This window comes from Astatotilapia calliptera, chromosome 5 (genome assembly GCF_900246225.1).
Source record: "Astatotilapia calliptera chromosome 5, fAstCal1.2, whole genome shotgun sequence".
Classification (NCBI taxonomy): domain Eukaryota; kingdom Metazoa; phylum Chordata; class Actinopteri; order Cichliformes; family Cichlidae; genus Astatotilapia; species Astatotilapia calliptera.
The window spans coordinates 19,542,337-19,667,224 of record NC_039306.1 but is presented as its reverse complement, the minus strand read 5'-3'; the positions used below and the strand labels follow the sequence as shown (position 1 = coordinate 19,667,224).

Genomic DNA, 124,888 nt, shown 5'->3' with positions numbered 1-124,888 from the left:
TTTGACTCTGTGTTTGCATGTAGAAATATTTCTGATTTTAATGTGTTTTTATCCAAACTGCGAAGCTCTTTCTTTGCGTTTTAAATAATTATGCATGAGGTGCATGAGAATATTTATATGCTGGCTTTAAAGTGGTACTAAGCTCTCAATAAGAAGGTATATTACCTGGAACAACTGTGGTAGTTTGGTTGTAATAAGCAGGAATCAGAGCAGCACAATGAAAGATTACATACTCTGCTATATTTGAAATTAACATTTCCTACAACGTGAGTCAGTAAATGTAAATGTCAGGTCGTTCCTCTGTTTCTGTGGAATCTGTATTACTTTTTGTCATATATTACCTGATGTATGCTTGACATTAGGTAATATATGAGTGTCTTTAACAGTTCAACCTTGGTTGGATCTAACCAGCTGTACTGTAGCCAAATGTGCCCTGCAAGAAAACTGTAGCAGCTGTGCAACCAGCTACAGTACATTATTCTTCCTGTATTTTTTCACCATCATATTCTTTAAAATGGTCTTGTGAGGTTATCAAAAAACTGCAGCTGGTTGGTGAGGTGGGGTGTAGTTGTATGTTGCATGTTGACTATTTTTACAAGCCTCTGGACCACACAGCACGTAAAAAAGACTAACTGCTAAAGTTATTAAAGATAAGAGTCAAAGAGCAACATATACACAGGCTGATATATTGTAGTTTTATAGGGGCACAGCCATACACTGCACAAGTATCATCAACAACAATACAATAAATGTATAATGTACAAGGTGTAATGTAGCCTCCTGTAGCCAAGTGTGCCCTGCAAACAAACTGCAGCAGCTGCGAAGTACAAGTAGTAACAGCTACATTATATTTTCTCTGTATCTTTTAATTATGATGTCCTCTAGCCCAAAACGGTCTTCTGTGGTTAGTCATAAAAAGTGTAGTTGGTGAGCCCTATTTTTTTATTGTCACAGCACGTAACAAAAGACTAACAACTAAATTAAAGATAAGAGTCACAGAGCAACATATACACAGGCTTACAAATTGTATATACAGTGGCTTGCAAAATTATTCGGTCCCCTTGAACTTTTCCACATTTTGTCACATTACAGCCACAAACATGAATCAATTTCATTGCAATTCCACGTGAAAGACCAATACAAAGTGGTGTACACGTGAGAAGTGGAACGAAAATCATACATGATTCCAAACATTTTTTACAAATAAATAACTGCAAAGTGGGGTGTGCGTAATTATTCAGCCCCCTTTGGTCTGAGTGCAGTCAGTTGCCTAAACAGAGTGCGCCTGTGTGTAATCTAATGTCAGTACAAATACAGCTGCTCTGTGACGGCCTCAGAGGTTGTCTAAGAGAATATTGAGAGCAACGACACCATGAAGTCCAAAGAACACACCAGACAGGTCAGGGATAAAGTTATTGAGAAACTTAAAGCAGGCTTAGGCTACAAAAAGATTTCCCAAGCCTTGAACATCCCACGGAGCACTGTTCAAGCGATCATTCAGAAATGGAAGGAGTATGGCACAACTGTAAACCTACCAAGACAAGGCCGTCCACCGAAACTCACAGGCCGAACAAGGAGAGCGCTGATCAGAAATGCAGCCAAGAGGCCCATGGTGACTCTGGACGAGCTGCAGAGATCTACAGCTCAGGTGGGGGAATCTGTCCATAGGACAACTATTAGTCGTGCACTGCACAAAGTTGGCCTTTATGGAAGAGTGGCAAGAAGAAAGCCATTGTTAAAAGAGAACCATAAGAAGTCCTGTTTGCAGTTTGCCACAAGCCATGTGGGGGGCGCAGCAAACATGTGGAAGAAGGTGCTCTGGTCAGATGAGACCAAAATGGAACTTTTTGGCCACAATGCAAAACGCTATGTGTGGAAAACTAACACTGCACATCACTCTGAACACACCATCCTCACTGTCAAATATGGTGGTGGCAGCATCAGGCTCTGGGGGTGCTTCTCTTCAGCAGGGACAGGGAAGCTGGTCAGAGTTGATGGATGGAGCCAAATACAGGGCAATCTTGGAAGAAAACCTCTTGGAGTCTGCAAAAGACTTGAGACTGGGGCGGAGGTTCACCTTCCAGCAGGACGACGACCCTAAACATAAAGCCAGGGCAACAATGCAATGGTTCAAAATAAAACATATCCATGTGTTAGACTGGCCCAGTCAAAGTCCAGATCTAAATCCAATCGAGATTCTGTGGCAAGATCTGAAAACTGCTGTTCACAAACGCTGTCCATCCAATCTGACTGAGCTGGAGCTGTTTTGCAGAGAAGAATGGGCAAGAAGTTCAGTCTCTAGATGTGCAAAGCTGGTAGAGACACACCCTAAAAGACTGGCAGCTGTAACTGCAGCAAAAGGTGGTTCTACAAAGTATTGACTCAAGGGTCTGAATACATGTTTGGAATCATGTATGATTTTTGTTCCACTTCTCACGTGTACACCACTTTGTGTTGGTCTTTCATATGGAATTCCAATAAAATTGATTCATGTTTGTGGCTGTAATGTGACAAAATGTGGAAAAGTTCAAGGGGGACAAATACTTTTGCAAGCCACTGTATTCTTATATACTGTAGTTGTATAGGGGCACAATCTATGGTGAAAGTCTCTCTGGCTGTGACAGATGTTTTAAAAGAGGAATTTCAGGCTGCTCATGTAAACATGAAAAGTGATGTGGATTACCTGATTGTCTGGGAAGATTTGTTGTATGTATAATCTCCATCAATAATACAGTAGCAAGTGTTTGTGATACATGTTTAAATATGTAATGAACACAGTATCCATGTGCAGAAAGTTAAAAAATTAAGAAACAACAGGTACTTACTGAGTACAGTTAGTAGGTTTATTTATGTTTTTAAAAAAAATAAATTATATAAACAAAATAAATATTTTTGTTTCACTGAATATGGTTTTCCATTCCAAAGTGTGACATGGCAATAGTACAGGGTTTAAATGGAAGATACATTTTTGGACATTCAAATCCACAATTTCTGAGACCTGCGATTGAAGTCAAGATTGGCTTTTTTAATATTTAGGCAAAATCCTTTACTTCAAAATGTGTCAATATAACTTTAAAAAAACAAAACGGGATTATTTTTTTCATTACCAAGAGAAAACTGAAAAGGACATGCAGTTAAATCATTTGACCTTTTCCAGGCAGGTTTTGGAAGAACATTTTGTGTTGTCAGTTGACAGTTTGTAGATACACGTATAATATGTTGTTTTCCCCTTTAGTTTGTATTAACACAAAACAAATACACTCCACCTTAAAAAACAGTTGAATAACACAATTTGAAATGCAAATGACACCATTAAAATAAATACACATTGTCTATTAGCTAATTTTTAAAAGCAGCAATTGTTTAAAAGGTGGACAATTTGGAAAGAAGCATATCTTATTATATGGCAACAGTATCCACAGTTCTAAGTTTGGAAATGACTCAGATGTTACGACTATCATCTTCCAAATTACAGTTACTTAAAACAAAATAATGAAGATCTAAAAGCATTTATTAAAAATGCAAAAGCTGAAAACTGCATGATCATGCCAATTATCCTTAGAAAAAAATAATCTACAACAAAACTATTTGCAAAAAATATCTACTACCTGTAAAACGTTTCTGACTTTTACATGAATTAAAACCCTTTAAATACACTTTACTGACAAAATCACCAAAATGTTTCAGTGTGCATCAGCATGCTCTAAATCGTATCCTGTGAATCTGGTGCATCTGTTTCCTCAGAGATGGTGGCGTACACATGGTAAATGTCAGACTAGAAGATAAAGACAGTAATGTAAGAGTCCTTTAAGTCTGTGGCGATGATTAAGCCAAACAGAAAACATATTTAGTACCAGCTCTCACTTACATTTTCATTTTTCATCTGTTGCACGTTTAGGTTCTCCTCAACTGCAGGTAAGAAAATAACATTCAACAATTATTGCTTTCATTCAGCATTAAACACAAACACACACACACACACACACACACACACACACACACACACACACACACACACACACACACACACACACACACACACACACACACACACACACACACACATTGCTCTTGTAAGTCCGTGTAGGCCAACTGACTGTCAGGTTTTTCTCTGAATTATTCTCTGAGGTGACTTGTTGTGATTTGATATGATGTAAAGAAAATTGAATTGAACTGAATCTTTAAGAATCCAGGGTCTGTCTAGGGTGCTGTTACTCTAGATCTAGATAATACATAGATGCAATTTTGCTACAGAGACATGACATATTCCACATTGGTCATACTCAGAGATAATACAAGAAATTATGTTTAACAAGTTTTGATGATGACACTGGTAGTGGGTGTAAAACCGAGTTGTTTTTTATTTTAATTTTGATGATTCTGAAGCAATCTAATGATATATTTGTTTATTTATTGACATTGCTTGATACGCTGAAGGCAAAATAAAATGGAAAATGCTATAATCGTGCTTCAATATGTGTCACCTGAACACTGAAAAATTGTTTTTCTAAGCACATGAAGTAAGTATTTCTCACCAGTTCTTTTGAGTATAAGAAGCCCCAGTACCAGTAGGATCATGCCCATAATTATTCCATTTCTTGTCACAGCTGCTGCCAAATTCCATAATGACTCTGTTTTGAAAGCCACAAACAAATTTCACTTGTAACTCAAACACAAGATACTTTGCTATCTGACAAAGTTGCAGCAGTAACCATGGACTGAGTGAAAGTATAAGTAATATTATGGAAGTCTACGCAGTGTCTCTTACCTTCGACTTTCCCTGTAGTATCATTCTTGTTTGAATCTGTTTGGAAAAGAAAATTGATTTGGGCCTGTTAGCTTTGTATGTAGAGGTGTATATTTGTGTTCAGTCACTTAAAGCTGCAACAGCATGGTTTCAATTCTTCAGGTTCTGTGCTTCTGCACATTCAGTTTGAAATAATATACAGTGGGTAAAATAACTATTGAACACCAATATTTGAAGGTCTTGAGAGAGCTCGCTGGTTTTACCCACCATGAGATGCTTCTTGTGTGACACCTTACTAAACAAGACACTTTTTCTTTACACACCATCTCTGTTTGGTTTTCTAATTACTGATTAATTTCAGGCATCATGAATTTCCATGCCTTTTTACACCTCCCGTTTTTACCGCGTTCAGTACTTTTTCCCTGTGTCACTTCTCATAATTTAATTGAACTTAATTTATGGAATCTTTGGTTTGATGTTTTCCACGCGGGGCTTTAATGGGTCGTTATTGATGTCTGGCGAGAATTTCATTTTAGTAGCACCATTACAAATATATTTACTTAGAAAATTGGTGACATGTCTGACACTTATTTTACCCACTGTATATTTTCCATGTCTTAGATAATTTGAGTGGTTTTGCATCTTTTTTGGTATTTGCACAATCACTACAACATATAATTCTAAAACTAAAAACTGTGTTTTCTGTTTAGCAATGCAATCAACACTTCTGTCCTAATGTTGTCATCAGCTGGTCAGTTGACATTACACTGTTGTATTAGTTTTTATTTGGTATGCAATGGTAAACTAGTACTTATTAGGGAATGGAAACAATTATAATAATGAATATTAAACACACAAAAATATCTACAGATAAAATGTATCTGGTCATTTGCATCAATCAGGTTTATAATGAAGTGCCTGCAAAGTTAGTAACTTCCTTTCAACACCAGCTATAGCCCTGCTTACAAAGTACTGTTTTATTTAAGCTATTTAAGATGCTGAACATGGTGAATATTTACTGTTCCTACCAAACATCAGAATTTTAGAGTTAGAACTCAGATCATATTATTATGCTGAGAGTTTAATCAGACTCATTGTCTGCATGGTCAATAGGTCATTGTCGAATGTACTGTAATAAAACAGGGGCATTTCAAACTTTCATGACAATTTATTTTCCCATTATTTATGCACTCAATGACGTCTCACCTGTGGTGCTGTCTCCTGATGTTATATACTGAGTTGTTTTGACAGGAGTGTTCACACCAGTTGTAGGGTTTAGATTAACAGTAGCTAATCCTTTAAGACAGAAAAACATCAAATAAATATTATGTCACTACGACATTTTGCTGCTTTCTTTTCTGTATTAAAATTGAATTGAAGTTATGACATGCCAAAAGAAAAAAAATCACAAAAATATTTCCTGGTGTATTTCTGACATTGTTTTACTCTTTAGTCTTCAGAACATTCAGTTTGAAAAAGAAAAAAACTACATTTAAATTGAACGTCTTATTTTTTACAGTTCTTCCTTAAGTGTTATTGATGCACTCAATGACGTCTCACCTGTGGTGCTATCTCCTGATGTTTTATACTGAGTTGTTTTGACAGGATTGTTCACACCATTTGTAGGGCTTTGATTAAGAGCAGCTATTCCTTTAAGATAGAAAAATATCAAATAAATATTATAATGCCACGTATTTTCTGTATTGACATTCTTGATTATTTATTTCCTTGCATTATTGAAAACAAGTATTTGGCATGAAGTGCTAAAAGAAAAGAAGAGTTTCTTGGTGTATGTCTGCCAACTTTTCTATAATTTAAAGGAGAAGTATGTTAAACATAGTATTGTAACAGCATTTGAACTGTTAGACATCGTTTCACTCTCCAGTCTTCAGAATATTTAGTTTGAAAAATAACATATAACACAAAAATTAAACGTCTCATCTTTCATTTGAGCAGATTTACTTTAATACAGAAAAAATATTTTCTAATTTTACCACGTGAGTAATTTATTTACCTGATAGTGAGTTCACTGAAGTGGTAGAAGTTAAAGTACTGGGTTTGTTGAGACTTGATTCTGTTCCATAAATGTTCAATAAAATGTTAAAGACATTTAAAAGAAGTGATGTGTGATGATGCTCTGGGTTGTTTGTTAAGTGTGTCCTACCTGTGGTCATGATAGATGACGGTTTGTTGATCTTTGGTGATTCACTTTCCAGAATAGCTACAGTAAAAGGAAATTAATTTGAGTATAAATAAAGGTTTTGTTAATACTGCAATCAATTCAAAAGTGATTTAAATTTTTGAAAACACATTTACTATTTTATTAAATGTTAAATCTGTCCCAAAGGGAGTGTCAGACGAGGGACTATTTTTTACCTATACTGAAATATTTGGTAGTGTCTAGGCCTGGGTATCATCACTGATTTCTACAAGTGATCCGATTCTGATTAAACAAGGTCCCGATTCGATTTGATCCCCGATTCCAGTCGATTCGATTCAATTCAATTTTGAATCTGACAGTGAAAAATATTATAATTCTGATCATTTATCAGCAAATATTCATATTTTTATATCTATGTATTAAAACAAAATATTTTGTGTCAGGAAGGGTATCCAGTGTAAAAACCTTTACCCATTTCTACTGTAAGCATGTTATTATGCTGACAATATCATCAAAGCTCAAAGAGACTGCAAGTCTGGACGTACTCTTTTTCACATCAAAGCTCAGTTCTATTTATTTGCACTGAGGGTCCAAATAAACAAAGTGAAACGAAATGAAAACTTTGCGAGTAACAAACGCAGAACATTTTTAGAGAAAAATACTTTGAATGCTTTTATTTTAGTCATTTTCATCATTTTAATGTATTAAAGTAGCATCTGTGCTATAAAGTCTGTTTATCTTTGACTTACCTGTTAAGTTGTATCGATCACTGCGAGGAGACAAAGACCTGGGTTTCCTTTTCAAAGTGTAATCACAGCTGGCATCTTTTTGTTGAACAAAATGTAGATGTCTCAAAAAATCATCAATTGAGACATAAAACTGGCAGAACCGCTGTTTGTTTTTTGTCTTGCTATTATTCCCGACAGCTACTGTGAGGACTAAACGACTTGCTTCTCCAAAGTACAGATTACATCTTGTATCATCTTTCACAGATCCAGGCAGAGAGCAAACAAACCGAACATGTTCCCCATTAAAATGCTGCACACTCATCTGTGGTGTTTGACCTACATGAAGATTAATCAAGTCCCATTAATATACAAGAATATTGTATGTTTTACCAGCACAACAATAACAATACTGGTGTTCATAAAAGCTGAACGGCAACACATTTTGTAATTAACTGTAACTGGTCATGTTTAGATTCCTGCGTGCTGTCTTTGGTGGTGTAAGAAAATATGTAAGAACAACACTCCTAAAAAAGTTTTGTGAAAGAAAACATGAAGCTTTATAAAGATAATAATGTCTAACACACTGTATGATAACTTATCCAGTCACAGGAAGAGCAGTCTCTCACTTTGTATGGTGATGGAGGATGGTTCACTGTCAGCAGATGTTGAATTAAGGTCTCCAGTGTAAAAACATCTCACTTTAACTTCAGCAGGTGAACTGTGATGTGACATTAACAGCAGTTCTGTTGCAGTGAAATTCTGCAGGCATGAGAAGGCTTTGGAAGTATTTTTGCTCACCGTGTAGAAAAAACACTGATGAACTGAAACAGATGTTGGTGCCTGACAGTGTAACGTGACCGAGTCCGTCTCTGAGATCACCTCTGTGTTCACTGTCAGCGTTGGTGGAAGAAGAGCTGAAAAATCAGAGGTAAAGAAATTTTTGATCTAATAGGTAATTTTTGGTTTAAGTAAAGAACAAATATGCAGTCACAGAAAAATCTGAACACTGGAACATCAGGAACTCACCTTGTGCTTGAATCTCATGAACAAAAGCTGTTGGAAAGAAAATTTGTTAACAACATACTAAATGCACGTATTAATAACCATTATTATAATTATGTATTAATGGCTCATTAATACAAACACACTGTCTTTTCAAGATCACAGGAATTTGTCCTGCTGAGAAAGTTTTAGTTTGGGACTCCTCACGTGAGTTTATTGATTAAAAATAAAAAAAATAGAAGCACCACAAAGTTACAAAAGTTGCTGTAAGAACACAACGTAAAATCCACAACCATGAAAAATGTAAAACCTACAGATTTAGCATCTTCAATCGAAAAGCTACAAGAGGTTTAACTTACACATGAGGATGACTGACAGAAGGTGTCCAGCCATGATGAAGAGGATTACTGTGACTGTGCAGAACACATGTGAAAGTCTGACTTTGTAAAGGCTGATGTTCCAGTTTAAGGAACGTCACAGGAAAACCACAGGAACCACTTTAACACAAGCAGAGCAAAAAGCCATGAACGACCCTCTGATACTACTTATACTGCAGTGGAACCAGGACTTCAACTTCCTGTTCTGTGGCAAAGTCACATTTTACCTGCTCTCAGCAGATTTGACTGGTGATTCTACATTTTCCATTTCTATGATGTGATGATCCCTGAAAATAAATATGCGACCAACCATTAACATGGGTCACAAGATGGCTGGTGAAAAGGGAAACTTGCTTCTTTGTGTTTAAATAACAAGTTAGCTTAGAATTTGTGTGTATGTGTGTGTGTGTGTGTGTGTGTGTGTTATATAATAAAATACACTAACAATAAATATACTCATTAAAAATAGTCCCCAACAAACAGTACCAATATTTATATATTATAAAACAAATATCTATTTCCATTATTGTTTCAGCAAAAGAAACAACCTTCATTTGTCACATACACAATCATACAGAGGACAACATGTAGTGAAATGCTTGTGTACGAGCTGCGGACATAGTTGTGCCATTCCAGGGCTTGGTTTTAGCATGGGGGGTCTAGCCAGGACCCTTACTGGATACCAGGTGGGAATAAAGCTTGAGCCTCCTGCTCCAAGAGTGTGTAGTCTTACTACTATACTATCCAGCTGCATGCTTCTGTTCCTATTGTTTCTGTTGTAACAATATGAAAATAAAAATATGAAAATAATGACAATTCTTAGATAAAGGTAAAGATAAAGATAAAATAGAGATTGAAACTTTACTGGTAATTCTTGTACCTAAATAAAGTAAAATAAAATAGAAAACTACAGAGTCGTTGCATCAAGGTACCAAACTGTCTCAGAGACAACGTCACCCAAGACAAACGGAACACCTCATCACTCCTCCTTGGAGTGAATTTCCAGCCCTCAAAAGAGATTTTAATAATTGTAACAAGGAAAAACAAGACCTTGAAAACAGGATCACAAAAATGCAGGAGGAGAAAAGTCAACTGGAAGAGAAGAACAGTGAAATGCATTGCAAGCTCCAAGATATGGAGGAAAATAATGAAGGCTTGCGAGTAATGTTTGATGAAGCACTTGAAAGAAATACACAACTGGAGAAAGAGTTTAAAAAATGGAAAATCAAACATAGAGAAATGTTTTACGAGGTCTATGACACAGAAGAAAAATACATAGAGATGTAGTGCAAGCTCCAAGACAGAGAAGAAAAATGAAAGCCTCCAAGTGACGTCTGATGAAGCATTGAGAAGAAACACACGAATGCTTAAAGACAAGGAAGAACAGGAGGCAGGTCACCAACAGATGCAGTGCAAACTTGAAGACAGAGGAAAAAATGGAAGCATTACAAGTAATGATTGATAAAGCGCACAAAGAAAATTCAGACCTGCTAAAAGAGAAGGAACAACTGGAAGAAACCCAAAGAGAGACGCAGCACATTCTCCAAGAGTTTGAAACACAAAATACAGAATTACAAGTATTTTACAATGAAGTGAAGGAAATAAAATTGAACTTGAGAAAATATGCAGAGATATAGAGTGACGAATCCACGAAGTGGTGACCAAAAACAGCCATTTACAAGCACTCTATAACAAAGTCCAGTAAGCCAACACCAAAAAGCAGAAGCAGAAGCAACGGCAGGAGAAAAGTCATAAAGACATACAGTCTTCATTTCAATTACTACAGAAGAGACATGAAGAGTAACAAGCCACCCATCATAAAGAACAACAAAGAAACACATGCATGAGGCAAACAAAGAACTGGAAGAAAAACGTGAAGAAAAGCAGGAAACACTAAAAGAACGAGAGAAAAGGTTCAAGAAACTTGATGTGCAGCATGAAGCACTTTTCAGAGAGATGACAGAGTTCAGAACAAAAATCTACAGGAAATGAGAAAAGTCTGAGAAAGAAGAGAAAGCGGTTCGGGTTATTCTGGAAGAACGACTGTAATAATAATAATAATAATAATGGATTGCATTTATATAGTGCTTTTCGGGACCCCTCAAAGCGCTTTACAATACCACTATTCATTCACTCTCACATTCATACACTGGTGAAGGCAAGCTACAGTTGTAGCCACAGCTGCCCTGGGGCAGACTGACAGAAGCGAGGCTGCCATATCGCGCCATCGGCCCCTCTGGCCAACACCAGTGTGCTGCTTCTTCAGTTGAGCCTTGACAAGAATAGCCTCATCTTCCTCCGACAGGGGCAAATTATATAATAAAATATGTAAATAAATTCAGTGTGATTCAGAGCATTATTTAATTTGAATGTTGTTAAGATGTAAATCACCATTCAGCTTAAGAAAAGCTTCTTTACTTAAGAAAAGCTGGATAACTTAAACTGAGCTTTGTTTAACATGACTCCCTGTATTTAGATGAGGCAACAGGTTTGAGTTAGATAACAGAGTTCAAGAATAGTTCACCATAACTGAAACATAAAACTTAAGCAAAGTCTCACTTTCAAGATTCAAGAGAATCGTGCATTAGCGTTGACTGATCCTTTTAGGGGTGTGACAAATGGAAAAAGTCTGAAAACTGGAAATGGATCAGTTAGAGCTACACATGTGTGAGGGGGCCTACATTTATGTTTAACTGCTAAGTCATTCAAATATCTAATCAGCCAATCGTATAACAGTTACAGTGGGGCAAAAAAGTATTTAGTCAGCCACCGATTGTGCAAGTTCCCCCACCTAAAATGATGACAGAGGTCAGTAATTTGCACCAGAGGTACACGTCAACTGTGAGAGACAGAATGTGAAAAAAAAAATCCATGAATCCACATGGTAGGATTTGTAAAGAATTTATTCGTAAATCAGGGTGGAAAATAAGTATTTGGTCAATAACAAAAATACAACTCAATACTTTGTAACATAACCTTTGTTGGCAATAACAGAGGTCAAACGTTTACTATAGGTCTTTACCAGGTTTGCACACACAGTAGCTGGTATTTTGGCCCATTCCTCCATGCAGATCTTCTCGAGAGCAGTGATGTTTTGGGGCTGTCGCCGAGCAACACGGACTTTCAACTCCCGCCACATATTTTCTATGGGGTTGAGGTCTGGAGACTGGCTAGGCCACTCCAGGACTTTCAAATGCTTCCTACGGAGCCACTCCTTTGTTGCCCGGGCGGTGTGTTTTGGATCATTGTCATGTTGGAAGACCCAGCCTCGTTTCATCTTCAAAGTTCTCACTGATGGAAGGAGGTTTTGGCTCAAAATCTCACGATACATGGCCCCATTCATTCTGTCCTTAACACGGATCAGTCGTCCTGTCCCCTTGGCAGAAAAACAGCCCCATAGCATGATGTTTCCACCCCCATGCTTCACAGTAGGTATGGTGTTCTTGGGATGCAACTCGGTATTCTTCGTCCTCCAAACACGACGAGTTGAGTTTATACCAAAAAGTTCTACTTTGGTTTCATCTGACCACATGACATTCTCCCAATCCTCTGCTGTATCATCCATGTGCTCTCTGGCAAACTTCAGACGGGCCTGGACATGCACTGGCTTCAGCAGCGGAACACGTCTGGCACTGTGGGATTTGATTCCCTGCCGTTGTAGTGTGTTACTGATGGTGACCTTTGTTACTTTGGTCCCAGCTCTCTGCGGGTCATTCACCAGGTCCCCCCGTGTGGTTCTGGGATCTTTGCTCACCGTTCTCATGATCATTTTGACCCCACGGGATGAGATCTTGCGTGGAGCCCCAGATCGTGGGAGATTATCAGTGGTCTTGTATGTCTTCCATTTTCTGATGATTGCTCCCACAGTTGATTTTTTCACACCAAGCTGCTTGCCTATTGTAGATTCACTCTTCCCAGTCTGGTGCAGGTCTACAATACTTTTCCTGGTGTCCTTCGAAAGCTCTTTGGTCTTGGCCATGGCGGCGTTTGGAGTCTGACTGTTTGAGGCTGTGGACAGGTGTCTTTTATACAGATGATGAGTTCAAACAGGTGCCATTCATACAGGTAACGAGTGGGGGACAGAAAAGCTTCTTACAGAAGACGTTACAGGTCTGTGAGAGCCAGAGATTTTCCATGTTTGAGGTGACCAAATACTTATTTGCCACCCTGATTTACAGTTAAATTCCTTACAAATCCTACCATGTGAATTCATGGATTTTTTTTTTCACATTCTGTCTCTCACAGTTGAAGTGTACCTCTGGTGCAAATTACTGACCTCTGTCATCATTTTAGGTGGGGGAACTTGCACAATCGGTGGCTGACTAAATACTTTTTTGCCCCACTGTATTCCAGGCATTTAGACATGTGTACATCATCTACACGATGAAACCGAGCATCAGAATCGGTCAGACAGGCTGAGGAAGTAGACTGGTACTTGCATCGTCATTCATTTCTGACCACGTCCATCTCTTTATCACCACAGTGTAGTGGTCTTCAGATGGCTGCTTCAATCAGGATAATGTGCCGTGACACGAAGCGTAAACCATCTCCAACTGATATCCAACTTCTGTGTCTTCATGTCAATATGGACCAGAATCTCTAAGAAATGTTTCCAGCACCTTGTTGAATTTGCGCCACGAGGATCTAAGCTAGGGTAAAGAAGCACAGGATTTGGAAACACACACACACACACACACACACACACACACACACACACACACACACACACACAGAAAACTCTCACTTGTTAGTGTTTGTCAGTTTACACTTATACTTCTAATATTGTTCGTTAATACAAAGGAAAAATAATAATAATAAAAGCACTTGTTGGAATTCAGATAATTCCTAGCAAACGTTTGAGGAGGGATGAGGGACAACGTTTAAAAAACAAGATTTTTTATTATATAACTTTAAACCAGTTTATTATAAAACCATCAATAAAAGCACAATTATTATTTTTTAAAAACACAGGCAAATAAAAGCTAATGAAACATCTTTTTAAAAAAAGGTAGAAACAACATAACATTTTTCCAAAATATTCCTTGGTCATGATGTTTGTAAAGGAAGGTCCAACTTCACTCCATGATGGTGACCTTTGGTGCCTTTACAAGTCATCAACACACGGGAGCCAAAAAGTCTGTTGAGAAAATAATTTTTAAAAAGTCAAAATGAGAACAATAAGCAGTTTTTCCAGCAGGAGATCAATGACACACTGGTAAGATAGGCTTGCTCTCACCGTGTTAGAGCAGGCACTAACAAACGTCATGAATCTGGGGTTGAACTGGAGCGCACTGATGGGTCCTGGATGCTTCCCATCCAGCACGGCCACTTTCATTCCACTCTCTGTGCTCCAAACGTGAACTCTCCCGTCTTCTGAGCCTGGAAAAACCAGAGTGTTAACAGGAAGCTTAAAGGAAAAGGCTCAAATCTAAAGTTTGAGGGTTTTTTTTTAGCTTACCAATCATGACAAACTGCGAGTCAGGTGTGAAGCAGGCCTCCAGTGAGATGCCTTTACTGTTGTTGTAGCCCTTAAAATGAGGAAAGACAGGGATGGCTTCAGCATGTAATCTGAAAATAATTATATTAACATAAAAACAGATGCAATTCCGTATTTTTGTTCCAATATGTCTCTTACGGAAAAAGTGTGCAGAACAGATCCATTGAAAGCATTCAAGACTCCAATAATCCCTTTATTTGTAGATATGAGGATCTGCTTCCCATCACTACTGAATTTGAGTCCAGTCCAGTCACAAACGCGATTAAACCTCGTTTCAAAACAGGCAAACGGGCCCTTCAACGGGAAGATTTTCAGATAATTAAGAATTTCATTTAAGGCTTTTGGAAAGAATGCATGTGAACACAAACAGAAAACCCTTAATGGACTCAGCTGTACCTTGTCAAAAGCACGAAAGTCATAGAGTTTAACTGTCTTTGAATCCACTCCTGCAGCAAATATCAGCCCATCGGGGTCAAACGAACACAGAGGTGTCCCCAGTGGATTTATCAAACCCTGAAAATCAGAGAGATTGTGCAACATAAACTGGTAACTTTCAAGAAATATGCAAAAGAATCCTCAATAATGACCACTTTCTGCATCACATGTTTTCATATTTATGTGTTTATTTCCATTTGGTGTTTATTTACTCCTTATATTTTTGCAAGGTTATGTTTCTGGTATTACCCATAGATTTATTATGTCTGAGCAGATCCAAGAGAGATTTGGAGACCTCTGGTGGTCAAGACTACTCAGGGACTACTAATCAACAGCACTTTAATAGGCAGTATTTTGTGTCACAATATAAAGCACACTATTCTATTACTGTAGCTGTTATTACACATTTGTAAATGTGTACAAATGGCAGAAGAAATGGAACTTTTCAATCAAGTGACAAACTACTTACTTGAGAGTTTTGACAGTGGAGGTCCCAGATCCGGATAGTCTTGTCCAGTGACCCAGAGATAAATGTGTTTTCCACCGGAGACATGGAAAGAGCAGTAACCCTGAAACCCAAACAAACTGGTTTTAACTGATCAGGATTGAGCTAATGTTTTATTGAATGTAAAATTACTTTAAGGAAAGACAGACAGGAACAAGCTTTTCAGGAATGCACACTATATGCACATCCACAATGAGAATCTGAATTCCTCTGCAATCCAAAAGTGCTCTGTTGGACTGAAATCTGTGACTCTGGAGGCCATTTGAGTGCAACGCTTTGTTTCATCCAAATTTTGATCCTAACATCTCAAACTTACAGGAGAAACTGAGAATCATTCAATCAGGCAACGTTTTTCTTCTGTTGTCTAATTGTAGCGATATAAACCGTAACTACTGTTTATTGTTCTTAGCAGACAGGAGTGGCACCCAGTGTGATCTTGTGCTGCTTTAGCACATCTGCTACAGAAATGTCTGGAGAGCATTCAGAGATGCTCTATTGCATAACTTGGTTATAACGAGTGGTTATTTGAGTTACTATTTCTCTCCTTTCAGATCAAAGCAGTCTGACTATTCTCCTCTGTCACCAACGAGGAATTTTCACCCAGAGAAATGCTGCTTACTGGAATTTTTTGCTTTTTCAGATCATTTTCTGTAAATCTTGGAGTTGGTTGTGTGGGAACATCCCAGCAGATCAGCAGTATCAGAAGTACTCAGACCAGCCCGTTTGGCACCAGCAACCACGCCACATTAAAGTCACTGAAATGACCTTTGTTCCCCATCCTGATGCTGAGTTTGAAATTCAGCACATCACCTTCACCATGCCTAAATGTATTGAGTTGCTGCCATGACACTGGCTGATTAGATATTTCCACTAAAATCCAGTTCAACAGGTTTAGCTAATAAAGTCACCATTGAGTGTATATTTCTGTATTTTTATGAGCACACTGGAGAAAGCTCCAGAAAGGTAGAAAATGAGAATTCCACTCAACTACATTTTATTCTATTTAGTCTGGTTACAGTAAATAAAAGCATGTCCATTTACTTAGTAGGCATATAGGGTGCATACTATATAACTGTCTGCTTTCACTGAATACCAGTCTACATGTTTACAGTTGTGGTTGATTAAGGTTGTGTGTTTGCTTTACGCACCTCTTAGTGTGACCTGGGAAATATCGGATGTACTTGTTGTCAGTGAGCGAAAGGTATCTGATGGTATCTGAAAAATATCCCAAAATATATTTCATTTTCCAAAATGGACCACTAACTGTATTCGCATTGCTGTGCATGGCGTCAAGTGTTTACCATCCAGTTTGTTGGAGCTGTAGATCACTGTATTTGTGTCTCCATGCGTGTAGCGGATGAGGTCTACTCCATACTTTTTGCTGAAGAGGTTGCTTTTGCACCTGAGAAAAGCACAAGGACACCATAAGAACACAATGCAGTCACATTAAGGATCTTATTTATCATATACAGTATACTGTCTACAGTGGCTGCCACTTACTTTCCATCTCGCATGTCATACAGCAGTATGCGGTCATCGTCGCTGCTTGTTATCACATTTTCACCATTTGGGCTGTAGTCCACGCAGTTGACCTTCTCTTCGTTTTTCCGATGAGTCCTGGCCACTCTGAAACATCGTAATACACCGTCTGTGATCTTCATAGCTGCAGGCTTTTACCAAGAAAGCATACGTTAGGAGAAAAAACACTCCATCAGCTTCCTGTCTGAGATTTAATGAAGCCTGGTAATTATTTCGGTTTGGTTGAGCTATGCGCATCTGCTGTCCATTAGATCACTAAGGTGCTTGTATTTGCATTATGGCAACAAAAATCCACAGCAGACAACATGCAACTTTGTAACAACCGGAAATTATGATCGACTTAGTTTTATTCATCTACCAGGCGGGCGGTGCTTGCCAGAAGCTATAATATTTTGCAGTTGTGACCTGGCGGGCCGTGTAAGCGTAGTTAACAAATACACCCGTTGAGAGAAAGGCGGAAATTACCGGAATGCTTTTTTACATTTACGCAGTGTGTATTTGTTATGTTTAGGAGCATTTAAACGGATAGTTATATCGTTTGTCGTTTGGTTTTATCTATATAGTGTCTAATATGTCGGAATTATTTTAATTTGAATGAATGGATGAAATTATGCTTTTATTCTGAAAGGCTTGGCCCGGAACTTCTTTAATAACTTCAGAGTTCATGCTTGTGTTTTGAAGCTCGTGTGCGCCGTCTGGTCTGTGAGGTTCACTCAGTGCCGTGATGAACAGCTGTGGGAGACTAGCGCGTGTGTTTGACCGGAGCTCCGGCCTGGATGTGCTCTTCTGTCTGGCCAAACCCCGGACAACCTGCCGCCAGTGTCCGCAGACAACACCGCCCCTCGCCCGGGGTCAGAGCACCGCTGCCAACCACACTCCAGGCTCCGACGCAGATGACAAACCCCGTGTTAGAGCCGTTGACCTGGCCCGTAAGATCCGAGGAGAGAAGTCGAAGACCCGAGAGACAGCGCCTCCCATGTCTGCCCAGCAGAGGAGGGTGATGGAGCTGAAACGGTTCAGTGTACAGTTACAAAATGTGCACCCCAACGTGCTCGCCAAACACCTCCACAGAAGCGTGCTGTACCAGGACAAGGATGTAGTGATCGTCAACAAACCCTACGGCATCCCTGTGGCAGGTAAACCAACACTGGGCTGTCTTCTTTAATCTGATTACACTGACAAGAAGTTTGAAAAAGTTTTTATTTTCAGTTTGAAATAAAAATAAAAATCAACTCATTGTAATGTTAAGAAAAAAAAAACAATATGAGATCTTTGTAACATGGTGTTTTACAATGGACATGGTCAGCAGCAATATTCAGGTAGACTGTGGTGTTTAAACGATGGTACTAAAGGGCACAGAGTGTGCCAAGAAAACATCGTCTGACATCATCCATTTGTACTGTTCTGTGTGAACCCGAAAGATGATTGGGAAACTTTATAAAATACTCAAACCTGCCTGTCTGACACCAAGAGCCATGCCACATTTAGTCTTTTAAATCACCTTTCTTTCCCATTCTGATCATGGCTCTGAACTATTGACCATTATTGATGCCTGCATGCTAAATTAATGTGATTATCTAATTAGATATTTGTATTAATGAACAGTTAAACATGTGTATGAAAAATTATGTGGTGAGACTATATTTTATTGTTGTACATATTAAGGTGTTCTTAAACAGGCTCAGTATTGTTGTTATTATTATTATTATTGTTGTTGTTATTGTTAGGAGACATGCAGTATCATTACTGAGAACAGCTGGAATGACCATAAAAATGTCAGCTATCACACTGAAGCTGGGATGTCTAACTGGCACCACAAATGTAATGTTGCTGCTGTCTCCCAGATGACTCCGACGTCACATCCATCACCTCTGTGCTTCCTGTTCTCTCAAAAATGATGGATGGGATGAAGATCAAGTCTGATTCTCAGCTCATTCCCTGTCTGGGTCTAGAAAAGGACTCAACGGGAACTCTCCTGCTGGCCAGGAGGGATGAAGTGGTGGAGCACGTACTCGCTCTGAATAGAAATAACAAAGTGGAGAGGAAGTACTGGTGAGTAGGGGAAACTGATAAGGATTAATTAAATAATGTACATGCTAATACTCCCACTGCATGTTAGTTATGTTGTTCCTTTTCAGGGTTATCACGGTTGGTGTTCCTGTGCCATCTGAAGGTCTGATTGATATTCCCATCATAGAGAGAGAGGTCACAGGTCCTCAGCCACACTACAAGGTGCCTCTTATTCTGTATGATCATTGCTTTAAACATCCTTGTATGTACGGCTTTTAGCTTAGTAGTTAGTATGTTTATTACACATTAAATTAGTTTGGGTTTGTTGTCCAGAGCATTTGAGTAAATTACTAGTTATTGTTTAAATAATGGTGTGCATTTTCCAGTCTCATAACAACTTCTTTGATTTCAGATGGCTCTGAGTCCTCTTTACAGACTGAACGATGAAGGTGATGGTGTAACCAAAGTCCGAAGTCATCGCCAAGCTCATCCAGCATTGACCAAGTACAGAGTCCTGGACAGCAGCAGTGGTTGCAGCCTTGTGGAACTCCAGCCTTTTACAGGTAACAGTGCACATGTGAACAAAAGGAAATCATCCCAAAAACCTGCCTGGGCACATGTTCGGTATTTTTCTGCTTCATTGTGTTCACAGGAGTGAAGCACCAGATGAGGGTTCATATGGCCTTTGCTCTCGGGTGTCCCATTCTTGGTGACCACAAATATTCCCACTGGAGCAAACTGGCACCACAGGTAAGATGTTTACAGTCTCTTTTTTAACATGTATAAGAGTTTGATTTCTATTTTGTCACAAATGATGACTAAATAATACATTTCCTTCCACAGAAATTACCAGAACGTGTGTTGGGAAAACTTGGGATTGAACAGAGCAAGGTTCGGCACCTCCCCCTTCATTTACATGCACGACAGCTGACGCTGCCAGGAAGCAGCCAAGCTGACGTCAACGTGTCCTGCCCGCTACCGAAATACTTCACCCAAACACTGGGCCGACTGCATATAACTCTCCCAGATGAAAAACAAACGTGATCATCTCCTTGCTTTGTTCAGCGTTTAACAGTCCAACCCTGTTAAATGTAATTTAAATGTGGAATAGAACATCAGGATGTGTAACTACAGCGCCGATACGTGTGATAGTGGACAGATGTGGAACAGAATGTGTTAATTATTAAAAACTGATGCTATGGAACTGAATAAGAACCATTCAAATGCGTCATTATTAAAAAGACCCACAGCTCACTTTTTCTTTTTAGAAGACAGTAATCATTATGTTTCAGCTTGACATGACTTACTACAAAGATTCCATCTGCATATATTGTTTAATAACCTACTATACACACATACATGAAGGAATACGTTGGCAAAAATCCTTGATGGGTGTTTCAGATGTTAGTTTTATCCTGAGAAAAATCTGAATGACTACAATATACAGATATAGGTGACAAATTAAAGGGAAAAAAAATCCAACAGTATATGGTGTCTCAGTTATGCTGAGGGAGTACGTCTCAGCTCACATTAATCCTATGTTAAAATGCTTCAGTTTTGACACGAGTGGCATCTCCCAGGATGCAGGAAGGGGTTGAAATACTTGAGCTATGAAATTATGAATCAGGCTATGACCTCTGGAGTCACTGGATCTTAAACAAAAAGTGCCCTGCGGGGGAGTTTGGGCCAACATGGCCACTACCATGGTTAAAATACCCATTTAGAGGATATCTTCTAGATAAAGAAAAATTGTGTCCTTCACTACAGCTGAGTTAAAGAGGCAGCACAGGCAACCAAGTTACTGAAACACACTGGTTTTGCCTTCAATTTGTCACCGATCTGTAGCACTTAACCATGTGAATGATTGAGTTTTAACTTATTCCACAAGCAATATCATGTAATTATGTTTTGGAAAAAACAGGCACAAGTATTTCAGATTCAAACTTATCATACATGGTCCAAAATGTATTTTTAAAAAAAAAGTTGTGAGCACTGGTCCCTGTAACTGTCTTAAGATTATTACTAGTGGTACTAGAGAATTAAGACGTGAACAGCCTGTGAGGTTAAGAAAGAAAAGATTACAGTTGTTTAATCATTTATAAGATTGACTTTGTACACGAACGTGTATCATCTCTGCCCAGCTGAGAAGAGACTAAAGTCTTGCTCACTTGCCGGTTCAAAAGTTACAGAGGTGATATCTTACAAAGGCAGCCAAGAGAACGAGAAATCCAACCCACCGGTCAAAAACAGAGATAATAAGAAGAGAAGAATTTATGGATCTGATGAGCATAATCATGATACTCTCCTCAGAAGTTGTTCCACTTTATTTTAATGGCCATCGATGATAATAGTCAGGATGGATACTGCATAGTCAACAATCTGGAGAACAAGTTCCTGTGAGCCAAGTCCTCAATCTAGCTCACATTTTCTGGAACAACACAGATGATCTCCTGGATCTCTCTGACCACGATGATGCGAGACAGCATTTGTTCCACCTGCTGAATTGTGAGGGGCTGAGAGGAGTACCACATCGGGCTGTTTGGTGCAACGACAGGCTCTGGAGTCATGTAGTACGCATCGTTACGTCCTTTAACGCTCTGTGGGCTGGAAAAGTTAGTTAAGCATGTGTCTGGGGGTGTAAACTGAAGAGTAATCATCACATAAATCCTACTAAGCTGAAGTGCTGCTCACCATTTGAAGAGGTAAAAGTCATAAAGTTTGATGGGACAACGAAGAGGATTCGCAGGATCCTCGATCTGCTCTTCATACATGTCATCGGTTCCTAAATGATGCAGTACACAGCAACAGGTCAACAACGGGCATTTCTGCTATCCAACACTGAGCTAATCACGACCTGAGCAAGAGAGTACCTTTTTGTCCAGCACTGTGTAGGCCTTGCCCTTTGAGAAGGCGAATACTGGTTGCTTTGTCCTTGGCGTTAGTTGGGTTCTTCCTTGAGTGTCTTAAGACTTTAGAGAAAGCTACTTTCATGTGCTGTTCAGGTGTTATCAAGTGGAAATACCTGCAACAAATACGACATTGTACCATATTCGGTATTTGACTCTGAGCGATTAGAGAGAGGATAAAAGACTAAGGGCCATTCAATGGTTACTCACTTAGTGTTGAAATACATTAGAGTTGTGAGCAATGTGGAAGGTGAATGTGCGCCAAGCTGTTTACACTCCCACAGCATCTCCTCTGTCACGTGACTTGGGATGATATAACCTAAGAGGAAAACATACCATGAGTACGGCAGGATTCACATGCATGTGTTTAAGGCTTCAGCGCATCTCCGTCATGTTGAACAGGATGATGTGATCCCGAACTAAATCGTCGATCTGCTGCTTAGCTCGTCCTTGCCAAAAAAAATGCTGTTAACTGCATAAGGTTAGTAAAGTGCAGCTAGCATGGCTAATGCAAACAGGCAACAGAAGCTCTTTTAATCTTGTGAATGACTGATGGTTGTTGCTATGACAATCATGCCAGAAAAGATCCCAAATGTCAAAGATGTATGTAAACACTCGACAATGGACATGTAAATGCTGCCTGAATATCGAAAACAATTACAAAATTGTGGATTTTGCCTTACCTAAAGGATGCACAGTGGGTTTCCAGTCGTGCAGGATTTTGTGTAAACTTTCGCAAAATCGAGTGTAATATGGATCATTGAAAATATCATCCACACGTCCATTTTCAGAAAGATACTATAAAAAAGAAAAAAAAAACCAACAACACAGAAAAGCAATTTCAGCCTTAGTTTTATTCTTCCTGCCTTTTTGTGGTTGAGTATGGAGATACTAACCTTCTGTATACACAAGAAAACATAATACAGGACATCGGGAGCAAACTGTTCGTCCTCGGATCCTCGTGCCTCCTGAGTCATCAGGGAAAGACCCAAGTTTAACTCCGCCACTGCACTGGATACCAGATCTTCCTGAAAACGCAGGGGCTGACGACCTGAACGCAGAAATACCAGAAAACACTACGTTTGGAGAAGCAGTGTAAAACTGACTTTACTTCTAGGTGACTAAGAATAACAGTACGTACTACAGAGTGCCAACAGCAAAATGTTGTGACTTCCTCTGGTTTCAGCAAGAGCTCACTGTTACTGAGACAACTGTAACAGGCCTACTTACGTCCTATGGGCGCAAGCTTTGTTGTTTCCCGTTTGCTTAGTTCAGCATTTTTTCTCTTCACCCAAAGGCGCCAAACCTCCAGCCCTTCCTCTGGCTTTAGACACACAGGAACCAGAATCTCTGTGGGTGCTTCGCCCTGAGCTTCAGTGGCTACTTGACCCTGCAGTAGAAGAGCAAAGGGGAAAAAAAAAAAAAAAAAAAAAAAGGTTTTTGAGAAAGATGGCAGCAGAGTTAAACACATCTTATTAATTACATGATGGTAATTCATAGTATGATAATACTGTTATGTTGTAACATGGTATTGTTATGATTAGTAGTATTAACTAGTCCTAGTTAAACTAGTTCACATTCTTAATTCAGAAAGGAAAAAAAGGCTAAAAATAAACATGAACTTTTGAAAACACCATCATGATTATGACCAAAGCAACAATTATCAGTTATGTTCTGTTACATTTGCACAGGGCAAATTTAGTTCCAGCCATAATCATCGAGGACCAGAGTACAACTGTAAGACGGAGTCTTTTCTAACCTGCAGATGGAGCTGCTGGTCTTGTCCATCTTCCCCTTGACTCTGCTGTTGATTTGGGTCCCATATTTGCACTGACTGTGTAGTGTTGTATGTCCCTCCTACGGTCTGCACTGCCACGGGGATATGAATGTTGCCGTTCATGAACTGTGCTGGGAAGAGGGTCTGCACGATCTCTTCCTGCGTTGCAGTGGTGGCTGAATGCACGTCGGCAGACCTCGATGTGGAATTTGGGGACATTTTGTCCTTGCCGTTGGCGGTAGTTACTTGCACTGTGCTATACGTCTCCTGTGGTATAGCAATGTGAGTTACACCCTGCTGCTGTGGAGTGGAGTACACAGGGATGGTCCAGGTCTCACCTTGGGGACCTGTGATTGTTCCTGTAGTGCTGTACAGCTGAGCACTGTCAACTGTGAGCAAATCCGGTCGTAGGGACACATAACTTTGCTGCTGGCCTTGAGGGATGGCTAAAACTGTAGCCACCTGCTGCCCCTGTGGAACAGCATACGAAACAGCTAGGGGGACATCCATCTTACGCTTCTTGGCTGGTTGGAGAACAGTGGGGATAGTGCTGGGCCTCCGCTCTGCCTCCCTGGTAGAGTCCTGTTGCTGAGCAGGAGTCATGGTCTCAATGGTCTGGATCTGGATTTGTTGCCCACCCTGTAACTGAATCTGCTGGCCGGCCTGAAGTTGAATTTGCTGTCCCCCAGGCAACTGAATATGCTGCATTCCCTGCAACTGGATTTGTTGGCCACTTGACAGTTGGATTTGTTGTCCTCCAGCTACGGCGGCAACCAACTGAGCCTGAATCTGTGAAACACAGTAAACATGTTTTTTTTGTTTGTTTGTTTAAATGGGGAAACATGGAAAAACCTGATAGACGTAACTGAAGTTAATCCTCTACCTGCTGTTGCTGCTCCTCTGTGAGCTCTCCTGCCTGCACAAGCTGGGCTGTTGAGATTCCCTGTATGTCCTGCTGAGAGGGGTGGGCCACCTGAAGAACCTGACCAACTGTTTGGCCCTGCTGTTCTTGGATCTGAACCTGGCACAGAGGGAGAGTAAGAAAAACAAACAGACTTGTAAGCAACCTTATGAATCATAAACACACTGAAATACTTTTCTTTGACATTTCTGCTATGAACAACACAACAGTCATCAAAGTCATAAGGCGTCTCAAGTTTATACATTTGAAGTCTCAGTAAGATACACCCATGTCTGAGGTGACCGATCCTGTTTTAATTACATTAATGTGAATTGAACAAGCATGAAACAGCAACCATAATCCTGAGAGAAAGTTGATCTTTTTTTTGGCTTGTGATACTTCATAGAACTAACTTCTGCTACTAATCAAACAGATATTTCATTGATTGTGCTACAAGGTCTTTAATTATCTGCACAACAGGCAAACAAAAAGCAAACACCCTCTTTCCAATTACATTAAAAACATTTACATTGCTTTAATTTTTATTGCACAGAAGGACTACAATGTGATGGTACAAATCAGTATAACCAGTCAGAAATGTATCCTCCATTTCCACCTGCACCTTTTCCTACTGAAGAATCATTGTGACCACAACATTTTTCTGTAAAGTGCTCCTTTGCGTGGTTTTCACATTTCCTGTTGGCTCTGTATGCATACTTAAATACTAAGTGAAAGATCTTCTGTTTGTATTCAGTAGGAAAGGGATTCCTCCCAGTGAGCCTGACTGTAGCCTCTCAGAAGGCACTGCTTTGATATTTGGATTGGATATCAGTCCAATACTCGATCCAACTTTTTGGGTCAGTATGGGATCCATTCCTTTGAGTTCTACAATGTTTTCTGTTTACCAGATAACAGCAGCAGTTAGCGCCACAGCTAACACAGCATGGAGGGAGGTTTGGGGTCATTTCATGCTGCTACACCAACAACTTCTATCTATACATCTGCAGAAGCATTTATTTAACTGGAAACTTTCCTCCTGTTTACTTTCACTCTCATTATGCTCTGTCCAGTCATGCAAGATGGAAAGTTTTGTGTAACACTTTTTAGGAGTGTTTACTAAACTTATGATATAATTATAATTTAAAATGTGATCAAGTCAGTTAAAGTTAATTTCACTCCAGCTGTCTCATTCTTGATGAAGAAAGTACAACGCCTGTAAATGACACCAGTTTGCAGCCTAATGACTCCAGTCCAGTGCAAATAGATTAAATGAACAAGAATATATTTCTATATCCTCCCTTTTTCAATAATAAATACCATAAATTCTGTAAATTTATAGCCTGTTTTTAACCCTAACCCTTTTCAAAACTTGTGAAAACTTAAGTGGAGTATGACCTCATTTCATACAAATGATTCACATCTATAGCTGATAAAGACAACACCAGTACACATTTTATGTGCTATAAGAGTGTCATATTTTGATGGTTTGGCTACAGCAATGTCTCACATTTACATTTTCAAATGTAGGACTAGGAGAAAAACCCAGGCATGTCTGAGAGGAACAGCAACATGTCAGCCTCTGATAGATTTAGTAAAAAGGGAGCTACCTTTCAAATATTCCAGAAAACCACTCCTGCAAAAGGTGGAGAAACTTTGAGGAGAGCCTCGCAGCTCCTGACATGTAACCCAAAAGTAAACAAATGCCTCAAACTAAGCATTACTACGACAGGAAGAGCCAATGGTGGGTAGAAATTACCAAATCAATCACCTGCAGGTGTTTAAACAGCTCAACCCAAGAAAAAAAACAAAAAAAAACAACATAAAACATCCCGGGTAAAAAAAAAACAAAAAAAAACGTTTTCAGGTTAATTATATGACAATACTGCGCAGGTGTTTGAGGTTAAGCTACTTTAGTTATTGATAAACTCAAAAGTTAAGCAGTTATTTTATATGTTTATACAGACTTACATGGAAACACTACCTCGGCTACTTTTGTGATTACATTTGACGTATGCTGTGTCACTGTATGTAATGCTGTTGCCATCTTGTTTTGACAGATTCACATTTCAAATTTCATTTCAGTAAGAGAGTGCACTTCATGTACTTACACTTACAAAAAAAGCTGCTATCTGCAAGTGTTTAAAATTTTTGTATTTTTTTTTCTATATCACCAAAATTAGCACAAATTTTCTGATGAAATATCATGATATAAATTTTGAATCTATAATTACCCACCCTTATTTCAATCTCTTCCTCACAGTGAGAAATACAGCTTTCTAATCCAACACTGAGATCAAATCAGTACATCAGCAGAGACTCACAGTCAAAGCAGTGGTGTCAGATCAGAAAGGGAAAAAGCTGGACTGGTACATCCTTAGTACCCTAAGGTTTTTAATGTCAACATAGATGCATTCTCATATGTGTGACAGTGTATCAGGCTATGCTATGGAGTAATGCAAAAATAACGCACTGCTTTTTAAAACAGTAACTAATAATTTGTAACATATTCTGGTCTCTATGTAATGACACAAACACTAGTGAGTAATTGTGGTGTGCTGAGACTGAGAGGACAATCGGCTATATAAAATTTAAACACACTATGTTTTTGTATGAGGTTAGGCAGGAAGAGTCTCTGTGGACTACGTTTGCAAATGACATCATGTTCGATTAGTTTAAATTTCTAGGATCAACCATGCAAAGCAACAAACAGTGCACAACAGAGGTGAAGAAGAGAGTGCAGGCAGGGTTGAGTGGATGGAGACAAGTGGCAGGGTGATTTGTGACAGAAGGATAGCAACAAGAATTTAAAAGACGGTAGTGAGACCTGCTCTGATCTACGGTTTGGAGACAGTGGCACTGACAGTAAGACAAGGCGGGACTGCAGGTCACAGAGCTGAAGTTGCTCAGATTTGTTTTTGGAGTGACCAGGATGGATATGATTAGAAATGAATACATCATTGGGCCAGGTCAGGTTGAGCAGTGTGGATGCAAACTTTGAGAGTTTGTGTGAAAGAGGAGGATAGGGTGAGATAGGGTGAGATGGAGGCAGATGATCCGACCAATAACAAGAGCAGCTGAAACAAGAAGAAACTAACCTGCACTTGAAGCTGCTGTTCAGATCCTTGATGCAGCTGGGGTGACATGTCTGTTGAGGTCACCTGTACCTGTTATAAAACATTTACATGTAATTGCAAACCACCAAACAACATAATTCAACACCCAATATAAAGTGTCTTACTGGACAGGCCAGCTCCAGGAGAGATCCTGCCACCTCTGTGCTGTCTGTGTAAACACAGTTGGCACCCTGCTGATGGTACACCATGGCTGTACTGGTGGCTGCCCCTTCCTGCTGGCTGAACTCCTGCAGCACCTCTGGGCCCTTGGCAAGAGACTCCAGGAACTCCTTCATCCTGTGCTGAGGCACAGTGCGGGCCTTTTGCCGCACATATTCGTCAAAGGAGACCACCCCACTCTCCTGCTCGTTCATCGTCACTGGACCTGGAAAGGAGATTTTTCTTTTACACTTCTAAGAGCACAGTTACATCCATTACATCCTAAACAAGCTGCATTTGCAATGTTCACGTAAAATGATGAGAGACAGCTTTTCTCTCTTACATACAACTACAATGATGCAGTTTAAATGTTTGTCAGTAAGGTTGGGAACGTTAGGGTTGCTATGTTAAATGCATTTGGCTTGGAGCTAATACAATGACTGTGCTTTGCTTAAATCAACTTTTCCTACAATTAAGAAACACTGCAATCACAGATTAGCTGAAAGGTAAACCTAAATGTTTACTATGAGCGATTAACTGGGTTTAATAGCAATGAAGTAATGAAGCAACGCACCAACAATGGTGCCTGGTTTCATTATATTGACAGTTTATGTGACAGCTAGTTGTTAGCATGCTAGCTTAACAATGTTAGCTAGGCGCTGTTTTGCCACAACCCATATGGATAGTTCACTGAGTAGCAACCGCCGACTGCATTCTACACTGTTGAATACCAATATAATTTATGCCGTAACTTATACAACACGGCTATAGTTTTACTCATAATAGAGGCTATCGAACTGTATTTAACACAGCAACACCTCGCTGGCTAACCACTGTGCTAACGTTAGCTAGCGAGCTAGCTCGGCTGCTCTGGATCCTGTCATGCTACCTTAAATAAAATGAAATCCTCTTGTTTCCGCCAAGGCACGGTGTTTAAAACCAAAAAGCCGATAAACGTCTAACAGCTACCACCAGCATACCATTTACTTGGCTACATAGCACATTTTAGCAGCTGTGCAATACCGCAAAACAATGCCGTGATTACACGGAGATAAAATTTAACCACTGGCCGATTCTCTGACGTCTGCTTATTTCACGCTGAGCTCCGGGTTGTGTTAAAAGTTTACCACTTCCAGCAAAGCGCAGGTTTAGTTATGCGGCGAAATCCCACGTCGTATGTCCAAAAAAACACCACTCAGCGACACACGCACAAAACCCCACACGCTGTTTACCAAGTGAGACATAAAATGACGGAAGTATAGGCCCCGAAAACAACGCGGCTGCTCTCCACACTGCTCTGCCAACCAACGGGCTGATAACTGCAGCTCCCATCCCGGTAGCAAGAGCAGCACTGTTATGAAAACTTACATGACATTTGGACGAGAAGTGCAACCACATTTGTGTAGTTAAAGGTAGGGCATGTCTCATCTGTAACGGTGGGTCAACCGTAATCTGGCAGTGCAAGATAATCACAGTCTCTCAGATTAAAACAGGGTCATTTGCATTGAAATGATAGAACCTATATACACAGATACCCAGTTTGAATGATCGCAATAAATAGACAGCCTTTTACAATACCACTCCTTTCATTGAGGATTAATTTAAAAATCAGACAAAATAATGACTGATCATTGTCATACTATTAGATATCTGTTCTAATATTACAGAAAAGTAGGATCTGTATAGCTTTAAATTAGATAGATATTGGCCACATTATGTGGTTAATTGGCCTTGGTTATTTATTTTATTTTAAAATATTTTAGTAGGGATTCCTTACTTAAATTATTATTTTCGGTCAAACTGTTTTTATGTTACGATGTCTCTGTTTTTGATTATTAATCATTTTATTTTATTATTAACTGTTTAATTTATTTCCTCTGACTCTGGAAATCAAGATACGTGACTTTAAATGAACACAAACATTTTCTTCCAGGATGGTTCTCCTGAAGCTTGGTAAACATGAATGCATGTGCCTTTAACTTGTTCTAACTTCCCCAGTCTGCCTTAAAGAGCCAGGCATGTGCTACTGAGGGCCTCCCCCTGTTCCCTCCACAACAAACTGCCTCTTGCCCTTCTTAAGGTGGACCTAGACAGATGCGCTGTGTGCATAGGCTGTGTCCTCTACACACTGGATTGGAAAGAGTTAATTCCCACACTCGCTGCAGACTATCTCTGACTCTACAAGGGCTCTCTTATGGCAGCGTTTATGTAGTATGTGTACATTTTTCTTTAACTGCTTAACATCTTCCAGGGTGTTGGCAACACATCTAGGGTTAAGGATAGGTTCTTGTTAAATGTCCACCCCTGTTTATAGACTTTAAAACACCCAAATTCTGAGTCTATTATAATTAACCCCTTGAGGTCTCTCATCACAAGCAATGATCCTAGAAGATGTAATTTAAAAAGAAAATGTCCAAATTCTTTGCAGTAAGGGGACAAAATTATTTTAACATATGCAACAGAACTATTTTTTCCAGTATAATATATACTGGCTTTTCTCCAAAATACAGGGTTACGTTTATGGTTTGAGGCTAAATTGGGGCTGTCAGCAAAGATGACTTGGAACTAAGAGGGTTCATGGAAAAAACGAAAGTCATAATGCGGTGAATCTTCATTTGAAATGTAACATCTTCTAGTTTCTGAAAATCTGCCTGTTTAGCAAAATCTAGCCCGAACACTATCACCATGGTGGACGTTAAGAGGAAAGAAAGCTGATCCATTATTGATAGAGAAAAGACCACAGGATTCATCTGAGTGGTGACTAACACTCTCCTAATTTGATCATAAAGCGTAAGTCTTTCACATGCACACTCTGGAAAAATAATAAGCTAGTAAGTTGGCATGAAACAGCTTACTTGGCTCGTGACTTACTGGCTTATCACTGCAGGTGACTTTATGCCACTGTAAGAATCTTAATGTAATCCTTTTGAGAAGGATTTACCTTTAAACAGCTGCCATTAAAACAAAACAGAAGGCTTGTAGGTTGTTATTAACAGTCGGTCATTTACAACTTTGATTTTCATTTTAAAATCCTTCATTTATGAACACTGCAAACAATAAACAGGAATTATTTATTCAACTTTTTTTCTCCAGAAATGGGCCATGGTAATCAGGTCTTTGTTTTACTAGCGACATAGTGATGGAAAGTTGCCAAGTAACCAGCAGGTGCAATAAGCCGTTAGTTAGTTGTGAGCGCGCCAGTCAGTATGTTCAAGGCTCACTGTGATGCACCTTGTGTATCACCTCAGAAATCAGGCTTTACACATACTTTTACCAGAGATGCAGCACAACCCGTGATGCACTAAAAAGAAAGCAGAAAATAAGACTTGATCGCAGGTAAGTCAATGAGTTAGACTGATTTGACAGCTGAATGATGTGTTGTCATGTGTGTTTTATACTTGTGTTTGCCTGAATCATAAATGAACTATGAAGGGGTAAAATATTTCAGTTTTTCAGAGTTTTTCTGGATTCACAGCATTTTCTAGTCTTTCTAATTGCATTTAGATACCTATTGTTTACACTGCCTGATTTATTACTGAAATGGCTACTTTATATTTTTGGTCCGACTGACTCATATTGTGAACAGTTTTTCCAAAGTTGTGTTGTAATTTTGCTGATTCAAATGTGCATTTATTGTAGAGGGTGCACATCCTCCAGATTACACGTAGAAAATATTGTCATTTAGAACTGAAACATAAAAGTTCGTCTGTGTGAATCTAAATATATTTAATAATCATTTACCTCCCCATTATGGCTGTGAAGAAAGTGTTTCAGTGTTTATTTCAAGGTAAAATCAAGTTTTAGCCATCTTGACATCAATAAATATTTTTAGTACATATGTTTGTGTTTACCAAAGCAGTTTTTGATTATTTAGTTGCTGTGAAAGTGTGGCAACAAAAGAGGAACTTTTTATTAAAAGAGGCTTTTTATTATCTTGGTTGGCTGAAGTTTTGCGTTAGCTTCAGAAAAACTGTAAAGCATATTTTTAGACTGTTAATTTTAGTGCTAGGGACATTAGGAACCTGAATGCATGGAAACGTGTTTCAGTGCTTTCGCTCTGTCTTCTCTACAGATCTTGGCTGTCAAAAATGGGGCGTCTGCTCTTTGTGACACTAACCGTGTCCCTCTCTTCACTTGGAAGCCTTATTCAGTCTTCGCATTCACCATCCAACTCTGGCTCAGTCCAAACAACTCAAAGTGGAGCCAGAAACAACAGCAGCCTGGACAGCTTGGCCAGGGAAGTAATCTTTCAATCAGAAAGCCCTGTAGAAGGCAGCCGGTATAGTGTTGGCAGCATGGAGTTGCAGCAACTCATCAATCAGGCTGTCACTCCATTGAGCAAAGAAACCCACTCTGGGTCTGGAATCATAGTGGGGACAGAACCCAGCCTGCACCACTCAGGGCCTCTGGACCAAAGAGCTGACAAAGCTAATACTTCAATTACAGGAAACACTCACCCCAGTGCACCCGTAATCTCAGAGGGAGCTCTGCTGGAAGGCGGCCACATAACAGCAGAGCGCTTACAAGAGAGTCATACCTCTGCTGTGAAACACAACTTCCCAACTCGTAAGTAAAGCTGTGATATGGAAGTGAAGTAGCGCACATAGTGCATTACTTGACGTTTTTCTTTAACTGCATCAAATTGTCAGGTGGTCACAGTGAGATCTAGTATAAAATTATATCCTTCTTTTCACATTTTTGTATGAAAAATCAAATTTAAATCTATTTAAAAAGCAAATAAAGTAAAAGTGATTGATATTGGATCTTTTGGTTCGATGTAGCTGTCTGTGACACTGCATGCTGTGCAACTATGCTGGTAATCGGGCTAACAGTACAGTATGTAAAAATTCACCATGAAATTATTTTTAATTAAAAATATAAAATCTTCTCTTTCTTTCAGGTGGAGACCGCCCTAAACTTCCTTTCCATACCAGTGCGTTTACTTCCATGATAAATTATAAACCTTCAGAACCTGGAGGCCCCTGCGTGCTGGGTGTTGGGCCGTGTATTGTTCTTAAAAACTTTAATGGCACCAGTCTGCTCTGGGACGACATGAGGCGCACACTGGCGTTTGCCTGGGAATTGCACGTCTTTGGGTCTGCCAGCCTTTTCTTGCTGATGGCTTGCCTGGCAGTTGTGGGGACGGCTGGAGCATGTACGCTTCCTCGGCCCCTCTGTTACACCCTGATCCTGGCAAATAGCTTCCTAATCATGGGTGGTTCTTTGCGTACCATCCTCCTCATACTTGACCCCTATGGTACCCGTCAGATTCTGTCTCATGCCACTCTGGCAGCGCTACATAATGTTCCTCTGCAGCTTCTTCTGTGGGTGCAGCTTGCTCTCGCTCTGGTTACACTGAAAGGGTTAAATTTATTACTTTTCCCACTAAAGCTGCAGCACCCATGGGTGGTTGGAGGGTTTGGTATATTTCATTGCTCTGCATTATTTGTAGCCGATCTATACTCTTTAACTTTAACCCCTGCTGTCCCTCTTTTGCTACAGACCCTTTCCCTCTGCTGGGGCCTCCCATTTTGCTTGGGGATCCTCACAAAGGCCCTTTCCAATCTGCAACCCTTTCTCAGGTCCTCTTTACCACAGTGGGCTCCTTCACAGAGGCCCGAGAGGCGCGGAAAGCGAGTCATAGCAGGGTGCGCTTTCCTTGGGGTGCTATGCTGCAGCCTTCAGATGTATAGTCTCTTCTGGCTTTATGGGCTACTGGGAAACTGGAGGCGCTTTGGCTGGGGCTGGTGGCTGAGTCAGTTCTGGGCGAGACTCCTTGAGTTAGCCTGGGGATTCTCTTTGCTTGTCCTGGGATCTTGGATCTTCTGGACTCCATCTAAGGGTCACACAAGGGGTGATCATGTGCAGAGCAGAGTGGAGGCATTCAAAAGAATGGAGGATAAAAGCTTTTGGGATAGGGTGTTAGCCACTGTGTGGAAAGTCCCACTAAAAAAATCAGATAAAAGCTGGGAAGACCTGATGCCAAATAACTGGTCCAAATATAACCTGTCAAAAGCAGGTATCAGCAACAACATAATGTCCCCATATGATGATCGAACATCCACCCAAATATCAGAGCACAAGTCTGATCCTGGTAGTAGCAGCTCGGACTCTCAGGCAGCATTGCTGTGGCAAAAAGTTGGTGAACGTGAGTGTATTCTTTCACTTATAGAGTTTGACATGCGGCCCCCATCTCCTATTAACCTCAGGCGCAGCATTGACAATGCTTTTCACCACGGACAGCTTGTAGCAGGGAGTCTGTTCACACCTCCGCCTCCCTCATGGACAATGGGCACCAATGATGAAGACGGTGGTCTAAAACCCTTCCCTCCAGCTTTTATCAGCTACGGCTGGATGGACACAGAGTCCATTTCGGCATCTCTAGACCATTTCCAGGCCAAAGAACCAGTACAGTCACCCAGTGCTGCATCTGAAAATAATGGCAGCAGTGAGTCTAAAGCTGCTGCATACATGAGAGAGGAATTCTCTGCAGTGATGCATCAGCATTACTGGTCAGATGACGATGTCACAGACCTCTAAGGACATAAACTTCTTTTACATAAACTATCATATTTCTTTTAGTAAAAACTGTTTACTATGGGTGGGTTTGATAATGCAAAAATACAGTCAGTATGACCTGAAATTTGTCACTTTTTATGTGATCTTTATGTTTTTGAGAAGATGATGGTACTTTCACTTAAATAAATCTGTTGAGTCAGATTTTTTTCTCCTAGTGAATAATATGAGTATTTAATAATAATAAAGGTCTAATATGTTTTGTTCTGTCAGTGTTATTTGTGTATGTAGGACAGATGACCTTTAATTCAGCAGGTTACCATCTCTTATCTGTTGACATCTGATTAGTGTACCAACAGCGACTGGATGTTTTTACTGTCTTGTTTGTAAATCAATTTGAATTTATATGAATAATATGATCAACAATAAATTTAGAAATTGAAAGAATAAATTTTGTGCTAACCATGTTTTACATCATACCAAATTTACTTTTATTGATTTTGCCTCAAATATGTGTGTGTGTGTGTGTGTGTGTGTGTGTGTGTGTGTGTGTTTGTGTTCAAATCATAATAATGGCAGTCAGCATGGAGGTGTAAGGATGTAATCTTTTAGTAGATGTTTAGATCACTGAAAACTGGTTTACGTAAAGCTGAAAAACCGAGAAACAGAAGATTTTGAGAAGAGGTGAAAAAAAGAATAGAATTTAAACATTCGATTTTAGACATGGGTGTGGGTAATTATCCCGAACAAAAGGGAATTAATTAAACTTAGTAGCATTTAGTTGTGTTATTATTCAGCTTGAATTGTTTGATATAACTACCAGTGTTAGAAAAAAAGAATCTATTGGGAAGAACTCAAAATTTTCAAAAAGTCATAAATTGACAAGAAAAAAAATTGTACAGAGACAAAGTGGTAAATTCAGGATTAAATAAAGGCACATTTACAAGAAAAAACCTCAGAAACATTTGAAATTTTCTGAGTTTTCTTTTTCCTGCTGAATTTGGAACTTTTTTAAACCTACATTTTGTTTTTTTTAATCGCAAACTCGATGGTTATTTTTCCCATAAATATTTTAATCTTCTTATTTCTACTTTCAGTAGCCCCAATGCATATGTCGTAATGTCGTATTTCTCAGTGGTGCGCAAACACAAAAAACAGGATAACAGAGCTGATTAGTCCAGTACATGCTTATCATACACAACAAAGACTTCTCCCGCTACAGGTTGACATGGCAATGAATGATTGGTCAACAGTTTGAAAAGGGGGTGGTTCTGGAGATTACCTTTGAAATCATTTTACAAAAGCACCGTTATATAATAATTAAAGGTGTGATGCCTTGCCTCCATTTGCTGTATGTTGCAGTGACAGTTTCTCAATCGTTTTTCAAACTTTGTGATGATTTGTGATGATGATGCAGTGGGTGCTGTGCAAACACCTGCAGCAGTGTGATTGATGTTTAGCCTAAAACTTTGCTGACATTCAAATGTGACCATCAGAGTGACTTAAATTGGTAAGTTTCAATAGCCTAAATACCATCTCACATCTGTCTTATTAAAGGTGGTGTGTCCGGCGACTCACTGTTTACTTTTAAACAAAAGATTTGTTAATGATTAATTTTAAAATGTAAATTATTCATTTGGAATAGATCATAAAAACCCAGCAGACCACATCAATCAAATCAAAAAGTCTGAATATATTTAATATTCTAATTATTCTAAATCAAACACTTTTCATTTAGTGTATGAATATTGAATATGCATTGATAATATTGAATTTAGATTCACTAGATTAAAAAAAAAGATTAATGGTTAATAATCAGATATTAAAACTACTGGAGTGTTTACACGTGTAGCATCTGTGGATCTACTGTTAAACAGTTTTCTGAACAGTTGACATTTACTGCACCTTCTAATTGATGCATGTGCTCACAGATCAAGGTGTGATGGGCCCTCTTGTGGTCAAACATTGTAAACAAACATTTACTCAGTTTATTTCCTTGCAGGATAAAGAATATTCACTCCTTCCTTTATGAGCGGATGGTGAGTTTTTGGTTACTTGCCTTTTGCTATCCAACATTAACCCTACTACAACACCAATCGCACCTCCTGGTGAAAGTGGTCAGGTCCTGCGGCAGACTCAGTACCCTCAGTTCCCAGTGTTTCCACAATACGTAGTTCCCACACTTATCACACATGTTTATGGTATTCCCTACTACATCCGTAGCTTCCCTCAGGTACCGTTGCAAGCTTTGTAAACTAAGAAGTGCCTGCACTTCCCTACCCTGAATTCTCATTTAGGCCTCATGTCTTGTTTCCCAGACGTGAACTGCCTCTCCATAGTATCCACAATATCCATTTCCTCTGTTCTCACAATTCCCTGTGAGACCTGGAATTTTCCATCCCACAACCCCATCTCACCCTCTTGCCCCTCCTCCATGACTGTGGTTTTTGTAACCATACCTGTGGCCACAAATGATCACAAGTCCAATAAGTTCCCCACTTGCCTGTTTCTAGTATTTTCTCAATATACTTTTCTGCCATTCCCTAACAAACTGCTCGTATCTCCAAAGGATCAAACTCGAACTGCCGAGCATCTTAAACCTGTAAATCCAGAAGCCCACACCACAATACCCGAACACTCAGACTAACCAGATGCCTGTGGTGTGTCCATCAACATACTGCTGTTACTATGTCAACAACAGTGTTGCCACCGCTCAGAAGCCTTTGACTCAAACATTTTATCATCCACACCCTTACAAGTAATGACATTATGTTCCTCGTGAGGCTGCCATGCCAGTATTTCCTGATCCTTCAGCCACACCTCTTACCAGCACAGCTCCATCAGCTCAGAGAATTTCAGCCTGTCTGCCGTGTTTCCTCTTTGCCCTTTCCTTTATCATCGGAGGCCAAAACTGGATACACAATCATTGACTGAATTTGTTTAAAACACTCATACTCAACTGTTTTGTCGTGTTTTTCAGTCAGTCCATCACCTATCCTTTGGCATTCCTTAATGTGTACATTTATGCAGGATTGCTTTCTTTCATCTGTACGCTGTGAACAGGTTGCTGTACATTTTACATTAACTCACTGGCAACTGGATGACAGTAAATTATTTTCAGTAACTATGTTGCTGTAGTTTAAGTTGCAGTAAAATTACTGTAAATACTTTTTACATTAACTTAATAGCATACAGCTGCCAATCTGCCAGTAACTTATTTTATTTTATTATTCAGTCTGTAAGAAAATTATTGTATTTGTTGTTTTTATTTATTTTTTAATTATAGCAACAGAAGTGTCACAAAAGTCACTCTAGTTGAGCACTGCAAACCACATCTAACTTTCCATAAAATAAAATATAAAATCACAATTAGTCACGAAGACCTGTCACTACAAGATGCTTTTTAATTGTTAAACGTACAATTAAAACAAATTACAACAAATAACAATTATACTCATATATGGCGTCTTTTCGCTTGGTCTTAATATTAATAACTAATAAACACGCCTGGCTGTCCTAATATCTGCGACAGTAACACAGTGCTCTTATCATATCAAATCAAACATTCACCTGATGATGGTATGAGATGCAGAAACAGAGATTCACTAAAGTTATTAGTATTAGCTATTAGTTTAGCAGCATCACTAAAATTAGAAACATGTTAAAAAGTTAGGCTTGACTATTGAAACCCTTTATTTCAGGCTGTTCTACAAGCTACCTGAAAAACCTTCAGTTAATCCAAAATAATGCAGAGAAAGTACTAACAAGGGATAGAAAGAGACACATATTGACCCAATATTGGCTTCTCTTCACTGACTCCTGTTAAATCCAGAGCTGAATTTAAAATCTTTACCCTCACATTCAGGGTACATTCATAGAAACATAATCCCAACAGAAACTGCTCTCAGGCTGCAGGCCTGTTTTTAAAAGTAGAATTCAACGCAAAGCCTTCAGCTATCAGGCCCGTCTCCCTTCTAACCAGCTCTTAGTTTGAATTTGAAACACAGACACAACCTTTACTTTTAAGATTAGGTTTAAACGTTTCTTTTCGATAAACCATTTAGGATCAGATGACCCTGAACAATTGCTACAATAGGTTTAGGCTGCTGTGAGACCTCTTATGACACTCTGAACACTTCTTCTCCACTCCACTCTCACCTCTCTACACCAGCCTGTGTTTATACACCACTACTGCGTGACATTAAACTGTATTTCTTTTGTCTCCTGTAGTATGTTTTGGCCCTTGTCTCACTTTGTTCTCCTTTATTCTTTTCTCTTTCCCCTCACTCCCCAACTGGCTGCCGCTCCCCTGCCAGAGGTTATGTCTTGGTAAAAGAACGTTTTTCCTTCCCACTCTTGCAAAGAGGTAGCTCTTAGAGATCGTCTGATTCTTGGGGTTTTCTCCGAACAATAGAATCTGTACCTTACAATATAAAGCACCTTCAGACAGCTGTTGCTGTGAATTAGTGATTTATAAATAAAACTTAATTACCTCAGAGCCTGTCAGGGGGACAGCAACCTTAGCAGAGATACCCAGACCTCTCTCTCCCTAGCCACGTCCTCTAGCTCTTCTAGTGGGACCCCATAATATTCTCAAGCCACCTGAGTGACTTAATCCCTCCACCGTTTCTTGGATCTGCCTCTAGGTGCCCTCACAGTAGGATATACACAAGACGCCTTAATTAGGAGGTACCTGAGTGTTTTAACCACCTCATCTGTCTCCTTTGATGTGGAGATATTCCTGTAAACTTAACTTGCATGGTTTCTTTCTCAAGATGAATGTTGTTTGATAACAGAATAATCTTAAATTTATCTTCTAGTTCAACTGATTGATAAACCCAAAACTGAAATTCTGCATCTATGTTGTCATTAACCAGTCACATTTACATATATTTAGCACAAAAGTAAGGAAATATGTGTTTGGTCTTTCTTTGAGAAGAATGCTTCTTGGCAATAAAACTTATGCCACTGGAAAACCTGTTTATTTTACCTGACATGGTGACACATCTGTAAGGAAAATGCATTTGTGAGTTGTGCAGCAGACTTGAGGATGTTGGTTGCATCCATGAAAAACTGGCCGAAAACGTCTGTGCCAGAATCAAACAGCTTAATGTTTTGAGCTTCTGGTCTTTATCAGGACTGGTTGTTGGCAACATGTGCGCTGTACCTGAACATGTGGGTGAACATTATGTTCAGCGTTGAGCCCAGAGTCGGCCTAGCAATTAGATCGTAGGGTCAAAGTATGGAGAAGATGCAGAGAGAGAGGTAATTGATCTGCGATCAGTGGCAATCACACATTTCCAAGCTGTTTGGCACTGGGAGAGACGTTTTGACAAACTTTTCATGCAACCCACAGACTCAACTCTGCTGCTCTAACCACAAATGTATTTGCCTTACAAATTTGGCTCCATTTAAAGGGATATAAACAGTTTTTTTTTCAATGATGTAAGATTTATTCCCCCCCAAAAAAGAAGCATTGTTAGAACAGATACATAATCGACCAGGTTTCTATACTGTTTTGTGTTAAGTTTATATTCAGGGTACCAATACAGACCCTAACATTCCCAAACAAAATACTGAGTTAAATTTAAGAGAAAATATCTGCAGCCACGCCTGAAAACATTTACTTGAACAGTGCAAGGTCAGGGACGTGTGACCCAGCAGTCAACCTGCTCACCTGCGTGGATCACACGCGCGAAGGATGGGCGAGAGCTCGGCACTGCTCTGACGTCGAGCACGCTATTTGACGTCACCGTGGGAGTGTCCACCATCGGGAGAAATGAACGGTCATCAACACAATCCTCTGAGCGCTCATGTAAGTTGATACCCGCAAAACACACATTTTTTTTTAAATGTGAGAAGCCTCGTATGAATGAAACGTGTTTCCTCGTGCTGTCGCCCGCCGTGCAGGCACTCCAGGGCCGGTGGGTTAATTATCCGGTTGCCGCTGCCGCCTGGCGATGAGCCTGTTTGCTGCCTGTAGCTAACCATGGCTGAAGCGATGTTGGTTAGCTTTGAGAGCCTAGCCAGCCTGCTGCTAACTGACAGCTGCGAGTGGTCAGGCGGCGAATAAGCGCCTGATTTACCAGCCAGGGTGTTCAGGGTGGGCGATGTGGAGTGTATTTACATGTGTGTGCTCACGAAAAGCGAACTGATTGCTCATGTTGTAACTCGTCAGGGTTCAACTTTGGGGACAACACCCAGCTGGATTCAGTGACGATATATGTATATGTTTTTTTAACAGTCGGGATATTCGAGGAATATAACATTTAGCTAAAACTAAAGGATTTTGTCCATCAAGCCCTGGTACAAAGAGTATTAGCTAACGCAAAGCTGCTCTGCGAGGACTAAATACGCCACCATGAAATACAAGAAGGTGTGATTAAGAAAGCCTGGTGGGAGTAGGTGACAGATGGCCACCCAATACCTCCAATGTAAACGTGTTCGAGATTTTCACACCTGTCGGGACCGTCCCCGCCTCCCCCTCTCCGGTGCTGATGCTGTCAGTTTATTTCTGCTATTATGGATTTTGATGGTTACATTTCATATGGCAGGAGAGTTTCCAGTGTTCATGACTCAGTATCTTGGTAGCCTATTTGTTGTTTGGGTATGACTGCATAAGGTTTCATTGTCATTATGCAAGCATAGTGAAATTATAGCTATACATGGTGCATGCAAGGAGTAGAGATAGTGAAGGTGTTAATGTAAATACCTGAGGTCATCCATCCAAAGCACCTGAAAGTGCACAAGACAGATAAAGAAGACGTGTGCAGGCAGGGTGGAGATGAACGTCACGGGTGATCTGAGACAGAAGGATAGCAGCAAGTGAAAGGGAAAGTTTACAAGATATAGATATGCATAAGTTAGTGACAGAGTTCAGCAGTGCTACAGCTTCTGGGAAGAAGTTGTGTTTCAGTTTGTGTTTGTGGGTGTAAGTGTATGACGAGGCTCTTCTAGAATAACCTGTAATAATGACATTAATAGCCATGTAGTGTAATAAACAGCTACTAAATGTGTATTAACGCTTTGTTTTGTTGAAAACGGGGAACTCCTGCAGAACTGCTGCTATCACTGGAGAGCCTGTCATAAACACCTGTCACCTTACACAGCGGTCATCTTCTGGTTTATACATTCAAATCAGGGATGTTGGGTGAACTTTAATATGAAGCCACATTACAAGGCGTGGCAGCAATGAGAGGTGATGCTAGCCTACACTCTGTTCTTTGCAGGATACACACACTGTTAAATCAATCAGGTCTCCTGACAACACAAAAACAACACAAACTGGCTTTAAAGAGTTTCGGCTTCTGTATGTAGGTTGTAAAACATTGACTGCATTTTAAAGAGCTTCACGTGAGCTCCGGTGTGATGTGGGCAGGGGTTTGACACTGCGATATGTGCTGTTATCATGAATTTTAAGCATGACCTCGCTCCGCTTAACACCAACACCGGTGTGCACCGTGGAGTGAAATAAACGCCCTCCGGCTCCTTTACGTTAGCTTGCCCGGTTAGCCACCAGTGGAGAAGCCAAGCCTTCAATTCGGGGAAAGCGATGTTTTCTGACTTTAGCTGGCACAAGGGTTTGTACCACTCTGAAGTAAAGCCGTAGATTTCACGATTGTTTTGTGAAAATGTCCAACAGTAGTTTTTTTAAAGCCCGGACCCACGAATATAAGCTAGCGAGCTGCTAATTCCATCCTCTTCTTATCTCTGGCTAATGTTAAACCGCTGGGCTCGGACTATTTGCAGTAACTCAATAACGGCACTCATACAGACAAGTATGTACATACATAATTTAGTTTATCACAGCATCTCCTTTTCAATTTTTAAGTACAGGCGTTACTACAGTTACGTCACATGTAATGACACCGAATGCACCTGTAACCCCTCGAGTAATGTAATTACCTAGCCGGGGCTGTGTGGTGATGGGTAAACGACGGGCGGCTTACGTGGTTTTGTCAGGGTGTTTTCTTTTCCTACCGTCCTTTATTTCACAAAGAATGAGTGCAGAGAGGAGTTGTTCAGGTGATATGAATCAATCACGAACACGAACAAAAACAACAGAAACATGCCGGGACCATCATTAATTCATGGTAGAGCTTAAACGTACTCAACCACCTCTCTGGTTGAGAAAATGAAAAAAACATTAGCACAGTACAGTTTGATTTAACTCTCTTAACTTCATTGAAGCGAACTGAAGTAAGTGTCAGTGCTATAAATACATTTAGCTGAGCCTTTTTGTCTTGACAGGATCATTTTGGTGCTGTAGTATATTTAAAGGAGACTTTTTTTTATTAGTAGGCACAGATCCTTTTCACTCCTTGTGCTTTGATTGTGGCAGATTATTCTTACAGACAGCGATGTTTACATCTGTGTCAGTGTCGCATTATTTTATTGTAGATTTGCCTCCGTAAACCTGTCCAGCACATAATCCCTCTGGGCTATGCAGCACTATTAATTAACATTACACAGTTAATTAAGCTAAAAGTCCTCAGGGGGGCGGGGGCCCTGCGCTCTACAAAATTAAACTACATGTTTTCATTCCGCCATCCAACGAGTTGTATGAGCTTCCTGACATAGGGGGGATGGCTGTAACCATTTGTTGTGGATTGAATATCGGATATTAAATGGCCTTGGTTTGTTGTGTGTGCTGTTAGGGGCAATCCTTGTGGTTTTTAATTTAAATCCTCATACATCAATTTCAGCAGCACTGCAAGAACACCCTATTACAGCTTTGCTTTATAAGATTGTTAGAATTAATTATTGGTGCCAAATATTGACTCTACTTTTAGTGCAGGAGGATGGCTGCTTGTGGTCTTAATAATACAGATTATGTAACTGCTTGATTATTACCGCACATTAGTACACACTTTTGCATCTCTTTTTAATGCTTGTTTTTCTTGTTCTTCTTTTTCTTTGCAGCATGTGATCTTTCTAAATGTCCACGGAAACAGTTGACTGAAGTTTGACAGCTCTTCTGCCAGTTTTAATTTGGAAAAACGTACCCAGAGGAAGCAGTGCTGGATACTTGCCTGGATTACTGAGTCTTTTTCTGTGGCAATAGAATAGATCTATTGCACATGACCACATTTGAAGGTATGTCTTATCACCAAGTACACTCCTGCTGCAATGAATGCCCTTTTTGTCAGGATTGACATTGTTGGATCTTTTCACTTATCTATCTCTATCCCCAGTTAAATTAAGGAATAAACTAATGCATTCAACCTAGTTTATGGTAATGAGTGTGAATAAGAGTATTCAAGAGTATTTCTGAGGCCTCAAAACAGCTGATCATGCTGGAACTCACAGTGCCCTGGGAAGAGTGGATTGAGGAGGCCAATGAAAGGAAACGACGACTTGGAAGACTTTCTATGAGCCCATAGAAGTGGGTTGTAGGGGTTTGCCAGACGATCACTCTGCAAAGTCCTAGGCCGGCTGGGCGTGGCTGGGGCAGCCAAGAAGAGGGCCATCCAGGCTGTGAGTGAAGCGGCAGAGAAAGCCACAAGGTAGCTGTGGATCAAGAGGGCTGATCCGTGGGTAGCTACGTACCGCAAGTCGGGGCCTGATCACCCCCGGCTGGGTATGATGTTGTGAGACCCGAAACACCTGATGACCCCAGGATACATCACTGAAGATGCGTACCAGTGCATCCAGGAGATGTGTCTTTTATACTAGTAAGACACAGCTCCAAAAGGACTTGCTGACATGCTCCAAACAGGAACGCTGCTTGCATATTTCTGGTGTAGGAACTTGTGGGTCGTTTCAGGGCACCTTGAAACAACAACTGGTTGAAACAACAACAGCTGGTTTCAGTGGTTAAAAAATGAATCATAGCAGCATTGGTTTAAACTCTCTAAAGTCAATTAACCACCTTTTCTTTCCTGAAAAACGCTAATTTAGGAGAAGTGGAACGATGTTCCCTCTGTTGTGGTTTCATTCATCCTCGAGCTGCCTCGTGCCTGCCGCTTGTTCCTGCAGTGAAAACGTACCTCATGTAGATGATGTGCCCATGCAGCACTGTATGTACACAGAGTGATGGGCGAATGTTGGCTGACCCACTTCAAAGAGAACACTTTGCCCTCAGCCTGGAGGACTCAGATGCCTTTGTACTTTTATTGTAGATGTAGGACGTTGTCACATATCTGTGTCGAATATTTGTCTTCACACGAGTCTTGTAAGCGATTCAGAGTAATAATGTGTGGTCAAAGAGCTTCTGTTTCTCATATCAGATGAAATTTATGCTTTAATCTGTTGGATATGTTGTTATTTAGATAAATATAGTATTCAATACCTCTATGAGCAGGTAGCTCCTCTGAACTGAAGCAGCAGATACGAAAACCAAGAGCAACAACAGGAGTGAACCAAGATACTGGTTTAAAACTAAATAGCAGCGTTTTAATGTGTTGTTTCTGCAAGAAGCGGTTAAGGAGCTTCCTTTCGTTACTGAACTGTTCACCACCACCTACTCTTGAACAATGAGCTTTCTTCTCAGATGCTGCAGGTCTAAAAGCTGGACTAGCATGCAGTGAGTCACAGTGTCACTAATGGAGCATTTCAAAGGGTTTTCTGGGCCGGTTTGCTCTGCTGACTTGTTAAATGATACATACATAGCTGTGCTGACTCAAAGGATCATTTTTCTGTTTGTCTGCAAAGTAGCTCGTCCTCAATCACTTTAAGCCTTGGATGTTTTCTTTATGGCTCGATGAAACAGACGGTACATTGTGTCTCGCAAAACAGACTGTCTGACGGCTCATCATAAAGTTCCTGCTGCAAAATAAACCGCATCACAGCCTTAGTGACATGCAGCGTCGACTGTAATGTTCCCTTGGTTATCATGCTTTGAAAGATGTATTAAAGGCGTAACGTAACAAGTGAATATTTGATTTAGAAAACATCAAACCCTCTAATTGGTAATCCTCTGCTGTCCATAAGCACTCTGATTAGGGACAGGCGCGATCTCACATACTTGAAGCATGCAGAAGCACGGCTTGAGACCAGTTAAATTGCCTGTTAGTGATATAAGAAATCAGCATGCTTGAAAATTGTACTTAAAAATAATTGAGTTTAATTATTGTCAAAACATGCCCATGAATTCAAACAAAGAAGACTGTGTAGCGCTAACTCTGCTGTTTGGTTTGGAGCTTGTAGGACAAATGATTTGAAAAGTGTTTAAGTAGGAATCTCTCAGGCTTACATCCTCCCGTCTCGTATGTGTTGCAGATGAGCTGTGCAGTGACAGCTCCTTGGAGCAGTTCTAAGCTGCGTTCATGTTTTCATATTCATGAGCTGTTGTCTTGTCTTGCTGTTGTAGTGTATATCTAGTAGTTGTTATTCAACAGTAACAATGCGTATTAAACATAAACTTAGTGTCAGGGACTAAAGGTTTTAACCAAAGGTCCACTAGGCTGTTGACGCTTTCCGGTGGGCAACATGTTGGATGCTGATAAGTTGTTTATTGCAGTGCTGGTTTACATATCCATCATTCCACTCATTAGTGATTGAGTGGCTTTTGTTCAGCTCTGTTTTTCTCTTTTTCCTGTTATTTGAATATTGTAATTTATGTTTTTTATTTTGTCTGCGCTTCTGCTTCGTTTAGCCAGTCCTGATTCGTGAGTCAGAAGAGGAGAGGCTGGGCTGATGGTAAGCTCTCTTACAAACTATCTAACCTTCTCTATTGCTCTCATCCTCACTCTGTCGTTTCATGTTGATAAACCCAAAGAGCTGTGTTCAGCACAAACTGACATTTAAAAGCCGAGCACTTGGAGTGGCCCTCTATATTACAGGATGTAGCCTTCTCATGAAATGAGAAGCAAAGTGGGGAGGCCGCTGTGGATCGTGGAGCACCTTACTCAGTTGAGAAATAGATTGTAGTCACTCTCCATTTAGATCTTCATTTATGTTTATTTTACGTTTAGTTTGTTGTGGTCTCTTTGTTAGCATCTGAACATTCTCAGTTACGTTGATTATTTAGTTCTGTAAGGAACACTTTCTGAAATGTAATAATTCAATGATTTTATACATAAGGGCAAAAATAAAGAATGGACATTATCTGCACATGTGCAGTATATCAGATATGAGCATTTCAGAAACTGTACTTGTTTATTTCGTAGATTTTATGTTTTTGCTTTTCTGGGTTGACACAGTCATGACACGAAACACGCAGTATAGCTTTCTGGTGATGATTCTGGTGTTTTTTTTCCCTTACATATCATGTGAGTAATCTACTTTTAGGATCTCTTTGCAAAAATAAAATACTTAAACAAAGTTGATCCTTAACAGGGTGCTGATTGTGCTTTTAGGTTACATATAATGTCCCTTTGTGTTGCATTAATGTTTCCATGGAAGTGTAGTTATGTGCAGCTTTGCCACAGCCTCCATTCAAACTTACTCTTCCAAGTTTTGTGGCACATGCTCTGCTGTCATCAGGAAAAGCCCTCGAATAACAAGTTTGCTTTGCCTTACTGAACACAGAGGAGCTGCATGAGCACAAATTCCAGCAAACTTGTCAATTTTATTTTTAAAACACCAAATATCCAAATAGAACATTCACAGTCTCTCTTGGTCACAAGTTACTTTGATGCGTCTCCAGTTTAGTATTTTCTCGTCCTCTGACCAGTGGCAGATTGCCCTTGCAGCTATCACACACTGTTATTCTACCTGGTTAGCTGTAATTACATTCCATTCAGCTGTTAATGTGAGAAATAGTAAATGATTCACAGATTAGTTGCAGATTATTAATCACAATGTAGTGGTTTACACATTCACATTCACAAAAGGTCACCTGTTCAATTCCAGCTGGAGACACAAATTCCTTTTTTGGTTGAGTCAGGAAGGGCAAACGGTGTAAAGCTGTGCCAAATTAAACATGCGGCGCTGCCTGCTGTGACGAACCCTTTTGACAAGGAAGCAGGGAAACGTCGCTTTAGTTGTAGGTTAATAATATTTGCCTTATATGGCTTTTTACATCAAATCTTAATTGAATAATCATAGCATCCAGGATGTGTTAACCAATCTAGATGACACTACCTAGTGCACCAGCATCTAAATGTAAATAGCATTTGGGAATTAGTTTTATAACACAAATTCTTGCAAATTATATATATGAAGTTTAGTTGCAGATCTCAAAATGATGAACAAATACAAGAACAATAAATATAAGTTTTAATTATTCAGTTGTTCGGTGTTTTGAGCCATTTGCTGTATTTGCCATCTCACCAAATAAGAATAACACGATAGATTAACACGCATGTCTGTGTTTTTGGACAACGAGAACAAGTGCCTCATTGATAATAACTGTGAGGAGGAAGGCTGCTCAGTCACCACAGGTCCCGTCTGAATATTATAACACATTTAAACCCCTTGATGAGCCACAGTGGGTGCTTTGTCTTTTTACTGAAACAGTGGCATTTAAAAAAATTAATATCACGCTAAAAATTACGACTGGTATACCAGCACGTCCAGTACATCTGCCCAGCACGAACCGAAATGGGTACCTATGTCTTTATCCAGATTGTGAACAAAAGTTAACTAAGAATCATGTTGACTGCAAAAAAAAAAGGTCATGTCTGTGCCAACCCAGGTTTTTGTTGCTTAGTATTGTTTCCTATTCTTCTGCTGCTTATTATGTTCCTCACTCACTGCTGCATGTCATAATACATTTTATTTTCCTTTTGTGGTAGACAAGCATGACATTGAGCCAAGCCACAGATGCATGCCCACTCAAAAGGCCCAACTGAGCGCCATCCCCTCTGCTTCCCTGCTTTCAACCTGCCTCTCAGAGGGCGGGGTGTCGACGGGGCGTAGCTAGTCTCCTTCACACCCCGAGCAGGACCCTCACTGTGAAACTGGAGGTCTCAGATGGATCAGGGTAGTAGTGAGCAGAGTCCAGAGGAGCCGGACGCAGGAGGGCGAGCGGAGCCAGAGCTCGGCAGGAGGGCGTCGGAGTCAGAGCACGGCTTGTCCAAAATCACCCATAATGCCCTGGAGAACATGGGAGCGTTGGGCCATGGCCTGAAGCAATTCTTCCAGCCACAGCGCCGACGCTCCTCCGTTTCCCCGCATGACTCCGCCTCGTCCTGCGCAAGCGCCCCTCCCTCCGAACCCGCTGACGTAGGGTCAGAAGTAGGGGACACCCCCGCCTCCTCGGCCCTCCCTTTGGATTCTGACACCCCTGCCACTTCCGCCCCTCCTGCAGCTCTGAGCCGTGTCCTGCAGCAGATCCGAGGTCCACCAATGATAAAGCGAGGCACCAGCCTGCAGAGCCGCCGCAGCAAGGCGGGCGGCACTGGGGACCCTCCCCAGAAAGGTAGCCCACAGATCCACCGGCGCAGCACCCATGAAGCCCTGTTGCAGGCTGGACGCCCACGCTCCTCTTCGACCACAGACACACCCAGCAGCCCAGCCTTGGCTGACATGCTGCTGACCTCTGGTTACCACTCCACTGAAGAGCCCGACAAGGTGAGAGTCTTAGTTTTGATTCTTGTTGTAAAATCTGGCGTGTTTGCCCTAAAAAGTCTGAACTGAAACTTGCCAGTAAATAAAAGTGTTTAATGTCAGTAATAGTGTGTTATAGCTGGTTCAGGATCTGCCTCCAGTTAATGTAGTATTACTTGTCAAAATGCTTGTTTTACAAACTGTAATGTCGAAAGACAAAAATAGAACCAGAGTCTTTACTTATACTTAGTTTCTAATTTGAAAATGAGACATTTCCTGATTCACGGATGGAAACTGTAGTTCCAGAAGTCAGAATGACACTCACCTCTAACCACATACAAATATGTGCAGTGTACTGTGAAAGCACAGGATGTGAAGTACAACTCTCACTGCAAATCCTGACATCATTATACTGTATATAGAGATGAGGTCTAAACCTTCAGAATCAAGGTGCAATACTAAGGCTTTGCACTCAGGATTAATTTGTTTGGCTTATTTAAAAATAAACAGTTACATTTTAAAAATAAACACAAACTGACTCGCGCACTAATTTGTGTGCAGGAATGTCAAAACTAAATGAGTTGGACAAACTTGTTAAGAGGCCATTAATGCTTTAGATGCGCAGGGATGAGCTGCTGAATGGGGAGATGAGCTGTCAGCGGTGGAAGGTCAGAGATTGCCTTTGAGTGTTTGGTCACTATGTGCTTTAAGCCTTTCTAAATTTAGCTTTTGCTGTCCGAGTGTACTTCAGGTCAGAGCGGGCTTGCAGGGCTAAACAAACTCAAAACTTGTTTGTTTGACATTTAAGTACAGTTATGAAAGACTGCATGACCTCACAATGGCGGGAAACTCTCTTAAATTGATTATTCGGCAAAACCCCCCAAAACAACCTTTGGACCGGTAACTTGTAATCAGCAGCTCTCAGCTAAAGTCCGCTTATGGCTGACAGTAAAAAAAAGTCTCTCAATCTCTTTGTTGTTTACTTTTAGAAGAAGTAGACACTAAAAATTAATGGATGAGTTTTCAGTTTGAGATGCACAAGTTTATATAAACAAATTGTAAATTTAAAGCTAGTTTTTGCATGTGGTCAAACATCACATCCATCAGCCTTGCAGTCCTTTACCTTTATAGTCGGCAGGTGTGTTGAATGTGTTTGTTTAGACGGATACAAACCGACACCAGTCAGGATCACTGATTCAGAAATCATGTAGGAGGAAAATTTCATGATTTCTGAATATAAAAACTTTATTTATGCTGTTACAGAAGATTATTGTGATTATAGGAATAGGGTCACAATCACACATAAAACACGAGCTTTGTAGAAGATGTTACATTATTATGTAGCTGCTCTACGACTCACCCTTGTCGTTTCAAGTATATTCAACCCTGCAGTTGGAATTTGAAGTAGTCTTCCTGTTTTGCAGGTTATTAGATAGCATAACCTTGCATCACCTTTTTGGGTTTACGTCATTTAGTTGGCTGCAGTCGTGTTTTCAGTCATGGGTGTTGGCTCTCGTGTTTGTTGATTTTCTGTTTCAGATTTAATGTTTCTCTCTCCCGTGGCCTCAGGGTGAGGGTGTTCGTTTGTGGAGTCGGGTTACTTGTCCTGGACTTTGTAACTAAAGCACGTCACAGGGGGAACATTTAAATTGCCTTCATAGCAGCACCACAAAAATTAGTTGACTTGCTGCCTTTTGAATGATTTTTCTTTCCTTCTGTTTACCTATTTTATTGTACTTGTACCTTCTGGATTTGGAGCTGGGCAGTGACAGTTAAGGTGGAATTTTGTTGACAGGTGCCCTCTGCTGTTGTGAATATGTAGTTACAGATCACTCTGAAGGGTGCAAACGTGTGTGCATGAGTAGGTGAAAATAGTCATTTGTATACCTTCAGTTAGTGCTGATTAGTGTTGCCAGTTTTTGGCCTAAAAAAATCTTTGCAAATTAAACCTTAAGTTTAAAAGGAGCGATTCACAGGTTACTCAGCGTTTATAGGATGATTAAAACTACAAAATTGGCCCAGCAGGAGCAGTTTGTCATTTTGAATTGGACACAAATGGTGTGATCCAGAGACATTAGAGAAATGTATCAAAAACGATGTTGCCATTTATACAAATTGTGCAGTAGTTGATACTTTTACACTTTCAGTGCAGGACTTACTAAACTGATAAAACACATCCGTTTAGCACACTATATGAAACGAGGAGGTTAGTTTTAACTATGGCACAGTGATTTAAATGTTTTGATTATGTTTTAAGTGGTTAAATACTTTCCTCTTTCCACTTTTCTTGAACAGCTTGATCGTTACGATGCATCGGGCCCTGCTATATCACCCAATGCCCTCCCATACGGCGCAGATGGATATGACGTGGTTGACAGTACCCCAGACCCCCAGCGTACCAAGCAGGCCATTGCCCAACTGCAGCAGAAGATCCTCAAGCTCACAGAACAAATCAAGATAGAACAAACTGCACGTGACGACAATGTGGCCGAATACCTGAAACTCGCCAATAATGCTGACAAACAGCAGAGTGCACGCATCAAACAGGTGTTCGAGAAGAAGAACCAAAAGTCGGCTCAGACTATCCAGCAGCTGCAGAGGAAGCTTGAGCACTACCACCGGAAGCTTCGAGAGGTGGAGCACAACGGCATCCCTCGCCAGCCCAAAGACGTTTTCCGAGACATGCATCAGGGCCTGAAGGACGTCGGAGCCAAGGTCTGTGTTTTTTTTTTTGTTTTTTTGTTTTTTAAGCGTCATTTAAATTTTTAGGTAATTTTTTTTCATAGCTCTCCAAAGCTTTGAAATCATCCTGTCCAAGTCGTTCTCCTGTAGTGCACTCATGCCTTAAAAAAGTGCCCTGACAACAGAACACTAAAATTCATATTATCTCAACCAAATAAGACAAACCTCTGCATTCTGCTCTCTTGCAAGGTGCTGTGGCATTTACCTGAAATACATCATTGCATGTAAATACTGCATACTTACTGCACATACTGCCAGTCGTTGTTCTCACTGTTGACTTTCTTGAAAAGCAGAACTCTGTTGAATAACTGATAAAATATGTGACTCGATATAGAGGAGTACAGTGGTAGTGGTTACCATTTACCTTCCATACTAATTATTTATGTTAAACCTTTGTGAATTTTCTCAGAGCAGCTCCCAGGTCACATGGAGGACAATGCTCAATGTTAAGACTGAAATGCATAAACATGAATAACAGACTAGTTATTTTTCTGGTGGAATCAATCCTCAAGTTCTCCATCTGATAGTGTTGCAGTAACATATTTGTGGCCTTTTTCCTTCAGTTTACTTGATAACAAACATCATACAATCTTAATCTGTGGCTTCACCGACCATTTGCTGAGTATCTGCTGCAGCACTTCACCTGGTTTAGCCATTTTTGATGATGCCATTGGAAGTGTCAGTGCAGTTGTACAAATCAGCCACGTAGATTAGAGGTGCAGAAGTAAAAAAATAGACTAGTCTTCCGTTTTTTAACTTTTTTTTTTTTTTTTTTTTTTTTATTAAATTGTTGTGCGGAGTCTGCATTCTCCCTGTGGTCGTGTGAGGTTCCTTGGTTACAGCCAATTAATGGGTTAATGGATAATTCAAAATACATCCACAGATTTATCTGTGATTATCTGGACTGCTGAACTGTTCAGGTGTACTCTTATCTTCTAACCAGTGTCAGTTAGGATAGGGTTTATCACCTCTCACCTCAACTTGAAAACATACCAGTAAAAGTTCAAAATGTTGTTTAATTTGTGATTGACCCAGTCATGCACAGATCTGCAGATGTGCCAATTAAAAGTGTGTGCGCTCTGCAAACTGTCTCGATACACTTGGTGTTTAATGTAGCCAGAGCTTTTTTACAGTATATCACAAAAGCATTCTTGAGTATTGACTTGATCCTGTTTCACTACAGGTAACAGGAGGCCTCTCCAGCTTCTCTCAAGCAACTCATTCTGCAGCTGGAGCCGTGGTGTCCAAGCCGAAAGAAATAGCTAACATCATCCGTAACAAGTTTGGCAGCGCTGATAACATCGCAGCTCTGAAGGACTCTCTCGATGAAACCCAAGGAGATGAGGGCATTGGTCCTGGGGGAGCAAGGGCACTTGGAACAGGGGCCTTACCATCCAGCCCAAAGTATCCCAGTGATGATGACTGCTCTAGTGCTACTTCTGGTTCTGCAGGAGCAAACAGCACCCCTGGTGCCCCAGGAGGCCCCCCCAGCTCTAAGGGCAACACGCTTGATCATGCACAAGCCTCAGGCTTTGATGCTATACTCCACGAGATCCAAGAGCTTCGGGAAAACCAAGGTCGACTCGAGGAGTCCTTTGAAAATTTAAAAGCCCACTATCAGCGGGACTACACTATGATCATGGAAGGGCTGCAAGAGGAACGATACAGGTAGATTTGTCATGTGCTCTGCAGTATAGTCTGTTTATGTAGGACTTGTACCATTTTGTGAAATGTGCTGCTTTGCAGGTGTGAACGTTTAGAAGAACAACTGAATGACTTGACAGAACTGCACCAGAATGAAATTTTGAACTTGAAACAAGAACTGGCGAGCATGGAGGAGAAGATCGCCTATCAGTCTTATGAACGAGCGAGAGACATACAGGTAAGCCTCGCTTGGATGAACAGAACACGTGTGCTTCCTTATTAGAGCTCTGTCACCGACTCTTTTGTCTCTCACCTGCAGGAGGCGCTGGAGGCTTGTCAGACACGCATTTCCAAAATGGAGCTGCAGCAGCAGCAACAGCAGGTCGTCCAGTTGGAGGGGTTGGAAAATGCCACAGCCCGGACCCTCCTGGGAAAACTTATCAATGTGCTGCTAGCTGTGATGGCAGTCCTTTTGGTGTTTGTGTCCACAGTGGCTAACTGCGTCGTGCCCCTGATGAAAACCCGCAGCCGCACACTTTCTACATTGCTCCTTGTAATTATCCTCGCCATCCTCTGGAGGCACTGGGATGCCATTTCAGAGTATATGCATCGCTTTCTTCTGCACCCCAGATGACCGGCCTGGAGAAGGTGCATTTAAGTAATTTAAACATGAAGGGACCGGAGGTGTGAAAGCGATAATAAAGGAATGACACTGGCCCATGTGGGAAGATGAATCTCAGCAGTCCTCCTTTTTCCAGCAGCTTCTCAAAACAGGAGGATTACAAAGCTGTCTGTCACTCTACTGCTCTATGAAATACGTTTCGAGGAGAATAAAAGTGGATACGGAGAGAAAAGGCTGGATGTTTGATATGGACTTTCTATATCTGGTGCAATTGTGGCACGAGCATACTGTAAAAGGGTGAACGGGGCATAGTTGAAGGAGCGGGCTGAGAGAACTGCACACTTGATTTCTCTCTTCTGAGTGAATTTGTTTACATGTGGGAAAACATTTCATTGTTTCCCCACAGAAGAAAATATTATTCAGAGTTTTATTACTTTTCAACTGATTCAAGTGGTATTGTTTTGGAGTTACTGCTATTTTTAATACAGCCGATTGATGGATTTTTATGTTCTTTTTAACTGTAATGAGCCTACAGTGTTCTGCAGTCATAGTCGCCCACGCTCTCTTTTTTGTACTTTTTTTTTTTCTGGTCTTGTGATTCAATTTTTTTTCCGTCTGCTTTTTTTCCCCTCTTTGCTCTCTTTTCAGATTTCAGCTTTTATGACCAACACTTCTTCTCTCTGCTCACTACACTCTAAAGAACGGGGTGCTTGCACATCAGCTACATTGCTCTGGGTCAGACACATGTGGGTTCTTGTTTCTTACTGGATGTGTGAAGTCAGTAACACTGGTAACGGCACAGCCAGGATATTACTATTATGAAATTTTGTGCTTGGAGTTGCAATCATGCAAACTGGACCCTACTATCCTGGTGGTTTTTCCACTGCAGAGGAATCATCTATGAACTCATTTAACATACTTGAAGAGCAGTTAAAGTGCTCAAAGACTCAGTGCTTCCGTACTGTTTCTATTAGTGACAATGAAATAGTAATACTTTTAGTTGGGGTTTTTCTTGTTTTTTATTTTTTAATTAAAGATAAATAAATTTGCTGTTTAAAAACTGAACTTGAAAGTCTAGCTTCTCTCCATCCTCGGTTGTCTATAAAAATCTGTTTTATGGGGTCATACACCTTTAACATTAAAGAGGGTTATAGTCAAAATAATACGAAGGTAAAAAACACAAAAACTTTTGCTCGCTGGCATGATCAACAAACTGGTTTCAGGTGATTTGACCTTTTTGACATGAGAAGATGGGCATGGTCAGCAACATTACTCAGGTAGGCAACAGTGATCAGCCTGCACTAAGGGGGCTGTCAGTGTGCTATCCCTATGTCCCGTGCACCAGGGATGTCAGACTCTGTTTACATCGTGGGCCACGTAGAGCTGTGTTTGACCCTCTGTAGGCTGGATTGGTGAAATTCTCCTGCCAGTGTAAAGAAGTTTAACCACACATGGAATGATTCACATATCTTAGAAGAAGAAAACAGAAGTGCAGCTTCGACAGAACATCTCAGTTCTTCTAAAAAAAATAGATTCCGTAATAAATGGAAGAAATCTGTCAGCATGGCTCTCTGGGCTTAAACTGTAACACATAGATGTGTAAAATTACAGAAAGCTGTTAGCTTATTGCCCAGTAATGAAAAGTTTTTTTTTCTGTAGACCCTCTATAGAAAAAAAGAAAGTTCTATTTTAGATAGTGAAAAATGCAGGAAATGTTCTGTTATTTAAATGCTTATGTTACTTAGGTAAATTGATGTAGTATGAGAGGCCATGGAGGAAGTCTGTCACTAGTAAATGTAAAACTTGAAAATGCAGTTAAAAGTCCAAAATCTATACCTTTCTTCACATTTTACAAAGTGGGCCCGTAGGCCAGATTAGAGCCTCTGATGTGTCCCCGGCCCATTTGACACCCCTGCCTACACCACTACGCCATCCCCACCCAGACCCGTAGATACGAAGCAGAATAGAGCCATGCTTTCATGTTGTTTAAGACCAATTCTGACCTGATCATCTGAGTGTTGCAGCAGAAGTTGAGACTCATCAGACCCGGCAACATTTTTAAATCTTCTATTGTCACATTTTGTGTGGAGTTGTAGCCTCAGTTTCTAGTTTCCTCACCGGTGTGGTCTGCTGCTGCTGTAGTTTGGAAAAATCCCAGCAGATCAGCAGTATCTGAAATAATTCTGGCACATGCAATCATGCTACGTTCAAAGTCAGTTTGCGCTTCAGCAGCTCATATGGAGCCTGTCTACATGCCTAAATGCACTGAGGTGCTGCCATGTGATTGGCTAAGATATTTGCAATGAAGATCATATCAACAATTATATGTTAACCTTTCTCATCGTCTCATAAAAGGGTCGAGAGTGTACAGAAAAACAAAAAACGTCAAAGCCAACAGATGCTCCACACAATCCATTAAATCTGCTGTCGTTTTAAAAACTTCTTTTTTCTCTGTTCCCCGCGGATGAAGGTGAAATTGAGCTGGGAACTGCCTCCTTCTTCAGACCTTTAGCTACACCCAGAAAAACAACTTCTTTTATTGAACTACCACAGATTTTATTTAACTGTAGAAAACTTACTGAACCTGAAACACCGGATAGCAGATCGTTTACGACATTCACAAACCTGAATCAGCGTGAACGTTTCTGTTTCTGACAGTTTTACATGTTGTTACGCAACATGAACGTTGGGCACCAACGTCGTTTTACTGTTTACAACATTTATCGCTTCGATTCCGCTAAACTTTAACACATGCAAAGTAGTTGGATTTATTTTTTTTAAGGTGACAAATGTGTCTCAACATATCAACGCCTGAGAGGTCACTGACACCCGACTACGACTCCACGATGTCACTTGAAGCCAGGTGAGCATGAAGCATCCAATATAACCAGGAAGAACTGCACAGTCATCAAAAATGATGTTCTCACTACATTCAAGTGTGAGGTAGGGATCTTTATCGCCGTGTACTGTGTGTTAGGTGTAAGTCTGCAGGCCACACACACGGGGTACAGCAGCAGCAGCCTGACGGACGAAAGCTCCCGGTGAGAGGCGGGCAGATAATACCGATACCAACAGCTGGTATCGGATCGATACTAGCGTGATAGGATCGTTACTTTGTTTCTATCCTTTTACGTCCCCCCGAAGGGGTCTGGGCATGCGAGTGAGGGGACCAGTAACAAATGAAAGGAAAACAGAGGTGTTTTCAGTAAATAAAATAGTCTTTATAGATAATCTTAACATAAAGAGCCGGCAACGCCGTTTAACACTAACACTTGGAAAAAGGAAAAAAGGTTGCAATAACAAAGAACACAACAACCAAACAAAAACGCCACACCAGGAGGAGGCACTTCCAGGGGCCCACAAGCTCACCCTATCACTAGCAGCAGCCCACACTACTCACATAAAGCAGCTATACTATTTCCACACCAAGAACACCCCACCCTGCTCACAGCTCATCCCCAGCTTATATGACCTCAGAGAGGTGATTGCTGACTGGGCCCAGGTGGTAAATGAGTCCAATGAGCAGCAGCTGTGTCCTGGGGAGAGAGAAGAGCAAGAGAGAGACAGAGGGGTGGAGCAAGAGAGGAGGAGGCGGAGAAAAACACCACGCCCACACAAGGGCAGTATCAGGAGGCCCAGCTAGGGCCCTAACATATCCTCTGTGGTCTGTATAAGCCCAGGTGTTTCTTGAAATGTAATAAATAAAAATATCTTCGAGAATACTGATTTACACTAGGGTCACAGCAAACATTTACTCAGCCAATCACATGGCAGCAAATTTAACAATGTAAGCATGTTGACATGTTCAAGTCGTGCTCCTGAAGTTCAAACAGTGCATCAGAATGGAGGAGAAAGGTTATTTAGGAACTTGAGATTCCCATCATAAACATGCAGCTGAAACTGCTCAGAGTTTTTGGTCCATGTTGACATGATAACCTCACACAATGTTTCCAACACTGTGCTGAATCTATGCCATGAAGAATTTAGCCCAAAGTGGTCCAACCCATTACTAGTAAAGTGTACCTAATAAAATGGCTGGTGATTGCATATTAACATTTACAACTGTTGGATGTTTCATGCACTCTAGAAATGACATTTAATACAACATTTACTCATGCCCTGGCGTGATGCTGATCGACTGTGATGATGGTTTGGAGTTCTGGGTGAATTTTTATTCTCTCAGTCATTTTTGTAATAGGTTAGTTCCCATTTTATCAGCACAACTTAACAGTGACATAATGGACTTTTTAAATAAAGCATAGATAGATTATAAGCAGCCACCACACTAAAATGAGTGCTTATAAATCGTTTTAAATGAATTTTTGTCCTAATGCAAAAAAAACCATTGAATTTAAAGACTTTAATTTAATCTCACTTTTTTTTTTTTAAGAAATTGTTTTATTATTTTAAACAGCAGTAAAAGACAGATTTTATCAGTAAGGACACACTGCTCATTGCTTTTTACTGTAAGTGGAAAAAACATGCTTATATATGTAGTCACCCCACAGAGGCCCACTTTGAGGCAGACCAATTTTCAGGTTACAGCCGTCATCTGGAAAGCACGCTGTTATCCAAATACCGCTAGTAACAAACAGGAGGCCTCTACATCTTCTTTCAGTCCAATTATTCAGCAACTGTGGTGCAAAATCTGACTAAAATGTCTCTTTCAATATCTTATACAGTAGCTCAAGGCAGTGTACCTGTGACCACAGCGAGGCCTTTGATGATGTACTGAAGTACGTCGGTAAGCTTCAGGAAAGCCACAGCCAACTTGAAGAACACTTTAAAAACTTAAATGCGAGTCACCAACGAGACTACTCTTTGCTCTTTGAGGACCTTAAAGACCTACAGAACAGGTACTATATTACTCTATACAGCTGTATAGGCTGAAACCATCTGCTGTTTTTATGTAGTGTTGTGTTTTGCAGAAGGGAATCTCTAGAAGAGCGATTCATTGACTTGACAGAACAGTATCAGAATGACGTTTGGAACTTGAAAAAAGAGTTAGCCGCCACAGCGGAGAAGAGTGCTGATCGGTCTTCTGATGCAACACAAGATTTTTATGCAAGTTTCAAATAATGTTTTCCCATGTCAAGAGAAGTTGTTCCAGTATGTAACTGATGTGCTGATTCTTCCTTTCTGTACAAAATAAAAAAAAAAAAAAAATCCAGATTTACTCTTTACTATTCCACCTCAGGAAAAAACTCCAAAAACAGATTCTGACAGGGCTAAAAAGATGCCAGGCCCTTTTTAACCACTATAAGGGCCTGGCATCTTTTTAGCACTGACTTTGTAACTGTACTTCTCCTTGGGCAGTAGAAAACTACAATTCTGTCTCTGGCCTGCAGGAGGTGCTGGAGGCTTGTGAGAGACGCCAGTTCAAGCTGGAGCAGCAGCAGCAGAAAGAAGAGGATGCAGGGCATCCAGAGACATGGGTCAATACCACTGCACAGACAGTACTTGAAAAACTAATTGATGTATCGCTAGCCTTTATAACCGTGCTGTTGGTGGTGATGTCCACAGTGAGCAGCTGGGTGGCCCCATTTTTCAAGACAGCCCTTCTAATGCTTTGCACACTGCTTTTTCTGGTCCTTTTGTCTTTCCTGTGGAGGCACTGGGATGTTATTTTAGAGTATCACCAGTTACCCTTCTGCAATTAACATCTTGGAAACAAATAAAATGAATGCAGACACCCCTCAGTCATCTTTATTACTGCAGTGTATGGAAACTTAAATCTAGTGCATGTGTCTTACTACAGAAAGCAATAGCCCATACAGTGAAGTCCGAGTTAAACAGGAATGAATCCTTTGTTTACAGGTTCAAGGTTCGTTATTTGTCACATGCATAGTTATACAAGTATAACACAGTGAAATGTAGCCTGACACGCTCCTCAACATGTGCAAAAATGTTGCACATGTTGGACACGAATCTACAGCTGAGGATGGTCAACATATTCAGGGACATGCACCGATTTATAGAAACAGTGACTCAGTTTGGTGAGGAGCCCACTAGGTCAGCTCGTTTACACAATTGTCTGCTGAGACTTGTGCAAATATGGTTCACTCAGAAAAGCTGCCACCTGAACGTTAAGTTCAGAATGTTTGCAGATGAACAACTTTTTATTTTGAAACCAGGTTACACAGCATTATAGACTTGCTGTCATAAACTCACAATTGCAAAAATCGGTCAGGTTTCTTTCATTGTAGGGCATGTTAGACCTTCAGTAGCACAAATGCAGAAGGTCTGAAGTAAATTAGGCGCCAGATTCAATACATTTGCAATGCTTGGGGTTAGTTATTGTATAGTCTAGTATTAAAGGTAATTAGAATATACTGAAATGCACTTGAGCTAAAAACTTAGATTTATTTGATAAACGATATAAAAACAGTCTAGAATTACAAGTTCAATCTTCAGACTTTGTCCCTCATTTTCCGCTTGATTTAGAAGCCACTTTACTGTCCGCTTTGGCAACCTTGGCCTTTCCAGGCTTTGACTCCTTTGTTTTCTTTGCTTTAGTCTTGGTCGAGTCAGCAGTTTCCTCACCATCCCCAGTCGGTTTAGCTTTTTTAGCCTTTGGCTTCTTCGCTGGAGCAACCTTTGATGTAGAAGCCTCTTCATCCTTCAACTTTTTGGGAGGCTTTGAGTCCTAAAAGGCAAAAGGGGAATTTAGGAGACAGCAGTAGATTGAATGTCAGAATTTTATGACCACTGGAGAGAATGTAAACTTTACCAGACAAATAAGAGATCCTATGAAAACTGACATGTTCAGGACACTTTACCAAGCGATTAACCCCTTAAAGCTTGAATTGTAACGCAATTGCCAGAAAATTCACTTTAAGATGAATCTGACAAATGATCAAACACACTCCAAATCAAGTCATATGTAAATAAAATACATCAAATTTGCTACATCTGGCTTAAAATAAATGCTCAAGTCTATTGTGCAATTTCGGATTTCCCCCCCCTCCAGGATTTTTCCTCTAGTGAGGCTGTACATTTTGTTGAAATTTATAGTTCTGCAAAAGTAACATTCTGACCATGAATATAGATGTAAACTGCCATGAGCTTCATCCACATTCTTAAATACATGAAGAGTCAACTTCCCATCTAAAGCCAAACTTGCGCCCGCTCACCTCTTTGGACTTTGTTTGTCCATTTGCAGCGTCTTTCTTCTTTGTGGCACCTGTAAGAAATGACGAGTTGACACCGAGTAACAGCTTAAATTACTGCTCACTCGACGTTTAACGGTCATTCATACCCGCTTTCCCGGGCTTCTTGGCTCCATCCTTGGCTGCTTTTGGAGACTTCTTCACACTGGGCTCTGCGTTTTCGGCTTTTGGTTTAGGCTTCGGTGCAAGCTTAATAAAGACGAAACCCGTAATTGACATTTGAACTCTTCGTTTGAACCCAGCTGCAGATGTAACCTCTTACCCTAAATCTCCTCGTGGCCGTTGTCGCGCTGGAGTTTCCAGGCTTCACCAGCGTCCCATTTTCCACTCCCTTCTTCAGGTTTTTGCGAACTAAAGTCTTCAGTCTCGCCAAATCCACCGACGGATATTTTTCTGTGATATACTTCAGTATCGCCTGGGATGAAACCCCTTTGCGCGAGTCCAACGCTTGAAGTGCTTCTTTCACCATGATCGCCGTGGATGGATGAGGCGCAGCATCTACGCAGAGTAAATTTACATATAATTTTTAAAGTTCGTTCCATCTTAAAGATTTTCGCCTTTTGCGCACAGACCTGATTTCTTTTCCGGCTTCTCATCCACCGACGCCTCGCTTGTGGATGAATCAGACGGCTCAGTGGAGTATGCTGGTGGCCTTTTGGGAGGCATTTCACTAAAAGCTAAATTTAAAAACAGGACACAATAAAGGCAGACAAGCTAAAGTCTTAAAATATGCGTACTTTCCTTTTATTTGGCAACTGTCTCCGTTTTTATGCAGTTGTTTCCGGTATAATGAGACCAGGTGAACCGCATCGCACCAGGTGTGGTAAATTAGGATTTGAAAGCCACCGCGGATTCATCCAACTTAATGTGTTATCACTGAATCCTGTCACCTCATCCGGTGTCAAAACACCCAAGCAGTGCTTCAAATGCACAGATAGCAAGGCGACATTAAAACAACGCTGCCTTTTTATTTGAATCGTCGTTGTGGCTGAGACTGAAATCTCAGACCTAAATAAATGTCGGATCAATGTTAAATAATGATTAAACTTGACAGTATGACGACAGTGACGTATGCTTTAATTGGCTGATCGAGATTTTGGGAATAATATTTAAAAATTACGGATTTATGACCAAGAGACAACCTACCCAGGGACTGAAACGCACTTTATCACATACATATCTTTGCTGACTGTATTTGGCACTTTATGCAACCTTTTGCACCTCTTTATGATGATATTTGTAATAGTAAAATAAACTGTTTTAGGTGGTTAAATGTTATGCTCAAAATTAGCCTTTGAGATGTGAATTTAATCATTTTTAGTTTTTGACAGGTTTCTAAAATTTCACGTGCTTTATTCACATTGTGTTTTTGTATTTTCTTTTGTAGTTGGTGCAAATGCATTACACAGAGAATTTTCCTTTAGCTATAAGCAGTTCAAAGCTACAGTCTAGGCTGGATGGAGGCAGGACATCACAGAGGTAGGAGAAAATTCCCCAGACATAATTTCAAGCTAAATAAAATATTCTAAAAAGTATTTAACGTGAGTTAAATGAATAATAAGAAGTTTAATAAGGATAATATATTTCAACATCATTACACAATTTATCCTGGCTGTAGATACAGAAGTACAATACTCTGAAGTATTGAGTATTGTTAGTAATTTGCCTTTTAATATGAGTTGAAATGCCACAAAAGTGATTAAAAAACAATGTCAGAATTCAGTATTGATTAAATGAAATGTTTTTCTTTATCTAACTGGATAATTGCATGTTGATGTACATCAGTATGCCAAAATTAAAAGATGCCAGGTTATAACAAAACTCATCATTTATATCTGTAGTCCCAGGCCACGTCACATAAAACATTAAAATGAACAAAGACATAAAGATATACAACAAAAATAAATACATAAATGAGTTCTGGGTGGTCACACACCTGGTTTGCTATCAGCCAGTGTTTGAGATGCTTCCTATTTTTGTTGCTGTTTAGCTTTATTATTGAAGTTCTCCGGTCATGTTGTTAATATTATCTCAATATTATCTGAGGGTGCAAAACTGATTAAGAAACAATATCAATGCTCAATGCAGAATTCATCAAATTTAGACTGATAGCACAATGTTGAACAACTTTTGTTTGCTATCTCAGTGTGCACACTTGTGTCTGTGTCAAAAGCAGATGTGTGTCACACATTGTAGACGTGCGAAAATGATCTTTACTTTAGTAATAACCGCCTTAGTGGTTTCCGTGTTCTCATAGATAAAATTACCTCCTAGAGAAAAAGGACAGGAACTAAATTTGTACTCACAACTCATCACTGAAACTTTGTATCTAATTTACATATGAAGCAAAATCAAATTTAGATTGCTCAGTGACTGCAGAGGCAGACTTGTGATGAGTGTAAAAATGTTTGCGTAGGTGAGGATGAGTTCATGCTTGAGTTCAGCCTTGGGTCTTGAAATGCCTACAAACAAAAAATGGCTTTGATATGTTTATATTGAGGACTTCAGAAACTCAGCCGCGGCTCCTCTGAAAACACAATGTAGTGGTGACATGATGGGTTTTCCATTCAGAGTATGTTTTATGAATTTTCCTCTGGGGCCACACAGGACACTAGGACTCTTGTGGTAAGCTTATAATCGGATAACATTAGTATTAAACAGAACTGAGTCCAGCTTATTGATGCAGCCCTTCACAACAGTCCCAATTTCCCATGTGGTCCCTTGGGAAAATGAATTAACCACTCGTGCATTTAATATTAGTTCTCCATCCATTTATTGAATTTGCATGCAGCATGCACCATTACATTATGCGACTTTATTTCTATTTTGTCTATTTCATAGAGAAACAACAGCTCCAGTAACCCTAAAAGATACAATGTAGGGGGCTCCATTTTGCATCTTTTCTCCTCCACCTTCATATGAATATAGTCTCCATGCGTTCATGTGTCTACAGACATACAACAAAAGAAACACAAATAACATATCAAGCAGACATTACTTAAAAAAGAGGCTGATGATTTGCAATGAGTCATTGATTGAAATGTCTTAAATGTTGGATATGTAGAGCGCTCTGTTATTGTCTCTGGGTTGCAAGTTGGTAAAAAAAATCATGTCGATCATGGTCTGTAGTCATGATTGTAACATTATTTCAGTATTATCCGAGAGTGCAGATGTAATTAAACTTAGTCTGATAGTGCAATGTTGAACATCTTTATGCATACTCAATTATTCAGGTAAGAAAATCACCAAATGTTGATTCTGTTCATCTGGATGTAGTGTTTCCAGTGAATGCGGCACTTTCTGAATGTATCGTTCTCCCACTGAAAAAGCTGAGTCCCACTTTTGAGAATGTTGAACATCGTTTCAGCTGTTGTTTAGTGCGCACATTTGTCTGTATCAAAAGCAGATGTATATGATGTGTTGTAGAGGTGTTAAAAATCTCTATTTCAGTAAAAACCATCATAGTGACTTCAGTGTTGTCATAAATACATTTATTTAATAGAGCTAAAGGGCAGGAACTAAATTTGATTTGACCTCTCATCACTGAAACTTTGAATGAATCTATATATGAAGCAAGAAAACATTTAGACTGCTCAGTAAAGAGGCAGAATATCAGGTAACAGGTTTATCAGGTAACAGCAGATACAAAAGCTAAAATGTGCGCTTTACTGTCTTATGAACTAACTTGTGAATACTTCATGTGTTGCAGTGCTTTGAAAATAAATGCAAGTGATGCATGTGTGCAGATAGTGAGGCCTTTAACCCACACAAATTCAAAGTAAATGATGCTCAAATGTGCTCCTCTCATTAGCTTCTTTTCACCCCTCTGCTGTGGTTCTTTGTTTCTCAGTAAAACACGTATGGGTACTTTCGAAAGCTGCATCGTTGTGGCCTTTGGCTGTTGTTCAGTGCTGTTGCTTCCTGTCTTTTTAGTTTGAACAAGTGCTGCAAAATAACAATCAGTCTGTTTAATTTGGCTGTTGCAGTATTCAGCTTCATCATGGCTGGACACCTGCTGTTTGCCATCCTCATGAGTAAGTCAATTCTCTGTAGATTTCACCATAAATGAACTCAGGGTCATCTTTGCAAATTACCTACATTTTTCATGGCTGGTGATTCTATGCAGGTTCGTTTATTGAGAAACTATTGTTCTTGTTGGATTAAATTAAATCTGCATTTATACAGACTCTGAGCAAGAACTAACTCAAACTTTAACAGTTTAATTGTTTAAATGTTACATATGTGTTCATATCCAGTTATTAACACATGCATGTATTTCCCTTGTTAGACATGTTATTTCTGACAGTTTCCTCTCATGAGTATCAAGTCCAAGGTCAGTATGCAATTTACAGTTTTAATTTCAAACTGTTCTTTTAGCATCATATGAACTGATACAGTCTGCAAATAACCAAACAAAGTTTTCCCACACTGTTTGTTTACAACAAATCTCTCTCATTCAGAGTGTTGCCATAATAACCTTTTAGATATTTGATACATGTATTTCCCTCTAATCTTTCAGCTCTTCTTCCACCAACACTGACAGTGAGCACATCATTGATCTCAGAGACAGACTCAGTCACATTACACTGTCAGGCACCAGCATCTGCCTCAGTTCATCACTGTTATTTTTATACTGGGGAGCAACAAAGTAACAAAGGCAACTCGTGTCTACAGACACTGACAGGAACTGAACTGCTGTTTATGTCACATCAGAGATCACCTGCTGAGGTCAAAGTCAGATGCTTTTACACAGTGAAATATGGAGCTGTGAATTCTCCTTCACCGCACAGTGACACATCCTCCATCACCATACAAAGTAAGAGACTCTTCTTCCTGTTATTAGATCATTTATCATACAATTACCTTTAGCAGGAATCTGGTGGACAGTGCTTCATGTTTAGGAGAGTATGTTAAAGTTAATTACAGTTGTTGTCAGTTATTACTTTGCAGGTCTCTGGTTATAAACATCTGGCCTACTACACTGAACTAAATTTGCAGATACAAAAACCTGATACAGAATCACTGTTTGTATTTCATATAAAAACCTGTTATGATAAAATTATGATGGATTTCAGTTACACCTTTCTGTGTGTTCATATTAACAGACATGATGTGATGGTCCAGCTGATATTTAACCAGTTCAACATGTGTTTCTCACGCATCATCTGAGAAGGCTGAATGTCAAATTTTACTGATTCGTCGAATACATGTAAAATACATTTCAGCCTCCATGTGGTGTTAAAAGAAATTTCAGGGGATCGAAAAATGTTAACGTCAGTTGTAAAATATGATGACTGAGTGTTATAGTAGGACAGTTGTGATTATCACCGCTGTCGTCGTTTTTGTACTGGTAAAACATGCAGAATATGTGACTGATATCTAATGATACTGCATTGATCTTCATGTAGGTCAAACACCACAGATGAGCGTTCAGCATTTTAATGGAGAATATGTTCTCATCACTTGCTCTCTGCCTGGATCTGTATCTGGATCACAGAAAGCCACAGCAACAGAAATGGTGTAAAACATGCTCTCCTTTTCTTTATTTCCTGTGGTTTTAGCTCAGGCTAACATCTATAGGCACTTTCAAAAGCCTGTTCACTGTGTAGCTTGTGGTCTTTATGTGGGAGTTTCAGCACTGTTACTTCCTGTGGTTTTACTCTGTGTAAGTTCTGCAAAATGATTGATCGAGTGTATCAGTCAGACTTCTGGACAGTTGTAGTTTTCAGCTTCATCATGTCTGGACTCCTGTTATTTGTCATCTTCGTGAGTAAGTTAAACATCCTGAAAGTTTTTGCATTTTATGTAGCAGTAATTTTTGATGGCTGGTTTTGTGTTGAGTGTTTATGCAGTGTGTGTTTATTTTGTTTATTTGTATTTTTATTTGTATTGAGAAAATTCAGTATGGAGTCCAAAAGAAATTTCCCTGTGTTAAATTAAATTGATCTTGACTTCTATCTGGACTCTGATACAATAAAAAATGTTTCTACATTTTATTTATATTTTTTTTTACTTATTAATATATATATTTACCTTGTCATTTTTTTCTGACAGTTTCCTCGCCTGAGCTTCAAGGACAAGGTCAGTCCACAATTTACTATTTTAATTTCAAGCTGTTCTTTAAACATTTAACATGTTTTTCTTCTGATGAGTTGCTCTTTACTGAAATCATAATTTCTCACTGTCATATTTAACAATTATATTTTTGATAAAACGCCTCTTTACCTCTTATTGTTTAGCGTGTCTTGGACCAATGCAACAGTGATCTCAGAGACAGACTCAGTCACTGTCAGCCACCATCATCTGCTTCAATATGTTTAGGTTATTTTATACTGGGGAGCAAGAAACTATCAAAGGTTTCTCACGTTTACAGACACAGACAGGAACTGAAATGCTGTTAGTGCCACATCAGAGGTCACCCTCTGAGGGCAAAGTGAGATGTTTTTACACTGTGCAGTATGCAGATGTGAATTCTCCCTCTTCACACAGTAACACAATCTTTGTCAGCGTACAAAGTGACAGACAGTTTCTCATTTCAGTTTAGATTAAACTCTAACATTACACATGTATGTTAATGTAAATTATAAAACATGATGACTCAGTGTTACAGTAGGACTTCTGTGAATGTCAACACTGTTTTATTATTGCACTGTTGAAACATGACGAGTATGTGACTGATACTTAATGACGATACATTGATCTTCATGCAGGTCAGAAACCAGAGATAAGTGTTCAGCATTTTGATGGGGACCATGTTCTCATCACATGCTCTCTGCCTGGATCTGTGAAAAATGATACAAGATGTAATTTGTACTTTGGAGAAGCAAGTCGTCCAGTCCTGACAGTAGCTATCTGGAAGAATAGCAAGACAAAAACCAAACGGAGGTTCTGCCAGTTTTATGTCCCAGTTGCTGATTTTTTGAAGCATCTACTTCTTGTTCAACAAAAGGATGCCAGCTGTGATTACAGTTTGGAAAGTGAACCCAAGTCTTTGTCACCTCGCAGTGATCGATACAACATGACAGGTAAGTCAAAGAGAAACATAACATAACCTGTTTTAGTGTATATGATGCTACTTTTGAAATTAATAAAACATTAATTAAATAAACTGCTACTGAATGTTGAAGTTGACATAACTTTACAAAGTGTGCCTTAGTCGCTGTATAATTATTCCATCTTTTCTTGTAGTTGATCTGATTAATTTGACTGAATTCTGTTCAGTTTATTGAATTTCAGCCTGTTTGTCCATTAAAATTCAAAATTATTTGAATTTATTTGAAAAAAAAAAAATTCAAAATTATTGGAACTGGTGGTTATAAGAGTGCAGCTGTGCCAGAAGATGTGAATAAAGTCACAGTTCAGCTATGATTAAACTCTTAGTAAGCCATTTTGTAAGCGTTGTAAATATTAACAATGTTGAGCATTGAGCCCAGCATGTGCTAGTGGTGAGCAAGGCTGCAGCTGAGGTTGACATGAAATCATTAATATTCTACTTGGTTACAACCCTCTGATCTCCTACACAGATCTCATCTGTTTTTAATATTCAATAATTGTTGTCATTTCCCAAGAAGGGGTAGTTTACAAAGACATACAGTGGTGTAAAAACCTTCCTGTTTTCCTATTTTTCAAACAAATGTAAATATTAGACAAAGAAAACACAAGTAGTCACAAAATGCAGTTTCTAAATGAATGAGTTTATTATTAAAGACTGCTGTGTATTTTTGTTAATTTCATGTTTTATAGGTGTTTTATGAAAACCTCATCTCTGCAGTCACTTAGTGTATACTCTGGCTCTGAAAAAGATCCTGAATTTCAGGATTTCAATTAATGTCTGTGAAGGTTCTCAGTCATCCAGGTCATCGTAGTCAAAGGAGCTTGCAAAGAAAAGCGTCTGGACTTCTTTAAGTTGCTTGAAGACGTTTCACCTCGCATCCGAGAAGCTTCTTCAGTTCTAAGGTCAAATGGTGGAGAGTCCCAGATTTAAACCTAGTGGGACTCCCCACTAGGTTTAAATCTGGGACTACAAACATTTCGATTAATGTTTGTAGTTCAGTTTAACAAACATGACAGTTCTGTCTGAACAGAGAACTCAAACTGTCCGGAGGGGGAAAGGAGAAAATGCAGTTAAGCGACCTGTAGAAACGGAGCAAAGGAGTTACGAGAGACTGCACAAGGAATAAGTTAGAGAGCTTACTTGCCACACATTTACTAGAGGCTTGGGCGAGGTACTTAAGGCTGGACATTGAAGTGGGGACGACGTGGACCCCAGGCAGCGCAGGTGAGCAGGGAGGTAGCTTGGAGAGTTAGCCAGGATAACTCCAGATTGAGAATGGCTGGGCAGTGAAGCAGAAGAGATGACGATCCGTGAATGTCGTGCAAATCAAAGTACTACATAGAAGCCGGTTGATGATTTACCACTTAAGGCCGAGACAACAATCCGACACCCGAGAGCTGTCACAGTGCTCCTTAAATACCCGGCAGATGACTCCCAATGCACCACAGGCAAACACAAGAAAACCAACCAACAAAATCACCCATCAAAATATAGACACATTCATTTTTATATACATAAACACTTTTTTTTTTAAATTTTTAGATATTTTGGCAAAAGAATGCACAATGTCACCATGTACCATGACCACAGGTAAGACAGACTATACATCTAAGTAACATACAGAACATTGTGAATGTTTTCTTTAAATTAAAAACAAACAAACCTTTTATGTATTTATGCAGCACAACTGAGTCTCAGCAATCCCAGTGCTTCCAATAATACCACTCCTGTAACCCCACCATCAGGTAACTAAATTACTGATAGGTTATGTGTGACAGTAATTAATCAGAAATAGAAAAGTCTGTTAATCTGAGTCCCACAATTAGTGTGACCTAAGAGCATGGCATGAGTAGAGATGACAATGTGTGATTTTGTTATGAGTACATGAAAAATGGAAAAACACGATTTTTTTTTTTAATGTTTCTGTTTCACTTCAGAAGTTCCAAAACTTCAAAAGCCTGAATCAAACCATACCTCAAACAAGAAAACATCAGGTAAGTAAAAACAATTCAATCATTTTAAATCCATAATATTTTTTTTATTAATAGTTTTAACCAGATTTTTTCTATGTACCATGATACAGCAGCTGTGTGTACTTTGTGCATTCATTAAATTCTCACCATGTTAACATATTAAGTTCATTCAGCTCCCAGTGTGTTCATCTGAGTTAAGCATATTAGAAAAAGAAAGTCATCATCAGTTGAACTCCACAACAAGGACACATCCGTGCAATGAGTATATAAAACACTATGTCGCCATTTTAATTTTTTTTTTTTTGCCTGTCCCGTTTGGCTCTTTTGCCATCAGAATTATTGTCTAAAGGCAAAGAAAGATGCCCAACGGATTTACTTTACCAAATTGACCATCCCAGCCTTGCCGTAATGGTCCATTTGATTCACCTTTTATTGTTTATTTTATTTTCACTTGCTGAACATGGGACAGACTTGACTGGAGGAAAGAAAGGGAGAAAGAAAGAGGGAAAGAGAAACAGCTGAGAAGAGGGACGGGGGAGAAGGGCAAAAACCAAAAACCAACAGAATGGGCAGAAAACAAAATGCATATATCAATCACCTGGATCACCTGCTGAGAAAGAAAAAAGAGAACAAGCAGAAGAGAACAAGAGTAATAGAATAAACAACATCACAATGATATATGGGAATATGACAGTAAATACTAAATGTTAAACATTATTGTGCAGCACATAAGATCAACAGAACACAGTGTGCTTTGAGGTAGGAGCCAAAAGGGGTGTAGTTTGTGGGTGTGATCACCCATGTGTACACCTGTGAGCATGGACGCGCTTGTTTTTTTAAAAGGTTCCTTCATGTAATGATCTGCTAGAGGGTGTGGGGGGGCCACAGCCCCGTCCTCCAGGGCATGAAGCAGGTATGGAGGAGATCAAAACTCCAGACATCCAGAGGCCCCCAGAACACAAGAGACCAAGGAAGACCAACAGAGGGGCAGCCGCGCCACTGTTCCAGAAAGAGCTGAGGAGAGTCCCAGATGAGGGCTCACTCAGCAGCCGCGGAGCAGAAGCCAGGGGGAGTTGCAGTGACGCGCCCGTGAGCTCCGCCGGCAGCCAGCCGTGCCTGAGTGACCGAGCCCCAGGCCGAGAGGCCGGGGGCACCCCACCTCCGAAGTGGCCCGAGCGAGCCCCAGGCTCCAGGCCCCGATAAGCGGCCGCCAAGGAGTGAGCCGGTGTGTACCTGGATGCCCATCCCCGGACACAAAGAACCACCAACGCACCGATGTCTGAGGGAGTCCGCCACTGGCAGTGGCCATTTTAATTCTGATACACCTGGGGAGGATTCATCATTAAATCTGTTTGTAAATAAATACAAAACTACTGTTTTTCATCCTCACTTCTATAGAGTATTTTTTGATTTCTGAAATAAAAATGCTGAATAAGATTAACAGAAAAGCACTGCTTTAATTTTCCAAAGTAAAACCATTAATAACTTGATAAATGAAAAATATCAGCCTTCACTGAGAGATGTTGGCTCTTACACCCATAACAGAAATACTTTACTTTTTTATTGCTAATAAGAGATAAGCAACAGTAACTGCTTTACATATAAAACAACAACAACAATAACAAAAAAAAAAAAAAAATACACATCAGCTTTCAGTGTCAAATGTTTCCTGTGCAAAGAAACTGCTCACTGTCCCCAGAGTCACAGTTAGAGAGATTTGCGTTGATAGCTGAGCTGATAATAAATCCACAGTGTCCACTGGCTCTGTCCTTTCTTTGACCACTGAATGATAATAAAAGGTCTCATCTTAGATACCTTTTATTAATAGAATAACAATAATACCATGATTCCAATAATTTCTCTTCTTGGCTTAATAATTAACTCTGTCCATGTGACTGTTGAGTGCAACACCACAGGCACCAAGCACCAGAGAAATACAAAGACGAGAACGATAAATATTTAACAGACATATAAAACATTTTCAGTAAAGACTCAGAGTAAAGGTGGAGGTAAAAACTAATTTTATATTTTAAAACAGGTCCCCAAATATTTCAGTTTGAAACAAAGTGGGGGATGACTGATTAACTCAACCTTGCATTTAGGGTGGAAATGCTGCAGTACTGTGACAGTAAATTTGTTTTTAGTTCCAAAATTGCTTCTTTTAAAATGACTGTGTGAAAGGAAAAAAACGTGTCATGTTGATTTATTTGTCTTCTTTTACTCTGTTGTGAAAAGCAGAATCAAGAGCGACCACCACAAAGTCAACATCTACCACAGCCACAGGTAGGACACAGAGTACATTTAAATATCAATCCAGATCACTTCTTTTTTTCACACCACTTCTTAAAATGATCTTAAACATGTTTGTGGATTTATGCAGCAAAACCGCAGCAAAATACTTCCACCTCTACCACTTCTGTGAACTCACCGTCTAAGTCAAGTAACTGATGTGTTTTGTGTGACAATTGTTGATAGCACATTTAAATAGTTAGCGTCAGCCTTACAGTTAGTGCCACCTCTGTAGTCAAAACATGTGACGATTTTTGAGTGGTAAGATTGTTAGGTATGCATCAAAAATTCAGACATAAGCATAAACATTTGCTAAAATGTGCTTCTGAGCAGCTGAGCCATTAATTTAGCAATGTTTTTTTTTCATCATAAATTTGTAACTTCCTGCAGGTAAAGAAAGAGCCTGTTCGTGTAAAAGTAGAGGAACTAAGTAGAGTGACAACAGTTTTTTTCTTTTTATGGCTAAAATTACAAAATATTTACTGAAGTAATTCTGTCCTCAGAGTTAGCATCAGTTTTCCAGTTAGACGCACAGTGAACATACTCACACAGTCAGGCACAGAAGTTACATTAACTTGATTTCTATTATAATTACGACTGTCTACTGTCTGGTCTCTACTGTTATTTTGTTCCCCTGAGGTACGGGGATTTCTAAAACTGAAATAACACAGAAAAAATAAATAAACCAACACATTTTTATCAGAGCAAAACCTACATGATTTCTCTTATCTGTATAACAACAGTTGTAATCATTAAATTCTCTTAGCTTAATTATTGTTCCTGTGACTGCTGACCAAGAAAACTAGAAGTACTGTTTTGAGTGTAACAACAAAAATAAGCACCAGAGGGACACAAAGACAAGAACTATTCAGCATCTCCAGACATTTGCACTCATATTATGTCTGCACTAAATTTACAACAATAAACAAAATATTAGAATTTGGAACAAAGCAGTGGATCGACTGAGTAACTAACAATACTGCTGGGAAAGAAATAGTTAGTCATTAATGTGATAATACTTTTGATTATTAGTTCAAAATGACTTGATAACTCAATCACACAATCACTATAAATAAAGTCTTTAACATTTTTTGTGTATTTATGCAGCAGAATCAAGTCTCACGGCACCCAGGGCTTCCATTTCTACCAGTACTGTGGACGTATCGTCAGGTAACTAAATTACTGAGGTTTTATGCATTGTAGCGTTATTTAATCAGAATTTATTGATTTTTCTTTATTAATGCAATCCTCCTCAAAGCAGAGACATGGAGCTTTGGTGTAATATATTGTTTTGTTTAGTTTTTAAATATGCTTTTATTCTAAACATTGTAGAAGAAGTCCCAAGAAAAACAAACACAAAATCCTCATTTACCTTGACCACAGGTACGACATACAATTCATGTGAATATTAACTCTGATCATCACACATCACTTCTTAAATCTTAGATCTTAAACATTTCTGGTGCTTTTACAGCAGAATCGAGTCTCAGCAGTTTCAGTGCTTCCACTTCTCCCACTTCTGTCATCTCACCATCAGGTAATTAAATTACTGATGTTTTATTTGTGACAATAGTTAATAATAAATCAGAACACACATTAATCTCTTTTTCAGTTAGAGATGAGATGTGTTTGTGGTTTCCTAAACAGGAATGTGGACACTGACTGTTGTGTTGGTCGTCGTTGGTTCTGGTGTAACTGTGGGTGCCATCTTATTGGTACTGGCAGTTTTCAGATCTAAAAGAAGAACTGGTGAGATCTCAATCAGTTATTATGTAAAATCATGCAGATGTATTTGATAGTTAGAGTGTAATATTAACATTTCACACTCAGTGGATTAATACCAACTACAGTGTCTTCTTCTTAAAAGCAGTTTTGTAGTCAGATTTGTTGTTAGAGGCTCTTCTGTTTCACAGACGTCTCACTGAATCAGAGCTTGTCAGTTTGTAATTAACGGCTGTAAAGCTGATCTGACCCCAGCAGACTAACTGTCACTTCTTTATTGCTGTTTATTCCAGAAGGATATTCTCTAAAGAGGCAAGAAACCTGTTTTCAGCAAGTATTTTTTTGTTATCACTTGTATAGACGGAAGTTAAACTTACTGACTTTAGATTTTCTTATTCTGCAACTAAACAGAATTATTGGAAGAGTTGTGGATTAAATGCCTTGCTCAGGGGCAGCGGGGCACTTCAGGGCAGAAAGTCCATTCACTTTCCTGTATCAAAAAACAGTCTTTAAAGTAGTAACCAAACAGAGTAATACGATTGGTCTATGGAGAATATTCAACATTTATATGATTTTTGTTTAATTTTTAATTAATTTTTCTTTTTTATGTTTAGGACAAGAACCAGCATCCAAGGTACTGAATTCATTCAGTTGCAACATCAATGTGTTGTTGATTTATACAATATTAGGACAGTATTTATACACTTGTTAACTGAGCTTTATGATTTACCTACTGCTGCAGATGACTTTGTGTGCATGACAAATATTGACCCTGGAAGAATGGTAAATAAACTAAAATGTTTGTCAAATTCTACACTAATATAACAAAACATTCAAAAATTGAAATGCAAGAGGTTTAAGGGTAGTTTAACTTTAATGTATTATTAATGGATTTTCTCATTTAATGTCCTCTTTCCTGCTGCATAAAGTTACCTGAAGGTGATGATGGAGCCTACAGTGTGATCACTTCAATACCTGACGCCAGCTGTGCTACCGGTGAGCTGTTTTTATTTATTCATTTATTTTTATTTTCCTTTTTGTTTTACACCTACTTAAACACTGTAGTGCAGGGTGGAAGACAAATTTCAATATTGTAATTATATTATTATACCACAGCTGTGGGAACATGTTTTATGTGGAGGCAGGGGGTTTTGAAAGGATGACATGTGTGAAAACTGGGGGTACCTCAACAGCAATATGAAAATAGATATTTATTAGGGGTGCAACGATACACAAAATTCACGGTTCGGTTTGGTTCGATACTTTGGTGTCACGGTTCGATATTTTTTCGATACAAAAATTTTTTTTCATGCCTTTTTAATTTGTCATTTATTAAAATTATAAATATATATTTTAACTCAAAAGTACAGTTTTTAAATTTAATGTTGCTGAAACAACAAAGGTATAAAATAATAAATCTATCTGATGGAGAAGTCACTCATCTTTGGAAAAGAGAGTTTATTATAGAGAAATGGCTCTTTCCAAAATAAAAGCTATACTATCCGCTTCTTCTGGGCTATATTCTCAGCAGCATATTAAACAAATCAGGTCCCCATAAGGAGAATCCTGTGCTAACGGCTGTCTAAATGACTCGGGTAAAGTTTGTAGCATGCGTGCTTGTTGTTTTTGTCTGCTTCCACTTGTCTTTGCGCTAGGATGATGTCGGAGTAAATGTGCAGTCATATTCGTTGTGTTCCCACTGGTGCTGTCAGTGTTAATCTCGTTGAAATGACGTTAACGCCACAACACGGCAAATCTCCGTTAACGAGCTACCGCGGATCACCCCGTGCGTGGGGCTGGAAGGCCAACACACACACTAGTTCCCACCAGGGCTGGACTGGCCATCGGGCATACCGGGCATTTGCCCGGTGGGCCACTCGTAATTTTTCATTTTTATGGGCCGATGGGGTTTTATTTCTTTCTTTTTTTTAACGATATAAATGAATGGTGGTGGATTGGCCAGTTGGTCATGATCGACTCTGGGCTTGACCAGTTACAGCAGAGGAGGTCGAAATTTAAAGTTGAGGTGAAAAGGAACACGATTTCATCACTACTTCAGCTAGAAAATTGCTAATTCAGTCATGAAACTGATCAATGATCAGCTGATCGGCTTTTCTCTCCAGAAAGAGGGAACCAGCAGATGTCGCGCTAAACAACAGCAGCACTTTTAAGCTTGATCAGCTGTCGGTAGAATTTATTTAATGTTAATTTCAAGTATCAGCTGATGTTCGTTGGAGCCACAGCTGTAAAGCTGCTGGTCATGATATCGGTTTGGATATGTGGTAAGAGGGAAACATGAAGATGAAACCAGGAGATGTCCTTACTGAATCATCAGAGCTGAACAGGTGATGGAGAAACAGGTTTACCTTTTAGGTGACATGAATGAGTTGAAGGGAAGAAACGAACTGTTTCTGAGAGACAAATAACACCAGAATCCATACTTTTCTTTCTTATTCTCATTTAAAATGTCTAGCTTTTAATAAATATTTATCTGAATCTTACAACCAAAGTTTTCATCTGATGTAAAATGTATAGAAATACATTATTGTATTCAGTAAATATTGAGTCTAGTATATACCCTAGTAAGTTATAGTATTCTTTCCTTTGGGAAGGTACCATCTGTGGAGTCTGCAATTCTGTTGAAGAAAGATGTTGAATCTATTTGATTACAGGAGAAAAATAATAGATTTCTGTGCATTTGTTTGATATGTGCATTAAATTAAAATCAGTTTTGTCAATTAAGTATCTTGAAACAGAGGGTGGGGGAGTGATTCCCTTTTTTTTTCTGCTGGGAGTTGGCAACCCTATTAGTTAGGTATATGTAATTATAAATTAGGTTGTTTTATATTTTTGCTAAAGACCGTTTAGAATACCAGAATAGGGAGGGTGGTGTAGGTTTAAGTTTATTATAAAGGCTTTATGGCTTTTCCTATAATACCATGGTGGGCCGGTCACTAGTCAAAATGCCCGGGCTGATTTTTTGTCCCAGTCCAGCCCTGGATCCCACCCATGTAATTGAGCATTGCGTGGCACATCCGACATACTGTTTTACTTTAGTCCATGACGCGCTTACCTTCAGGGTCATACTTCACATGAAAACCAAATTGGTTCGAAACGCCACATCTGAATGAGGGTGGGGGAGGTTCAATTTGCCATGTTGCAACCAGAGCTTAACTTCTGTCTCGCTAGCTTGCCCTGCACTCAGTGAATCTGCGTTCGACTACTCCGCCTAGGCTGCACTGTCGAGCGCAGATCCACTGAGCGCTCAACACAGACAGCATCGTCAGAAGAAAAGTTGATAAAATAAATAAAAAATTTTGTATTGTTCGATACATATGCGTACCGAACCGAAAGCACTGTATCGAACGGTTCAATATCGATACGAGTATCGTTGCACCTCTAATATTTATATAAATGTTGTAAATTGTACATTGTTATGCATGTTTGATGAAACGTGTTTGAAAAGTAGTTCAATATGGCAGCACTTTATCTGCAAAGACCTTGTAACATAACACACAACTACACCGTTTTTAATTATATTTGTGGACATCCACCATCCACCAGGGGGTGCTGCAGGACCCTCAGTGTCCCTAATCCCTGCAGTCCCTACTGCTATATAGAGAATGTACAATATGGTAAATGGCCTGTATTTATATAACGCTTTTACTAGTCCCTAAGGACCCCAAAGCGCTTTACACATCCAGTCATCCACCCATTCACACACTGGTGATGGCAAGCTACATTGTAGCCACAGCCACCCTGGGGCGCACTGACAGAGACACTGGCGCCACCGGGCCCTCTGACCACCACCAGTAGGCAACAGGTGAAGTGTCTTGAGACCGAGACAATGACAAGGACACAACGACCGAGACTGTCCGAGCCGGGGCTCGAACCAGCAACCTTCCGATTACAAGGCGAACTCCCAACTCTTCCTCAGTTTATCTGCAGGTTTAGTTGTTTAGTTGCTGTGTTTCTTTCAAAGTATGACAAAGTGAATACTATATCATTTAAAGAGTTGCACCAATGAAAAAGCAAATCTTTCAGTTACATTGTTGCTTTTATCTGTTGCATGAAAAACACCAACAAAAGATCCCAATGTTTCAGGTCCTCTTAAAGAAAAAAAAAATAGTGAAATGACAGTAACATGTGGTGTATGCCCTTCAGTACATGGGGAAGTACACCAGGTCATATTTGTGCAGGAATAGAACAAAACTGTATTACTTCAGTTCTTCTTGCACTTTGTATCTGTCTAAAACAGCAGTTTTAGTTTGTGATTCTTTTAATTGCAGGTGCTGAGAAACTGAATAAACAAGAAAGGAAAGATCAAGATGTAAGTGAGACAAAGGTTCAGTAATTAAGATGTTTGTTATTTGGCTTTGAAGATGCGAGACGTAAATGACTCACACAGCTGTGTTCTTTCTTTTCTAGTTTGATATTTATCATCCATACGCCACCATCGCTGAGAAACCAGCTGTACCAGTCTCACAGGACATGACCTACAGCATGCTGCAGGCACATTGATGATGCTTATTATTTTATTTTCAGTAATGGAACCAAATGCCCACTGTCACTCTGTCAGTACTGGAAATGTTTTTTGTCCCTTGAACAAACTGTATTCTGCAGAAGCTGCAAGTTAAGATTGAAACCGTGTTTTTGTTCTAATCAATGTTAGCACAACATTTTGTAATTGGATATATTCTGCCTGGTTAATGTCAAATTGCTATCTGTGTTTGGCTCAAAATTTTTGCACAGCATTTTTCCTGAAACTATTTTTTTTGCATATAGTGTATCCAAGTAATGACCCTTTTCCACTTTTGTATTTTATTCTATGAAATATTTGTTAGACACTGGCAGGAGGCTGCTTTTGTATCTGGGTTAGGAACAGTAGGGGTTACTTTTTTGTTTTTGTTGCTTTTGCTTTGACCAGAGCTGAGGGCCTAAAGTGGCTGTAGCTGGGCTGTAACGGTGGAGACTTTCTCTTCAGTGGTTAGTGGTTGTCAGTGCAGCCCTGGTTTGAACTGCACTGTAGTAACAGTGTGTGTAAAACTGAGATGTACATTCGAGGTAAAGTAATTCCCTGGACCTCTGCTTACAGGAAAACCACAACACCAAACTGGGATTCAAACATGTGTGAATATTTTTAAAATGAATATTAGAAAAAATAACTTCTTAAGGTCGTAATCAAGTATAACTGTGTGTTATTTGTACTGGTTTGAAATAAATATTCTCTTGGTTAAATTCCCATGATGGTGTCCCTGTTATTAAAACTCTTGAGCTCTTTACTGCCACATGTTGCCACACAGACAGTAGCGGTTTTTGATACGGGCGACACGGGTGGTTCCCCGGGGCGGCATCGTGGTGGGGGGCGGCATCACGGGCATCGGCAAAAAAAAAAAAAAAAATGCTCGTACTCATGCTGCCCCGACGTCAGCCAGCGCATATTGGGAATGGCATAGGCACCGATTGGTTTTCTGTCGCCCATTTCCTGGGAGTAAGGGCGCCCTTCGTCTGCGAGGTGCACCTGCTGCTTGTGGCGCAGAGAGGAGAGGGCGGGGCGGCGGGGGATTCTCTGACCGGCTGGAGCAGCATCTAATAACCAACTCGCAAAATAAAACAAAATAAAAACAAACCAACAAACACGAAAACACCAGACAGATACAGACTTATAATTTGCACCGATGTTTTTTCGAAATTCTATACACGAAAAGTGAGCGCGAGAGCCCTCGGTGCGCCTGCTCGCTGCTGAAGTCAAAGTAAACTTTATTCTCATCTCCGCTACATACAGTCCAGTATATAGAGAGACGAGATGACGAGGCTCCAGTTACAGCAGTGCAAGTAAACAAACAATATATATAAGAAGAGTAAGAAAATAAATATACACTTTAGGACTCGGGATAAAGGGATCAATAACAATTTAAAATTTACAGTTTGATGATTTAAAGTCTCACACACAACCCGTCGAAAGGGGAGGGGGGCCGGCTGCTTCCAAATAGAGCACATTTCATTTATAATGTTGTAAATCCAAGTCCATGATTTGAATCCTGGGTTGTGTGAAATCTCAGAAATGCACCCTAGACAAAGTGAATCTGTGAACTAAGGTTTAGGTGTGTTAGATCATGTTGTGGTGATCCTTGGGTTGAGGGATGGGTGTTCATACTGGAGCGCAAAATTAAAACCAATGGAAGACGGACAAGAAAAGTTCAAAGCCATCAGGTCCTCAGTTTAGAAAAAAAGAGAAAAGAAGAGGAGGAGAAACGAGCAAAAGATGCAGGTAAGCAGATGTCAATGGATAATGGCAGGTCATCCTGAAACAATCGGAATCAGAATACTTTATTAATCCCTAAGGAAATTATGTGCGTTACAGTTGTTGCAAGAAGAAATGGTAAAAATAGTAACAGTAACAGACTAAACTTCAAACAATGCATTATGTTAAAGATTTTAATATTAATTAGTCCTTGTCAATTGTTGATTTGTCCTGTTCTCATTGTATGACGAATTATGATGGCTGTTTGGTAGCCGTTTGCATACTATGCATACTCTCTCTCTCTTCATATGTGTGTGTGTGTGTGTGTGTGTGGAGGGGGGGGGGCGCCAGAGGGAGTGTTCGCCCAGGGCGCCAAACAGGCTAGGACAGACATCTGGGAAACTAAGCCGATAGCAACAGAAATGACACAAATGTACTCATGCTTGTCTTTATTTCACTTCCTTTCTTGTTCTTTGATCTAAATAAAACTCATAAGTAGTTTCAAAGGGCTGTTCATGTTCATTTGCTCCGCTGTGTAAAAGCGTTCATTGTTGCTGTGGTTTTCCTGTGACGTTCCTTAAACTGGAACATCAGCCTTTACAAAGTCAGACTTTCAGATGTGTTCTGCACAGTCACAGTAATCTTCTTCATCATGGCTGGACACCTTCTGTTTGTCATCCTCATGTGTAAGTTAAACCTCTTGTAACCAGTTTTGTGTCTTTTGGTGCTTCCTTGTTTATATTTTTAACTGATAAACTAACGTGTGGAATCAAAAACTAAAACTTCCTCAGCAGGACGATTCCCTGTGATCTTGAAAAGACAGTTTGTTGTATTAATGAGTAAACATGCCTCCAGTACGTTGTTGACAGACTTTCTTTCCAACAGCTTTCGTTCATGAAATTCAAGCACAAGGTGAGTCCCTGATGTTCTACTTTTCACAAAGATTTTCTTTGACTGCATATTTGTTTTTTATTAAAACCAAAAATTACCTATTAGATCAAAAATTTCTTTACCTCTAATTTTTCAGCTCTTCTTCCACCAACACTGACAGTGAACACAGAGGTGATCTCAGAGACGGACTCGGTCACGTTACACTGTCAGGCACCAACATCTGTTTCAGTTCATCAGTGTTTTTTCTACACGGTGAGCAAAAATACTTCCAAAGCCTTCTCATGCCTGCAGAATTTCACTGCAACAGAACTGCTGTTAATGTCACATCACAGTTCACCTGCTGAAGTTAAAGTGAGATGTTTTTACACTGGAGACCTTAATTCAACATCTGCTGACAGTGAACCATCCTCCATCACCATACAAAGTGAGAGACTGCTCTTCCTGTGACTGGATAAGTTATCATACAGTGTGTTAGACATTATTATCTTTATAAAGCTTCATGTTTTCTTTCACAAAACTTTTTTTGGAGTGTTGTTCTTACATATTTTCTTACACCACCAAAGACAGCACGCAGGAATCTAAACATGACCAGTTACAGTTAATTACAAAATGTGTTGCCGTTCAGCTTTTATGAACACCAGTATTGTTATTGTTGTGCTGGTAAAACATACAATATTCTTGTATATTAATGGGACTTGATTAATCTTCATGTAGGTCAAACACCACAGATGAGTGTGCAGCATTTTAATGGGGAACATGTTCGGTTTGTTTGCTCTCTGCCTGGATCTGTGAAAGATGATACAAGATGTAATCTGTACTTTGGAGAAGCAAGTCGTTTAATCCTCACAGTAGCTGTCGGGAATAATAGCAAGACAAAAAAGAAAGAGAAGTTCTGCCAGTTTTATGTCTCAATTGATGATTTTTTGAGACATCTACATTTTGTTCAACAAAAAGATGCCAGCTGTGATTACACTTTGAAAAGGGAACCCAGGTCTTTGTCTCCTCACAGTGATCGATACAACTTAACAGGTAAGTCGAAGATAAACAGACTTTATAGCACAGATGCTACTTTAATTAATTAAAATGATGAAAATGACTAAAATAAAAGTATACAAAGTATTTTACTCTAAAAATGTTTTTTAGTTGTTACTCGCAAGATTTCATTTCATTTCACTGGCCACGACCTTAGATGTGAAAAAGAATAGATCCAGATTAACAGTCTCTTGGAACGTAGGAAGAGTTGAGCTTTGATGATATTGTCAGTATATTAACATGCTTACAGTAGAAGTGGGTGGCACAGTGGGTAGTTTTTACACTGGATACTCTTCCTGACACATCCTCAAAGGGATTTGTACAGTGGCTTGCAAAAGTATTCGGCCCCCTTGAACTTTCCCACATTTTGTCACATTACAGCCACAAACATGAATCAATTTTATTGCAATTCCACGTGAAAGACCAACACAAAGTGGTTTACACGTGAGAAGTGGAACGAAAATCATACATGATTCCAAACATTTTTACAAATAAATAACTGCAAAGTGGGGTGTGCGTAATTATTCAGCCCCCTTTGGTCTGAGTGCAGTCAGTTGCCCATAGACATTGCCTGATGAGTGCTAATGACTAAACAGAGTGCACCTGTGTGTAATCTAATGTCAGTACAAATACAGCTGCTCTGTGACGGCCTCACAGGTTGTCTAAGAGAATATTGGGAGCAACAACACCATGAAGTCCAAAGAACACACCAGACAGGTCAGGGATAAAGTTATTGAGAAACTTAAAGCAGGCTTAGGCTACAAAAAGATTTCCCAAGCCTTGAACATCCCACGGAGCACTGTTCGAGCGATCATTCAGAAATGGAAGGAGTATGGCACAACTGTAAACCTACCAAGACAAGGCCGTCCACCTAAACTCACAGGCCGAACAAGGAGAGCGCTGATCAGAAATGCAGCCAAGAGGCCCATGGTGACTCTGGACGAGCTGCAGAGATCTACAGCTCAGGTGGGGGAATCTGTCCATAGGACAACTATTAGTCGTGCACTGCACAAAGTTGGCCTTTATGGAAGAGTGGCAAGAAGAAAGCCATTGTTAAAAGAGAACCATAAGAAGTCCTGTTTGCAGTTTGCCACAAGCCATGTGGGGGACGCAGCAAACATGTGGAAGAAGGTGCTCTGGTCAGATGAGACCAAAATGGAACTTTTTGGCCAAAATGCAAAACGCTATGTGTGGAAAACTAACACTGCACATCACTCTGAACACACCATCCTCACTGTCAAATATGGTGGTGGCAGCATCAGGGTCTGGGGGTGCTTCTCTTCAGCAGGGACAGGGAAGCTGGTCAGAGTTGATGGGAAGATGGATGGAGCCAAATACAGGGCAATCTTGGAAGAAAACCACTTGGAGTCTGCAAAAGACTTGAGACTGGGGCAGAGGCTCACCTTCCAGCAGGACGACCCTAAACATAAAGCCAGGGCAACAATGGAATGGTTTAAAACAAAACATATCCATGTGTTAGACTGGCCCAGTCAAAGTCCAGATCTAAATCCAATCGAGAATCTGTGGCAAGATCTGAAAACTGCTGTTCACAAACGCTGTCCATCTAATCTGACTGAGCTGGAGCTGTTTTGCCAAGAAGAATGGGCAAGAATTTCAGTCTCTAGATGTGCAAAGCTGGTAGAGACACACCCTAAAAGACTGGCAGCTGTAACTGCAGCAAAAGGTGGTTCTACAAAGTATTGACTCAGGGGGCTGAATAATTATGCACACCCCACTTTGCAGTTATTTACTTGTAAAAAATGTTTGGAATCATGTATGATTTTCATTCCACTTCTCACGTGTACACCACTTTGTATTGGTCTTTCATATGGAATTCCAATAAAATTGAATCACGTTTGTGGCTGTAATGTGAAAAAATGTGGAAAAGTTCAAGGGGGCCGAATACTTTTGCAAGCCACTGTGTCTTCTCCTGGGAGAGGAGGGTATCGGGGCATCTATTCGTAGGTGAATGTGTAAACCACAACAATATGCAGCCCGCACTTTCCAGGTTGTTAACATGACATGTTCAAATGTCTTTGTGTGTTAACATTTATTGTTGATTCATTTATTGTTGTCATTATTGTTACATTTATTAAGTACTGAATTTAGGCAATTGGAATTTTTCTGACTACCAAATCACAATACAATACATATATACAATACACCCTATGAGGTTTAAAATAACATTTTTGGTGTGGGACGAATTTCTATAACTGGAAACACTTCCTGATGCAACTCTAGTATCTGAGTGTGGGAGTACACATGACCCTGCTCATGATACTTAGTTTGTTAGGCAAACAAACCAATAAACTTTCAAAATATGCCAACCTTTGAAAGATTTGTTGAAAGGTTACTTTTTTAAAAACTATAATTGTGTCTAAAGAATAAATAAATAAAATAAGGACAGAATTGAAAGATAGCTAAAACATTTTTTTCCACATTTACAGGTGGTCAAATTCTTTTATACCTAAAATAAATTTGATATTGTATTTAGGTGAACAAAAACCTTTCATTAGCAGAAGAGTCTACAGTGTACAAGTATATTTTCACAATTCATCGGATTGTCCTTTATAAAATCAAGTGAAAGTTATCAGAACAGGACTTAAAGGGAGCAATTTAAACAGAACACATTTTGTTAGCATTTCACATTTCACTAAACATCTCAAGTAAAATTTTGCCTTAATGCCTAAACTTGTTTGTATTCATTATCTCAGGGCCACCTGACACTGCCATTGGGACAGATGTGACATTTAATAAAATAGTAAATGTGGTTTCAAAATGTTTCAATCACTTTTGAATTGATTGCATAAATAACAAAACCTTTATTTGTACACAAACCCATTTCCTTTTACTGTAGCTATTCTGGAAAGTGAATCACCAAAGATCAACAAACCGTCATCTATCATGACCACAGGTAGGACATGCAGTACACTTAACTAACAACCCAGAGCATCATCACACATCACTTCTTTTAAATGTCTTTAACATTTTATTGTCCATTTATGAAACAGAATCAAGTCTCAGCAAACTCAGTGCTTCAACTTCCACTTCAGTGAACTCAATAACAGGTAAATAAATTACTGCTGTGGTGTTAGTAAAGTAGTAAATATTTTTTCTGTGATAAAGTAAATCTGCCCAAATTAAAAATTTGACATTTAATTTTTCTGTTATATATTATTTTGCAAACTAAATATTCTGAAGACTGAAACAATGTGTAACAATTCAAATACTTGACATTTCATTCCCTTTATTTGGGTTGAATAATGTAAAGAAAAAAAAGAAGCAGGAATTTCTTTACAGAGAATAGTAACATATGTGACATTATAGTATTTATTTGATATTTTTCTATATTAAAGGATTGGGTACTCGTAATCTAAACCCTACAACTGGTGTGAACACGCCTGTCAAAACAACTCAGTATATAACCTCACGAGACAGTACAACAGGTGAGACCGAGTGCATCAATAATGTGAAGATAAATTGAAATGTCCTTGTTTTATTTATGTCTGATTCAATTCTAAGAATGTAAAAAAAAATCTCAACTCTAACTCTAAAATTCTGATGTTCATCAGGAACAGTAAATATTCACCATGTTCAGCATCTTAAATAAATGGCAGTACTTTGTAACCAGGGCTATAGTTGATGTTGAAATGAAGTTACTAATTTTGCTGGCCCTTGGTCACAAACCCTCCAACACTGATGCAAATGACCAGATATGTTTTATCTGTAGATATTTTGTGTGTTTAATATTCTTTATTTTGAATATTCATGATCATAGTTCATTTTAAAACTGTAGTTATTGTGGGAAGAGAATCAAGAATGACCAGCACAAAAATGCCATTTAGTCTGGCCACAGGTAGGAAATACAATACATCGAAATATAATCCAGAACATCATCACACACACAACTTCTTTAAAGAAACTCATTTTTTGTGCATTTTTTGAAACAGATTCGAGTCTCAGTACTCCTAGTGCTTCCAGTCCTACCACGTCTGTGAATTCTCCTTCAGGTAACTGCAGGGACAGTAGAATTGTAAAATATTGTATACAAATATATTTCTACATTAATGCAAACCAACTCAAAAAAATAAGCTAACACATGAATCAACTATTGCAGTATATGTTATTTCAAACTAACTGTGCAAATACACTGAACCTAACAACCTCAGTCAGCTTTTTGAAATTTTGATCCAAATATTTTTTTTTCTAAAAAGATTCATACAAGACTAATGTTACAGTGACTATTACTACAGTCAAAGGTAAGACAATGTGCAGTTAAACTGTACATATATAAAAATATATTATAAAAGTCATCTGTTTTATCTGTTATTTCAAAAGTAAAAAGTTTTTCACCAGGTCCAACTTTTACTTGGTCTCATACTTCCACCCGTGCCACTGCTACCTCAGGTATCTATTTTTTCTTTTTAAACAAAATGGTAACATACACTATATTATCAAAAGTGAAACTTATCTCACGGCACATTGTTAGTCAGTGGTGCTGTTTTCAGTCATTATACAGGGTCATTTGAATGAGTGATGAAAAGTTTCTCCCACTGAAAACGTTACATCAACATTAACAGAATTAACTTTTTGTGATTACCAAAAGTGCCTTCACATGCATATGAACTGGAGTGCCATCCCATTCTTAATCATTTTAAATCCTGTGGAGTGATTTTTCACACCATAGGGTTTAAAATGAAGTTGGCCCACTGTTTGCAGCCATAACAGCTTTAACTCTTTTAGAAAAGCTTTCTGCAAGGTTTAGGGATGTATTTATGGGAACTTCCATTCTTCCATTAGCACATTTTGAGCTCGGACACTTCTGCTGGACAAGAAGGCCCGGCCTGGAATCTCTACTTTAATTCCTCCGAAAGGTGTTCAGTCAGGTTTAGGTCAAGACTCTGTGCAGGCCAGTCAAGTCATTCCAAACCAAACTCACCCATCCAAATCTTTATGGTCATGGTCATGTTGGAACAGGAAGGGGACATCCACAAACTGTTCTCACAAAGATAGAAGAATGAAAATTTTCAAAATGTATAGTGGACCCAAATGCGAACACAAAGGAACGTGGAACAAAACTTGAATTAGCAAAAAGTGAGCTGTTTAATATGGCTGATGGAAAAATACAAAGCAAGGCAAACAAAGACAGGAATAAACCATAACCTAAACTGGGAAACTAAAAATAAACATGAAAAACCCTAAACATGAAACTTGGTCTGGATACAAAGATACCTGGAACATGAGACATGGCACAAAAGCCAACAGATGACATGACCCTGAACAGAGGAAGCCAAAGGACTTAAAATACAGAAGGATAATGAAAGTAAATGGACTGATTCTTATATAGCGCTTCTCTACTCTCCCGGAGTACTCAAAGCACTCTATACAACATGCCTCACTCACACTTCTAAACTAAACTACATTCATACTCCGATGGACGCATCGGAGGGCAACTTGGGGTCAGTATCTTGGCCAAGGATATTTGGCATGCAGACTGGAGGAGCCGGGAATCGAACCACCAACCTTCCAATCAGTAGCTGATCTGCTCTACCACCTGAGCCACAGCCACACGAGGATGGGGATGGCTGTGGGATGGGGAACAGGTGGGAACACAGCTGGGACAACTCAGACCTAACAAGACAAGGGGAAACAAAACTACACAAACTGCACACAGGACAGGGGGAGCATTTGCTGACCCAAATTTCTGATTTTATGTTACCTACCACTTTGCTGTCATTCCCAGTTGTTTCCATTTTGTTATAATACCACTAACAGGCTGTGGAATATTCAGTAGCTAGGAGATTTCATGTCTAGATTAGGGGCATCCTATAGAGGTACTCTTGTTGCAATTTAACACAATATAAATAAAACTTTTGGTGATATAGTGTATATAACATTATAATATTTATCATATATTTATATCCTAAAGGATCAGTTAGTGCTTATCCTAAACTGCTATTAGTGTGACCTCTGCTTTTAAAAGAACTGAAAGAAAAATGACATTTAAAAGATGTTATCACATGAGTTTCACAACTTCTCAATGTTTCGGTTTCATTTTAGTGGGTCAGGCACGCCAGCCTGACAGTAGAGTAAACTCCTCTTCAAAAATATTACAACCAAGTAGGTAAACGATAATGTCTTCAACTCTTTCTCTTTGTACATGGCATTATGGTTATTAATAGAATTAATAAAAAAAAAATGTATTAATGTCTTACAGTTTTTTTAAGCAGTTTGGCTGGACCCACTGTGTCTACTTTTAAGTGTTTTGGTTTTGAGTTAGAAGTGAAACTCTTGTTTGGCTTTCAAAGCAGAAGCATCGATATGGAAGTTGGCAGTAGCTGTGACTGGATTGGGAGTAACCATGGGTGTCATCTTACTGGTGCTGGGGCTTCTCACGTTCAAAAGAAGAAGTGGTGAGGGCACATATGAAAGCATACAACTTTTTATGTTTATGTTTTTTAGAGATAGAATCTGCCTGTCAACCAAAAATAAGATAATATTACCATTGAAAGTTTAACCAAAATATGCATTTAAAAAAAATATCTTTTGAATGATCAGAAAACAGATAAAAAGCCCATGGTACCAATGATTATTTCACTTCATCTATGCCATGAACAAGCAAATGAAAAATTTGCTCTGAAAAAAATCAATGTGGCTATTTCCTGTAGTTATAGTACAACATTGTGAGGGCTCACAGGGATTCACCCCCACTTTGAGAACCTGGAACTCATGAACCTTTTGTAATATAGTGATACATTTTTCATAGCTGCAATAAATATATAATAATAATAATAATTGTACATTAAAAAGATCATCTTATTCTGAAGAAGAAAAAAAGTTCAAGCAGAAAAAGTTCATCATGCCTAATTTATACACGTGTAAAAAATGTTATCAGTTTCATAGTTATAAATGAACCTGTGACTTTAAAGCTAATCAGATGCTGATCAGACATTTCTTTGCCACTACCTTTTCAGAAACATGTTCTCAAAGCAGGTAAGGAATATTTTCTCAGCAAACCTTAATAAGTTGTTTTCCTGTCATCATTCAGACAACCAGAAGTTGGTCTTATTTACTTCAGACCTTTTCTTATTTATCCAGTGAACAGAATCACTGGAGCAGTGGTGAATCAAATGCCTTGCTTGAGGGCAGAACGCCTAATAAATATGTCTCATCATATTGTTTTCTAATTCTCTACAATAAACACACTTTTTTCTTGTGTAATGTAATGCATACAGCTTTTTCAATTTTTTTTAAACATTTTCTTTATTTATGTGTAGGACAAAGGCAACATCACCAGGTATTGTATACATTTTAGCTGTCAGGCAGCATTACAAAACTATCAATCCATGTATTATGGTTTTTATTTTGTTGAGTTTTTCTTTTGTTACAGGTGATTTTATATCAATGACTAAAATGAACCAGGGAAGAATGGTAAACAAAATGTTTCAGTCAAATAAAAATACTCTTAATTAAAACAATCAATTTAAATACCGAGGACATAAAGTTGATTTTTCCCTGTTGTGTTAAGTTACCTGCAGGTAATGATGGAGGCTCCAGTGTGATCACTTCAGTACCTGATGACAACCGTCTTACTAGTAAGACAGCTTTTGCCTCTAGTAATAAGATGGTGAAATTGTTGTACATGGTAGGGCTGTTCGATATAACGATATATATCGGATAACGATATGAAAACGTCTATCATTGCATATTACACTATCGTTTGTTTCGTGGTGTCACAAAACAATCTGTTTATGGCAATATTTTTTCATTGTTTTGATGGTCACTGTAGAATTTCTCTCTTTCGCTTATATTTAATATAACCACACTACAGACGATCAAGCGACTGTTTTTATGCGTTGACGTTAGCAACAACGATGGTAAAACCATTGCGTGGTTCTGTCATCTGCTTGTTTATTTTCCACATAAACATTTCACAATAAAGCTCAAGATCCTGTTGAGATTTTTGTGATATATATCTTTGTGTGGACGATAAATATCTTATATCGGGATATGAGATTTTGGTCATATCGCACAGCCCTACTACATGGAGTAATTATTTATGTGTACCATTAGTTGTTTCTGAAAGTAACACAATAAGATGATGACTGTTTAACAGTAATATTGTTAATATGCTCAAATCTTTATTTCATATCTATAGCATATTTAGTTATTACTGCTGACTAACTTTCAGTAATGATTTTTTCCAGTGTATGACAAGGGAGCTTTGGCTTTTATAACATTTTACTACCTTGTGATAAGGAAAGCTATTTGACCACTAAAGAGCCTTTAAAATGTCCAAATTTAGAAGAACACTATGACATATACAGTTACAAGACAAACTTTGTGAACCCACTGGACTACATGTTGTCTTGCACTTGTGTGTGTGTGTGTTTTAATCCTGACTGAAAGAAATAATTTTTCAATGTTGTTCTCTTTCAGGAGAGAAACTAAACTTGGAACAGACAAAAAATGAAGATGTAAGTTAGACCTGGTGTAGTAATAACTATGTCCGCTTCTCATCTTAATCAATGCTAATGACTAAAAGGGCATTACTCTTTCTCTTCTAGTCTGACATTTACCATGTGTACGCCACCATCTCTGAAGCAACAGATCCACCAGATTCACAGGACACGATATACAGCATGCTGAATGCACACTGAAACATGTTTGGTGACGTTGTTGGTAAAATGTCTAAAATGATCTAAATCATGTCAAAGTGAGAAAAGTGTGACAGGTAATAGATGCAATCTTGCAAAAAATCTTGAGCTTGAATTGTTGTAGATTTTTTTTCTATTTAAAGATAACTGACATGATGATGATTTCAGCTTTAGTATTTCTAATAAGCGGAATCTAGAGGAATCTCTATCTTTACTGAGGGCTATGAAATACATCTCCCCTTAATCTTATCTGTACCCTGTCTGTTATTGCACAACTTAATAAAGCTGTTTAGTACTTCGAATGTATCCATATAATACAACTCCAGTATATAAATTTGTGTAGATGATGCTCTACTACTCTGAGTTGTGACAATAACATTAGCAGTTAGTCTTTTGTTACGTGCTGTGACTGCACACAGGCTTGTAAAAATAGGCAACATACAATTGACCCTCAGCCCACCAACCAGCTGCAGTTTTTAGGTCAGCACACAAGACCATTTTAGGCCAAAGATTATGATGATGAAAAAATACAGGAAGAATAATGTACTGTAGCTGATTACTGCACTACACAGCTGCTACAGTTTGCCTAGTAGTAGTAACATAATCATGTGACATAAAACATTTAGTGATGATGATACTTTGTATCCACACAGGCAACAGAAGTAAAACAACAGGGGGAAGATCTGAAATTTACATTCAGTAAATAGAGATGTATGTTTTTGGTTCTAGGTTTCATTTGTGTGATATATCACTGTGAGATGTATTAGAAATATGTAGTTTTTCATTTTCAGTTTCTGGTTCCTGGTTATTACACATAAACTAACACAGGTAATAAGCCACAGTATTTGTCGCGTGTTTTTTTTCTCTAGGATAAAGAAAGCGCACACACACACACACACACACACACACACACACACACACACACACACACACACACACACACACACACACACACACACACACACACACACACATTTCCCTGACCCGTTACCCAGTTTCATGCACCTAAAGTTGCATCTATCTATGTGAGCTACTGTCTATGGCCTCGCTCTGTTTACTTCCACACTCCTTTCACTAAGTCTGCACAAGCAATTCTCAATCATGTGAATCTATAACTTTTCTACTTATTTTATTCTGAGGGCTCAGTAGCCCAATTTAACTATATTATTTTCAGTGCTCAGAATTTCAGTTAACTGTGAAAGTGATCTAAAATGCATTAAAAGCCTCAAACCATTTGCCAGCACAAGTCTTGTAAACCACTTTTCTAGTCCTCACACATTAAACATCCATCCATCCATCGTCTTCGGCTTATCCAGGGCCAGGTCGCGGATAACAACATTAAACATATTGTAACGATGGTTAAGTGTTATTGTACATGTTGGTTATCTTTGCACACTGTTGTTGTTCCTTTAAGATTCATGTTTGGTTGTGCTGCAGGAAGTAGGGAGGGTGGTGTGGAGGAAGGGGAAGGGGGACCTGGGTTCTGTGTTGTGTGGGTGCCAGGCTGAAGAGAGGTGTAGCACGAGGGCGCTCTCCCCTGAGTTAGCAACCCGCTTGCTTATGTGCCGAATAAACGGACAAACTGAGACCCAACCGTCTGGTTCTTGTGAACGTTACATTGGTGTCAGAAGTGAAGAAAGAAAAAAGAACCCCAGAACGCCCGACACCCTGTTGCTGGCGACGCTTGCCGTTACGAGACGAGGATGTTGCCGGGCAGGATTAAGAAGGAGACGGAGGAGAGGGAGGTTCGTCCGCGCTCGCCCGCCCATGGAGTGAGGGAAACGGCGCTGCGGCTGTCTGCCGAGGCTGGATTTTCTCCAGGTTTGACTAGGCTCGGGAACTGTTCGCACAGCGGCCGCGATTCCGGCGGGAAGGAGTCGACCTCGCTTGGCGCGCCGTCACGTGATGTAAACAAACATGGCGGCGCCCAGCAAGCTGCAGCGAATATAAAAACGCCTAAGTTCAGCGGCAAGACGCCATGGGAAGTGTTTATCGCACAGTTCGAGCTGTTAGCTGTTGCAGCTGGCTGGTCTGAGGAACATAAAGCTCTCCAATTGGCTTTGTGCCTGTGTGAGGATGCAGCAGCATGCCTGCTGCTGCTGACCGAGGAGCAGAGGGGAGATTATAATGCTCTGGTCGGAGCACTTCAGAGGCGCTTCGGGCAGTATAACCAACCAGTGCTGCTGAGGTCGGAGTTCCACAACAGACGCAGATTGCCAGGTGAGCCCCTCCGCATTTTGGCCCATGAAGTCGAGTGCCTTTGCCGGAGGGCGTATGACAGCATGCCACCATCAGTGCAGGCGGAGTTAGCTCGGGACCAGTTCCTGCAGGCCCTGAGCCCTAAAGAGCTCCGCATGCAAACTCAGCTTGCTCGGCCGGCCACACTCAGTGCAGCCCTGGAGCTAGCGTTGGAGAGGGAGATGCTTGCAGGATCCTCTGGGGGCGCTGACGACGCACACGTGGTGAGGGCTGTGTCAGCACCTGTGGAACAGATGGAGACGCCAGCGGGCCTGTGCAGTTTGGTGCAGACAGCTTCGCTGCAGTCGCCTTCCCCTCGGGCTGGCCCACACCGCCGACCTCAGAGCTGCTGGGGATGTGGACAAGTCGGACACCTCATCAGGCAGTGCCCCAAGCTTGCAGCGGTTCAGGGAAACCCCCACGGGCCCGTGTAGGCGGGAGTACACGGGCCTGGGAGAACGACATCCCCACACCACCGCCACCTCCACCCGGTGCGGCCGTCACTGTGGGCTGGACCCAGGTTGGCGGCTTTTGCCATGTTCCAGTGACGATTGCGGGGGTGTCCTGTACGGCCCTGCTGGACACGGGATCCAATGCAACGCTGGTCCGACCCGATGTTGTCCCACCCGGAGCTGCTGTGCAACCGACTAATGTGCAACTTAAGACTGTGACCGGTGATCTGGCCCCAATGAGAGGGAGGGGAGTGTTCCAGTTCAAGGTGGGGGACCTCGGTGTGTCTTATGCTGCCTGGGTGGCTGACGTGCAGGACGCCTGCATCCTTGGGCTGGATTTTTTACGAGCCATTGGTGGTGTACTGGACTTAGGCAAAGGCTTCCTCGCACTCCCTGATGGGAAGAAGGTGCCGCTTATTCCCCCCCCCGGTCTGCACAGCATCTGCCGCGGCGTCCACCTCCACCGCAGAGACCCCTGCAGACCCGCCAGCAGAACAGCGAGCGGAGGAGGAGGAGAGGCTCTCAGCAGTGAGGAGTATCTGGTCAAAGAACTGTGAGGGGCTGACTCCACAGCAGCAAGAGAGTCTATGGCAGGTACTAAAAGAGTTTAGTGACATTTTTGCCCTGAAAGAAAGTGATGTTGGCTTGACACACTTGGTAGAGCACGTCATTGAGACCGGGGATGCCCAGCCTATTAAAGTGCGCCCCCGCCGCCTGCCCCTGGCTCATCAGGAGGCTGCAGACAGAGAGTTGTGTGAAATGATGAAGGCGGGCATCATAGAGCCATCTGATAGCCCGTGGGCCTCCGCGGTGGTGATGGTGCCTAAGAAAAAAAGTCCTAGGATGCGTTTCTGTGTGGACTACAGACCACTCAACAAAGTGACGAAGAAGGACTCTTACCCCCTTCCCAGGATTGATGAGTCTCTCGACTTAGTAGCCGGGTCCTCCTGGTTCTCCACCCTGGACCTGCGGAGTGGCTACTGGCAGGTGCCACTGTCCCCGGAATCCAGACCGAAGACAGCCTTCTGCACTAACAGGGGACTATGGCAGTTCAAAGTCCTGAGCTTTGGTCTTTGCAACGCTCCTGCGACCTTCGAGAGGCTTATGGACAGTGTGCTGGCTGGCGTCCCACGGCAACGGTGTCTGGTTTACCTGGATGATCTTCTAGTGCACGGGAGCTCCTTTGATGCTGCCCTGGATGCCCTGAGACAAGTGTTGGAGAGGGTGGCGGCTGCAGGCCTGAAGCTGCATCCCGACAAGTGCCACTTCATGAGGAGGGAGGTGGAGTTTCTGGGCCACAAGCTGGGTCGTGAGGGCATCAGCACTTTGGAGGAAAAAATTCACACCATTACCGAGTGGCCCACACCAGCAGACCAGAAACAGCTCAAAAGCTTCCTAGGACTGGCGTCTTATTACAGGAGGTTTGTGAAGGGCTTTTCCTCCATAGCCGCACCACTCTTCCACCTGCTGCAGAAGGACCGTGACTTCATCTGGACCCAGGACTGTCAGCAGGCGTTCAACACCCTCCGCAAATCGCTGACAGAGTCCCCAGTCCTCGCCCCCCCTGACCCCACCCTGCCTTTTGTCCTGGACACTGACGCAAGTAATGTGGGGCTGGGAGCTGTGTTGTCGCAGGTTGGGCCGGAAGGTGAGAAGGTGGTGGCGTACTTCAGTCGGGTCCTGAACAGGAGTGAGCGGCGCTACTGTGTCACACGACGAGAGCTGCTGGCTGTGGTGGCAGGGGTGAGACACTTTAAGTACTACCTGTGCGGCACAGCATTTGTTATCAGAACTGATCATGCTGCCCTTCAGTGGCTGATGTCTTTCAGGGAGCCAGAGGGACAGGTGGCTCGCTGGCTGGAGGAGCTCCAAGCCTTCAATTTCACTGTGGAGCACAGAGCAGGGACGCACCATTCTAACGCAGACGCCCTCTCTCGCCGCCCATGTGCTGCAGCTGGCTGCCGTTACTGTGAGAAGCGAGAGGAAATAGAGCGGGAACTCACGACAATAGACGGAGCAGCACAGCTCGCCTGCAGGGCTCTTCTGGTGGTGGATGCAGCGGAGTGGAGGGCACGGCAGGAACAAGACACAGACCTGCTGCCGGTCCTGCAGTGGCTGGAGAAGGGGGAGCAACCCCTTTGGGATGAGGTCACTGGGTTTTCCATCTGTACCAGGGGGCTATGGGCCAAGTTTGCAGCTCTCAGGCTGAAGGAGGGGGTGTTGGAGCGTGCCTGGAAGGATCCTGCCACGGGGGAGGAGAGGTGGCAGGTTGTGGTGCCAAGGTCGCTGAGGTCAGCGGTGCTGGAAGCCTGCCATGGGAGCACTGGCTCCGGCCACTTTGGGGTCTCTAAGACTCTCCGCCGCCTCCGCCAGGGCTATTACTGGGGTCAACAGCGGAGGGATGTGGAGGACTTTTGCCGGAGCTGTGATGCATGTTCCTCACACAAAGGGCCACAGGACCAGTCCCGGGCTCAGCTTCAGCAGCAACCAGCAGGGGCTCCAATGGAGCGAGTAGCTGTGGACGTCATGGGCCCATTTCCTCGCACAGACAGAGGAAACCGCTATGTTCTTGTGGCCATGGACTATTTTACCAAGTGGCCGGAAGCATACGCCATCCCAGATCAGGAGGCTGAGACTGTCGCTGATGTATTAGTGGAGGGGATGTTCAGCCGCTTTGGAACAGCAGAGACCCTCCACAGTGACCAGGGGCGTAACTTTGAGTCCAAGGTATTTGCTGCCATGTGTGAACGCCTTGGGATCAAGAAGACCCGCACCACCCCACTTCACCCCCAAAGCGATGGACTGGTGGAAAGGTTTAACAGGACGCTGGCCCAGCAGCTAGCCATCCTTACCTCAGAACACCAACGGGACTGGGACTACCACCTTCCCCTTATCCTCATGGCCTACAGGTCGGCAGTGCAAGACTCCACCCAATGTACGCCTGCCCTGCTCATGTTAGGGAGAGAGCTGAGAACTCCTGCAGAGTTGGCTTTTGGGAAGCCCCCGGACGCGCCAGAAGCACCACCAGGCCGGGACTACGCAAGGAAGCTGCAGGACCGGCTGGATTCTGCACATTCCTACGCCCGGGAGCAGCTGGCGAAGGCAGGCCTGCGCCAAAAGAGGAATTATGACATCACCACTAAGGGGAGGCACTTCCGTGCTGGGGAGCTGGTGTGGGTCTACAGCCCAAAGAGAAAGAAGGGACGGTGTCCTAAACTGGATAGCAGCTGGGTGGGGCCTTGCAGCGTCCTAGAGCGAGTGGGGGAGGTTGTTTACAGGGTGCAGTTGCCTCCTAGGGGGAGGATAGTAGCGCTGCACAGAGACCGGATGGCCCCCTACAGAGGACAGTCCCTCCCCTCCTTTCCAGAGGGACGTGTACAGAGCGTCCATGACCCTGCTCAGAGGGGCCCCCGACCGGGGCTGCGTTCCCCTCCCTCGGACTCTTCACCCCAAAGCCCCGACGCTCCGCGCCCACCTCAGGGGCTCAGGAGGTCAAGGAGGGAACGTAGGCTACCACCCCGCCCCAGAGACTGTGTCGTTCCCTCGGGGACGAGGAACTTATTGCTGGGGGGGCAGTGTAACGATGGTTAAGTGTTATTGTACATGTTGGTTATCTTTGCACACTGTTGTTGTTCCTTTAAGATTCATGTTTGGTTGTGCTGCAGGAAGTAGGGAGGGTGGTGTGGAGGAAGGGGAGGGGGGACCTGGGTTCTGTGTTGTGTGGGTGCCAGGCTGAAGAGAGGTGTAGCACGAGGGCGCTCTCCCCTGAGTTAGCAACCCGCTTGCTTATGTGCCGAATAAACGGACAAACTGAGACCCAACCGTCTGGTTCTTGTGAACGTTACAATATTTAAATTGTTTTGGTGGGTAAACTTACCATTTTCTTCTCAAAATATTATTATAATATTATTAATTGTTTTTTCTCATAGACTGATGTTTATTTCCACATTATTATCAGCAGTTTCTGGGTGTATGCATATAACCAGAAGAAGGACAATGTGGGCATGCACAGCACATGTCATACTCACGCGAGCGGCCTGAAGTTCCTTTTTCACAACATCTTTTGAGGCCAGTGAGACTTTCAGACACAGAGCCCACTGGTGTATTTATAAACTGTGGTATCTGAATCAGTCACATGATTTGTGAAATTATAATTAATATAAATGAAAATATAGTCTGAAATTTGAACTCTGGAATAATTGTGTTACAATATATACAATTTCTTGATTGTATATATTGTCTAATGCTACATAGTAGCATTAGGAATTAAGACCCCTACTGTACTATCAAGTTTGTGCACTGCACCTTGATTGACCTTCATCTGAGGAACAGCTAAAGCAACAGAAATGATACTGTAGCATATATTTAGTAATCTTAACTTAGCCCCCCTGTGGTGGCTGGTATATATAACACACATATAGGTACTTTTAATTAGCTGCTCTTTATATGTGTAGCTTTGTGGCCTCAATATGTGATGAAGTACTTTTCCTGCCTCTTGTGGTTTTCCTGTGACCAACTGCTACAAAACGATTCATCCCCTTCTGTGTCGTCAGAAACGTGAGAATCTTCTTCTCAACAGAGCCTTTGGTGTGCTGTCCTAATGTGTGAGTTAAACATCCTGCAGATTTTGCAATATTTAATGTGATCTCTCAACATTCGTGTAAGTTCACACTTGAAACATATATTTTGCTAAAGTTATTTCTGACTTATTAATAGATTTATTTATGTCCTTGACATATATTTTCAACAGTGTCCTTCCATGTAATGCAAGTACAAGGTCAGTCTCTGATCTACTGTATTTATTGCTGAGTTGTGTCGTAACTGTATGTTATTCCACGATTAGTCTATGATTGGATTGGGTAATGTATAACTGCTTACATGGGAAAATAGGGTAAAAAAAAGGCGCAGGTATATTATGTGACATAACATCTAAGCGTTCAGTATAACATGTCTTGGTCTAAAACTGGCAATGAAACAGCAGTGATCACAGAATTTGTTTTGTAGAAGTTTTGGCTGTTGATCTCACATCAGAGTTCATCTGCCTCTGTCTGTGTCTGCACTTGAGGCCTCTCACCTGGTCTGGCCTCTCGGCCGTAACACAAAGTAGAAGTGAAACTTTGCCTTCTTACAGTTATTGACAAAAAGATGATGAACAAGACAGCAGATGCAAATGTTAATTTATTTACGACCACAATTATCTTTTACGTTAGATGTTGTGAAAAGAGCATCAGGAATGTTCAACATGGTATGACACACAAAACAGCTAAACAGGAACTCATTATTCATTGCTCATTAGTTGTTCTCACAAAGACCTTTTTTGCACATTTTATTCAGAAGAACGGAACCTCAGCAGATGCAGTGTTTACACTCACACCACTCCCAGGAAGTAGAACGATTGTTAATCAGAAATAGACTGATTTGTATATGAATGTTTTTAGTGTTGTTCCTTCTACACATTTATTTACCTGAATATATAGAATTAAGAAAAAAAAAGAAGAAAAAGACTTTACACATTAACCTAAAATATTATGAAAAAACATGTACAGGACAGAGTGAGAAAAACGTATGGCTTACTGTGGCCAGTTAGTGTGATTCACTTCTGATCCTGTGGTTTTCCTGAAAGCAACTTTTGAAAATGTCACTTATTTCAGGCAAAAGTAAAAGCAGTTAGTAGTAGTCTGTTCTGTTCACATGGTTTCATCATGGCGGAACTCCTGCTGCTGTTGGTGGCCTTTGCATATAAGTTAAACTTTTTCTCATATCAGCCGGTACTTGATGTCGGCCATTCAGGTGATTTATCAGTTAGGTATCACTGTTAGCATGTTGCATTTTTACATGAGGATGCTAACACTAGACAGTAAATTTCGTACATTGTTGCTTCTGTGTTGTATTTTTAACTATCAGTAACAAAGTACGGGATCAATCTCTAAGCTTTTATGTTTCTATGGGCTTTTTACTTTGACATTATTTAGTAAATGTTCTAAAGTCAAACTTTTTGTCACATCTAATTTTTATTGTTTCCTATTACTTAAAATCTATTCAGTTATTATGTCAGTTATGATTTCATTTTACAGCTGTATCATCACTTTTTTCTCATATTGCCGTTCTTCACCAGATTCTTTTCATGAAATTAAAGCACAAGGTCAGTCTCTAAGTTTCATGTTTTGTTTTTTGTCACCAATGTGTTGGCTATTTATTTAGACTTTCTTTGCAGTTTCTCTACAAAAATCTTATCACCTTATGATTTCTGACACTGGGAACTAACTATTAGAAATAAAAATCTGTGCATATGAAATTTCAGGCATTCTGCCACCTGAACTGACTGTGACTCCACTTGTGATCACAGAGACAGACTCAGTCACACTGAACTCATGTTTCTGTGTCTCAGTGTTATTTCCTCATTTCAAGAAAAAAAACTGCCAAAAGTTATTCTGTTACACTTGAAGTGACATGTTATTGCTTCTTTTTTTTTCAGAAGTCCCCACTCAGTAACATGTCACCAATCACCATACAAAGTTACCCATTAAAACACTGATTTTGATTTTGCACATTTAACTTTTAATTTATTATTTTATTGTTTTTTTCTGTCATCAGTGTGTCAACTATATACTGACTATTCTTGAACAATATATTATTCTGTTAATGGTGATTTGACACATGAAATTATTATCTATTTAATATAACTTATATTTAGTATCTCTAAATTTCAGCAATTCCTTCATCTGAATCCACCTGTGATCACAGAGACAGACTCAGTCACAGTGAACTGTCAGACTCCGTCATCTTTTAAGTGTTTTTCATACGTTATAAGAAGAAGCAAATATACATCCGTCTCCTGTGAGCAGAATGTAACAGGAACTGAAGTCCTATCTTGGGCAGCAGAGTTTACTGCTGAGGTGGTAGTGACATGTTTTTACATGTCACAGCAATAAAGGAGGACAACATCAGTGTCCTCACAGTAAAATATTTTCCATCAACATAGGAAGTAAGTGACATACTCCTCTTTTTCTTTTACATTATGTGCATATAGCCACACCAAGAGGAAAGTTGAGGTAGTAGTTGATTGTAGTTTATTGCTTTTTGACTTTGAAGATTTGACTTTTCTTTTTGTGAATGCATTAGTTCTGACTACTTGTAGATCACTCTCATCTGCAAGCACTTTGACCTCTGCTCCTACTATGAAAGTCACAACAGGACATGGTCCTGCAGATAAGAATTTTAAAAATGAAATGGTTTTAATTGTTTGAACAAGTACACTTTTTAGGCTTGACTTCTAAAGACTTCAGCTCTAAATAAATTATTTCTCCTGCTGTCCCACTGGAGGCAGCTCCCTTTCTCCTTCTTTTCCTGGTATAACTGACACAGCTGCCAGTAATCTGACCACTGCTAACACTCTTACAGATCCAGCAACCAGTGATGAAATAACAGACTTAATTTTCTTATTTTGAATAAAGTAAAAAAATGTTTTTGCACTTACAGGATATTGTTTAATAGGTTAGTCAGCATCTGCCACAATCTTTGGTCTTTGAACTAACGTTTTGAGTTTTTGGACTGTAATTTAATGTTTTCTGTCTTACTTTGTTTTAGTTTGTTTACTTTACATCCCCAGTGTTTTCCATCCTGTTAGATGTTCCCATGTTTAGTCACTTCTTGTTGTATTTTGTTAGTTTGTCGTCTCATGTGCACTGTTTAGTTTTGCTTCCTTTGTCTCGTTTACCATGATTAGTTTAAGCTGTGTGTGTTTTCCCTTCCCTTGTTATCTCAGTATATTAAAAGCCTCAGTTTACCTTATTTCCTCATTGTTAATGTTTTGTTACTGTTGATTGCTGCGTGTTTGAATGCCTGTATGTTTTAACCCTTTTAATTTATGGACATTGTTTTCTTATTTTTATGAATAAAGGTTCACCTTTTGTTTTTTGTTTTTTTAACTCAAATTTAAAAGTCCACCTTCACACCAACTTATGACACCTTCATAAAATCATAAAGATACCAGTGCACTCTAAAAAACAAAAAACAGAATTTAACCAATGTAGAGCTTTTCTTACACCATGCCCACAATAAGTTTTTTTTTTATTACTGTTTTAACATTTTAAACTTAAAATGTGAATTGAACTCCTTTCTTAAAGCTGCAAAAATGATATGGACAATCAGATCATTCGTAATGGTGGATGTCCTCTTGCTTACACTACCTCTTGTGCTTAATCAAAGGAAGACTGGTAAGAAAAATCTCAGCTGCAGTTACTTTACGTCTCAATTTATTACAATTAACTTTCAGATAACATTTTTAGTAATAAAATATACTGTATCTCTGATTTCCTGTGGGTTATGAAAGTATTACTCTTGTTGTTTTCTTTTTTTTTAATCTACAGAAATGTGATTCCAAGACATAAGTAATATTATTTTCAAGCTGGTCATCTTCCTTAAGAACCAGTCTACAGCTTCTTTTCCATTATTGCTTTCAATTATGTTCATTCTGGCCACCACAGTCCTCTCATATCAACTCTTACATACTGTTCAAATTTCAAGCCTTCACAGTATGTAAGAGGTCATTTCTGACCAAGAATTCCTTTGTTTTGTACGGGTGATTCCCGTGCCCACTGAAATGGAAGCTCAGGTGCCTTTATTGGATGAAGCGTTTAAGACTTTTAGCTCCTTAACATATGTCACCCTGTTTTTAAAGGGACGAAAAGTATAATTGACTCAAAGGCTATTTCATGGGCAAGTGTGAGCTATTCCTTTGCTGTATCATTATCAGTTAAGCAGATAAAAGGAGTTGATTTGAGGGGTCGTGCTTGCATTTGGAAGATTTTGCTATGAACAGGCAACATGCGGTCAAAGAGGGTTCACTGCAAGAATCAAGAAGGCTGGATTGGACTTTTCTAAAAACATCTAAAAAAAAAAAGTCCAGCACAGTTCTGGAAAAACATTCTTTGGACAGATGAAACCAAGATCAACTTCTACTAGAATGATGGCAAGAAAAAAGTATGGAGAAGAAGTGAAACAGCTCCTGATCCAAAGCATACTACATCATCTATAAAACACAGTGGAGGCAGTGGGATGGCTTGGGTGTGCATGGCTGCCAGTGGAACTTAGACACTAGTGTTTATTGATGATGTGAAACAGGAAAGAAGCAGCCGAATGAATTTTGAGGCGTTCAGAGATATACTGTCTTCACAAATCCACCTAAATGCAGACAGACTGATTGGGCCCCAATCAGTCACAGGCGGTGGCTTCTAGCAACAGCTGTGGAGAAGTGAGGGAGAGAATGAGGAAGGTGAAAGGTTTTAAAGAAAAACTCCCTTTCTTTTTTTTGTCACGTATAAATGACGCAACATCACTGGTGACATAAAATGTGTTGCTCATTTGCTTTCACTGCAGTGATATAGTCTATATATATTTGGTCATTTAAGCCATTTTATTGTTTTGTTTTCTATTTTAGATAACTCGAAACCTATGGTAAGTCTCAAAAGTTGAAGAATATTTCAAAAACTTCTGTTTCTACTCATAGATGTTCCACTTTGCAGGAATTATTCTGTCCCTTCCACCTAACGTCTGTTTGAAATAATTTACAGGCTGATAGTGACACCTACAGTACCGTCACCTATGACTGCATCTTTGGTGAGCTGAACACAGGCAGGAACTGACCGATTTCATTTTCAAATTCTACTGAAACTAAAAACAACACTACAGGTAAAATCGTTTTATATGCGACATGGAAAATAAGTTGTTTTGATGTGTCATATATGAAATACTTTACATTTTGCATAATGATGGAAAACAAATATTTTTAACTGAAATCAGTTAATTTGTGCCTCTCTGTTTATTTTCTATAGTATGATGGCTGTACATCACGCCCTCATCCAGCTGTTCCAGGCCTGGGAAATTTATTGCTAAACTTTCTTTCTTTTGTTTTAATATTGGTGTTTTGGACTAGAAACTGATTTGTCAAGGTCAGCATGTGTAGGTTGTAACACATGTGAGTGTTTATCCCTCAAACTAGGGCCCATCTTGCTGTATTTAAGATTTACAAAGTAAAAAGAAATATTTTCAAAGTTGACATTGAGGAGCAAAGATCCTTTGCTTTTAATAAACATTTGTAAACATCTTATTATTATGTTGTGATTAAAAAATCTTTCTTACCTAATTAAGGTACATAATAATAATCAAACATATTTAATTCTACACACAGTGACATTTTCTGCAGTGCAACAAAATAATAATGTTTAAGCTAAATCAGCACTTTCAGGGCTGATTAATTAATGTACATTAAAAAAAATCACAGTCCTTGTTTTCTGTTGGAATTATTTTGCCCCTTTGTTTATGTCAATTTATGCAAATGACTCAACTGCAAGGCTCACTGGAGAAAGGTCACATGATTTAATGAAAAATAGTAGATGGTGTTAGTCTAATTTGGTTGTATGGTGTCTACATTGACCTTCTGTGTTGTAAGTTATAATGATTGCACAGCCATTAAGAATCAAATCAGCTTCTAAAAAATGTTCTGCTTTTTCTCCCTCTGCTTGCTTCTTACTGTCTTTGAGGCTCGGGAACAGCACTCCTGCTGTTGGACAGAAAGACTTCAACTAAGGTAAGTATTTTGGTTTTCCAATATATCAGCAACTGTCAGTGACATTCAGGCTGAACTTTAATCATACTTTAGATCAGCCTGTTTTACTTATGGTATTGTTTTATTTGTGCTTTGGTTTGGGGAAGTTGTTTCTTTACTGATCTTTTCCTGTCTTCTGTTATTAGACTTGAGATATGACTGCACTATGCTGTTGCTGGTGACTCCAGTTAATTCTACAAGACATGTTGTGTAAGTAAACAAACAACAACAGTTTGGTCTGCATTTCTTGAAAGATCACATCCCCCAAACTTAGTTTAGAGGGTCTACACTGTATATAGTGAAGTCTGCAAGTTTTCTAACAGCAAAATTTGTTTTGTTCCCAAATCATTTTGCACATCATTAGAATGAAAGTTATTGGCCATGTTTGCATAGCCCTTTTTAAAATGATGCTTTCATGACATTATTGTGTGTCGGGTGGTGGTCACGGCTATCCAGACTGACAAGTGGGACATTGAATGTATTGAATCTCAGGAGGGAGTCTGAGATTGTCTAAAATGGAGTCTGTTCTATACAAAATGCAGAAAAAATGTTTTAAGAAAGCAATTAAGTTTGTGTTCCAAAAAATATGATTGTTTTCTTGCAGGACAACAGGAGAGACGAGTCCTCCGTCACAGATGGTGTGGTCAGTGAAGATGGTCGCCTGCAGGTTCAAGCTCATTGCATCTCCAACCCCCATCCACTGCCACTGTACTTAAGGGAAGTTAAAGACTTTCTTCTGCACCTACATTTGGATCACCTCGATCCATGATAGTCATTCAGGCAGTAATGCCTGGACTGGAAACAAGCCATCCTTAAAATATTACAACATTCCAGCTCATGTGTTGGAATGAAAAACAAATGTGTTGTTTAAATTAGAGACTGCACTTGGGACAGAACAACAAATATTTCATTTTGATTATATAAGTAATGTAAGTACAAAACAAACTTGTGGTAGGCCTAAACTTATTTTCTTAATAATTAAATCTGAGACTTTGTTTCATTGTAAGATTATAACAGTGATGGCAATATAATTGTTTGTTGTTCAGTAGAACAGTGTCCAGTATGTTGGCTGTTATACTTTGTTGCATTTGAAAATAAAAGTTGGACTGATTTTAACATCATTACAAAAAAGTGTTGTTAATTATTTTTAATCATATTCAGGTTACCACACATTGTTTTTCATTTAGTTGAACTTGAAATGTTTGTCAGTGGGTAAACTTGTACAGTCAGAAATATCAAGTTATTCTTAATACTGCATACTTGCAATTAATAAGTTGTCCTAACAGTCATCTTAAGTAAGCTTTACTTAGTTTTTTTGGGAACTAACGAGGTTGTACAGTGTACTCAAAATGAGTAAGTTGCCCTAGCTTAATCATCTTAAGTAAAACTTTACTCATTTTTTTTTGAGGCAACGAGTTTGCATAGTTTTTTGAATTCTGTGAACTAATTAGATTTTACAATGTAGGGTTACAGCTTTGCACACTAAGATTGTTGCAAAAAACAACATCAAAGTCTGAATATTTGGATATTGGTGAATATTGGTTACGAACTTATACATATACACACCAAAATGTTGTGTTTTCGCAAAGATTTCACCCTCAAAAACTGCACTGTGAAAAAAATGAAGCAATGATCAAGCAATGATGCGCACCTCCTGATGTTTCTAAACAGGAAAAAAACAGCGATTTTGACTTCTGCCACTTCTCATGAGAAGGCAGCAACATGGATAATGTCATGGTTTGATCCAGAAGTTGAAGCTGTATCACGATTGTGTTCGTACATATTTCAGGATGTCAATGGGCAGTTTGAGCTCTTGTTGGCAGAGTTGGATCATATTAAAGCTTATCAAATCTTAACTCGCTGACAGGTCATTCTCGGTTAATTTGGGCAACTTCTTGTCTTTCTCGGTACCTGTACGCTGTGGTGTGCCTCAAGGATCTATATTAGGCCCTATTCTCACTATATCTGCTACCTCTTGGAGTAATTTTTGAGAAGTTTAATATTGCCTTTCATTGCGATGCTGATGATATTCAGATTTATTTTGAGATTACTCACACTCTTGCTATGTCTTTTCACTATTTTCGAATGAATGCATGCGTGAGGTTAAAGACTGGTTCAAGAGTAATTCTCTTGTCCTGAACGAAAAGAACTTGCTAATCTTTGTAGTGATACTCACTCCTTTTTTAAAATTATTTAGACCTGGTTTAATTCTGGTATAGTTTAATATTTGTATATAATCCCCGCAGCTATCAGACTCTATAACAGGGGCCACCAGCCTTTCTTAAAACTGAGAGTTAGATAAAATTGTGAACAGTTTGGTTCATCTTTAATTATATGGTTCTATCTAGCATATTCTATCTTGATAAGCTGTCTTATCAAGATAGAATTTTTGAAAAATATTAACAATGATTTAAGCAAGGAAAGGGCTACATGTCAACATACAACTCTTTATTTCTATTAATGTCTTACTTCATTCCTACCTGATTGACATGTTTAGGAATTATGAGTGATTGGCACACTGTAGTTGTAAAAGTTGCTACCAATCAAATTATGATATGTTAAAGTTAAAACAAAACACAACTGACTGTTTAATATTATATCTAATATATATTATGTAATTATCCTTATAATTACAAAATGTTTTATGTAAGATTTATGTTTTGTAATTTAAATCTGACATCACAAAAGTATTTTGGAATTTGAATAATATATTTTGTAACTGCAGCACACATAATACTAATTTTGAACAATTTTGTCCAGGTTCCTTGTCACCGGGGACTCCTTCAGGACCAGTTTCAGAGTCAGTGTGTCCACGGTGTGTCAGATCACCCCCCAGGCAGCGATGGCCATCTGGGACTGTCTAGTGGACAACTTCATGGCTGTGCCTTCACCTGGAGACTGGCGGTCCATCACAGAGGGATTCCAGGAGCGCTGGAACTTCCCTCTGTGCTGTGGAGCTCTGGGTGGGAAGCACGTCCAGACAAAGGCACCCATATATCATATAGGAGACACACGCAGATGGAGTGTTCGCCCCGTGCGCCAAACAGGCTAGGACCGCCACTGAACCTGACGCTCTGGTCGCGTCTATCGCGTTTGGTGTGAACACACCGTAATGATGCACTGAGTATTTCTTCTACAGTCACCTTTCTTACCTTTCTGAACTGAATTGAATTTTAATAAGTATGTATAAAATTTTCATTAACACACTCACAAACAATAAACTAATAATTTAATCATGTGTATAAATGTGCATCTAAATACTTAATCATTTATACAGACTTTCTAAACAACTCATTAGTGCTTGATGTCAAGCTTTACTGAGAAACAGTTTATCCATTTATAAATTATAAATATACTGTTATTCTTAGTTATGTATGAATAAACCGAAATAACCGAAATAATGAATGAACATATAAACCACACTGTACCTATTAGCCAACACTGGGCCACAGTTTATCTAAATATATCATAGTTAAATGGATTTCAACAAGTGTGTCACACCAGGTTTGACATTTGTCTTATTGTGGGTACATAATGTTTATTTCTGGCTTTCTGGGAATCAAGTTCTCAAACATGACCAGCTGCTAGCTCTCTGTTGCCCAGAGCCAGATTGATTAACCTGCACTAACTCAATTGTAGATGTTATGTGTGCTTGAGTAGGAGCAAAAGTCAAGGAGAAGTAAATATAAACCTTCTATTCCATCGGTTGCAGTGATTGTGAGCTGCTGATAAGATCCATGAGCTGTGGGTCCTGGTGAGACATCAGAAAGAGTACTGGCACTGCAGCGTGTTATGGATCATGAAGACATGATTGCACCTGGACCAGAGTGACACAGTACCCAGTTTTATGACTGTTCAGGCTGGTGAAGATTCAAAGCTAAATGGTAAGAAGAAAAGTGGAAGGATTGCAGTGTTTGTGAATGAAAGGTGGTGCTATCCCCAACATGCTACCATGAAGGGCTGTCTCTGCTCTCCAGACTGAGCCTTTAGCTGTAGGTATGCTTCCATATTATTTATCATAAGAATTCTCCTCTGCCATACCATTATCAGCTCATGGGGTCGTGGCATGTGACATCACACATTTGACTGTAGTTGACCTATAGTATAAACACCTTAAGACTTTCATCATCTTCAATGGCATTTTTAACCATGTTAATCTGGACTGCACTCTGCCAACTTCTAAGTTGTATGTAAACTGTAAAACATGGGACAGTAAAATCCTGGATTTTCTGTATGCAAACACTGAAGATTTATAAAATACTGGGAAGTCTACCTTTTAAGCTTATAAATTGTATTTTTAATTCATATGTATGTCCTGAATATATATTTTCAACTCAACAGCAGCTTCTGCGTTGACATTAGTGTTACAATGCAGTCATGTTCAGTATAACTTGCTTTGTGCAAACATTAATTTATTTCCTCTGCGGAATCAATTATTTTCTTCCTTTTTCCATTTTGCTGCTTATCAATATCTGTAGTAGTGAACTCATTAAATGCAAATTATAAATAATTAATTAAAAAAGGAAAGTAGTGTTTAACAAAGGTAAAAACAAGGGCAAAACATTTTCTCCCTAGAATTTAATTAAAAACTTCATCCGCAAAATGTTTTAATATTTTGTGTATATTTGGGGGGTTTCCTGTTTTGTTTTCTTCATTTTTTGTTTAAAAAAATGGTACAAACTGGATAAAATATACATGTGAGCCAGCTTTCAACTTTGTTCATTTAGCTTTAAAGGAGACCTTTTATACCCATTTTCAGGTCAGTTTTTTTCATTATTGGAGGTTATTTATAACAGACCTTGGTTAAACCCCTCAGTTCAGCCACAGCCTTTTTTTATTTTCCTTTAAGACAAACTTTTTTCTGATTGGTTGAACATCAAAATGACGACATTTTTACAGCAGTTAGGAGGAGCTGCTCTGCTCACAGTCAAAGCTTTCTTACTTTATAAGTCATCCTGACTGTCAACGGTTTGTCATGTTGATCGCGTTATGTGTTGAAGCCTTTGCTTTGGATTGCTAAATAAAAACATGGCATAGACATTCAAGGGTCATGATAATGTTGCTTCTGCTGGAGTCTTTATATTAATTCTGTCTGACACATGTATATTCCAATCCGGATGCTAATCTCACAGATCCCTTGTTAATGAACGGTGAACAAAAACAAATAGATAAATAAATATCAGCTACGTCAAAGAATTATAAGTTGCAAAGCTTCAGTTTCTCACAGGATATAAACTCTAGTCTCGGTTAGTGTTCTGTGTTTGACCCACTAATGCACCACATCCTCATCCTGTTGGGGCTCATATGACTCTGTACAGTCATGAAGGGAAACTTCTCTGAGGACATGAAGTGAAATTTTTTAAAATGAGAACTGAGACAAGTATTTTAAAATATGGACATAATATGACTTTAAGGAATGAAGTGAGGCATGACAGACTTTATTATTGTAGTGCCGTTAACATGCAACATTTTCAGTGCAATATGTGATCACTAAATGAATACCCAAACAAAAATGACAACCAGAAGAGACATTGCTATCTGATTACTGTCAGCATATTACTTTCATTGTAAATGTTTAGATCAGCGCACCAGAGCTTTGCTGAGGTTCACAGAGCTGTGAGAGCTGCAGTTCTGACTGAAGACTTCATGCCTGAGTCTAACATGAGTGTCACAATACAAAAATGTAATGATTATATCACACTGATTGTAAAAACGTATTCATAATATGCCTAAAAGAGTACATCATAATGGTGAAACAGCAAAATGCTTATTTATAGTATTTTTAAAGGTTTATTCTGATGTTTCTATAGTAAACATAACTACAGTCAGGACACGAGGTGGAAGGTTTCAATAACCATGTACCAGCATCTTAAAAGTTCATTAATAATTTGTTGTCCTGTCATTCTAGTGAATAAGCACCTCTAAGAAAGAAAAAAAAAAGCAGCACAAATGACCAACAAACACTTTAACTATTCTGTACCAACGCTGTAGCTGGCTGTATACACTCTAGTTATATTGGTGAAGGTTTTGAAAAGTGTATCATAGCAGGTCTGTGTGACATGGGTTTTACTGTGGCCAGCTTGTGTGACACTGCGAAAACTGTGGTTTTTCTGAAAGCAACTTCTCCTAATGACATTTAATCTAAATGAGAGTCAGAGCAGTCATTCAGACTGTTGTAGTCTGTTCTGCACATTCACATTGTTCTTTTAATCATGGCTGATCTCCTGCTGCTAGTCGTTCTCATGTGTAAGTTACACTTCTTATCAGATTCATTCTATTAGGTGTTCATGTTAGCATGTTTCTCTTGTTTGCCTCAGATGTCTAACACTAGTTTAAATTTTTCATCTTTTTATTGTTAAATTAATTTTTTATTTTCTTCCTTCCTCCTTCAGATTCTTTTAATGAAATTAAGGCACAAGGTCAGTCTCAGGTTCATGTTTACTTTCTTTTTTGTCTCTGGAGCTTCTCTACAGTTACTCAGCTTTGCTCATCATGAATATTATTTGTGTAACTACATGCACTGTTTATATTATGTTTCAATATGTTTCAGTCAACTATGTTTAAGACTTTTTGAATCTATTATTATCTCAGTGCTTACTTTACCATTACATATACATATACAATATGGGGCTAAATCTATTTGATTCATCTAACATACAGTCTAAGGAGCTTGGAAGGAAAGCATCTGGGCTTCTTACATTTCTTTAAGTCTTTTAAGTCCTTCATCTTTAAGTTTTCAAGAAACTCAAAGAAGATGAAAGACTTAAAGAAACTTAAAGCAGTTCAGACACTTTCCTTCCTTAGACTACGATGGGGTGGCTGTAGCTCAGAAGGTAGAGTGGGTCATCTGCTGATTGGAAGGTTGGTTTGATCCCTGGCTCCTCCAGTCTGCATGCCAAATATCTCTGGGCACGACATGAACACCAAGTTTCTCTCCAATGCATCATTCGGAGTATGAATGTTTGTAAATGTTAGTTAGAAAGCCTTTAAAAGCATAGAAGAAAGTACTTGGGTGAATGTGGCATGTTGTATAAAGCATTTTGAGTGCTGACATAAACTTTAATTTTTCAGATCTTCGTCCACCTAAACTGACAGTGAGCCCGCTGATGATCACAGAGACAGACTCAGTTACGCTGAACTGTCAGAATCCTCTTCCTATCTCTGAGTGTTATTTCATCATTTCAGGATATAAAATTGATAAAACAGCTCCTTGTCTGTGGACTCTGACAGGATCTGAATTTCTGTCATGGACACATGAAAGTTCACCTGTTACAATTGAAGTGACCTGTTATTACCTTTTAGCATATAAATCTCCAATGAGTAACATGTCAGCAATCACCATACAACGTGAGTAAACACTGCTGTAGTGCAATAATATGAGGATGTTTGGCTACAGAGAAAAAAAGAAATCTGCTCTCAGCTTGGGGGTTGTACGAGGCGTGAGCAAAATCTGCATGTGAAGCCGACATAAATATTTAAAATAGTAAAACTCCTGGAGCAGTTTCTATTATCAGATTTTATTGTCAAGTAAATTAAAGATTTGTTTATTTTACTTGAGAAATGTTTATTTTTTTTAGCTCCTCGGCCTGAACTGACAGTGAATCCACGGACGCTCATAGAAACAGACTCAGTCACAGTGAACTGTCAGACTCCATCATCTGTTTCTGTGACTCAGTGTTTTTTGTACTTTATGAGAAGAAGAAATTCTACGTCCATCTCCTGTCAGCAGAGACTTAATGGAACTGAGCTCCTCTCTATGGCAGAGCAGAGCTCGTCTGGTGAGGTTGAAGTCACATGTTTTTACATGACAGAGCGTAAAGGAAGACAATACCAGTCTCCTCACAGCAATATATCTTCAATCAACATACAAAGTAAGTGATTAAACTGTCTATATTATACCTCAGTATATGATGGACATAAGTTCTTCAGTTTTTCCAAAGAAGGAAGTTAAAATGATGTTAATAAAGCTTTATTTAATTCATAAATAACAAATCCTAGGAGGGATGTATAAATTCATTCTTAAATAAACTGTCAATTGGTTGAATTGATTTAAGTCTAAATGCATTTAGGACCAAATTTCCAGTGAGTAACATGACAGCAATCATCACGTAAATACTGTAAATACTGCAGTAATGTATTAATATGTGAATGTTAAACTACAATATTAGTACAAAACAACAAAGGTGTTCTCAACTTGTGGGTGTGTGAGAAAAAATTATCATGTGCAACAAACATGATAATTAAAAAAAAAAAAAACCCTCAGAACATTTTCTATTGTTAGATTTTATTTTCAAATAATTGAAACATTTGCATTTGTAACTTAACAAATGTTTGTTTTTAGCTACTCGACCTGAACTGACAGTGAATCCACGGATGATCATAGAAACAGACTCAGTCGCACTGAATTGTCAGGCTCCATCATCTTTTTCTGCGACTCAGTGTTTTTTGTACTTTACGAGAAGAAGAAACTCTACACCCATCTCCTGTCTGCAGATTTTAAGAGGAACTGAGCTCCTCTCTTTGATACAGCAGAGTTCACCTGCTGAGGTGGAAGTCACATGTTTTTACATGTCACAACATAAAGGAGAACAATACAAGTCTCCTCAGAGCAACATATATTTCATCAGTATACAAAGTAAGTAATCATACTGTGCTGGTCTATATTATACCTCAGTATAGGATGTGCATAAGCCTTCAGTTTTTTCAAACCAAAGAAGACACATAAACAGATGTTTCTAAGTCTTTAATTACCTTTAAATGTAACAGGTATTAGGAGGACATACATAATTTCATTCTTAAAAAAATGTGCATTTGTTGAATTGATTTAAGTCCATCCAGGGAGCAGAATACTCAGTAATGACAGATGTATTTGTATTTGTATACTGCATTCAGTATTATGCACTGATATCAGATGACAGCAAAACAATATTCTTTTGAATTTATAAGTGAAATTTTAAGTGTAAAACATTGACACTTTGCAGTTGTGTGTCAGTATTGCAGTAGTGGAAGGAAAATGCCTTCTGAGGTGAATCCACAAGAAACTCAAATAATGAAACAATCACAACACCATCTTCTGTTATTGCAGCTGAAAAAAACACTTTGACCTCTGCTCCTCCTACTTCTATAAACTTCACAAGTGACACAGTCACGAGGGACACAACTATTGGTAAGAGTATTACAAGTTAATAAAAATGCGTAGGTCAATTGCTGTGGAGTGTTTTGACATTTGGTGATATTTGTTCATTTCAGTAGACTTTACTTCTACAAAGCTCAGCACTAAAAGGACTACTTCTTCTGTGACTACACCAAGGATATCTTCAGGTAAATGAAATTTCCTTAAACTGTATTATTAGTCATACTAAAAGCATCTTGCTTTTGAATTTCAGTATTTATTTCCTATATGACATTCAGGATACTTTGCTTAACAAAAATGGGAAGTGAGACTGAGTCTTGCCTGTGGGCTGTGTTTTTTCTAGTTCCTTTTAAACTTCTACTTGTAATTGCAACTGGTTTTGGTGTAGTCGTGGGCGTCATCTCACTGGGAATGGCTCTAGTGTGTGTGAAAAAAACAAGTGGTAAGGACAGTAACAATTCCTTATTTCATGTAAAGCATCAAACCTTTCTATATGCATGTTTATATGCTTTCCCACAATTTCCAAAAGTGTTTATTCTGCAGAAAATGTTCCCCAACAATTTTATATGGATGAGGATTAGTGCTGCAAATGTTTAACACTGAGCTCATTGTAAATCCTTTCTATGTTTAATCTAAAGTAGAGTTGGATGTCTCGAGACCGGTACTTTTACGTGGTCTTGGTCTCGGTCTTGGTCTCGCTGTTTCGGTCTTGCGTTCTCAAATCGACATAGTGTTCGGAAGATTTGGAGTCAACCATCAGCGGAGCGGGGGGGGGGGGGGGGGGGTGGCTTACTGGGCTTAAGCCCGGGTCATTTTTTCAGAAGCATGGGGTCTTTTGGAGTGTAATTTGTTAGTTAGATGCCTGACTGACAACTGTATAAAACAAAAACAACACACGAAGCACAGAGCGCACCGTCGTAAATTCCCCCTAATTTTGGTATGATCCGAGCTCAGGCACTAGGCGACTGAGCACAGCACCCATGCGAGTTTGCTGCAGACAGAGGAGAGCTTAAGTTTGACCAGGTACCAAAGCAAGTCATTCGTACTGTACAAATAATGTAAATATGACGGTGTATCACAAAAGATTGATATCAAACTGATCACTTGGTTGCGTTACTTGCTCTTTGAGTGAATCAATAAATGGATAAATGAAAAGCCGAACAACAATGCTTTGGTAGAATTAAAAAAATAAGTGTAGTGCAGGTCTATGATGATTTTTAGTGCTACTATCATCTAGTTCTGATTCTGGTTCTGTCTTGGTTAAATCCTAAATTGTCCTGATTTTGAACTGTTGTTGTCCTGTTTTAATTCTGGATCAGTTCTGGGTCTGGTTGAATTGGGGTTTAGTCCCTGTGTCTTGATACAGCCCCGACTTTGTTCTGCCTTGCTGCTTAATTAAAAAAAACTAAGGTGTCCTGCATATGTGATATTTATTTTTTTCCTATATGAAGTCATTCTTTTTTTTAACAAAACTCAAAACAGAGCCTAATAATCTTTCAGTCATTTCTACCCTCACTTAATTTCCTTTCGCTGCTCAGCTCTCACACAGTGGCTCAGCTATGCTCCAATCCCTCCATATTGTGGCCAATCACATGCGAGGATATAGGATAATATCATCAGTGTTGGGAAGGTTACTTTTAAAATGTATTCCATTACAGAATACAGAATACATGCCCCAAAATGTATTCTGTAACGTATTCCGTTACGTTACTCAATGACAGTAATGTATTCTGAATACTTTGGATTACTTAATATATTATCATGCTTTTTACAACAACGTGAATGTACTATTGGTGTGTGATTTATTACTATTACTGAAGGTCCGCGACTCCGAACTGTAGTAAAGGGACCTCTGACTAATACGGCGGGGTCCCTGTCGGCTCGTAGCCGAAAAATAGCTTTACTTTGTTGTGTGGGTCAACTTTTCTTGCGAGAGACAGAGAGAGGCGTTGAAAGGCTGCTCCAACGGAACTTATTGTTTTCGGAGGAAAACACGAACACGGTGTACAGTCGAGTCTTAATAGCTTACTTACAACTGGGCTCGTCAGGCACTCTTCTTGGCTGCAGTGTTTATTATTATATTTACATGCTTCCAGCTCCCGTTTTTTTCTCGATGACAACTCGTACGTTTCCACTCCCCTTTTTCTCCCTCCTCGCGCTCACAGACCCATAACGTGTATGGCAGTGCATTCTCCCTGCAACACGGACTACACTGCCCATGATGCTACATTCTTTAGAGCTATGCTTGTAGCATTCTGCCTGTTAGCTTAGCACAACAACAACAACGAAAAGGCGCTCTCTCACCCAGGAAACACAAAGTCGCAGAGAGAGAGAGCGTCGCCCTGTAACCATGGCAACCGTAACGCTGCCGCCTGGAACAACAGAACGTAGCTGTCAAACAAAACCCAAACAGTCCTGACCCGCGACAAAATGAAACAGGAAAGTACCGCAGTGTAATCCATTTATTTCAACAAAGCAACTGTATTCTGAATACCACCTTTTTAAACGGTAACTGTAACGGAATACAGTTACTCATATTTTGTATTTTAAATACGTAACGGCGGTACATGTATTCCGTTACTCTCCAACACTGAATATCATTATGCGAAAAATAGAGAGGGTGAGAGACGCGACAGTCAAGTGGAGCGTGCGTCTGTCCTCTCAGTAAGTGAGTGAGACAGTAGACAGCGGTGAGGAGGGCTGTGCGACAGAAAAAACACAGTTTAAAGACTTTTTTTGTCTCAGTCTTGGGCTCGTCTCGACTTGGTCTTGTCTTGGTCTCAATACCCTCTGGTCTTGGTCATGTCTTGGTCTCGGATTAGGCGGTCTTGACTACAAGTCTAATCTAAAGTGATACATTGATTCTTTAAAATTATGTTTGTCGAGTTTGTTCAGTAATTACAAAAAAAAAACAGTGTTTAATAAGGTTAGAAAATACGCCTAAATTACAAATTTATGTATATTTTAAAAAAAAATCAGAGCTGAATTAAAACGCACAAGAGCTTTGTTCAGAGTCAGCGTTAGCTTGTCCTGCACACAAAACAACCAGTTGCAAACTGCAGGCCTCTCAGCTTAACAAGCTCCAGTTAACACACCCATGAGAATGTCTATGCCCATATAGATTTCAGTGGGTCCAGTTTCAAGTAGAATTCTGCTTCCAGAGTCAACAGGCAGCTGCTGTCACGAAATGCAGTGTTTTTTCTCATACCTGTTTGCGTCCATCCAAACAGGTATTAGATAAAAACACTGCCATTTTGTGGCTTCATGAAAAGCTAATGACCGATGTTTGACGAAAGCAGAGATATCACTTTACTTTCATATTTATTAACCAACAATCACATGACAATTAATGCTTATCTTTTTGCCCTGATGTAACATCACTGTCACATCAACTATGTGTTGTAGCCAATGTTGTTGTTGGGGCTTTTTCTCTTGTGGTAGTTTTTTATGAGTTTTGCCTTTTGTTGTAGGTGATTTTTCAAGCACAAGAAAAACTGACAGAGGAGGATGGGTACTTTTCTTTTTCTTTTACATTTTGTTAGGTTTTTGTTTGTTTTTTTAATAAATTTCCCTGTATCTAATAATAATTCACGTTTTTAATTGCTAGTCATTCTTACTTCTTCTGTTCTCAATTTCCTCTCTTTTTATCAAATAAGATGTCTCCAGATGATACTGAAGCCTTCAATATGACCAATTTAGTCCCTGGTGATGACCCACCTAAAGGTGAGCTGCTGTATTTCCTCTGTTTCCCTCAGCAGGAGGGAAACAGAGGGCTTAAATAGAATAGAATAATCCTTTAATTGTCCCACAAGGGGACATTTGCTTCTAAATACACCAGTTGTTCCCAAAGTTTTCTACCTCATAAAATATATGGCTCTTAAAGTACCACCCTGATGACTAACATTAAAATACAGTAGTATAGGCCTATTTAACACCATATATAGTTTACACAAGAAAATTTTACTTCTTACATGAATGTTATTTATTTTAACTGTCATAAACAGGATGTGACAAGTAATAATAATAACAACTGTACTGCATTAAAACATTTAAAGCAGATGGGATATACGGTCTTTGATTGATGACTTATGAACCCTGCTTCCAGGTCCAACCTACTCTACGTTTATTAAGGCTGTTTTGTTTTTAATATGTTTTAATGCTTTGTATCTTGTTCTATTTACCGTATTTTCTGCACTATAAGGCACACTTAAAATCCTTTAATTTTCTAAAAAAATCAACAGTGCGCCTTATAATCCTGTGCGCCTTATGTATGAATTCTGGTTGTACTTACTGACCACGGACCGATTGTATGCGCTCAAAAATCTGTCAAAAAATGTTTTAGTACTACTTTGGTAAGCTACAAAGCCGCACCATTTGATGGATTGTCGGAGCATTACGGCTACCGTAGTCCAGAGCCTCACGGAGTAATCTGGATCCAAAACTCTGTTCATTTCAGGTCCCAAAGTCAAACAAACACTGAGAGTTAAAAACTGTCTGAATTCTTTCATCTGTGATAAAATGATCAGAGTTTCTGCTTTACCAGAAGTAACAATTAAGTTTAATGTCCAGGCATCCATGAAAACAGAATTTATTAAATTTAACAGAGTTAGAAGTTAGCAGGAAGTTAGCCTAAATGTGATATGCCATGTTCTGACAGAGAGATTTCTGAAAAAATTAAAAAGGTACAGCTCTGCTATCACTTTCAACATAAATGAAGACAGAAAACTAAACATCAGTGTAACTCCGAAATGACAACACAGGCACGGCTTCTTCAAGACGGGCGCTTCGCTGCATTTATTGAACGCTGTGAAAACTACAAACATAAAACACAAAGGCTTTAAGCGCTTCAGTCTATCTAAAGTAACACTTGTGCTTTAACAACAAAAATTACCTCGTGGCCGCCTGCCACTTCGGAGGTCCTGGAAGAATAGCTTTACAGTCTTGTGCATAGGGATGGGTATCGAAAACCGGTTCTTGTTGAGAACTGGTTCCCACTGTTTCAATTCCTTGGAATCGTTTGCCATTTTTGCAAACGATTCCCTTATCGATTCCAGTCGCCCCGAATGACGTCACCACGTTGCGGAGCGTCATTTACCTGGCAGGAAACATGGTGGCTCAGACGCTAAAAAGTTTGGTTATACTTTACAAGAACGGATGACAACAGGGCAACTTGCAATACTTGCAAAGTAGATACTTCATTTAAGGGAGGAAACACTACGAATATGCAAAAGCATTTGCTCACAAAACACGCGATGACCTTAAATGAATGTCGTGTTTTTAATTCCGCTCCGGACTCGTGAATCTCAACCCAGCAGCAGCGGTAACGTTTGCACGTCCTCTCCCGTTAATGCGGCAGGTAAATAATCAACTAACAGTGCATATTATGTTAGCGCGATCTGCCTTATCTGCCATTACTGCGCGTTTAGGTGACCATGATGAGAGAGACAGAGTCTGGCTGGCGCTCGCTGGCAGTTCTCGCTGCAGTCTACCGGTAGCGTCTCCTTTCAAGCCAGGATAGACTAATGTTACCGAGCAGTGACTAAGTTTGTGGTCAAAGGCTTGCACCCATTTGCCACAGCAGATGCCCCCGATTTTCGGTAAGTGAATGTGTTTAATTGTAGGCAGGGACATTACTGGATATTCTTGTGTAATTGCTACAGAATAATTTATGTTATACTTTGTTATTGCTACAGAAGAATATTTATTTTATTATTTTACATTTACAATTTTTTTTCCCCCGGGGTCCCTGTGACACCACATTGAAGAGCCATAGGCTGGATCTCTTAAGATCTCACTGCTGGGTTTGTAAGGCCATGTTAAATTTCTATCTTGTTCAAAGAGAAAATATAAAACAAAGTTCTAAGCTAATCGACCTTAGTGTTCTCCTTTTTTAAAAAGAATCGATAAGAGAATCGATAAAGAATCGAATCGTTAAACAGAATCGAAAATGGAATCGGAATCGTGAAAATCTTATCAATACCCATCCCTACTTGTGCATTCTAAATTAAAACATAAAATAATTAGAACACCATACATTACAAATTTTCACAATATTACAATACAGTTATGGCAAATGACAAATACCTTGTACAGCTGGTAGACTAACCCGGCCTTTGCAGATAGCTCGCTGAACTCCTTAGCGTGATTATTAAACGTGGGCTCACAGCCTATAATATCACGCCCAAACCTCGCGATAATAGCGGTGTAACAAAACTTGTTCTTTGTGACAAGATAAACACACCCTTACAATATTGACCACAGAAACGTACAAGCAAGAACATTTTAACTGCTGGAACCATCTATTAAACTTCTTTATACACAAGCCATTTCTGTGACACTTACAATCAGTGACTTTTGTAGGGTAACTGAAGTTGGGCTAGCTGGTATATAATGATGTGCTACATGATATCTAGCGACACAGCTATGTTAGCATAACATAACCACAGTTATGTTGGTGAAATTAGTGAAAACATGTCACTTCCAGCCAATTTTAAATCAAAATTTCAAAGAAAGACTGGTCTGGACCAGGTAATGTGTTTAGCAAAGGTTACCATAGCAATGTAGGTGGTAAAAATAGATCCACTTTTGTGACACTAAAATCTCCGAGTTTAGATTCAAATGACCTTGCTCAGTCAATAACCTTGCTTCATAGAACACTCCTCAGACCTTTTCCTATTTCATACACATTACATTTTCATGTATAGACATACAAAGTGAAAGAAATGTAACTCTGGATCTGTCTTCTGGTTCTGTTGCAGGGTCTGATCATCTAAACAGAAAAGAGTCTCGAACTGAGAATGTAAGTGAAACAAGTGCATCCTCAGTATTGAACTGACTACAGAGATTACTATTTACAACAGAGAAGATACAGATGCAAAAACCTTTTTGCTCTATTTTATTTCTAGTCTTCTGTATACCACTTGTACTCCACCATCCCTGAGGAGCCAGATGAAACACCTACAACGAAAACAGAACTGGCGTACAGCACTCTACAGCCACACTGAAGCATATGAAAAAATACTGAACTGGAAAAAAAACAAAACAAAAGATAAGACTATATGGCCATTACCCACTCAAGCCATATAGATAAGGCAGGAGATGTTTTTCTTTTTTTATGTAGGAATCTCACCCGGATAACTTTTCTACTTCAGCTTTCAAATTGTATTAAAGACAACAATTTTCAAAAGATTAACATACATTTTTTTATTTTGGTGTCAGCCCATAGCTTTGTATTAACAGTGCAATGTGTTATTCAAGCAGCATTTGTGTTTTTCTAACCTTTTTTCCCCAAGATTTATTTTTGTTTTTATTTTAATAACAAAAGCTGTTACAGAATACTCATGGCACAAAGTAAATATCTACAACTCATTACAATATAATAAGTTATTGTCACTGCAGAAACAAAAGTGTATATTTTTGTATCCATGCCATTCAAGGATGATTTCAAGCATCAGAAAACCAAACACAAAAAATAATCACAATATTGGTAATTACGACAAAAAAGAACAGGTAGGATTGGAGTAAGACAGTAAGTGAGGCAAAAAATATATATAAATAAAAAACAAATAAATCAGCAAAATCAAAAATTAGAAAACTCATTATGTGGACTTTCCCACCCACCCTCCAGCCTTGTATTGTTCCTAATTTCCTTTCATTTATATATTTATACAGTTTAGTATCACTTGTTTATATCAACTCTTGTGTACAGGAATCAACACACTTCATGGTACAGCTACATCGTTGAGTTAAGCCAGAAAAGCCTAGTAGGGGATTAATTTAAGGCAGACCTGGGAGGTTTTGTATCACCACTATAGTCTGTCAGGTCCAGAAAAAGTAGTGTTGCTAAGAATGGGCTCTAGATTTAAAAGAAGGAAAACCAATAAAGGAATTAAGCTGATCTTAACTGATTAACCATTAATTTGGGCATTCTAAGAACTAAAATCACTAAAATCAGTGAGAACTCTAATCTTTTGACTAAGTTATTAGTTTAATGAGTCTCATAAAATACACTATTGATTTGAAACCAGTTAATGATAATTAAAATCACAGTTGAACCTCAATAGCCAGTGATGTTGAACAATTTTGCATAGCAAAGATTGGCAGCATTCATTCCTATACAACATTAAGAATGAAGAATGTTATGACTGCCATCGTAATCTTGAATGCAAATCTAAGTGTGCAGGTGCCTTTCTGTCATTGGTGGATGTAGACCAGTGGATTTATCCTCGGCGCACCCTAACTAGTGGACCCTTTTGTTACTTGCTCGTTGCTGTTGCTTTATACTAGAGTATGTAGGGGTAGATTGCCTTTTTGTTTCTTTATAGTTTTCGCCAGTTTTTCTTACTTAGGGAGGTAAGTTTTTGTCTTTTGGTTTAATTCTGTTCAGTAGGTAAGTTTGTTCAATCCTGAAGTAGTCTCCCTTTTTTTGTTTTGGCATTAGGTCCACCCTGAGTTGTAATCACCCATATGGAAAAGAAATAGTAAAAACTTATATGTGATTACTCATGAAAGTGGCCACTTTCTCATTACTTTCATACATTGTTTTAGTAAGTATCCAAAACATACAAGTTTCATTATATAATTTTTCAAGAGATCTTATATCTGTTTTCACTCTTATATGCTTTTCATACAAGTTTCACACAAGACAGATACAAACTTTATAAGATTTATATATATCTTTTCCATATGGGCAGTTCTTCTTTTTGTGTTAAATAACCTCAGGAATCATTCTATTGTAAATAAATCATTATCAAATGCTATCAGTTGTGTGGCGTGCTGCTTGGGGTCTGACGAGGATGGATTTCCTGTGTGTTATGTTCTGGCCACCCCTAGATGTGTTGTAACAAGAATATATGAGTATGTGAGAGAATTTCTTCACTATGTGTGACCATGTATAATAATGTATGTGCTAGGTTAATAGCCCAAGTTGTTAGTTGGCATACAAGACCTTGCATATGTCTAGTATAGATCAATTAAACTAAAATTCAGGAGCAGACCCATTACAAATATCACCATTAAATGAATTAAACAACTTGAGTTCTCCTAAAAGTCCATGTTCTTAGCCGTGTGTTGTGAAAAGCTATGTTTTGCCCAGGTGGTTTACGAGTACGTGTTTCAGCCATTGGTCAGGGCACAGCTTCATGAATACAAAAACTGCCTTGGTGTAAGAAGGAAATAAGTATTATAGTGACCATGAGAAATGCACCCAGTCCACCAGATACGCATGCAGCATCTGCATGCAGATATTGGAGGGAAGATAATGTATGTATAGTAAAGAAGTTTCTAGTGAATGGGGAAGGTACAGTATGAAGTACACTGGAGGGTGCTTCAATAACACAAACAATTAAGCGACTCTAGGTGGCTAATATGCATTTACATGTAAACATGTTAGTCTTTTTTTTTTTAAACACTTTCTTGTGATTATTTTCATTTTGGCTTGAAATAAAACACCTCCCTCTGCTGGTGCTGCAGCTTACTGAAACTTCTGCATGTGTGTCCATTTAAAACTCCACATGTAATGAATAAAATGATACTTCTTCCAATAAAAAAAGATTATTGTTAAAAGACAGAACCAGCCAGGCAAGGTAAAAACTAGTTTAGTCTCTGGCTTCAAACAGCTTCTCCTGTGCTCTGTCCCCTTGCTTCCTGTATATCCACACACAGTTCTCATCCTTTCTGTCTCCAAATTGTTATTCAAAAATTGTGATTATTAATTGGCAAGACTAAGGAAAATGGCGATGAGGTTAATTTCTTTCTCAGTTGCAGATTTTATTTAACAAGATCGAGCAAATACTCAAAATAATAAAGTAAGTCCACTAATAAGATAACATAAAGTTCAGGCATATAGCTTACAATTAGGGATGCGCGTGACTAGTTGACTGGATGATTGATCGTTGTTGTTGTCACTGGTTGGAGATTGCTTCATTATCTTGTTATTCTTTTATTACAACATGCATCACGCATAATGCACAGCACAACACAACACACTTTTCAGTCTTGATTTAGTATTTTTCAGATGTTAGGACATGTTTTGTTCCTCTGGACACAGATACACAAAAGCGCACGTTCACACACACACACACACACACACACACACACACACACACACACACACACACACACACACACACACACACACACACACACACAAACAAAACAAATTTTAAATTAGGGAGTTTTTTTCTTAAATATTGCTGGCTTTAAAACAAGAACAATCACAATAAAACCATTTTAAAATCCACATTGTATTTCTGGTAATTTTTGTGATGTCCATCCATCCATCTATTTGCTTCCGCTTATCCTGGAGCCTTTCCCAGCTGTCTTAGGGAAAGAGGCGGGGTACACCCTGGACAGGTGGCCAGTCTGTCACAGAGCTAGCACATAGACACAGACAACCATTCGTGCTCACATTCACAACTATGAGCAATTTAGAGTTTCCAGTTAACCTATCCCCACTAAGCACATGCCTTTGGACTGCACAAATCTATTTTATTCATGTTCTCTAAAAGCATACCATGAATAAAAAGTTGGATTTGTTTGCTTGAACAGATACGTAGGCAGTAGATTATGAAATCTTTCTTTAAAAAATTAACACCTCACATAAAACCTAAACATATGCAGACCACACAAGTGGGAGAACAACTCTGCATAGCTAGCCTCTATTTCTATACTTTGCATTTATACTAAAATGATTTTGTCATCATGTACGTTAGTGAACTTCTGTGGTTTTCTAGGAGAGTTGTTAAGCTACCGAGCGCATTCATTCTTTTTAAGGTTGAGCTTTTCTCTTGAGCTTTTTTCTTTTTGAAGTGAGGAAATAAAATCCTGACAGCACCCCTCTTTTGGTGTCAGAAAGCTACTGTTGTGGTTTTTTTAAAAAAAAAAGTGTTTCTATCTAAGTTTCTAATAAAACTTTATAGGGGTGTAGAGAGGGGTCATTTTAAAAATCCATTAAAATTTGGCTTACACCCACCAAGATCTTCATGGTCACCTTAATGATTTATTGGTCAAAAACTGACAGAAGGCTTAGAAATTATAACTTAGAAATTATGATTCAAACACGTGCTGTGTGTATGGTTAAAAGATGAAAAATATCACGTCAGATTTGACCATGGTTCAAAGCGATATCAATGTTCTATAGCGCTATTTAAAACTATATTTCTTAAAGTACAATGTTGTACTGACAGCATATAGGGGAATGATGTGGGGATTCTAACTGTCACCTTATTTGTCACGGTTCTGGGTCATGTTGACCCAGCTTTCTGTTTTTCATGCTTTGGTGTTTTTCTAGATTATGATTTGATTTATCAGTGATACTGTTTTGATTATGATTAATATTTAGTAGGCTTTGGTCAGTGTCAAGTCTGTCTCTCTCTGTCTACGTATTGTTTGTTCTGTTCTTATAAGATTCACCTCAGCTTGAAGGTCCACCTTGTGCCTCTTCTTTTTTGGATTCCAGGTTTGTTTTTTTCCCAGCTTTTAGATTCTGTGTTTCTGTGGTTTTAGATGAAACAGAGGTCTCCTGCATTTGGGCCCTGTCTCTAGTTATCTGTAACAAATGCACACAGAAAACATACACATAGAATAAAACATATATAGAACTTCATGCTCTGTT

At 39.5% G+C, this 124,888-nt stretch overlaps 10 protein-coding genes across 37 annotated transcripts; 7 read left to right on the top strand and 3 right to left on the bottom strand.

Annotated features, from left to right (window-relative positions):
• Positions 1 to 13,866: 13,866 nt before the first annotated feature.
• On the bottom strand, positions 13,867 to 17,311 carry LOC113022450 (WD repeat-containing protein 82-like). The gene is made up of 9 exons (XM_026167881.1): positions 16,953 to 17,311; positions 16,754 to 16,854; positions 16,601 to 16,667; positions 15,417 to 15,516; positions 14,909 to 15,025; positions 14,651 to 14,806; positions 14,474 to 14,543; positions 14,252 to 14,394; positions 13,867 to 14,152 (listed from the first exon to the last, which is right to left on the bottom strand). The coding sequence occupies exons 1-9, from the start codon at positions 17,111 to 17,113 to the stop codon at positions 14,120 to 14,122; spliced, it is 948 nt and encodes a 315-aa protein (XP_026023666.1). The 5' UTR covers positions 17,114 to 17,311; the 3' UTR covers positions 13,867 to 14,119.
• A 291-nt stretch (positions 17,312 to 17,602) lies between these two features.
• On the top strand, positions 17,603 to 20,216 carry rpusd4 (RNA pseudouridine synthase D4). Its single transcript, XM_026167875.1, has 6 exons — positions 17,603 to 18,127; positions 18,836 to 19,043; positions 19,130 to 19,223; positions 19,414 to 19,564; positions 19,654 to 19,751; positions 19,845 to 20,216. The coding sequence occupies exons 1-6, from the start codon at positions 17,716 to 17,718 to the stop codon at positions 20,043 to 20,045; spliced, it is 1,164 nt and encodes a 387-aa protein (XP_026023660.1). The 5' UTR covers positions 17,603 to 17,715; the 3' UTR covers positions 20,046 to 20,216.
• Positions 20,217 to 20,316: 100 nt separating this feature from the next.
• On the bottom strand, positions 20,317 to 29,350 carry qrich1 (glutamine-rich 1). 4 transcript variants are annotated; one of them, XM_026167869.1, is made up of 12 exons: positions 29,226 to 29,350; positions 27,824 to 28,083; positions 27,681 to 27,749; positions 24,568 to 24,705; positions 23,667 to 24,473; positions 23,138 to 23,297; positions 22,804 to 22,958; positions 22,591 to 22,705; positions 22,118 to 22,226; positions 21,872 to 22,023; positions 21,693 to 21,783; positions 20,317 to 21,605 (listed from the first exon to the last, which is right to left on the bottom strand). In XM_026167869.1, the coding sequence occupies exons 1-12, from the start codon at positions 29,230 to 29,232 to the stop codon at positions 21,416 to 21,418; spliced, it is 2,253 nt and encodes a 750-aa protein (XP_026023654.1). In that variant the 5' UTR covers positions 29,233 to 29,350; the 3' UTR covers positions 20,317 to 21,415. The 4 variants fall into 4 exon arrangements, with proteins under 4 accessions (XP_026023654.1, XP_026023655.1, XP_026023656.1 ...); XM_026167870.1 differs by lacking the exon at positions 29,226 to 29,350 and adding an exon at positions 28,985 to 29,134; XM_026167871.1 differs by lacking the exon at positions 29,226 to 29,350 and adding an exon at positions 28,747 to 28,970.
• On the top strand, positions 29,207 to 34,824 carry LOC113022444 (proline-rich transmembrane protein 3). 2 transcript variants are annotated; one of them, XM_026167874.1, is made up of 3 exons: positions 29,207 to 29,269; positions 31,930 to 32,423; positions 32,758 to 34,824. In XM_026167874.1, the coding sequence occupies exons 2-3, from the start codon at positions 31,946 to 31,948 to the stop codon at positions 34,395 to 34,397; spliced, it is 2,118 nt and encodes a 705-aa protein (XP_026023659.1). In that variant the 5' UTR covers positions 29,207 to 29,269; positions 31,930 to 31,945; the 3' UTR covers positions 34,398 to 34,824. The 2 variants fall into 2 exon arrangements, with proteins under 2 accessions (XP_026023659.1, XP_026023658.1); XM_026167873.1 differs by lacking the exon at positions 29,207 to 29,269 and adding an exon at positions 29,730 to 31,193.
• Positions 34,825 to 40,054: 5,230 nt separating this feature from the next.
• tmcc1b (transmembrane and coiled-coil domain family 1b) lies at positions 40,055 to 54,358 on the top strand. 6 transcript variants are annotated; one of them, XM_026167862.1, is made up of 8 exons: positions 40,055 to 40,188; positions 43,296 to 43,469; positions 45,970 to 46,013; positions 48,053 to 48,830; positions 51,102 to 51,521; positions 52,732 to 53,216; positions 53,295 to 53,430; positions 53,512 to 54,358. In XM_026167862.1, the coding sequence occupies exons 4-8, from the start codon at positions 48,231 to 48,233 to the stop codon at positions 53,824 to 53,826; spliced, it is 1,956 nt and encodes a 651-aa protein (XP_026023647.1). In that variant the 5' UTR covers positions 40,055 to 40,188; positions 43,296 to 43,469; positions 45,970 to 46,013; positions 48,053 to 48,230; the 3' UTR covers positions 53,827 to 54,358. The 6 variants fall into 6 exon arrangements, with proteins under 6 accessions (XP_026023647.1, XP_026023651.1, XP_026023648.1 ...); XM_026167866.1 differs by having other exon boundaries at positions 40,056 to 40,188; positions 48,568 to 48,830; XM_026167863.1 differs by lacking the exon at positions 40,055 to 40,188 and adding an exon at positions 41,822 to 41,953.
• Positions 54,359 to 56,127: 1,769 nt separating this feature from the next.
• LOC113022440 (transmembrane and coiled-coil domains protein 1-like) lies at positions 56,128 to 59,508 on the top strand. Its single transcript, XM_026167861.1, has 4 exons — positions 56,128 to 56,677; positions 58,497 to 58,670; positions 58,743 to 58,878; positions 59,163 to 59,508. Exons 1-4 carry the CDS (start codon positions 56,604 to 56,606, stop codon positions 59,472 to 59,474), a joined length of 696 nt encoding a protein of 231 aa, XP_026023646.1. The 5' UTR covers positions 56,128 to 56,603; the 3' UTR covers positions 59,475 to 59,508.
• Positions 59,509 to 59,914: 406 nt separating this feature from the next.
• h1m (linker histone H1M) lies at positions 59,915 to 61,793 on the bottom strand. The gene is made up of 5 exons (XM_026167860.1): positions 61,556 to 61,793; positions 61,246 to 61,481; positions 61,073 to 61,172; positions 60,948 to 60,997; positions 59,915 to 60,460 (listed from the first exon to the last, which is right to left on the bottom strand). The coding sequence occupies exons 1-5, from the start codon at positions 61,647 to 61,649 to the stop codon at positions 60,239 to 60,241; spliced, it is 702 nt and encodes a 233-aa protein (XP_026023645.1). The 5' UTR covers positions 61,650 to 61,793; the 3' UTR covers positions 59,915 to 60,238.
• A 583-nt stretch (positions 61,794 to 62,376) lies between these two features.
• LOC113022437 (mucin-5AC-like) lies at positions 62,377 to 79,223 on the top strand. 13 transcript variants are annotated; one of them, XM_026167856.1, is made up of 21 exons: positions 62,377 to 62,462; positions 64,970 to 65,017; positions 65,272 to 65,316; positions 65,503 to 65,525; positions 65,697 to 65,799; positions 67,038 to 67,064; positions 67,694 to 68,008; positions 69,580 to 69,627; positions 69,720 to 69,782; positions 69,975 to 70,031; positions 72,246 to 72,293; positions 73,407 to 73,469; positions 73,632 to 73,682; positions 73,774 to 73,836; positions 73,947 to 74,048; positions 74,315 to 74,351; positions 74,636 to 74,655; positions 74,764 to 74,804; positions 74,951 to 75,017; positions 78,311 to 78,351; positions 78,450 to 79,223. In XM_026167856.1, exons 1-21 carry the CDS (start codon positions 62,441 to 62,443, stop codon positions 78,540 to 78,542), a joined length of 1,377 nt encoding a protein of 458 aa, XP_026023641.1. In that variant the 5' UTR covers positions 62,377 to 62,440; the 3' UTR covers positions 78,543 to 79,223. The 13 variants fall into 13 exon arrangements, with proteins under 13 accessions (XP_026023641.1, XP_026023640.1, XP_026023636.1 ...); XM_026167855.1 differs by having other exon boundaries at positions 65,658 to 65,799; XM_026167851.1 differs by having other exon boundaries at positions 65,503 to 65,799; positions 72,249 to 72,293; positions 73,410 to 73,469.
• A 1,591-nt stretch (positions 79,224 to 80,814) lies between these two features.
• Positions 80,815 to 91,686, top strand: LOC113022436 (uncharacterized). 7 transcript variants are annotated; one of them, XM_026167840.1, is made up of 19 exons: positions 80,816 to 80,951; positions 81,151 to 81,177; positions 81,293 to 81,580; positions 81,871 to 82,185; positions 85,046 to 85,102; positions 85,200 to 85,256; positions 85,545 to 85,634; positions 85,985 to 86,044; positions 86,139 to 86,198; positions 86,403 to 86,447; positions 86,545 to 86,595; positions 88,249 to 88,308; positions 88,497 to 88,601; positions 89,163 to 89,181; positions 89,466 to 89,485; positions 89,579 to 89,619; positions 89,717 to 89,783; positions 90,628 to 90,665; positions 90,756 to 91,686. In XM_026167840.1, exons 1-19 carry the CDS (start codon positions 80,918 to 80,920, stop codon positions 90,846 to 90,848), a joined length of 1,527 nt encoding a protein of 508 aa, XP_026023625.1. In that variant the 5' UTR covers positions 80,816 to 80,917; the 3' UTR covers positions 90,849 to 91,686. The 7 variants fall into 7 exon arrangements, with proteins under 7 accessions (XP_026023630.1, XP_026023625.1, XP_026023624.1 ...); XM_026167839.1 differs by having other exon boundaries at positions 86,527 to 86,595; positions 88,500 to 88,601; XM_026167838.1 differs by having other exon boundaries at positions 86,527 to 86,595.
• Positions 91,687 to 111,408: 19,722 nt separating this feature from the next.
• On the top strand, positions 111,409 to 121,753 carry LOC113022434 (uncharacterized). The gene is made up of 10 exons (XM_026167837.1): positions 111,409 to 111,488; positions 111,719 to 112,012; positions 112,483 to 112,776; positions 113,227 to 113,307; positions 113,391 to 113,462; positions 113,618 to 113,716; positions 116,745 to 116,785; positions 116,931 to 116,997; positions 120,033 to 120,073; positions 120,180 to 121,753. Exons 1-10 carry the CDS (start codon positions 111,458 to 111,460, stop codon positions 120,276 to 120,278), a joined length of 1,119 nt encoding a protein of 372 aa, XP_026023622.1. The 5' UTR covers positions 111,409 to 111,457; the 3' UTR covers positions 120,279 to 121,753.
• The last annotated feature ends 3,135 nt before the right edge of the window (positions 121,754 to 124,888 follow it).

What these genes read in the sequence shown, in the direction of transcription:
- LOC113022450 (XM_026167881.1), bottom strand. Translation starts at nt 17,113, where the DNA reads ATGAAGATCACAGACGGTGTATTACGATGTTTCAGAGTGGCCAGGACT. An exon ending in CTCGCAGTTTGTCATGATTG is followed by an intron (nt 14,395 to 14,473) that starts GTAAGCTAAAAA and finishes TGGTTTTTCCAG; the next exon opens with GCTCAGAAGACGGGAGAGTT. An exon ending in TTAGTGCCTGCTCTAACACG is followed by an intron (nt 14,153 to 14,251) that starts GTGAGAGCAAGC and finishes TTTTCTCAACAG; the next exon opens with ACTTTTTGGCTCCCGTGTGT.
- qrich1 (XM_026167868.1), bottom strand. Translation starts at nt 28,453, where the DNA reads ATGAAACCAGGCACCATTGTTG. An exon ending in CAGAGGAGCAGCAACAGCAG is followed by an intron (nt 24,474 to 24,567) that starts GTAGAGGATTAA and finishes TGTGTTTCACAG; the next exon opens with ATTCAGGCTCAGTTGGTTGC. An exon ending in CTAATGTATTTCAACACTAA is followed by an intron (nt 22,024 to 22,117) that starts GTGAGTAACCAT and finishes TATTTGTTGCAG; the next exon opens with GTATTTCCACTTGATAACAC.
- LOC113022444 (XM_026167874.1), top strand. Translation starts at nt 31,946, where the DNA reads ATGGGGCGTCTGCTCTTTGTGACACTAACCGTGTCCCTCTCTTCACTT. An exon ending in GAAACACAACTTCCCAACTC is followed by an intron (nt 32,424 to 32,757) that starts GTAAGTAAAGCT and finishes TCTTTCTTTCAG; the next exon opens with GTGGAGACCGCCCTAAACTT.
- LOC113022436 (XM_026167838.1), top strand. Translation starts at nt 80,918, where the DNA reads ATGGCTGGACACCTTCTGTTTGTCATCCTCATGT. An exon ending in GACAAAGGCAACATCACCAG is followed by an intron (nt 89,486 to 89,578) that starts GTATTGTATACA and finishes CTTTTGTTACAG; the next exon opens with GTGATTTTATATCAATGACT. An exon ending in TGATGACAACCGTCTTACTA is followed by an intron (nt 89,784 to 90,627) that starts GTAAGACAGCTT and finishes GTTCTCTTTCAG; the next exon opens with GAGAGAAACTAAACTTGGAA.
- h1m (XM_026167860.1), bottom strand. Translation starts at nt 61,649, where the DNA reads ATGCCTCCCAAAAGGCCACCAGCATACTCCACTGAGCCGTCTGATTCA. An exon ending in GAAGCCGGAAAAGAAATCAG is followed by an intron (nt 61,482 to 61,555) that starts GTCTGTGCGCAA and finishes TACTCTGCGTAG; the next exon opens with ATGCTGCGCCTCATCCATCC. An exon ending in CAAGAAGCCCGGGAAAGCGG is followed by an intron (nt 60,998 to 61,072) that starts GTATGAATGACC and finishes CATTTCTTACAG; the next exon opens with GTGCCACAAAGAAGAAAGAC.
- LOC113022440 (XM_026167861.1), top strand. Translation starts at nt 56,604, where the DNA reads ATGTGTCTCAACATATCAACGCCTGAGAGGTCACTGACACCCGACTAC. An exon ending in ACGATGTCACTTGAAGCCAG is followed by an intron (nt 56,678 to 58,496) that starts GTGAGCATGAAG and finishes TATCTTATACAG; the next exon opens with TAGCTCAAGGCAGTGTACCT. An exon ending in CTTAAAGACCTACAGAACAG is followed by an intron (nt 58,671 to 58,742) that starts GTACTATATTAC and finishes TGTGTTTTGCAG; the next exon opens with AAGGGAATCTCTAGAAGAGC.
- LOC113022437 (XM_026167846.1), top strand. Translation starts at nt 62,441, where the DNA reads ATGGAGGCAGGACATCACAGAG. An exon ending in GCTGTTTGCCATCCTCATGA is followed by an intron (nt 65,018 to 65,271) that starts GTAAGTCAATTC and finishes TTCCCTTGTTAG; the next exon opens with ACATGTTATTTCTGACAGTT. An exon ending in AACATCTACCACAGCCACAG is followed by an intron (nt 72,294 to 73,406) that starts GTAGGACACAGA and finishes GTATTTATGCAG; the next exon opens with CAGAATCAAGTCTCACGGCA.
- tmcc1b (XM_026167862.1), top strand. Translation starts at nt 48,231, where the DNA reads ATGGATCAGGGTAGTAGTGAGCAGAGTCCAGAGGAGCCGGACGCAGGA. An exon ending in CCACTGAAGAGCCCGACAAG is followed by an intron (nt 48,831 to 51,101) that starts GTGAGAGTCTTA and finishes TTTCTTGAACAG; the next exon opens with CTTGATCGTTACGATGCATC. An exon ending in AACGAGCGAGAGACATACAG is followed by an intron (nt 53,431 to 53,511) that starts GTAAGCCTCGCT and finishes TCTCACCTGCAG; the next exon opens with GAGGCGCTGGAGGCTTGTCA.
- LOC113022434 (XM_026167837.1), top strand. Translation starts at nt 111,458, where the DNA reads ATGAGTAACATGTCAGCAATCACCATACAAC. An exon ending in ATCTTCAATCAACATACAAA is followed by an intron (nt 112,013 to 112,482) that starts GTAAGTGATTAA and finishes GTTTGTTTTTAG; the next exon opens with CTACTCGACCTGAACTGACA. An exon ending in GTGTGTGAAAAAAACAAGTG is followed by an intron (nt 113,717 to 116,744) that starts GTAAGGACAGTA and finishes CTTTTGTTGTAG; the next exon opens with GTGATTTTTCAAGCACAAGA.
- rpusd4 (XM_026167875.1), top strand. Translation starts at nt 17,716, where the DNA reads ATGAACAGCTGTGGGAGACTAGCGCGTGTGTTTGACCGGAGCTCCGGC. An exon ending in AAAGTGGAGAGGAAGTACTG is followed by an intron (nt 19,044 to 19,129) that starts GTGAGTAGGGGA and finishes GTTCCTTTTCAG; the next exon opens with GGTTATCACGGTTGGTGTTC. An exon ending in GTCCTCAGCCACACTACAAG is followed by an intron (nt 19,224 to 19,413) that starts GTGCCTCTTATT and finishes CTTTGATTTCAG; the next exon opens with ATGGCTCTGAGTCCTCTTTA.